This window comes from Anomaloglossus baeobatrachus, chromosome 11 (genome assembly GCF_048569485.1).
Source record: "Anomaloglossus baeobatrachus isolate aAnoBae1 chromosome 11, aAnoBae1.hap1, whole genome shotgun sequence".
NCBI classification, from domain to species: domain Eukaryota; kingdom Metazoa; phylum Chordata; class Amphibia; order Anura; family Aromobatidae; genus Anomaloglossus; species Anomaloglossus baeobatrachus.
In genome coordinates, this window is record NC_134363.1 from 180,005,789 (window position 1) to 180,149,967 (window position 144,179).

The 144,179-nt window shown below is 43.1% G+C and overlaps 2 protein-coding genes across 3 annotated transcripts; both read left to right on the plus strand.

The window, feature by feature from the left end:
* The first annotated feature begins 17,839 nt into the window (after positions 1-17,839).
* Positions 17,840-95,879, plus strand: LOC142256846 (indolethylamine N-methyltransferase-like). 2 transcript variants are annotated; one of them, XM_075328775.1, is made up of 3 exons: positions 17,840-18,010; positions 88,819-89,026; positions 94,558-95,879. In XM_075328775.1, the coding sequence occupies exons 1-3, from the start codon at positions 17,860-17,862 to the stop codon at positions 94,979-94,981; spliced, it is 783 nt and encodes a 260-aa protein (XP_075184890.1). In that variant the 5' UTR covers positions 17,840-17,859; the 3' UTR covers positions 94,982-95,879. The 2 variants fall into 2 exon arrangements, with proteins under 2 accessions (XP_075184890.1, XP_075184891.1); XM_075328776.1 differs by lacking the exon at positions 17,840-18,010 and adding an exon at positions 87,943-88,112.
* A 20,446-nt stretch (positions 95,880-116,325) lies between these two features.
* On the plus strand, positions 116,326-127,559 carry LOC142255999 (indolethylamine N-methyltransferase-like). The gene is made up of 3 exons (XM_075327475.1): positions 116,326-116,495; positions 117,304-117,511; positions 127,062-127,559. The coding sequence occupies exons 1-3, from the start codon at positions 116,345-116,347 to the stop codon at positions 127,483-127,485; spliced, it is 783 nt and encodes a 260-aa protein (XP_075183590.1). The 5' UTR covers positions 116,326-116,344; the 3' UTR covers positions 127,486-127,559.
* The last annotated feature ends 16,620 nt before the right edge of the window (positions 127,560-144,179 follow it).

Here is a 144,179-nt window from a genome sequence, read left to right on the forward strand (position 1 = left end):
TAACACTGCGCTAAAACCATGAAGCCAAACGATGTGATAAATTCTTTGCTATATTTTCTTTATTTAGGCCAAGTCAACGCGTTTCAAAGGCATGTCCGCCTTCTTCATCAGGACAGAGGAAAAAACAGCATGTTACCAATTGCTACTCGGGGATACATATATAATGAAAAAAAAAAAAAAAAAGGAGACTCCACGTCTACACAGGTGATGTCAGCCAGGGAGTGACTGAACATCACGTGCATGGAAAACAGAAAAAAGTGGAGAAAAAAAGTGGAAAAAAATTGGAAGAAACAGAAAGAAGAAAAAAAGGAGAATTGGAAGGGATTAAAACAGAAAGGGTGTACGCACATGTCTGTGAAAATTTTGTATTGCTTTAATAAAAACAAATGTAAAAAATGTGCTTTTTTTATACAAAGCTTGCGCCTAAAAATACATAAAAATATAGTGTCAGGTCGCTGACAAAACAATCAGCAAAAAAGTGCAAAAATATATATATATATATGATACTGGAGATAATCCAGCAGTGAAAAAAAGGGGGATTTTTTCTTAAGTAAAAACAAGTGTGCTTTATTTGTAAAGCTTGCGCCTAAAAATACATAAAAATATAATGTCAGATCGCTGACAAAAACAATCAGAAAAAGGTGCAGAAATATATATATGTATGATACTGGAGATGATCCAGCAGTGAAAAAAAGAGGGTTTTGCGAGGTACAAAAATGTGAAAAAAAAGATAGGACACACGGATTTTTGCTTTAATAAAAAACAAATGTAAAGAAATGTGCTTTATTAAAATGTCAGGTCGCTGACAAAACATTCAGCAAAAAAAGTGTAAAAATATATATGTATAATACTGGAGATGATCCAGCAGTGAAAAAAAGGGGGTTTTGTGAGGTACAAAAATGTGAAAGAAAGATGGGACACACGGGCATAGGGAAAAAACTCCATCGTGCTATGTGAAGTGCTGAAAGGGGTGAAATGAGTTCAAAACGTGGGAAAAAAGTTATCTGCGCATGCGTGCGCATGAAGGAGCAGGGTGAAAAAGAGTTCATGTCGGCATAGAGAACGGGCCGAAATAAAATACAGTGAGTGAGAAAAAAAAAAAAAAGGGGAGTAGAACAAATATGAAAAGAATAAAGAAGATAGTTTCTGGAGAGTGAAACAAATATAAAGATCAAATTTTGTATCCATCCATCCAAGGGCAAAAAACGGTGTTTGATGGTATAACATTTAAAATAAATACATACAATAATATAATAAAAATATATAAAGAGTAAAAACCTTTGAGAAACACGCTGAAACCAAAACAATTAATTATCACAACCAACAGATAAAAGGATATATATGAAAAATTGTATATAAAAACATACAATCCCACCTTATAAAGAAAGCTGGGGAAGGGGGAAGGAATTTTTGTGGTATCTTAATAAAATAGGGGAAAAAATATATATATATAAAAAATATAAAATGTCCTTATTACATTAGGATAAAAACTGGGTGTATAAAAACTTCATGTTCATGCAAACCGCATTAGAAAATGTAGAAAAAATAATATATATAATATATATCCAAAAAATATCTGTTGGGAATTTATTTCACATAAAAACATTAAAAAGGTCTAAAAAAATTTTTGGGATAATAAGTGAGGATTAATAAAACAGATCAGTCAATTCATTGAGCCCATGCGGTTTTAGAGTACTGAGCTTATGGATCCAAAAGGTCTCTTTTTTGCTTAATAGTTCTAATCTATTTGGTATATCTGAGGGAATATGTTCAATAGGGGTGATTGTACAGGACATCATCTTATTGTGAAATATAGCACAATGTCTAGATAAACTGTGCAACATATATCCAATCTTGACGTTATGTCGGTGAGAATTTAACCTATTGTGCAGTGCCTGGCAAGTCCTCCCCACATACTGCTTGCCACAGATACAATCCAATAGGTAAACGACATGGTCAGTCTGGCAGGTCATATAATCCTTAATAGGGAAAATCTCAGCACCCACGTGCGAACAAAACGATATCTTATTATGACCGATGATCTTGCAGCAGAGACAATTTTTTGCATTACATCTAAATGACCCTGTTACAGGGGTTGTAGTATTAGAGCTCCTAGCATCCTTGAGTCTACTGGGAGCTAAAATATTCTTAATAGTAGGAGCTCTCCTAAAAGTAAAACCCGGTTGGGAGGGTAAAATGCCCATTAAAATGGGGTCATTTAAAAGTATATCCCAGTGTTTTGAAAAATTTTTTTTAATCCTAAAATTGTCGCTGCTGTAAGTAGTAATAAAATTGAGGGCAAAATTATTAACAATCGGGCTCACGCCGTCCGCTTTATTATCGGGTTGGAAAACTTTCTTAGAAACAAGCAAATCCTTTTGTTTTAAAGATCTTGTGGTGGTGAAGGCTTTTTTAATTAAATTACGGGGATATTTTTTCTCCAAGAACCGCTCTTTTAAAATGGCAACCTGATCAGAGAAATCCTCATATGTTGTGCAATTTCTCCTTATCCTTTTATATTGATTTACCGGTATATTGAGCAACCATTTATCATAGTGTTCGCTATTGAAATTTATATAGCTATTAGTGTCCACCTGTTTAAAATAAGTCTTGGTGAGAATACGGCTGTTTTGATGATAAAGTGTCAGATCTAAAAAATGAATTGTCTTATCATGGACAATTGATGTAAAATTCAAACCCCAAGTATTTTCATTTAACAAAGCAAGAAAGGAATCAATATTATTTTGCTCATTATCCCATATAAAAAACAGATCGTCTATAAATCTTTTGTAGACAACAATACTGTTTACATGACTACCATCCAGTATATGGAGGTTCTCGAATAGTCCCATAAATAAATTTGCATATGAACAAGCTGCTTTTGATCCCATCGCTGTACCCAGAGATTGATGGTAAAGTTTATCTAGGAACGTGAAGAAATTGTTGTGTAGAATAAAGCTCATAGCCTCCAAAAGGAACCTCTTTTGGACTGCAGGAAACCTGCTATCTTTGGTGATAAAAAACCATAGACTAAAAAGACCTAAATCAGGGGCAATATTTGAATATAATGCGGAAACATCAACAGTTACAAAGAGATACGATTGTTTCCAAGGAATATCTTTGATTATGTTTATGAGATGGGAGGAATCTCTCAGATAACTCCCTAGATCCATCACATACGGTTGTAGTAATTGATCCACATATGCCGCTAAATTTGCTGTGAGTGAATTGATGCCTGAGATGATAGGGCGTCCAGGGGGGTTTAGCGAATTTTTATGCAATTTAGGGAGATGGTAAAAAAATGCTACATTAAAGCTATCAATCTGTAAAAATCTCTTTTCAGATGAATTAAAAATATTATTATCAGCGGCTTTTTGTATTAAAACCTTTATAGGCTGTGACAGCAGAATCATATTTCCCCCATTCTACTGTCTGATAGTATAAGGGATCAGAGAGTATCCTTAAAGCCTCATTTACATAATCGCCCCTGTTCTGGACGACAATACCCCCCCCTTTATCGGCCAATCTGATGACAATTTCTCGATTATTTTTTAGGTTTTTGAGTGCCGATCTTTCTTTATAGGAGAGGTTGTGCTGCAAATTTCTTTTGGTATTCATGAACACCTTGAGGTCTGTCAAAACTAAGTCACTAAAAGTCTTGATGTGATGACCTTTGCTCCCTGTGGGGTAGAATTTGGATTTGGGTTTGACAATGGTGTGGACAAAAGGGAGATCTGTTGGAAGAGTATTCATGTCACTAATAGGAAGAGTATTACTATTTAATAAAAAATGTCTCTTTAGAGTCAATTTCCTGATGAAGAAGGCGGACATGCCTTTGAAACGCGTTGACTTGGCCTAAATAAAGAAAATATAGCAAAGAATTTATCACATCGTTTGGCTTCATGGTTTTAGCGCAGTGTTAAACCCGACTTTCTCATCCATTCATGATTCCCTGTTGACATATAGGAATTAGCATAGTCTCTTTTTGATTGGACAGTCCAGACTAAGGAATTTCTTTGTTCATCAGCTTCTTTGGGTATAGACAGGATATGGCAGCCATCTTCAGAATTACATGTGCTGGTATATTGTATTAAGGAAAATACACTAAATATGCAATATACATATATACGTGTTAGTAAAAAGAACAAAGGCATTCATAAATATGTGCATTACTTTACATCTACTAAACTATGTACCTGAGTCTATGAAATGGCTGAATTAAGTATTTTTGGATACTCAATTCTTATCCTCAACAACTATTTTATGCCGGTGGAGGTTGGCCAGAAATACAACAGGCAGGTAGTTAACAACCATCTGCCTCTTAGTTCTTAGACTCATAGTAAAAACAGATAAATAGCCCCAGATAACCCTTTTAAGCATTAAGGAGCACTGTAATTTTCAGCAACATAAATATTGTTTATTTAACAGCCTATTGTATCCACACTGATCTGGTATTGATGACATACCCCAAGGAAAGAGACTGATGAAATATAATGAAATATAGTTACTACTTTTTGATACTATGTTTCATGTTCAGTCTGTACCTGTTCACATTAGAAAGGTAGGATGTGCCATCAGTCTTTTTCTTAGATTATAGAGTTATGCCTTCTGATTGAGCACTCCTGGCTCTTCAACCTCAGGCTATTTTAATTCTCCATGTCCAGGTTCCTGTACGCCCATAAATTACTTGTTTTTTTAACTCAAAAAGAGGCATTAGTTTGATTGGGACCCAACATAAATGAGGTCGCCTTGCCGCTAGCTGTTGGGCTCACATAAAACTGGCCAATTTTGTGTGCTAAGTATCTCAATTTTTATGTTTTTTTCATAACACTAATACAAGTCTTTATTCCCATATTCATTGTTCCACATATCTTAGCACAACAGAGTGCAACTGGCTCCTTTTTGTTACTATACCACAATGAAAGGCCATCAATATTAAAGTACCAAACAGCTTCTTTAACTTTATTCTGCAGGTCAATACAAACACCAAAACCACATTTCTCTATTTTTATTAGGTTTTACTTCCTTACATTATAGTAAGTTTTTATTTCTATTATTTTAGGGTACATAACACTTTTTGACTGTTTAAATTTACTGGAAAACATTTGCCGCAAGAGAAAAATTGTAAATTTTTACAAGGTTCAGCGATACCATCAAATTCTAAGTTCAAAATATCAGCTTACCTCTACATAAATGGGTAAAAGAGAATTTGTCTTTTATTATTATTACTAGCTTTAGCACCTGGCATTGCCCGAGATAGTAACTGTCTCTGTTTCTCTCACAGTCTCTGTCTGTTTCTCTGTCTCTCTCTATCCCTTTGTCTGTCTGTCTCTTTTCCTGTCTGTCTCTCTCTTTCCCTGACTGTCTGTCTCTCTATCTCTTTCCCTGTCTATTCCTGTCTGTCTCTGTCCCGGTGTCAGGCTCTTTCCCATTGTCCGGCTCTTTCCTGGTGTCTGGCTGTTTCCCTGTGTCTGGCTTTTTCCCTGGCTGCATCATGACACACCAACATTCCATTTAAGGGCGTGGCTGCGCATTCTTCTGAAGTTCTGGCTGCACTATTGCTCCCAGCTCCATGGACTTTAATGGAGGCAGGTTTTTTTGTCGAACAACTATAAAGAGCGGGGTTCAAATTTCCCCTCAAAACATAGTCTATGACATTCCCTGAGTCAAATGGAGCATCTATGCAAACCTTCCTGATTGTACATTCGACAGTGCAATTTCCTTTAGTCGACACGCACACCTACATACATATATACACTCATCTTTATATATTAGATTTATGTTTTTGTATTTTCATTTTATTGATTTTTTTTTACATTTTTCCCCATCATTTAAATTTACCACATGATCACTGATTGTTTTTAAATTAATTAGAAATGTTCTGTATATGGCAATCCACTATTAACGGACTCACAAGTATCCTCAAACCCCTATTAAAATATAAGTTTATTAATTATTCCTAAAAATTCCCATAGACACACAAATAACAAAACAATGGGGTCAGGTGAACCCTTACTAGATTGATACTGGGATGAAGAGATGGGGGGGAGGCCCTGGTAACCCTAGATAGAGATGGTGTCCCTACCTATCAACGGAGAGTATGACACCTTAAGTTTCCAGGCACCCAGATTAATTAATAAACTTATATTTTAATGAGGGTTTGAGGGTACTTGTGAGTCCATTTTTGCACTCTACCCGTATTTAAATATTTTTTTCTTGTTTAAGCATCCATGGGCACATCAAGAGGGGCTAATGAATTATAGAGTGAGACCCTTATACATTTAACTACTTAGATGCTGCCTCATAGTTTATTGTTAAACGTACAGTGAAACAATACAATGGGTTGACACAAAAAGGAGTGTGTTTCTGCAAATTATACCTCAAAGTGGGCATTTCTGGTCATTTTAGGAGTAAACCTTAAAATATTCAATTTTTGGGTTAAAAATATTGAAAACTTTAGTATTTAATACATCATCAAAGGAACCCCTTCACGACCTTGGACGGATATATCCGTCATGGAGCGTGTCCCGTTAAACCCCAAAATTTGTGTGGTGTGTGGCAATAGCAAACAAGAACAGATCAACACGATGAGGTGAAGAGAAGTGTTACCATATCGGATTCACCGACGATACAATTTGCTCCAGGACAGAAGATGTCATGTATTTTAGGCCTAAAAGCTTTTATTGAAGCCTCTGTAGATAACACACATCTGTGAGTGGAGATAAAAGATAGATTTTATATATTATATGTGTACACAGATATTATCCAACACCAGCTTTTGGGGGACAGCTATATACAACTTCTGAGAACTGTTCAGGTAACAGGTAAGATCAGTGAAATTGTTACTGTTCAGGACACAAGACCCGATTATGTACCTATATGCAAGCAACATTTTGATTCTGGCACAATCTCTCTATTATCAGATCAGGACATCCCTGTTAAATTCAAGTAAGGAAAAAGTATTTTGTGATTATATTTTAGACCACGATGGTATTGACACGGCAAGATGGTGTCTCAAAGGGTGTATGGCGATCCCACCAGTTATACCCGCTACTCTATTGCTCAATCGGGTCATGGATTGGAAGGCTTTCATGGTGATGAGTACATGTATGATGCAGGTTTGCCGGAATTTTTAGAGGTCTTTTTAGAAGAGTCGTACCTCCTTTCAGAAAATGTCTAGAATTAGTAAAGCCTAATGTGAAGATGGCTGTCAAAAACATAGCTAAAGATACGGTCACAACCCTTTCATCAGCCGTAATGAACTGGATAAACACCCCCCCGCAAGAGGGCTAGTTTATGTTGTTATAAAAGAGCAAAAAAGGTAAAGATGTGTGCCAGCACCCAATGCTCATGAATAAAAATACTACCAAGAGACGAAGCAGTCAGACAAGAGTCAGACGCTCTGTTGACAACATCTTCTAATCAGCTATAATGGCTTTCATACACGATACTTCTGAAGAGTGCGCAAAATCTGAATTGGATATGTTTGACATCCCTTCAACACAAACAAGTACTGAGAAATCGCTTTTTGTAGAGGTTCAACCTATTGCAGCTCTGTCAGACAATGCCCCCTGGATTTTTTCATAACAGGAAGCGGTGAAAATTATTATGGTCTGAACAACATTCTACTGTACATAAATTGCCTTATCGTCAAACAAGGTAACATGGCTATCCCTTGTGGAGCTCCTGTGGTGCTTTTGAACTTCCCTTTTGCGACTCTTTTTAATCAGGTAAACAACACTCTGGTAGATGGCCTTATCTCACAATCAGATAACCTCTATTGCCATTGAAACTCTTTTAAATTACAGCTCACAAACACTATTGACACAGTTTACTGTTGGATTCTTCTATTAAGACAGTGCAGGTCATCATAATGGCCAAAGTTTGGATGCCCCAAATGCTGGATTTGTCAAAAGAACTCGTATAACTAACCACTCTAAGCCTGTAGATCTCTGGGGGCCAATTTTTGGAGATGTAATTAATCAGCCAAAGCTGATACTGAACGGCCTTGACCTCAAGATCAAGTTGTCGAGAAATAAGAACACTTTTTGTTTGATGTCAGGTGATCCGGACCCATACAAAGTGCAGATCTTACAAGCGTATCTCTATGTAAAGAGAGTGCAAGTCTCTCCAGCTGTCCGTATAGTTCACAGTTATTCCCTACTATCCGCGACAGCCAAATACGCTATTGATAGGGTCTGCATGGAAGTATACAGTATTCCAGCTTGCATGCGAATTACAAACCACGAGAACCTCTTCTTGGGGCAAATTCCAAAAGCTGTTATATTGGGCTTTGTAGATAATGAAGCCTTTAGTGGTTCGTATAATAAAAATCCATTGTTCTTTGATCATTATAACGTAAACCACGAGAATCTATACCTGGATGGCCAACAGATTCCCACTCGCCCATTACAGCCTAATTTCAATGTTGGTTTAGCCATAAGAGAGTATATGGCGCTTGCCCATATATAAGGGAAGCAAAAGTCTGATAGGGCTCTGGCAATATACCGTGAAGAATTTATGGACGGCTTCACGTTGTTTGCATTTGATTTATCACCTGATCAAGACCTAGGGACCATTAAAACAAGCAACCTGTACACTGAAGTGCAGTTTTGCGCTACCTACGCCGCACACTGTAAATATGATAGTATATGCTCTCAACTCAACTATACTTGAAATCAACCACAGAAGAGAAGTATTATTTGATTATATCTAATTATGGATACCCCGCAACTCACAAGCTTATTGAAGTCTAATTGCTATACAGAATACATATTTTCTGGTGTATTTCCTTGTGATTTGCTGCCATCATATAGAGTGACTCATAGACCTATTGCATACATTGTGAATACATACACCTCCGGTCAAAACAGACGACATTGAATATTGATTGTACTCTGCAATGATAAGAAGGCAATATTCTTTGATAGTTATAGATTCTCAATGAACAGCGTTACTTTTCCTGATGAGTTTGCCACCTTCTTAAATAGAAACACTGAATTATACTGCTATGAAACCAAGCAAATCCAGGACACATATAGCAGCGTTGGTGGACATTACTATGTGTTTGTTTTGTACCACATAGCCCATGGTATGCCATTCAATGAAATATTAAATTGCTTTAACAATGATTTAAAAATAATTGACAATATTGTATCTGAGTTTATTATTATTATTATTATTATTATTATTTATTATTATAGCGCCATTTATTCCATGGCGCTTTACAAGTGAAAGAGGGTATACGTACAACAATCATTAACAGTACAAGACAGACTGGTATAGGAGGAGAGAGGACCCTGCCCGCGAGGGCTCACAGTCTACAGGGAATGGGTGATGTCACGTCTCTTTTTTCTGAGCATTCAAACAATTCGGGATGTCTACATAAACAGAGTCAATGTAGCGCCTGGTCCCGCCAGATCCCGAGGGGGGCGCTCTCCCTCACATCTGCCCAGCCCCAGCATGGCCCCCACGTGCACTCCCGCTCCCAGCCCCCAGCAGCGACATGCTTCCTCTTACCATGGCTCTGCAGGCTCTGCTCACTCCCGGGTCAGGCGTCCTCTTCCTGGAGCTGCTGCAGTCTCTTCCTGTCTCCCATCCACACACAATTCTGCAGTGAGCAACTCTAGGCTGCATGCGAGGCCACGCCCCCTTTCTTAAAGCAGCAGTGCCTCATTTTCTGGAAGTGACCTCAGAGGCCACCTGTTACCTAAAGACTATTTAGGTTCACCTCCCCCGGCAGCAGGCGCCCGAGCAACGCTTCTATTAGAGCCCTGCTAATGTTCAGGCCCCTTTGTACTACGTTTATCTGTGTGTTCCTGCCCGATACTAATACTCTATCTCACCGTAGTGCCATCTGTACCCTCCGGCTGTGGACGTCACCGGCAATACCCGCGGTGGACGTCACCGGCCTTACCCACAGTGAACGTCTCTGTGCCACCTGCTGTGATTATCTCCGGTGCCACACCCGTGTTCTGCCTGCTGCGGACGTCGTACCCGAGCTACGCCTGGCCGTACAGATACTCCTAAACCAGTTCCTGGCTGCCGTGCTTCTAGGCCTTCAGGGGAGGCACCTCACAGTCCCTGTAAAGGGGTTCGCTGCTGGTCGCCTTCTCAGGGGAGTCCGGAGCATGGTCCAGTGAGTCCACCTCTGGACGCTCGCCGCTCCTCGGTGAGCGTAACAGTCAATTGGTCCAATGCCATGTGGTCGGGAGTGATCATTGATTGTGTTTTAATAAAAGACATTTACCATATTTTTTGGACCATAGGACGCACTTTTTTTCCCCCAAATGTTGGGGGAAAGTGGGGGGTGCGTCTTATGGTCTGACTATAGGGCTGCGGCCGGGAATGAGGGTGCTGTGGTGGTGCGTGTCATCAGTGGCACGAGCAGGCTGTAGCAGCCTGTCATGACCACGTGGGCCCGCTCATTACATATACACGCCCATCCTCCTGCCCATCATCTCTCAGCGCTGAAGTTGGTGCTGACAGGTGGGCGGGGTGATGGGCGGGGACGCGCGCATAGAAAACAGCCGGTCCACATGATCACCCCTGGCAACTACAGCCTGGAGTGATCATGTGCGGCTGTATTCACTGCTCCCCACGCATCAACATCAGCGCTGGGGGCAGTGAATCAGCATACATACTCACCGTTCCCCTGCAGCTTCGCGATGTCCTCCTGTCTGTGACGGTCAGCTGATCTGTGTTGAGAGCAGTGAGCACAGCGATTACGTCATCGCTGTGCGAGCCGCTAGTCACGCAGGTCAGCAGACCGGCACAGACAGAAGGACATCGCAAAGCTGCAGGGAAATGACCGGTAACGGCTCCACAATCCAGAGGCGCTGCTACCGCCACAGACAGGAGTAGGAGCAATGCTGCATGGAGCGAGGAAAGGTGTGTCTAAACGTTTTTTTGTTGGGTTTTTTGGAGTGATACAGAATACATTCCATATACTAGGATGGGGTTATTTATCAGGATGGGGGGTATATAGCAGGATGGGTGAATATAGCAGGATGGGTGTATATAGCAGGATGGGTGTATATAGCAGGATGGATGTATATAGCAGAATGGGGCCATATAGCAGGATGGGCCATATAGCAGGATGGATGGGGTATATAGCAGGATGGATGGCGGTATATAGCAGGATGAGAATATATAGCAGGGTGGGAATATATACCAGGATGGCAGTATATATCAGGATGGGGGCACATAGCAGGATGACAGTATATTACAGGATGGCAGTATATAGCAGGATAAGGGCAAATACCAGTATGGGGTACATATACAAGGCAGGAGAATCATTGCCAGGCTGGGGTACCTTAGCAGAGAATTTGGGGACATTACCCCCATAACAGTGTCAGCAGAAGATCCTTACCCCATAACAGTGAGTTGTGATCAAATTTTTTGCTTAAAATTTTATTTTCCTATTTTCCTCCTCTAAAACCAGGGTGCGCCTTATGGTCCGGTGTGTCTTATAGTCCGAAAAATACGGTAATCAGGATCTGCTAACTTTGGCTATAAGCAGCTATAGATATTTCTTTATATCGAAAGGGAGGTGAAAAGGCCACATAATTTGTGCATACTGGTTTTTAGTGAAGATTGATTGCCTCTGTATCATATCTGGCTATGAGCAGGGTTGAGTAGTTCTTTGTATTTAGTTTTTTTGTATGGATACAACAGTAGGAAGTAATTAATGCTTTAATAATGGCTCATTGATTGGCTTTGTATCACACCTGGCTATGAGAAAAGAATCTGGCTGTAAACCTTGGTTTCGAAGTTGACTGCAACTAATTTGTATCAAGTTCTACCTGTACTTCTTAGTATGAAAAGGAAATGCAAATAATTTGTATCAGCTTCTACAGACTGTTCACACTATTTTAATAATGTCTGATTGATAGGCCCTGTATCACACCTGGCTATGAGAAAAGAATCTGACTGTATGTCTTTGTTTCAAAGGGGACTGCGACTAATTTGTATTGGGTTTGTACAGATTGTTCACACTATTTCAGTAAAGGCTGATTGCAATGGCATTTTGTAATTCTACTGAATTGTTGTGTAACTGATTGTAATAGCCGTCATCATGCATGGTGATCAAGTTCATGCTATGCAGAACATGATCAACGCTTGCATGCAACATGTCTGGTGGATGCTTCACACTTCCAAAATAATGCAGTCTTTGAGGTCAGCCAGGGTGTCGACATTTCCCTGATAAACATGCTCTTTCATGTGTCTCCCCAACCAGAAATCACAATTGAGATCGGGCGAGCGCGGTGGCCGTGCGATAGGAAAGGAGCGGCTCAAAATCCTGTCATCGGGAAAATGTGCACGCAGAATGTTCTTCACATGATTTGCGATGTGAAGAGGTGCTCCACCATGCATGAAGGTGGTCATCTGAAGACACTGCTGCTGTTGGAGTTGCAGTACGACCACTGTTTCCAGCATTGTCTGGTACGTCACTGCTATCACGGAAGAGGTAGCAACCCCAGTTGGCCTCATTTCTTCATAAAAGAACTGTCCAAGGATGATTGATGAGGTGAAGGCACACCAAACAGTTAACTTTGGTGAATGCAGCGTAACCCCCTCGACCGCATGCAGATTTTTGGTAGTTTCAACCAAAGTAACTACCCCTTATCTTGTATAAAAGTATAAATTTTATTCAAAACACATAATTGACAAAAGTGCAGGTTAAAAATCAATCTATTAGTGCATACTATAAGGCTGGGGAGGGTCCTTGGGCACCTTCCCTATCCTCTCCCTTCCTTCCAGTGGAGGTCGGCACCCTAGTATAATACGCCGTGGTGCCCCCACTCAACCGTTGACTGATCCTAGGTGGCCCTTTACTATACTCTGTATCGTGCTGCTAGCCTTAATGAGGGGCCTTACAAAAAAGTATAGTGTTTCACACTCATACCACTCATTATGCAAATATATAGGTATCAGTTAAGCCAATAATATCCCCTTGTTGTATTTTTAATTTTGTTCTGCATCTGGGGTATAATACTGCTCAAGGGTAACCATAGGGTACAATCATTTTCTTATGCCCATATTCATCAAAAACAGCTTAGAAGCCCGTCCTTCACCGCTCATGGCGGTTTTTCTGCCCGACGCGTTTCCCCTCCAGGACTTTCAATCAAAAGGAGGTTCCTCAGGGGCTGTTCATATAATTGGGATCATTTATATGGTAGAATTATATTCAAAGTATCAGGGGGTTAAATCCATCCTTCAATAAGGAGTCCTCAATTATTATCAGTAGGCATTTAGTGGCAAGTTGTCAAATATCTGCCTGTCACGCAGTAATGGAATGATGCCTGCTTGTTGTGTCCACCCACAGGGTATAGTCATTCCTCCAATGTGGAGATCATAGTCATGGTCAGAGTTGCTGTGTGTTGGAGGAATGACTATACCCTGTGGGTGGACACAACAAGCAGGCATCATTCCATTACTGCGTGACAGGCAGATATTTCACAACTTGCCACTAAATGCCTACTGATAATAATTGAGGACTCCTTATTGAAGGATGGATTTAACCCCCTGATACTTTGAATATAATTCTACCATATAAATGATCCCAATTATATGAACAGCCCCTGAGGAACCTCCTTTTGATTGAAAGTCCTGGAGGGGAAACGCGTCGGGCAGAAAAACCGCCATGAGCGGTGAAGGACGGGCTACTAAGCTGTTTTTGATGAATATGGGCATAAGAAAATGATTGTACCCTATGGTTACCCTTGAGCAGTATTATACCCCAGATGCAGAACAAAATTAAAAATACAACAAGGGGATATTATTGGCTTAACTGATACCTATATATTTGCATAATGAGTGGTATGAGTGTGAAACACTATACTTTTTTGTAAGGCCCCTCATTAAGGCTAGCAGCACGATACAGAGTATAGTAAAGGGCCACCTAGGATCAGTCAACGGTTGAGTGGGGGCACCACGGCGTATTATACTAGGGTGCCGACCTCCACTGGAAGGAAGGGAGAGGATAGGGAAGGTGCCCAAGGACCCTCCCCAGCCTTATAGTATGCACTAATAGATTGATTTTTAACCTGCACTTTTGTCAATTATGTGTTTTGAATAAAATTTATACTTTTATACAAGATAAGGGGTAGTTACTTTGGTTGAAACAGTTGATTCTACCCCTATCGGGAAGAGAAAAAAATCTTTCTGAGGGTTGTAAGATTTTTGGTAGCCCATATGCGACAGTTTTGTGTGTTCACCGTTCCATTCAGGTAAAAATGTGCTTCGTTGCATCACAGAACATTCCATGGCCAATTGCCATCCACTTCCACTCTCGCCAGAAATATGAATACAAATGTCATCCGGGTATCATTATCACAAGCAAGAAGTTGTTGATGATAGCTAATTTTGTACGGGTATGCCCGCAAGACCGTTCGGAGAACTTTCCACACTGTGCTGTACAGGAGCCCCAATTACCCAGAAACACTGCGTGCACCGCTATTCCCGGTAGGGTTGTTCATGCCCTGTTCCACAACGGCAGTGACAATGACCTCTACAACCTCGCTGCTTACCAGTCATCACCCACGTCTTGGCTGAACACTCAGTAACCCTGTTGCCTCAAAATGTGTCATCTTTTGTCTCAGCGAATTGACAGCCACTGGACCGCTACGTGAGTGAAGGTCTTTCAAATGACGAAAGGCTCTGTACAGCTGTAGCACTCCTGGCATTCTCATAAAACATCCGTACTAACAGCGCACGATCCAGCAAAGAGGCAGGCATGTTGCAGACTGAGCTGCAACATGTGCTCACGGTAAAGCGCCACATTTTCACCTGGTGGGAAGTTTTGGTCTAAAAAAAATTCTAAGATGCCTTCCATTTTCACAGCCTTGAAAAGCATACATACCAATATTCAGCCAGTTCTGTCCACTGGGTCAGTCTGCACATGACTATTTATTTTCTATTGGACTTTATATTTTAGAGGTATATTTGCTGTAAAGGTACCGTCACACTAAGTGACGTTCCAGCAATCCCACCAGCGATCTGACCTGGCAAGGATCGCTGGAGCGTCGCTACACGGGTCACTGGTGAGCTGTCAAACAAGCAGATCTCCACAGCGATCAGAGACCAGCCCCCAGCCACCAGCGACTAGAGATGAGCAAGCCTCTGAAGGCTCGAGTTCGGTTTGGTTCGTCGAACGGAGGCTCCGTTCGAGTTTGGTTCGGTGAACCGTTCGACGAACCTCTCGAACCCCATTGAAACCAATGGCAGGCAAACACAAACACATAAAAACACATTATAAATGTACATATACAGTTAATAAACATTGCCATAACACTTACAGGTCCCCGTGATGCGTCCTGCACTCTGTCTCCTGCCGCTTTTCCTTCCGATAATCGCTGCGTCCTCCCTCTAACCAGCACTGATGATAGGACCTTCCGTGATGTCAAAAAAAGCATGTGACCAGTCACGTGTCCATTATCTCATTGGCTACAGACTGGTCACATGGTAAACGTCATGCTAGGTCCTGTCATTGCATCTCTCCGGTACGCGGTGCTCATTCCAGCATATCCGTGTACGGGCGACATGCTCTGGCACATGGTCGGCTTCCCCGTTCCTTTGTTCACCGGCTGCCGCAGCCGGTCAATAACAGAGATCACCATTGCTATAGCAATGCACCTGTCAGCGGCAGCCATTTTCTAAAGAGGAAAAGACGCCGCAGATTTGTGACAGCATGCAGCGAGGCGCCCGTGATCTGTGAGTAGGAAACGGAGAGGGATTTTGCTGGGGATGCAGGACGCATGCAGATAGCAACATGTACACATAGCCTTACTGTGAAAAGCCACGTTTTTGGTGCTCGAACCATTCTTGAACGTAACTCGTACTGTCGAGCTTTTAGCAAAAAGCTCGAGTTCGACGAACCTCTCGAACACCCCCCAAAATCAATCGAACATGAAATTGGCGAACCTCGAACCTCAAACTTCACTCAACTCTACCAGCGACCCGTGTAACGACGCTGTGCTTCGTAACCATAGTACACATCAGGATACTAAGCAGAGCGCTTTGCTTATAGTTACCCGATGTGTACCTTGGCTATGGGTGCAGGGAGCAGGGAACCGGCTTCTAGAAGCTGCGGACGCTGGTAGCCAAGGTAAATATCGGGTAACCAAGCAAAGCCTTTGCTTGGTTATCTGATATTTACCTTGGTTACCAGCGTCCGCAGAAGCTGACTCCCTGCTCCCTGCACATTCAGATTGTTGCTCTCTCGCTGTCAAACACAGCGATCTGTGCTACACAGCGGGAGAGCAACAACCAAAAAATGGTCGTTGCTGGATGTCACACACAGCGACATCACTAGCAAGATCGCTGTTGCGTCACAAAAAACGTGACTCAACAGCGATGTCGCTAGCGATGTCGCTCAGTGAGACGTGGCCTTAAGTGGATGATCCATTCTCCTGATCATCATGTGCTGTCAGTAATTGTTGACAATGATTTAAATAAACCGAAAACATTGTTCATTCTAAGAAGTCATGAGGCATCAGATGATTACATTATATGGCTTCATCCACTTTTAATATTTAGTGGCTATGACACTTTATGAACTTTGCAGAAAACATTCTGTATATATTTTGTCTAAAGAGTTTCTTGTATGTAATGAGGTATTCGGGGACAATGCCAAGGTGGTGGAGTGGTCATGTGTTATAGATGGTTTCAACAATGGGTTGGTGATATTTTATTATTGCAGATCATTGATGATTAGTGTTAAAAAGACAAGATAAAATGGTGATTACTTTACAAAAATTAAGCACAACCATAGATTGACCTTAATATGATATGTGTAGAAGATTACTTAATTAGTTTGTAGTCTTTCGTTTGTGAACCCGGCCCCACCCACACCTATTGCCGGTCCACATTATACATATATAGCCAGGGTCTCAGCTTCCCATACACGGTAAGATTTTTAACTGCATGAGAGGACACACATTAGCTAGGGACCCCAATGTAAGAGAATGCTATGATGAGGTGCTGGGGCTCTGCTGTATTGATCAATTCAATAGCTAAATTTCTCATTATTTTTAAGTTCATGGCTGTTATGCAGATACCATTGTCATATTTTCATTTCTTACATATAGCTATTGTATTTTTCATGTCAGTGTTCACATAGCAGTTTCTGCTTTACATTTATTCCCCTTACATAGTCACTGGTGCAGCCCTTCTCTTTATATAGTTACTTTTTTTAGGGTTTTTGCACCCAGTTCAGACTTCGCATGGTGTTCTAAATGTTATTTCATAATTAGAAGATAAAACTCCTGCAAAGAAGAAGACCAAATATTCAAGAAATTATAGAAAAATAAGAGACAAAATAATCAATAGTTCTATAATGATAAGAAGCGGAATGTACTTAAGCATTAAATGATTATTTTCTTTTTGTTTTATTTATGTAGCTGTATTTTTTACATTTTATTTCAACAGCAAATTTTTGTTTGCTTAAACTGTATATTTTTTATATTATATGAGGGACTTAGGGTAGCCTGATTTATCATGTAACAACATATATTTACACTAAATAGTAATCTTATTCCATTGAGAAGTAGAAAATCAAAGCATCTTACAATCTGTTTTTAAAACCCTACTGCATGGCCGATCAGACTCTACTTTTGAGATGCCACAGCAAACTGAAAATTGTAACTGATATGACGAAGGTTCAACTCCTGATCCAGCTCCATACCTCCCTTAGGGACCTATGATGTAAATATGTCATAGGTTGTTAAAGAGTCAAAAACATTCTGCATGGAAATTTAGGATCACATGAACTCCATGTAAGTTGAATCCTGCTGATTATATAAAGACCTTGAGCACCGGTGTAGAGGGAGTCACCCGTCTGTGATACAAGATTAGACAATGGATCCCAGTCCCTCTAAGTTCTATTCTGAACATGGCTTTGATTCCAGACAATGTCTTGAGCATTATTTTTCAGACGAATCTGAAATGAACTTTGGAGCTGACCTCTTGGAATTTCCTATGAAAAATCTTACAGAAACTTTTGCTGAGGGTATGTATCTTAACCTTTTCACTGCATACTTAACTGGTTTTAAATAACATATATATATATATATATATATATATATATATATATATACAGTACAGACCAAAAGTTTGGACACACCTTCTCATCTCTAGAACAACTGTTAAGAGGAGACTTTGTGCAGCAGGCCTTCATGGTAAAATAGCTGCTAGGAAACCACTGCTAAGGACAGGCAACAAGCAGAAGAGACTTGTTTGGGCTAAAGAACACAAGGAATGGACATTAGACCAGTTGAAATCTGTGCTTTGGTCTGATGAGTCCAAATTTGAAATCTTTGGATCCAACCACCGTGTCTTTGTAGAAAAGGGGAACGGATGGACTCTACATGGCTGGTTCCCACCGTGAAGCATGGAGGAGGAGGTGTGATGGTGTGGGGGTGCTTTGCTGGTGACACTGTTGGGGATTTGTTCAAAATTGAAGGCATACAGAATTAGCATGCCTACCACAGCATCTTGCAGTGGCATGCTATTCCCTCCGGTTTGCGTTTAGTTGGACCATCATTTATTTTTCAACAGGACAATGACCCCAAACACACCTCCAGGCTGTGTAAGGGCTATTTGACTAAGAAGGAGAGTGATGGGGTGTTACGCCAGATGACCTGGCCTCCACAGTCACCAGACCTGAACCCAATCGAGATGGTTTGGGGTGAGCTGGACTGCAGAGTGAAGGCAAAAGGGCCAACAAGTGCCTAGCATCTCTGGAAACTCCTTAAAGACTGTTGGAAAACCATTTCCGGTGACTACCTCTTGAAGCTCATCAAGAGAATTCCAAGAGTGTGCACAGTAGTAATGAAAGCAAAAGGTGGCTACTTTGAAGAACCTAGAATATGACATATGTTCAGTTGTTTCACACTTTAAGTATTTCATTCCACATGTTTTAATTCATAGTTTTGATGCCTTCAATGTGAATCTACAATTCAAACAAACTCTTTGAATGAGAAGGTGTGTCCAAACGTTTGGTCTATACTGTATATATATATATATATATATATATATATATATATGAAATAAATTCTGTGGTGTGGTTAAATCGCAATTTTAAAACTTTTTAACTGTTTCCCGACATGGGGATTTATCAATTTTGTGCTTTTGTTTCTTCCTCCCCTTTTTTCAAGAGTTCTATTTGTTTAATTTTTCCATCAAAATATTCAAATGAATTCTTGCTTTTTGCAGGACAAGTTGCACTTTTGAAAGACACCATGCATTTTATCATGTGTTGTACCAGAAAACGAGAAAGGCAATTCCAAGAGTGTCAGCACTGCAACAAAAAAATGTCATAATTGTTTCTTTTTTACAGCATTCATTGCACAATAAAAATGACTTGGCAATATGATCCTCAAGGTTAGGGTGTGCTCACACTAGCGTATAGCATCTGATACAAGAGCATCGGATGCAATATGCTAATGACACCCGGCTCAAACTCTACTGTGAGCGTGATCCGAGTGTCATTCACTGTGATCCGATTCTCTGGCATGTGAGAATTGGATCACAGGTGCAAAGGAGATTAATTTCTCCATCTTCTCCATCGCTTGTCTCTGTGTATATCAGACTGCAGTCAGATTACATGTGAGTGCAGTCCGATGTTTCACATATACCATAGTGTTAGGTCCGGGTGATGGTGGATCCTCTGGGCCATGCACCAGACTCCTCCAGTGAGGCAACCTGGAGCTAACCCCTATACAGGGACTGTCCGGTCACTCCACCAGAGGGCCTAGGTACACGGTAGCCGGAGTACTAGCGGGACCGGGATAGCGTCCCTAAGGGAACGGGTAGAACGGAGTCTTTAGAACCACAGAGTTCTTGGAGACAATTAAGGGAGTCCGGTACGGGTGCTGGTTAGGAAGCTCAGATGGGATCTGGGTTAGCTGGATGTGACGTGGAGGCAGCCGGGTGAAGCCGGGGATCACAGACAGGCACAGGCAGATGTAACGGTGGTGGGATTCCCCGCTGACGGACACCGGAGGACCTCTAGGCAAACCCGGATTCAGGAGCCGGTTACGGAGGCAGAGCAGACTCTATGAAAGAGGCAGAGTTAGCACAGGCAAGGCACATGGGGACCTGGACTCCTAGCTTGCAGAACTTGACGAACAGGCGACGCCCTCCAGGCAGGGAGCTCCTAATATACCTGACCCTGACTGATGTAATATCCTGTTTAGGGAGTGCAGGGCCTTTAAGAGGAAGTCAGTGACCGTGCGCGCGCCCTAATGCACATGCGTGACGCCCGGGTGCCGGAGGCCAGAGCAGGGAGCGGTGCCGAGGAGGACGTGTGGCTGGAGGCAGGAGACCCGGGGACAGGAGCGGTGAGTGAGAAACGATGTCGGGACCCGGGGAGCGTGACAGTACCCCCCCCCAGGCCCCCCTCCCCGCAACCGGGACAGAAAGGCACGAATCAGAGGAGTACCCACATTCTCCCGGGGTTCCCAGGATCTATCCTTGGGACCATAACCTGCCCAATCGACCAGGAAGTACTGCCGTCCCCTGACGGTCTTCATGGCCACGATATCTCTTACCGCATAGATGTCATCATCGGCTATGGTAGGAGGAGGACAGGCATCAGAGGAGAAGGGACCGAGGACAACAGGTTTCAGCAAGGACACATGGAAGGAGTTGGATATCCGCATGGAGGGCGGTAGCTGCAACTTGTAGGACACCTCGTTGATCTTCCTGAGGACCTTGAAGGGACCGATGTACTGCGGACCCAGCTTGTACGAAGGAATCTTGAGTCGGACGTACTTGGAGGCAAGCCAGACCAAGTCCCCAGGAGAGAAGCAAGGAGGATCAAGACGTCTCTTGTCCGCATGTTTCTTCATTCGTGCAGCAGCATGTCCCAGGGAGGTCTTGACTGAGGCCCATATAGCGGAGAAGTCTCTGGCCAGGGCATCTGCTGCAGGTACATCGGAAGCTGGAGAGACTGGTAACGGCACAGAAGGCAGAAGACCATAGACAACATGGAAGGGAGAACTGGAGGTGGATTCGCTGACCTGGTGGTTATGAGAGAATTCAGCCCAAGGAAGGAGCGTGGACCAGTTGTCCTGGTGGACATTGACGTAGTGACGAAGGAAGGTGGTCATGATCTGGTTGACTCGTTCCACTTGTCCGTTTGACTGAGGGTGGTAGGCAGAGGAAAAGTCCAGAGACACCCCCAGGTGTTCACAGAAGCGTGAGGTGAATTGGGTTCCTCTGTCGGACACGATATGGGCAGGAAAGCCATGCAGCCGGAAGATGTGCTGTATGAAGGCGTCCGCAAGCTCTTGAGCAGAGGGCAATCCGGCCATAGGAACAAAATGAGCCATTTTCGAGAATCGGTCCACCACGACCCAGATGACCGTATGACCGGAGGACAAGGGCAAGTCCGTGACAAAGTCCATGGCTATGTGTTGCCATGGAATGGAAGGAGTTGGCAGAGGGAGAAGAGGACCAAAGGGCAGGTGCTTAGGCGTCTTGTTCCGGGCACAGGAGGAACATGCAGAGACGAAGGCGGTGACATCTGTATGAAGAGACGGCCACCAATAGTGACGGGCGATGACGCCCCAGGTTTTCTTCTGGCCGGCGTGTCCGGCCATTTTCGAGGAGTGTCCCCATTGGAGGACCTTGAGTCGGTCGGTCTCCGTGACGTACGTCTTCCCAGGAGGAATCTGTGCCAGGGAGACGGGAGCCACCGGGATGACCTTGCTAGGACAGATGATGGGCTGGCTTGGCTCCTCCTCTTGGTCTACCGGAACAAAGGACCGAGACAGGGCATCTGCCCGTACGTTCTTGTCCGCAGGCCGATAGTGTAGCTGAAAATCAAACCTGGCGAAGAAGAGAGACCAACGTGCTTGGCGCGGATTCAGCCTTTGAGCGGAGCGTATATACTCCAGGTTTTTGTGGTCAGTATAGATGATCACCGGGTAAACCGCTCCCTCCAGGAGATATCGCCATTCCTCCAACGCCATCTTAACGGCCAGGAGCTCTCGATCACCAATGGTATAATTGCGTTCTGGGGCTGAGAAGACCTTGGAGAAGAAGCCGCAGGTGACCAACTTCCCGGTGGCGGATTTCTGCATAAGTACGGCTCCTGCCCCTGCGGAGGAGGCGTCAACCTCCAGGGTGAATTGGCGGTTCAACTCAGGACGGTGAAGGACGGGAGAAGAAGCAAAGGACCGCTTCAGAGAGCAGAAGGTGGCTTCGGCCTCGGGTGTCCAAGCCTTCGGATTGGCCCCCTTCTTGGTCAGGTCGGAGAGCGGAGCAGTTAGGGTCGAGAAGTGAGGGACGAACTGGCGATAGTAGTTAGCAAAACCGAGGAAACGTTGGATGGCTTTTAGTCCCGAAGGAGGAGGCCAGTCGAGGATAGCAGAGACCTTCCCGGGATCCATCTGCAGTCCGGTGTCCGATATTACATAGCCCAAAAAGGGGAGAGATGATTGTTCGAACACACACTTCTCGTGTTTGGCGTATAAGCGATTCTTCCTCAGCCTCTGTAGCACGATTTGCACGTGCTCTCTGTGGGTACGTAGGTCTGGGGAGTAGATTAAGATGTCGTCCAGGTATACGACTACACAGACATAGAGGAGGTCCCTGAACACATCGTTCACCAGCTCCTGGAAGACTGCCGGAGCATTGCAAAGGCCGAAGGGCATCACGCAATATTCATAGTGCCCGTCCCGGGTGTTGAAGGCGGTCTTCCACTCGTCCCCGGAGCGTATGCGAACCAGGTTGTAAGCCCCACGGAGATCCAATTTGGTGAATATACGGGCTCCCCGGAGCCGATCGAAGAGTTCAGGGATGAGAGGCAGGGGGTATTTGTTTTTCACTGTGATCTGGTTTAGTCCCCGGTAATCGATACAGGGCCGTAGGTCGCCTTCTTTTTTCTTGACGAAGAAGAAGCCCGCACCAGCCGGGGATGAGGACCTGCGAATGAACCCCCGTGCCAGGTTCTCGGTGATGTATTCAGACATGGCCCGGGTCTCAGCAGGGGACAAAGGGTATATCCGTCCCCGAGGGGGTGTGGTTCCCGGCAGGTCAATGGCACAGTCGTAGGGTTGATGTGGAGGCAATACCTCCGACTCCTTTTTATCGAACACATCCGCGAAGGACCAATAGGCTGGAGGAAGACCAGGTAAGGAGTCCGGGGCCGGAGGACGACGGACGGGCTGGACTGACTGGAGGCAGTTCTCATGATAAGACGGGCCCCAGCGGATGATTTCTCCAGTACGCCAGCTGACCGTAGGTTCATGTACCCATAACCAGGGTAAACCCAGCAGAAGCGGATGAGACATGCGTGGTAGAACATAGAAGGCGATTTCTTCGGTGTGTAGCACACCGATACGCAGTTTCACAGGTTTAGTGACGAACAGGACGGAATCAGAGAGGGGTTTCCCATCCACAGAGGCTATCACAAGCGGTGTCTGCAGCGGGGTGACAGGTAACTGGTACTTGTCAACTGTGGCCTGGTGGATGAAGTTACCCGCTGCCCCGGAGTCGAGATATGCCTCTGCCGTGAAGCGGGTTTCTCCTGTTGTCACCTGTACAGTCCATGTCACTGCGTCAGAGAGCTTCCCAGTACCTAGGGTGGCCTCTCCTACCAACCCTAGGCTTTGGAGTTTCCCGGTTTCGCTGGGCAGACACGCACCTGGTGTGCGCCATCTCCACAATAGAAGCCGAGACCCTTGGCGGCTCGTTCCGCTCGACGCTGCTCGGAGGACCGTAGCCGGTCCACTTGCATGGACTCCATGGGCTCATGGATGGAGGAGCCAGAGAGCCCGGATGAGGAGAGGATAGGCTTCTGTGGAGAAGCAGAGTGCCTTACAGGGCGCCGCTCGCACTACATTTCCTTAGACCTTTCTTGGAAGCGGAGGTCTATCCGGGTTGCGAGGGCGATCAGGGAGTCCAAGGTGGAGGGGACGTCTCGACCGGCCAGCTCGTCCTTGATACGACCGGTAAGCCCCTCCCAGAAGGCGGCAGTCAAGGCTTCATTGTTCCACCCCAACTCAGATGCCAGCGTGCGGAACCGGATGGCATACTGACCAACTGTCAAAGTTCCTTGGCGTAGCCTGAGGAGGGATGAGGCGGATGAAGAAGCACGTCCGGGTTCATCGAATGCGGTGCGGAAGGTGTGCAAGAAGTCCTGGATGTTGGTGGTTACTGGATCTTCCCTCTCCCACAAGGGGTTCATCCATGCCAGTGCTTCACCCTCCAGATGAGACATGACGAAGGCAACTTCAGCTTGGTCGGAAGCGAAGAGATGTGGGAGCAGTTTGAAGTGCAGCGAGCACTGGTTCAAGAACCCACGGCAGTTCTTGGGGTCCCCGGCAAACCGAGGCGGAGAGGCTAGTCTCAGTTGCGAGGTCGCAGACGTTGTCCCTACGGAAGCCGTGGATGTGGCGGAAGTGGACAGGGACGTGGCTGTGGATTGCAGTGTGTTCAGGCGGGTGTCCACTGACGTCATGAAGGCCAACATACGGGATTGGGTCTCTCGCTGACGTACCAGCTCCTGCTGCAATCCGGCCAGTTGGGATGCTAGTGCTTCGGCGGGATCCATGGCCTGTTCGCTCTGTTAGGTCCGGGTGATGGTGGATCCTCTGGGCCGTGCACCAGACTCCCCCAGTGAGGCAACCTGGAGCTAACCCCTATACAGGGACTGTCCGGTCGCCCCACCAGAGGACCTAGGTACACGGTAGCCGGAGTACTAGCCGGACCGGGATAGCGTCCCTCAGGGAACGGGTAGAACGGAGTCTTTAGAACCACAGAGTTCTTGGAGACAATTAAGGGAGTCCAGTACGGGTGCTGGTTAGGAAGCTCAGACGGGATCCGGGTTAGCTGGATGTGACGGGGAGGCAGCCGGGTGAAGCCGGGGATCACAGACAGGCACAGGCAGATGTAACGGTGGTGGGATTCCCCGCTGACGGACACCGGAGGACCTCTAGGCAAACCCAGATTCAGGAGCCGGTTACGGAGGCAGAGCAGACTCTACGAAAGAGACAGAGTTAGCACAGGCAAGGCACATGGGGACCTGGACTCCTAGCTTGCAGAACTTGACGAACAGGCGACGCCCTCCAGGCAGGGAGCTCCTAATATACCTGACCCTGACTGATGTAATATCCTGTTTAGGGAGTGCAGGGCCTTTAAGAGGAAGTCAGTGACCGCGCGCGCGCCCTAATGCACATGCGTGACGCCCGGGTGCCGGAGGCCAGAGCAGGGAGCGGTGCCGAGGAGGACGTGTGGCTGGAGGCAGGAGACCCGGGGACAGGAGCGGTGAGTGAGAAACGACGTCGGGACCCGGGGAGCGTGACACATAGACTTTGTGCTTGTGCTGAAATAATTTGCCAATCATAGCATGTGGCAATTTTTTTTTTCTCATGCCAAATCTGAATTAGAAATAAAATTGCTGATCGCCACTGTTCCATAGTATAACATTGGGGAGACTGCTATCTGATAAAACATCAAAAAGCGTTTATCCATGTTACACACTGGCTATATGCCAGTGTGAATTAGTCTTGGTATGATTATGATGATACCAAACATGCTTAGGGCTTTTTTGTTAAAAATTTAAAAACAAAAATCAGAAATTTGTAAAAAATTACTTTGTGTAACCATATTCTGTGAACCGTAACATTTTCAATGTTAAGTTAATGGAACTGTATGAAAACTTGTTTTTTTCACCATGAGTTCACACCATTTTGAGTATATCCTGTTTTGCTTGCCTCTTATTGCATTTTTTGCGGTGTTGCGGTGACGTAAAAGCCACATTTCTAGCATTTTGATTATTCTTGTTATTGTAGTATTTATAATTAGGTTAATTAATCTTATATTTTGATAGATCAGACTTTTTGAACTTGGAAATACCAAATTTGCATATTTTTGAAATATAGATTTCTTCTTGCTTAAGTATATGTTAGGCTACGGGTTGAACTAGATGGACTTAGAGTCTCCCTTCAACCTTAAAAACTATGATACTATGATACTATGATACTATGTGATATCCCAATGCTTAGGTATATGTGATATCCCAATAATCCTTTCAACTCCTTAATGACATATGATGTACATGTATTGTCATGAGAATTATGGTGGTTCGAGGTTCTCCAGTTCTAAGCTCGAGTGATTTTGGGGGCTGTTCGAGATCGAACTAGAACTCGAGTTTTTTGCAAAAGCTCGATAGTTCTAGATACGTTCGAGAACGGTTCTAGCAGCAAAAAGCAGGGCTTTTTACAGCTAGAGTGTGCAGGAGCCATTGCTGGCAGCCTGCCAGAAGCTGGTAACCAAGATAAACATCGGGTATCCAAGCAAAACGCTTTGGTTAGTAACCCGATGTTTATCTTAGTTACGTGCAGGAAGCCCACACTTTCCCGCTCAGCTCGCTCCACCCCCTCCTGCCCGCGGCATGTACACATACATACACACACACACACACACACACACACACACACACACACACACACACATGGTCCCGCTCGGCTTACCTGCGGTGATGAAGTCCCGCCATCCCGACCTCAGCGCTGTCATTGTCCTCCATGGCCGCCGCTTGTCACATCACCTCTCGCTTCCGACCCGAGACTGACTAGCGGTGACGTCACGGACCTCTCGCGATACTTGATGTGAAGGCGCCGGTCATTGACCTCAGTGACAGGGGCTGTCAGTGTGCTGGAGATCAGCGCAGGTAATGTACCTCGCTGATAGCAGCACTTGTCATGCCCTGCAGTGACCTGGGCTGACCCATTGATGTTAGCTCAGGTCACTGCATTGCTCTCCCAGCCAATGGGGAACATCCTGCTCTTCATTGACTGGGACAGTGTGGATCGTCATGGCAACCCCTTGGATTACAGCAGACCTGGATTTGTTTTTCATTCTAATAAATTGGTTAAAGAGGGAATGTTTTGGGGAGTGTTTTTTCAAATAAAAATGTGGTTGTCGTCTATTTTTTTTTATTACTGACTGGGTTGGTGATGTCGGGTATCTGATAGACGCCTGACCTCACCAACCCCAGGGCTTGATGCCAGGTGACATTACACATCTGGTATTAACCCCATATATTACCCCGTTTGCCACCGCACCAGGGCGCGGGATGAGCTGGGGCGAAGCACCAGGATTGGCGCATCTAATGGATGCGCCACTTCTGGGGCGGCTGCGGCCTGCTATTTTTAGGCTGGAGAGAGTCCAATAACCATGGACCTCCCTAGTCTGAGAATATCAGGCCCAGCTGTCTGCTTTACCTTGGCTGGTGATCCAATTTTGGGGGACCCCTACGTGTTTTTTTTTTTAATTATTTATTTAATTTAAAATAACAGCGTGGGGTGCCCTCAGTTTTGGATTACCATCCAAGGTGAGGTTGCCAGCTGTGGTCTGCAGGCTGCAGCCGTCTGCTTTACCCTAGCTGGCTACAAAACTAGGGGGAACCCTACGTCATTTTTTTTTTCATTTTTTTGGCTAAATACAAAACTAAGCACCCCTTAGTGCCACATGAAAGGTACCAAAGGGTGCTCCACTTTTTCTCCATTTTTTTCTCCACTTTTTCTCCATTTTTTTCTCCACTTTTTCTCCACTTTTTCTCCACTTTCTCTCCATTTTTTCTCCACTTTTTTCTCCACTTTTTCTCCACTTATTCTCCACTTATTCTCCTCTTTTTCTCCACTTTATTCTCCACTTTTTCTCCATTTTTTTCCACTTTTTTTCCACTTTTTCTCCACTTTTTCTCCACTTTTTCTCCATTTTTTTCCACTTTTTCTCCACTTTTTCTCCATTTTTTCTCCACTTTTTTCTCCACTTTTTCTCCACTTTTTCTCCACTTTTTCTCCACTTTTTCTTCTCTTTTTCTACACTTTTTCTCCACTTTTTCTCCATTTTTTTCTCCACTTTTTCTCCACTTTTTCTCCACTTTTTCTCCATTTTTTTCTCCATTTTTTTTACTTTTTTTCCACTTTTTCTCCACTTTTTCTCCACTTTTTCTCCACTTTTTCTCCATTTTTTTCTCCACTTTTTCTCCACTTTTTCTCTTCTTTTTCTCCACTTTTTCTCCACTTTTTCTCCATTTTTTCTCCACTTTTTTCTCCACTTTTTGTCCACGTATTCTCCACTTATTCTCCACTTTTTCTCCACTTATTCTCCACTTTTTCTCCATTTTTTTCCACTTTTTTTCCACTTTTTCTCCACTTTTTCTCCATTTTTTTCTCCACTTTTTCTCCTCTTTTTCACCACTTTTTCTCCACTTTTTCTCCATTTTTTCTCCACTTTTTTCTCCACTTTTTCTCCACTTTTTCTCCTCTTTTTCTCCACTTTTTCTCCACTTTTTCTCCATTTTTTTCCACTTTTTTTCCACTTTTTCTCCACTTTTTTCTCCACTTTTTCTCCACTTTTTCTCCTCTTTTTCTCCACTTTTTCTCCACTTTTTCTCCACTTTTTCTCCATTTTTTTTCTCCACTTTTTCTCCACTTTTTCTCCACTTTTTCTCCATTTTTGTCTCCACTTTTTTTCCACTTTTTCTCCACTTTTTCTCCATTTTTTTCTCCACTTTTTCTCCACTTTTTCTCCTCTTTTTCTCCACTTTTTCTCCACTTTTTCTCCATTTTTTCTCCACTTTTTTCTCCACTTTTTGTCCACGTATTCTCCACTTATTCTCCACTTTTTCTCCACTTATTCTCCACTTTTTCTCCATTTTTTTCCACTTTTTTTCCACTTTTTCTCCACTTTTTCTCCATTTTTTTCTCCACTTTTTCTCCACTTTTTCTCCACTTTTTCTAAATTTTTGTCTCCACTTTTTTTCCACTTTTTCTCCACTTTTTCTCCATTTTTTTCTCCATTTTTTCTCCACTTTTTTCTCCACTTTTTGTCCACGTATTCTCCACTTATTCTCCACTTTTTCTCCACTTATTCTCCACTTTTTCTCCATTTTTTTCCACTTTTTTTCCACTTTGTCTCCACTTTTTCTCCACTTTTTCTCCATTTTTTCTCCACTTTTTCTCCACTTTTTCTCCTCTTTTTCTCCACTTTTTCTCCACTTTTTCTCCATTTTTTCTCCATTTTTTTCCACTTTTTTTCCACTTTTTCTCCACTTTTTCTCCACTTTTTCTCCACTTTTTCTCCATTTTTTTCCACTTTTTCTCCACTTTTTCTCCTCTTTTTCTCCACTTTTTCTCCACTTTTTCTCCATTTTTTCTCCACTTTTTTCTCCACTTTTTCTCCACTTTCTCTTTATTTTTTTCTCCACTTTTTCTCCACTTTTTCTCCTCTTTTTCTCCACTTTTTCTCCACTTTTTCTCCATTTTTTTCTCCACTTTTTCTCCACTTTTTCTCCATTTTATTCTCCTCTTTTTCTCCACTTTTTCTCCATTTTTTCCACTTTTTTTCCACTTTGTCTCCACTTTTTCTCCATTTTTTTCTTCACTTTTTCTCCACTTTTTCTCCTCTTTTTCTCCACTTTTTCTCCACTTTTTCTCCATTTTTTCTCCATTTTTTTCCACTTTTTTTCCACTTTTTCTCCACTTTTTCTCCACTTTTTCTCCATTTTTTTCCACTTTTTCTCCACTTTTTCTCCTCTTTTTCTCCACTTTTTCTCCACTTTTTCTCCATTTTTTCTCCACTTTTTCTCCATTTTTTTCTCCACTTTTTCTCCACTTTTTCTCTTCTTTTTCTCCACTTTTTCTCCACTTTTTCTCCATTTTTTTCTCCACTTTTTCTCCACTTTTTCTCCACTTTTTCTCCATTTTTTCTCCACTTTTTTCTCCACTTTTTCTCCACTTTTTCTCCGCTTTTTCTCCACTTTTTCTCCACTTTTTCTCCATTTTTTTCTCCACTTTTTCTCCACTTTTTCTCCTCTTTTTCTCCACTTTTTCTCCATTTTTTTCTCCACCTTTTCTCCACTTTTTCTCCATTTTTTTCTCCACTTTTTCTCCACTTTTTCTCCTCTTTTTCTCCACTTTTTCTCCACTTTTTCTCCATTTTTTCCCAACTTTTTCTCCACTTTTTCTCCACTTTTTCTCCATTTTTTCTCCATTTTTTTCTCCACTTTTTCTCCACTTTTTCTCCTCTTTTTCTCCACTTTTTCTCCATTTTTTTCTCCACCTTTTCTCCACTTTTTCTCCACTTTTTCTCCATTTTTTTCTCCACTTTTTCTCCACTTTTTCTCCTCTTTTTCTCCACTTTTTCTCCACTTTTTCTCCATTTTTTCTCCACTTTTTCTCCACTTTTTCTCCACTTTTTCTCCATTTTTTTCTCCACTTTTTCTCCACATTTTCTCCACTTTTTCTCCATTTTTTCTCCACTTTTTCTCCACTTTTTCTCCATTTTTTTCTCCACTTTTTTCCACTTTTTTTCCACTTTTTCTCCACTTTTTCTCCACTTTTTCTCCATTTTTTTTCTCCACTTTTTCTCCTCTTTTTCTCCACTTTTTCTCCACTTTTTCTCCATTTTTTCTCCACTTTTTTCTCCACTTTTTCTCCACTTTTTCTCCACTTTTTCTCCATTTTTTTCTCCACTTTTTCTCCACTTTTTCTCCTCTTTTTCTCCACTTATTCTCCACTTTTTCTCCATTTTTTTCTCCACTTTTTCTCCACTTTTTCTCCATTTATTTTCTCCTCTTTTTCTCCACTTTTTCTCCACTTTTTCTCCATTTTTTCTCCACTTTTTTCTCCACTTTTTCTCCACTTTTTCTCCACTTTTTCTCCACTTTTTCTCCATTTTTTTCTCCACTTTTTCTCCACTTTTTCTCCTCTTTTTCTCCACTTTTTCTCCATTTTTTTCTCCACCTTTTCTCCACTTTTTCTCCACTTTTTCTCCATTTTTTTCTCCACTTTTTCTCCACTTTTTCTCCACTTTTTCTCCATTTTTTCTCCACTTTTTCTCCACTTTTTCTCCACTTTTTCTCCACTTTTTCTCCATTTTTTTCTCCACTTTTTCTCCACATTTTCTCCACTTTTTCTCCCTCTTTTTCTCCATTTTTTCTCCACTTTTTCTCCACTTTTTCTCCACTTATTCTCCACTTATTCTCCACTTTTTCTCCACTTATTCTCCACTTTTTCTCCATTTTTTCCACTTTTTTTCCACTTTTTCTCCACTTTTTCTCCACTTTTTCTCCATTTTTTTCTCCACTTTTTCTCCACTTTTTCTCCTCTTTTTCTCCACTTTTTCTCTTCTTTTTCTCCATTTTTTCTCCACTTTTTTCTCCACTTTTTCACCACTTTTTCTCCATTTTTTTCTCCACTTTTTCTCCACTTTTTCTCCACTTTTTTCTCCACTTTTTCTCTACTTTTTCTCCATTTTTTCTCCACTTTTTTCTCCACTTTTTCACCACTTTTTCTCCATTTTTTTCTCCTCTTTTTCTCCACTTTTTCTCCACTTTTTCTCCATTTTTTCTCCACTTTTTCTCCACTTTTTCTCCACTTTTTCTCCATTTTTTTCTCCACTTTTTCTCCATTTTTTTCTCCACTTTTTCTCCATTTTTTCTCCACTTTTTCTCCACTTTTTCTCCATTTTTTTCTCCACTTTTTTCCACTTTTTTTCCACTTTTTCTCCACTTTTTCTCCACTTTTTCTCCATTTTTTTCTCCACTTTTTCTCCTCTTTTTCTCCACTTTTTCTCCACTTTTTCTCCATTTTTTCTCCACTTTTTTCTCCACTTTTTCTCCACTTTTTCTCCACTTTTTCTCCATTTTTTTCTCCACTTTTTCTCCACTTTTTCTCCTCTTTTTCTCCACTTATTCTCCACTTTTTCTCCATTTTTTTCTCCACTTTTTCTCCACTTTTTCTCCATTTATTTTCTCCTCTTTTTCTCCACTTTTTCTCCACTTTTTCTCCATTTTTTCTCCACTTTTTTCTCCACTTTTTCTCCACTTTTTCTCCACTTTTTCTCCACTTTTTCTCCATTTTTTTCTCCACTTTTTCTCCACTTTTTCTCCTCTTTTTCTCCACTTTTTCTCCATTTTTTTCTCCACCTTTTCTCCACTTTTTCTCCACTTTTTCTCCATTTTTTTCTCCACTTTTTCTCCACTTTTTCTCCTCTTTTTCTCCACTTTTTCTCCACTTTTTCTCCATTTTTTCTCCACTTTTTTCTCCACTTTTTCTCCTCTTTTTCTCCACTTTTTCTCCACTTTTTCTCCACGTATTCTTTACTTTTTCTTCCCTTTTTCTCCATTTTTTTCTCCACTTTTTCTCCACTTTTTCTCCATTTTTTCTCCACTTTTTTCTCCACTTTTTCTCCACTTTTTCTCCACTTTTTCTCCACTTTTTCTCCATTTTTTTCTCCACTTTTTCTCCACATTTTCTCCACTTTTTCTCCCTCTTTTTCTCCATTTTTTCTCCACTTTTTCTCCACTTTTTCTCCACTTATTCTCCACTTATTCTCCACTTTTTCTCCACTTATTCTCCACTTTTTCTCCATTTTTTTCCACTTTTTTTCCACTTTTTCTCCACTTTTTCTCCACTTTTTCTCCATTTTTTTCTCCACTTTTTCTCCACTTTTTCTCCTCTTTTTCTCCACTTTTTCTCTACTTTTTCTCCATTTTTTCTCCACTTTTTTCTCCACTTTTTCACCACTTTTTCTCCATTTTTTTCTCCACTTTTTCTCCACTTTTTCTCTACTTTTTTCTCCACTTTTTCTCCACTTTTTCTCCACTTTTTCTCCACTTTTTCTCCACTTTTTCTCCATTTTTTTCTCCACTTTTTCTCCACTTTTTCTCCACTTTTTCTCCATTTTTTTCTCCACTTTTTTCCACTTTTTTTCCACTTTTTCTCCACTTTTTCTCCACTTTTTCTCCATTTTTTTCTCCACTTTTTCTCCACTTTTTCTCCTCTTTTTCTCCACTTTTTCTCCACTTTTTCTCCACTTTTTCTCCATTTTTTCTCCACTTTTTCTCCACTTATTCTCCACTTTTTCTCCACTTATTCTCCACTTATTCTCCACTTTTTCTCCACTTATTCTCCGCTTTTTCTCCATTTTTTTCTCCACTTTTTCTCCACTTTTTCTCCACTTTTTCTCCACTTTTTCTCCATTTTTTTCTCCACTTTTTTCCACTTTTTTTCCACTTTTTCTCCACTTTTTCTCCATTTTTTTCTCCATTTTTTCTCCACTTTTTCTCCATTTTTTTCTCCTCTTTTTCTCCACTTTTTCTCCACTTTTTCTCAACTTTTTCTCCACTTTTTCTCCACTTTTTCTCCACGTATTCTTTACTTTTTCTCCACTTTTTCTCCATTTTTTTCTCCACTTTTTCTCCACTTTTTCTCCATTTTTTCTCCACTTTTTTCTCCACTTTTTCTCCACTTTTTCTCCACTTTTTCTCCACTTTTTCTCCACTTTTTCTCCATTTTTTTCTCCACTTTTTCTCCACATTTTCTCCACTTTTTCTCCCTCTTTTTCTCCATTTTTTCTCCACTTTTTCTCCACTTTTTCTCCACTTTTTCTCCACTTATTCTCCACTTATTCTCCACTTTTTCTCCACTTATTCTCCACTTTTTCTCCATTTTTTTCCACTTTTTTTCCACTTTTTCTCCACTTTTTCTCCACTTTTTCTCCTCTTTTTCTCCACTTTTTCTCTACTTTTTCTCCATTTTTTCTCCACTTTTTTCTCCACTTTTTCACCACTTTTTCTCCATTTTTTTCTCCACTTTTTCTCCACTTTTTTCTCCACTTTTTCTCTACTTTTTCTCCATTTTTTCTCCACTTTTTTCTCCACTTTTTCACCACTTTTTCTCCATTTTTTTCTCCTCTTTTTCTCCACTTTTTCTCCACTTTTTCTCCATTTTTTCTCCACTTTTTCTCCACTTTTTCTCCACTTTTTCTCCATTTTTTTCTCCACTTTTTCTCCATTTTTTTCTCCACTTTTTCTCCATTTTTTCTCCACTTTTTCTCCACTTTTTCTCCATTTTTTTCTCCACTTTTTTCCACTTTTTTTCCACTTTTTCTCCACTTTTTCTCCACTTTTTCTCCATTTTTTTCTCCACTTTTTCTCCTCTTTTTCTCCACTTTTTCTCCACTTTTTCTCCATTTTTTCTCCACTTTTTTCTCCACTTTTTCTCCACTTTTTCTCCACTTTTTCTCCATTTTTTTCTCCACTTTTTCTCCACTTTTTCTCCTCTTTTTCTCCACTTTTTCTCCACTTTTTCTCCATTTTTTTCTCCACTTTTTCTCCACTTTTTCTCCATTTTTTTCTCCACTTTTTCTCCACTTTTTCTCCACTTTTTCTCCATTTTTTCTCCATTTTTTTCTCCACTTTTTCTCCACTTTTTCTCCACTTTTTCTCCACTTTTTCTCCATTTTTTTCTCCACTTTTTCTCCACTTTTTCTCCTCTTTTTCTCCACTTTTTCTCCACTTTTTCTCCAATTTTTTCTCCACTTTTTCTCCACTTTTTCTCCACTTTTTCTCCACTTTTTCTCCATTTTTTTCTCCACTTTTTTCCACTTTTTTCCACTTTTTCTCCACTTTTTCTCCATTTTTTTCTCCACTTTTTCTCCTCTTTTTCTCCACTTTTTCTCCACTTTGTCTCCATTTTTTCTCCACTTTTTTCTCCACTTTTTCTCCACTTTTTCTCCACTTTTTCTCCACTTATTCTCCACTTTTTCTCCACTTTTTCTCCACTTTTTCTTCACTTTTTCTCCATTTTTTCTCCACTTTTCTCCACTTCTTCTCCATTTTTTCTCCACTTTTTTCTCCACTTTTTCTCCACTTTTTCTCCACTTTTTCTCCATTTTTTTCTCCACTTTTTCTCCACTTTTTCTCCACCTTTTCTCTACTTTTTTCTCCACTTTTTTCTCCACTTTTTCTCCACTTTTTCTCCACTTTTTCTCCACTTTTTCTCCATTTTTTTCTCCACTTTTTCTCCTCTTTTTCTCCACTTTTTCTCCACTTTGTCTCCATTTTTTCTCCACTTTTTTCTCCACTTTTTCTCCACTTATTCTCCACTTTTTCTCCACTTTTTCTCCACTTTTTCTCCACTTTTTCTCCACTTATTCTCCATTGTCTTCTCCACTTTTTCTCCACTTTTTCTCCACTTTTTCTCCACTTTTTCTCCATTTTTTTCTCCACTTTTTCTCCACTTTTTCTCCTCTTTTTCTCCACTTTTTCTCCACTTTTTTCTCCACTTTTTCTCCACTTTTTCTCCACTTTTTCTCCACTTTTTCTCCATTTTTTTCTCCACTTTTTTCCACTTTTTTCCACTTTTTCTCCACTTTTTCTCCACTTTTTCTCCATTTTTTTCTCCACTTTTTCTCCTCTTTTTCTCCACTTTTTCTCCACTTTGTCTCCATTTTTTCTCCACTTTTTTCTCCACTTTTTCTCCACTTATTCTCCACTTTTTCTCCACTTTTTCTCCACTTATTCTCCACTTTTTCTCCACTTTTTCTCCACTTTTTCTTCACTTTTTCTCCATTTTTTTCTCCACTTTTCTCCACTTCTTCTCCATTTTTTCTCCACTTTTTTCTCCACTTTTTCTCCACTTTTTCTCCACTTTTTCTCCATTTTTTTCTCCACTTTTTCTCCACTTTTTCTCCACCTTTTCTCCATTTTTTCTCCACTTTTTTCTCCACTTTTTCTCCACTTATTCTCCACTTTTTCTCCACTTATTCTCTCCACTTTTTCTCCATTTTTTTCTCCACTTTTTCTCCACTTTTTCTCCACTTTTTCTCCATTATTTTCTCTACTTTTTTCCACTTTTTTCCACTTTTTCTCCACTTTTTCTCCATTTTTTTCTCCACTTTTTCTCCACTTTTTCTCCTCTTTTTCTCCACTTTTTCTCCACTTTTTCTCCATTTTTTTCTCCACTTTTTCTCCACTTTTTCTCCTCTTTTTCTCCACTTTTTCTCCACTTTTTCTCCATTTTTTCTCCACTTTTTTCTCCACTTTTTCTCCACTTATTCTCCACTTATTCTCCACTTTTTCTCCACTTATTCTCCACTTTTTCTCTATTTTTTTCCACTTTTTTTCCACTTTTTCTCCACTTTTTCTCCACTTTTTCTCCATTTTTTCTCCACTTTTTCTCCACTTTTTCTCCTCTTTTTCTCCACTTTTTCTCCACTTTTTCTCCATTTTTTCTCCACTTTTTTCTCCACTTTTTCTCCACTTATTCTCCACTTATTCTCCACTTTTTCTCCACTTATTCTCCACTTTTTCTCTATTTTTTTCCACTTTTTTTCCACTTTTTCTCCCTTTTTTCTCCACTTTTTCTCCATTTTTTTCCACTTTTTCTCCACTTTTTCTCCTCTTTTTCTCCACTTTTTCTCCACTTTTTCTCCATTTTTTCTCCACTTTTTCTCCACTTTTTCTCCACTTTTTCTCCACTTTTTCTCCATTTTTTTCTCCACTTTTTCTCCACTTTTTCTCCTCTTTTTCTCCACTTTTTCTCCACTTTTTCCCCACTTTTTCTCCATTTTTTTCCACTTTTTCTCCACTTTTTCTCCTCATTTTCTCCACTTTTTTTCCACTTTTTCTCCATTTTTTCTCCACTTTTTTCTCCACTTTTTCTCCACTTTTTCTCCATTTTTTTCTCCACTTTTTCTCCACTTTTTCTCCACTTTTTCTCCATTTTTTTCTCCACTTTTTTCCACTTTTTTTCCACTTTTTCTCCACTTTTTCTCCACTTTTTCTCCATTTTTTTCTCCACTTTTTCTCCACTTTTTCTCCTCTTTTTCTCCACTTTTTCTCCACTTTTTCTCCACTTTTTCTCCATTTTTTCTCCACTTTTTCTCCACTTATTCTCCACTTATTCTCCACTTTTTCTCCACTTATTCTCCACTTTTTCTCCATTTTTTTCCACTTTTTTTCCACTTTTTCTCCACTTTTTCTCCACTTTTTCTCCATTTTTTTCTCCACTTTTTCTCCACTTTTTCTCCTCTTTTTCTCCACTTTTTCTGTACTTTTTTTCCATTTTTTCTCCACTTTTTTCTCCACTTTTTGTCCACTTATTCTCCACTTATTCTCCACTTTTTCTCCATTTTTTTCCACTTTTTCTCCACTTTTTCTCCATTTTTTTCTCCACTTTTTTCCACTTTTTTTCCACTTTTTCTCCACTTTTTCTCCATTTTTTTCTCCATTTTTTCTCCACTTTTTCTCCATTTTTTTCTCCTCGTTTTCTCCACTTTTTCTCCACTTTTTCTCAACTTTTTCTCCACTTTTTCTCCACTTTTTCTCCACGTATTCTTTACTTTTTCTCCACTTTTTCTCCATTTTTTTCTCCACTTTTTCTCCACTTTTTCTCCATTTTTTCTCCACTTTTTTCTCCACTTTTTCTCCACTTTTTCTCCACTTTTTCTCCACTTTTTCTCCACTTTTTCTCCATATTTTTCTCCACTTTTTCTCCACATTTTCTCCACTTTTTCTCCCTCTTTTTCTCCATTTTTTCTCCACTTTTTCTCCACTTTTTCTCCACTTTTTCTCCACTTATTCTCCACTTATTCTCCACTTTTTCTCCACTTATTCTCCACTTTTTCTCCATTTGTTTCCACTTTTTTTCCACTTTTTCTCCACTTTTTCTCCACTTTTTCTCCATTTTTTTCTCCACTTTTTCTCCACTTTTTCTCCTCTTTTTCTCCACTTTTTCTCTACTTTTTCTCCATTTTTTCTCCACTTTTTTCTCCACATTTTCTCCACTTATTCTCCACTTATTCTCCACTTATTCTCCACTTTTTCTCCACTTATTCTCCACTTTTTCTCCATTTTTTTTCCACTTTTTTTCCACTTTTTCTCCACTTTTTCTCCACTTTTTCTCCATTTTTTCTCCATTTTTTTCCACTTTTTCTCCACTTTTTCTCCTCATTTTCTCCACTTTTTTTCCACTTTTTCTCCATTTTTTCTCCACTTTTTTCTCCACTTTTTCTCCACTTTTTCTCCATTTTTTTCTCCACTTTTTCTCCTCTTTTTCTCCACTTTTTCTCCATTTTTTTCTCCACTTTTTTCCACTTTTTTTCCACTTTTTCTCCACTTTTTCTCCACTTTTTCTCCATTTTTTTCTCCACTTTTTCTCCACTTTTTCTCCTCTTTTTCTCCACTTTTTCTCCACTTTTTCTCCACTTTTTCTCCACTTTTTCTCCACTTATTCTCCACTTATTCTCCACTTTTTCTCCACTTTTTCTCCATTTTTTTCTCCACTTTTTCTCCACTTTTTCTCCTCTTTTTCTCCACTTTTTCTCCACTTTTTCCCCACTTTTTCTCCATTTTTTTCCACTTTTTCTCCACTTTTTCTCCTCATTTTCTCCACTTTTTTTCCACTTTTTCTCCATTTTTTCTCCACTTTTTTCTCCACTTTTTCTCCACTTTTTCTCCATTTTTTTCTCCACTTTTTCTCCACTTTTTCTCCACTTTTTCTCCATTTTTTTCTCCACTTTTTTCCACTTTTTTTCCACTTTTTCTCCAATTTTTCTCCACTTTTTCTCCATTTTTTTCTCCACTTTTTCTCCACTTTTTCTCCTCTTTTTCTCCACTTTTTCTCCACTTTTTCTCCACTTTTTCTCCATTTTTTCTCCACTTTTTCTCCACTTATTCTCCACTTATTCTCCACTTTTTCTCCACTTATTCTCCACTTTTTCTCCATTTTTTTCCACTTTTTTTCCACTTTTTCTCCACTTTTTCTCCACTTTTTCTCCATTTTTTTCTCCACTTTTTCTCCACTTTTTCTCCTCTTTTTCTCCACTTTTTCTGTACTTTTTTTCCATTTTTTCTCCACTTTTTTCTCCACTTTTTGTCCACTTATTCTCCACTTATTCTCCACTTTTTCTCCATTTTTTTCCACTTTTTTTCCACTTTTTCTCCACTTTTTCTCCACTTATTCTCCACTTATTCTCCACTTTTTCTCCACTTATTCTCCACTTTTTCTCCATTTTTTTCTCCACTTTTTCTCCACTTTTTCTCCACTTTTTCTCCACTTTTTCTCCATTTTTTTCTCCACTTTTTTCCACTTTTTTCCACTTTTTCTCCACTTTTTCTCCATTTTTTTCTCCATTTTTTCTCCACTTTTTTCTCCACTTTTTCTCCACTTTTTCTCCACTTTTTCTCCATTTTTTTCTCCACTTTTTCTCCACTTTTTCTCCACTTTTTCTCCTCTTTTTCTCCACTTTTTCTCCACTTTTTCTCCACTTTTTCTCCACTTTTTCTCCATTTTTTTCTCCTCTTTTTCTCCACTTTTTCTCCACTTTTTCTCCATTTTTTCTCCACTTTTTTCTCCACTTTTTCTCCACTTTTTCTCCTCTTTTTCTCAACTTTTTCTCCACTTTTTCTCCATTTTTTCTCCACTTTTTTCTCCACTTTTTGTCCACGTATTCTCCACTTATTCTCCACTTTTTCTCCACTTATTCTCCACTTTTTCTCCATTTTTTTCCACTTTTTTTCCACTTTTTCTCCACTTTTTCTCCACTTTTTCTCCACTTTTTCTCCATTTTTTTCTCCACTTTTTCTCCACTTTTTCTCCTCTTTTTCACCACTTTTTCTCCACTTTTTCTCCATTTTTTCTCCACTTTTTTCTCCACTTTTTCTCCACTTTTTCTCCTCTTTTTCTCCACTTTTTCTCCACTTTTTCTCCATTTTTTTCCACTTTTTTTCCACTTTTTCTCCACTTTTTCTCCACTTTTTCTCCACTTTTTCTCCTCTTTTTCTCCACTTTTTCTCCACTTTTTCTCCATTTTTTTCTCCACTTTTTCTCCACTTTTTCTCCACTTTTTCTCCATTTTTTTTCTCCACTTTTTTCCACTTTTTTTCCACTTTTTCTCCACTTTTTCTGCACTTTTTCTCCATTTTTTTCTCCACTTTTTCTCCACTTTTTCTCCTCTTTTTCTCCACTTTTTCTCCACTTTTTCTCCATTTTTTCTATACTTTTTTCTCCACTTTTTGTCCACGTATTCTCCACTTATTCTCCACTTTTTCTCCACTTATTCTCCACTTTTTCTCCATTTTTTTCCACTTTTTTTCCACTTTTTCTCCACTTTTTCTCCACTTTTTCTCCATTTTTTTCTCCACTTTTTCTCCACTTTTTCTCCTCTTTTTCTCCACTTTTTCTCCACTTTTTCTCCATTTTTTCTCCATTTTTTTCCACTTTTTTTCCACTTTTTCTCCACTTTTTCTCCACTTTTTCTCCACTTTTTCTCCATTTTTTTCCACTTTTTCTCCACTTTTTCTCCTCTTTTTCTCCATTTTTTCTCCACTTTTTCTCCATTTTTTCTCCACTTTTTTCTCCACTTTTTCTCCACTTTTTCTCCACTTTTTCTCCATTTTTTTCTCCACTTTTTCTCCACTTTTTCTCCTCTTTTTCTCCACTTTTTCTCCACTTTTTCTCCATTTTTTTCTCCACTTTTTCTCCACTTTTTCTCCATTTTATTCTCCTCTTTTTCTCCACTTTTTCTCCACTTTCTCTCCATTTTTTCTCCACTTTTTTCTCCACTTTTTCTCCACTTTTTCTCCGCTTTTTCTCCACTTTTTCTCCACTTTTTCTCCATTTTTTTCTCCACTTTTTCTCCACTTTTTCTCCTCTTTTTCTCCACTTTTTCTCCATTTTTTTCTCCACCTTTTCTCCACTTTTTCTCCACTTTTTCTCCATTTTTTTCTCCACTTTTTCTCCACTTTTTATCCTATTTTTCTCCACTTTTTCTCCATTTTTTCACCACTTTTTCTCCACTTTTTCTCCACTTTTTCTCCATTTTTTCTCCACTTTTTTCTCCACTTTTTCTCCACTTTTTCTCCACTTTTTCTCCACTTTTTCTCCATTTTTTTCTCCACTTTTTCTCCACATTTTCTCCACTTTTTCTCCACTTTTTCTCCATTTTTTCTCCACTTTTTCTCCACTTTTTCTCCACTTATTCTCCACTTATTCTCCACTTTTTCTCCACTTATTCTCCACTTTTTCTCCATTTTTTTCCACTTTTTTTCCACTTTTTCTCCACTTTTTCTCCATTTTTTTCTCCACTTTTTCTCCACTTTTTCTCCATTTTTTTCTCCACTTTTTCTCCACTTTTTCTCCACTTTTTCTCCACTTTTTCTCCATTTTTTCTCCATTTTTTTCTCCACTTTTTCTCCACTTTTTCTCCACTTATTCTCCACTTTTTCTCCATTTTTTCCACTTTTTTTCCACTTTTTCTCCACTTTTTCTCCACTTTTTCTCCACTTTTTCTCCATTTTTTTCCACTTTTTCTCCATTTTTTCTCCTCTTTTTCTCCACTTTTTCTCCACTTTTTCTCCATTTTTTCTCAACTTTTTTCTCCACTTTTTCTCCACTTTTTCTCCACTTTTTCTCCACTTTTTCTCCATTTTTTCTCCACTTTTTCTCCACTTTTTCTCCTCTTTTTCTCCTCTTTTTCTCCACTTTTTCTCCACTTTTTCTCCATTTTTTCTCAACTTTTTTCTCCACTTTTTCTCCACTTTTTCTCTACTTTTTCTCCACTTTTTCTCCATTTTTTTCTCCACTTTTTCTCCATTTATTTTCTCCTCTTTTTCTCCACTTTTTCTCCACTTTTTCTCCATTTTTTCTCCACTTTTTTCTCCACTTTTTCTCCACTTTTTCTTCACTTTTTCTCCACATTTTCTCCATTTTTTTCTCCACTTTTTCTCCACTTTTTCTCCACTTTTTCTCCACTTTTTCTCCATTTTTTTCTCCACTTTTTCTCCACTTTTTCTTCTCTTTTTCTCCACTTTTTCTCCACTTTTTCTCCATTTTTTTCTCCACTTTTTCTCCATTTATTTTCTCCTCTTTTTCTCCACTTTTTCTCCACTTTTCTCCTCTTTTTCTACACTTTTTCTCCATTTTTTCTCCACCTTTTCTCCACTTTTTCTCCACTTTTTCTCCTCTTTTTCTCCACTTTTTCTCCACTTTTTCTCCATTTTTTCTCCACTTTTTTCTCCACTTTTTCTCCACTTATTCTCCACTTTTTCTCCACTTTTTCTCCATTTTTTTCTCCACTTTTTCTCCACTTTTTCTCCACTTTTTCTCCATTTTTTCTCCAATTTTTTCTCCACTTTTTCTCCACTTTTTCTCCACTTTTTCTCCACTTTTTCTCCATTTTTTTCTCCACTTTTTTCCACTTTTTTTCCACTTTTTCTCCACTTTTTCTCCACTTTTTCTCCATTTTTTTCTCCACTTTTTCTCCTCTTTTTCTCCACTTTTTCTCCACTTTGTCTCCATGTTTTCTCCACTTTTTTCTCCACTTTTTCTCCACTTATTCTCCACTTTTTCTCCACTTATTCTCCACTTTTTCTCCATTGTCTTCTCCACTTTTTCTCCACTTTTTCTCCACTTTTTCTCCATTTTTTTCTTCACTTTTTCTCCACTTTTTCTCCTCTTTTTCTCCACTTTTTCTCCACTTTTTCTCCAATTTTTTCTCCACTTTTTCTCCACTTTTTCTCCACTTTTTCTCCATTTTTTTCTCCACTTTTTTCCACTTTTTTCCACTTTTTCTCCACTTTTTCTCCATTTTTTTCTCCACTTTTTCTCCTCTTTTTCTCCACTTTTTCTCCACTTTGTCTCCATTTTTTCTCCACTTTTTTCTCCACTTTTTCTCCACTTTTTCTCCACTTTTTCTCCACTTATTCTCCACTTTTTCTCCACTTTTTCTCCACTTTTTCTTCACTTTTTCTCCATTTTTTTCTCCACTTTTCTCCACTTCTTCTCCATTTTTTCTCCACTTTTTTCTCCACTTTTTCTCCACTTTTTCTCCACTTTTTCTCCATTTTTTTCTCCACTTTTTCTCCACTTTTTCTCCACCTTTTCTCCACTTTTTTCTCCACTTTTTTCTCCACTTTTTCTCCACTTATTCTCCACTTTTTCTCCACTTTTTCTCCATTTTTTTCTCCACTTTTTCTCCTCTTTTTCTCCACTTTTTCTCCACTTTGTCTCCATTTTTTCTCCACTTTTTTCTCCACTTTTTCTCCACTTATTCTCCACTTTTTCTCCACTTTTTCTCCACTTTTTCTCCACTTATTCTCCACTTTTTCTCCATTGTCTTCTCCACTTTTTCTCCACTTTTTTCTCCACTTTTTCTCCACTTTTTCTCCACTTTTTCTCCACTTTTTCTCCATTTTTTTCTCCACTTTTTTCCACTTTTTCTCCACTTTTTCTCCACTTTTTCTCCATTTTTTTCTCCACTTTTTCTCCTCTTTTTCTCCACTTTTTCTCCACTTTGTCTCCATTTTTTCTCCACTTTTTTCTCCACTTTTTCTCCACTTATTCTCCACTTTTTCTCCACTTTTTCTCCACTTTTTCTCCACTTATTCTCCACTTTTTCTCCACTTTTTCTCCACTTTTTCTTCACTTTTTCTCCATTTTTTTCTCCACTTTTCTCCACTTCTCCATTTTTTCTCCACTTTTTTCTCCACTTTTTCTCCACTTTTTCTCCACTTTTTCTCCATTTTTTTCTCCACTTTTTCTCCACTTTTTCTCCACCTTTTCTCCATTTTTTCTCCACTTTTTTCTCCACTTTTTCTCTACTTATTCTCCACTTTTTCTCCACTTATTCTCCATTATTTTCTCTACTTTTTTCCACTTTTTTTCCACTTTTTCTCCACTTTTTCTCCATTTTTTTCTCCACTTTTTCTCCACTTTTTCTCCTCTTTTTCTCCACTTTTTCTCCACTTTTTCTCCATTTTTTTCTCCACTTTTTCTCCACTTTTTCTCCTCTTTTTCTCCACTTTTTCTCCACTTTTTCTCCATTTTTTCTCCACTTTTTTCTCCACTTTTTCTCCACTTATTCTCCACTTATTCTCCACTTTTTCTCCACTTATTCTCCACTTTTTCTCTATTTTTTTCCACTTTTTTTCCACTTTTTCTCCACTTTTTCTCCACTTTTTCTCCATTTTTTTCTCCACTTTTTCTCCACTTTTTCTCCTCTTTTTCTCCACTTTTTCTCCACTTTTTCTCCATTTTTTCTCCACTTTTTTCTCCACTTTTTCTCCACTTATTCTCCACTTATTCTCCACTTTTTCTCCACTTATTCTCCACTTTTTCTCTATTTTTTTCCACTTTTTTTCCACTTTTTCTCCCTTTTTTCTCCACTTTTTCTCCATTTTTTTCCACTTTTTCTCCACTTTTTCTCCTCTTTTTCTCCACTTTTTCTCCACTTTTTCTCCATTTTTTCTCCACTTTTTTCTCCACTTTTTCTCCACTTTTTCTCCACTTTTTCTCCACTTTTTCTCCATTTTTTTCTCCACTTTTTCTCCACTTTTTCTCCTCTTTTTCTCCACTTTTTCTCCACTTTTTCCCCACTTTTTCTCCATTTTTTTCTCCACTTTTTCTCCACTTTTTCTCCACTTTTTCTCCATTTTTTTCCACTTTTTTTCCACTTTTTCTCCACTTTTTCTCCACTTTTTCTCCACTTTTTCTCCATTTTTTTCCACTTTTTCTCCACTTTTTCTCCTCTTTTTCTCCACTTTTTCTCCACTTTTTCTCCATTTTTTCTCCACTTTTTTCTCCACTTTTTCTCCACTTTTTCTCCACTTTTTCTCCACTTTTTCTCCATTTTTTTCTCCACTTTTTCTCCACTTTTTCTCCTCTTTTTCTCCACTTTTTCTCCACTTTTTCTCCACTTTTTCTCCACTTTTTCTCCATTTTTTTCTCCACTTTTTCTCCACTTTTTCTCCACTTTTTCTCCATTTTTTCTCCACTTTTTTCTCCACTTTTTCTCCACTTTTTCTCCACTTTTTCTCCATTTTTTCTCCACTTTTTTCTCCACTTTTTCTCCACTTTTTCTCCACTTTTTCTCCATTTTTTTCTCCACTTTTTCTCCACTTTTTCTCCTCTTTTTCTCCACTTTTTCTCCACTTTTTCTCCATTTTTTCTCCACTTTTTTCTCCACTTTTTCTACACTTTTTCTCCACTTTTTCTCCATTTTTTTCTCCTCTTTTTCTCCACTTTTTCTCCACTTTTTCTCCATTTTTCTCCACTTTTTTCTCCACTTTTTCTCCACTTTTTCTCCACTTTTTCTCCACTTTTTCTCCATTTTTTTCTCCACTTTTTCTCCACTTTTTCTCCTCTTTTTCTCCACTTTTTCTCCACTTTTTCTCCATTTTTTTCTCCACTTTTTCTCCACTTTTTCTCCACTTTTTCTCCATTTTTTTCTCTACTTTTTCTCCACTTTTTCTCCTCTTTTTCTCCACTTTTTCTCCACTTTTTCTCCACTTTTTCTTCACTTTTTCTCCATTTTTTTCTCCACTTTTCTCCACTTTTTCTCCATTTTTTCTCCACTTTTTTCTCCACTTTTTCTCCACTTTTTCTCCACTTTTTCTCCACTTTTTCTCCATTTTTTTTGTCGCTCTATTGGGAGACCCAGACAATTGGGGTGTATAGGCTATGCCTCCTGAGGCCGCACAAAGTATTACACTCAAAAGTGTTAAGCCCCTCCCCTTCTGCCTATACACCCCCCGTGCTCCCACGGGCTCCTCAGTTTTTTGCTTTGTGCGAAGGAGGTCAGACACGCACGCACAGCTCCACAGATTGGTCAGCAGCAGCTGCTGACCATGTCGGATGGAAGAAAAGTGGGCCCATAACAGGGCCCCCGGCATGCTCCCTTCTCACCCCACTCTTGTCGGCGGTGTTGTAAGGTTGAGGTATCCATTGCGGGTACGGAGGCTGGAGCCCACATGCTGTTTTCCTTCCCCATTCCCCTCAGGGCTCTGGTGGAAGTGGGATCCTATCGGTCTCCAGGCACTGAGACCGTGCTTCATCCACAACTCCTGTGGAGCCTGCTGGATAGGAGCCGGGTATCGTTCAGGGACATGGCCCTGCTACTTGGAGGTACTCTGTGTCCCTGTGGGGACCGAGCACAGCAACACTCCAGCTTTGCTGGGTGTGCTAGTGCACCGGGGACCGCGGCGCTGACCGGGTTAATATGTGCCACTACACACTCAGCGTCGCTGAGTGTGTTTATGTATAGGGACTGCCGCACTGACCGCCGCTGCCAGGGAAACACTGCGGCACGGCTGGGACTTGTAGTGCGCCGGGGACTTCCACGCGGCCGCGCTTTTACGGCGGCCGCGTTTATTACTAGAGTCCCCGGCTTTTTGCGGCCTAGTTTCCTTTTCTCCCGCCCACAGCACTGACAGGCAGGGGGAAGGGCGGGACGCTGCACAGAACGAGCAGCACTGAGGGCTGGAGCATGCTTTGCATACTCCACTCCCCTCACTGTGCACAGTGCAGGCACCAGTTCCCGCTCTTTCTGGATCACGCCTATGGCTCCCTCCTCTCCTCAGGACGCATTCCTGTCAGCTCCTCGGACGCTGCAGAGGGGGACAAAGTCTGGGAGACCCAGGCAGGGGCTCTGGTGGCCTCACAACCGCTTTAAGCGGGTGGTCAGCAGCACCTGTGGTGCTAGCCCTATTGTGCAGTAGTGTAGCATTATATGTTTATTTTACACTGTATAGTGCACAGTTGATTTCTGGCTATATACCCTATTGTGTTGCTCAGGGAAGATAATAGCATGGCGCCCACGAAAGGCAGGGATGCCAAAACACAGGCTTATTATGTTGCCTGCGCCGCATGTACGAACCCGCTACCGGCAGGTTCCACTGACCCTCATTGTGTGCACTGTTCGGCCCCTGTGGCTCTTACTCAGCCAGAGCCTCTGCTAGGGGGGGCCCAGGGGGAGCCACCTGCTAACACTGTTCAGGTGACAGGTTTGGAGTTTGCAAAACTCTCTGAGACTATGGCTAAGATACTGGAAGCCTTGCACCAGACCGGTATCTAAGCACAGGGACTCTGTTGAATCTTTGTTCCCTGGCCCACCTCAGCTGGACCAACAATGTCCTCCTGGGGTGTCTCATGGATCCCAGGCTGAGGGTTCTGACACAGACCCCGGCCCCAGACCGTCTAAGCGAGCTCGCTTAGATTTTCCCTCGACATCATCATATTGTTCAGGGTCTCAGCGCGGGGAATCTCTGGTTGATGACGCGGATGTAGCTGATCAGGATTCTGATCCTGAGGCCGCTCTCAATCTTGATACTCCGGACGGGGACGCCATAGTGAACGACCATTATTGCGTCCATCAATCGTATGTTGGATATTTCTCCCTCAGCTCCTCCGGCGGAGGAGGCGGTCTCCCAGCAGGAGAAATTCCGTTTCAGGTTTCCCAAGCGTACACCGATTATGTTTCTGGACCACTCTGATTTCAGAGAGGCAGTCCAGAATCACCATGATTGTCCAGATAAGCGTTTTTTCTAAGCGCCTTAAGGATACACGTTATCCCTTTCCCCCTGACGTGGTCAAGGGTTGGACTCAGTGTCCCAAAGTGGGTCCTCCAATCTCCAGACTGGCAGCTAGATCCATACTTGCAGTGGAAGATGGGGCTTCACTCAAAGATGCCACTGACAGGCAGATGGAACTCTGGTTGAAATCCATCTATGAAGCTGTCGGCGCTTCTTTTGCCCTAGCATTCGCAGCCGTAAGGGCGCTACAAGCTATCTCAGCAGGTCAAGCGCAAATTGACGCAGCCACACGCACGTCCGCGCCACAGGTGGCGTCCATAACCACTCAGACGTCGGCATTTGCGTCTTACGCTATTAATGCTGTCCTGGACTCTGCGAGCCGTACGGCGGTTGCAGCCGACAAGTCGGTGGTACTCCGCAGGGCCTTGTGGCTACGGGAATGGAAGGCAGATTCTGTTTCCAAAAAGCGCTTAACCAGTTTGCCAATTTCTGGCGAACGATTGTTTGGCGAGCGTTTGGATGAAATCATCAAACAATCCAAGGGAAAGGATACATCCTTACCCCAGCCCAAACCGAACATACCCCAACAGAGGAAGGGGCAGTCGAGGTTTCGGTCCTTTCAGGGCGCGGGCAGGTCCCACTTCTCTCCGTCCATAAGGCCTTAGAAGGATCAAAGTAACTCTGATGCATGGCAGTCTAAGTCACGTCCTAAACAGACCACCGGAGGTGCCGCTACCAAAGCAGCTTCCTCATGACTTTCGGCATCCTCATTCCGCATCCTCGGTCGGTGGCAGGCTCTCCCGCTTTTGCGACACCTGGCTTCCACGGGTAAAAGACCGTGGGGTGAGAGACATTCTGTCTCACGGTTACAAGATAGTGTTCACCTCTCGTCCCCCGACTCGATTCTTCAGGTCATCCCCGCCTCCCGAGCGAGCCGAGGCTCGTCTGCAGGCGCTGGGCATTCTGAAGGCAGAAGGAGTGGTGGTCCCTGTTCCTCTTCAGCAACCGGGCCATGGTTTTTACTCCAACTTGTTGTGGTCCCAAAGAAGGACGAATCTTTCCGTCCTGTCCTGGACCTGAAACTTCTCAACAAACACGTAAAGACCAGGCGGTTCCGGATGAAATCCCTCCGCTCCGTCATCGCCTCAATGTCCCAGGGAGATTTCCTTGCATCGATCGATATCAAAGATGCTTATCTCCACGTACCGGTTGCTCCAGAGCACCAGCGCTTCTTGCGCTTCACCATAGGAAACGAACACCTGCAGTTCGTGGCACTGCCGTTCGGCCTGGCAACAGCCCCAAGGGTTTTCACCAAGGCTATGGCTACTGTAGTAGCGGTCCTCCACTCTCAGGGTCACTCAATGATCCCGTACTTGGACGATCTGTTGATCAAGGCACCCTCTCTAGAGGCATGCCAACACAGCCTCGACGCTACCCTGGAGACTCTCCAGAGTTTCGGGTGGATCATCAATTTTCCAAAGTCAAATCTGACACCGGCACAATCGCTGACATACCTTGGCATGGAGTTTCATACCCTCTCAGCGATAGTGAAGCTTCCGCTGATCGAGCAGCGGTCACTACAGACGGGGGTGCAATCTCTCCTTCAGGGTCGGTCACACACCTTGAGGCGCCTCATGCACTTCCTGGGGAAGATGGTGGCAGCAATGGAGGCAGTTCCTTTCACGCAGTTTCACCTGCGTCCTCTTCAATGGGACATCCTACGCAAATGGGACAGGAAGCCGACGTCCCTCGACAGGAACGTCTCCCTCTCGCAGGCGACCAAAAGCTTTCCTTCGGTGGTGGCTTCTTCCCACTTCATTATCGAAAGGGAAATCCTTCCTACCCCCATCCTGGGAGGTGGTCACGACGGACGCGAGTCTATCAGGGTGGGGAGCGGTTTTTCTCCACCACAGGGCTCAGGGTACGTGGACCCAGCAAGAGTCCTCGCTCCAGATCAATGTTCTGGAAATACGGGCAGAGTATCTTGCCCTGAAAGCGTTCCAGCAGTGGCTGGAAGGCAAGCAGATCAGAATTCAGTCAGACAATTCCACAGCGGTGGCATACATCAACCACCAAGGCGGCACACGCAGTCGGCAAGCCTTCCAGGAAGTCCGGCGGATTCTGCTGTGGGTGGAAGCCACGGCCTCCACCGTCTCTGCAGTTCACATTCCAGGCGTGGAAAACTGGGAAGCAGATTATCTCAGTCGCCAGGGCATGGACGCAGGGGAATGGTCCCTTCACCCGGACGTGTTTCAGGAGGTCTGTTGCCGCTAAGGGGGTGCCGGACGTCGACCTCATGGCGTCCCGGCACAACAACAAGGTACCGGTGTTCATGGCACGGTCTCAAGATCCCAGAGCTCTGGCGGCAGACGCCTTAGTTCAGGATTGGTCGCAGTTTCAGCTCCCTTATGTGTTTCCTCCGCTGGCACTGTTGCCCAGAGTGTTACGCAAGATCAGGGCCGACTGCCGCCGCGTCATCCTCGTCGCTCCAGACTGGCCGAGGCGGTCATGGTACCCGGATCTGTGGCATCTCACGGTCGGCCAACCGTGGGCACTACCAGACCGACCAGACTTGCTATCTCAAGGGCCGTTTTTCCATCTGAATTCTGCGGCCCTCAACCTGACTGTGTGGCCATTGAGTCCTGGATCCTAGCGTCTTCAGGGTTATCTCAAGAGGTCATTGCCACTATGAGACAAGCTAGGAAACCGACGTCCGCTAAGATCTACCACAGGACGGGAAAAATTTTTCCTGTCGTGGTGCTCTGCTCAGGGTATTTCTCCCTGGCCTTTTGCCTTGCCCACTTTTCTGTCCTTCCTTCAATCTGGACTGGAAAAGGGTTTGTCGCTCGGCTCCCTTAAGGGACAAGTCTCAGCGCTCTCTGTGTTTTTCCAGAAGCGCCTAGCCAGACTTCCACAGGCACGCACGTTCCTGCAGGGGGTTTGTCACATCGTCCCTCCTTACAAGCGGCCGTTAGAACCCTGGGATCTGAACAGGGTGCTGATGGTTCTTCAGAAACCACCATTCGAGCCAATGAGGGATATTTCTCTCTCACGCCTTTCGCAGAAAGTGGTTTTTCTAGGAGAGTGTCTGAGCTAGCAGCTCTGTCATGCAAAGCCCCCTTCCTGGTTTTTCACCAGGACAAGGTGGTTCTGCGTCCGGTTCCGGAATTTCTCCCTAAGGTGGTATCCCCCTTTCATCTCAATCAGGATATCTCCTTACCTTCTTTTTGTCATCATCCGGTTCACCAATGTGAAAAGGATTTGCACTTGTTAGATCTGGTGAGAGCACTCAGACTCTACATTTCTCGTACGGCGCCCCTGCGCCGCTCGGATGCACTCTTTGTCCTTGTCGCTGGCCAGCGTAAAGGGTCACAGGCTTCCAAATCAACCCTGGCTCGGTGGATCAAGGAGCCAATTATCAAAGCTTACCGTTCGGCTGGGCTTCCGGTGCCCTCAGGGCTGAAGGCCCATTCTACCAGAGCCGTGGGCGCGTCCTGGGCTTTGAGGCACCAGGCTACGGCTCAGCAGGTGTGTCAGGCGGCTACCTGGTCGAGCCTGCACACTTTCACGAAACACTATCAGGTGCATACCTATGCTTCGGCGGATGCCAGCCTAGGTAGACGAGTCCTTCAGGCGGCGGTTGCCCACCTGTAGGAAGAGGCCGTTTTACGGCTCTCTTACGAGGTATTATTTTACCCACCCAGGGACTGCTTTTGGACGTCCCAATTGTCTGGGTCTCCCAATAGAGCGACAAAGAAGAAGGGAATTTTGTTTACTTACCGTAAATTCCTTTTCTTCTAGCACTAATTGGGAGACCCAGCACCCGCCCCTGTTTTTTTGTGTACACATGTTGTTCATGTTGAATGGTTTTCAGTTCTCCGATATTCCTTCGGATTGAAGTTACTTTAAACCAGTTTATAATTCTTTTTCCTCCTTCTTGCTTTTGCACCAAAACTGAGGAGCCCGTGGGAGCACGGGGGGTGTATAGGCAGAAGGGGAGGGGCTTAACACTTTTGAGTGTAATACTTTGTGCGGCCTCCGGAGGCATAGCCTATACACCCCAATTGTCTGGGTCTCCCAATTAGAGCTAGAAGAAAAGGAATTTACGGTAAGTAAACAAAATTCCCTTCTTTTTCTCCACTTTTTCTCCACCTTTTCTCCATTTTTTCTCCACTTTTTTCTCCACTTTTTCTCCACTTATTCTCCACTTATTCTCCACTTTTTCTCCACTTATTCTCCATTTTTTCTCCCTTTTTTCTCCACTTGTTCTTCACTTTTTCTCCACTTTTTCTCCATTTTTTTCTCCACATTTCTCCACTTTTCTCCAACTTTCTCCAAAAAACTCCACAATTACTCCACTTTTCTCCACTTATTCTCCACTTATCTCCACATTTCACCACTTAATCTCCCACTTTATCTCCACTTTTTCTCCTCTTTTTCTCCTCTGTCTAGGCTCCACTTTTCTCCACTTTTCTCCACTTTTCTCCACTTTTTCATTTTTCTCCTCTTTTTCTCCACTTTTTCTCCACTTTTTCTCCATTTTTTCTCCACTTTTTTCTCCACTTTTTCTCCACTTTTTTCTCCACTTTTTCTCCACTTTTTCTCCACTTTTTCTCCACTTTTTCTCAATTTTTTTCTCCACTTTTTCTCCACTTTTTCTCCTCTTTTTCTCCACTTTTTCTCCACTTTTTCCCCACTTTTTCTCCATTTTTTTCTCCACTTTTTCTCCACTTTTTCTCCACTTTTTCTCCATTTTTTTCCACTTTTTTTCCACTTTTTCTCCACTTTTTCTCCACTTTTTCTCCACTTTTTCTCCATTTTTTTTCCACTTTTTCTCCACTTTTTCTCCTCTTTTTCTCCACTTTTTCTCCACTTTTTCTCCATTTTTTCTCCACTTTTTTCTCCACTTTTTCTCCACTTTTTCTCCACTTTTTCTCCACTTTTTCTCCATTTTTTTCTCCACTTTTTCTCCACTTTTTCTCCTCTTTTTCTCCACTTTTTCTCCACTTTTTCTCCACTTTTTCTCCACTTTTTCTCCACTTTTTCTCCATTTTTTTCTCCTCTTTTTCTCCACTTTTTCTCCACTTTTTCTCCATTTTTTCTCCACTTTTTTCTCCACTTTTTCTCCACTTTTTCTCCACTTTTTCTCCACTTTTTCTCCATTTTTTCTCCACTTTTTTCTCCACTTTTTCTCCACTTTTTCTCCACTTTTTCTCCATTTTTTTCTCCACTTTTTCTCCACTTTTTCTCCTTTTTTTCTCCACTTTTTCTCCACTTTTTCTCCATTTTTTCTCCACTTTTTTCTCCACTTTTTCTCCACTTTTTCTACACTTTTTCTCCACTTTTTCTCCATTTTTTCTCCACTTTTTTCTCCACTTTTTCTCCACTTTTTCTCCACTTTTTCTCCATTTTTCTCCACTTTTTTCTCCACTTTTTCTCCACTTTTTCTCCACTTTTTCTCCATTTTTTTCTCCACTTTTTCTCCACTTTTTCTCCTTTTTTTCTCCACTTTTTCTCCACTTTTTCTCCATTTTTTCTCCACTTTTTTCTCCACTTTTTCTCCACTTTTTCTCCACTTTTTCTCCACTTTTTCTCCATTTTTCTCCACTTTTTTCTCCACTTTTTCTCCACTTTTTCTCCACTTTTTCTCCACTTTTTCTCCATTTTTTTCTCCACTTTTTCTCCACTTTTTCTCCTTTTTTTCTCCACTTTTTCTCCACTTTTTCTCCATTTTTTTCTCCACTTTTTCTCCACTTTTTCTCCACTTTTTCTCCATTTTTTTCTCTACTTTTTCTCCACTTTTTCTCCTCTTTTTCTCCACTTTTTCTCCACTTTTTCTCCACTTTTTCTTCACTTTTTCTCCATTTTTTTCTCCACTTTTCTCCACTTTTTCTCCATTTTTTCTCCACTTTTTTCTCCACTTTTTCTCCACTTTTTCTCCATTTTCTTTGTCGCTCTATTGGGAGACCCAGACAATTGGGGTGTATAGGCTATGCCTCCGGAGGCCGCACAAAGTATTACACTCAAAAGTGTTAAGCCCCTCCCCTTCTGCCTATACACCCCCCGTGCTCCCACGGGCTCCTCAGTTTTTTGCTTTGTGCGAAGGAGGTCAGACACGCACGCACAGCTCCACAGATTGGTCAGCAGCAGCTGCTGACCATGTCGGATGGAAGAAAAGTGGGCCCATAACAGGGCCCCCGGCATGCTCCCTTCTCACCCCACTCTTGTCGGCGGTGTTGTAAGGTTGAGGTATCCATTGCGGGTACGGAGGCTGGAGCCCACATGCTGTTTTCCTTCCCCATTCCCCTCAGGGCTCTGGTGGAAGTGGGATCCTATCGGTCTCCAGGCACTGAGACCGTGCTTCATCCACAACTCCTGTGGAGCCTGCTGGATAGGAGCCGGGTATCGTTCAGGGACATGGCCCTGCTACTTGGAGGTACTCTGTGTCCCCGTGGGGACCGAGCACAGCAACACTCCAGCTTTGCTGGGTGTGCTAGTGCACCGGGGACCGCGGCGCTGACCGGGTTAATATGTGCCACTACACACTCAGCGTCGCTGAGTGTGTTTATGTATAGGGACTGCCGCACTGACTGCCGCTGCCAGGGAAACACTGCGGCACGGCTGGGACTTGTAGTGCGCCGGGGACTTCCACGCGGCCGCGCTTTTACGGCGGCCGCGTTTATTACTAGAGTCCCCGGCTTTTTGCGGCCTAGTTTCCTTTTCTCCCGCCCACAGCACTGACAGGCAGGGGGAAGGGCGGGACGCTGCACAGAACGAGCAGCACTGAGGGCTGGAGCATGCTTTGCATACTCCACTCCCCTCACTGTGCACAGTGCAGGCACCAGTTCCCGCTCTTTCTGGATCACGCCTATGGCTCCCTCCTCTCCTCAGGACGCATTCCTGTCAGCTCCTCGGACGCTGCAGAGGGGGACAAAGTCTGGGAGACCCAGGCAGGGGCTCTGGTGGCCTCACAACCGCTTTAAGCGGGTGGTCAGCAGCACCTGTGGTGCTAGCCCTATTGTGCAGTAGTGTAGCATTATATGTTTATTTTACACTGTATAGTGCACAGTTGATTTCTGGCTATATACCCTATTGTGTTGCTCAGGGAAGATAATAGCATGGCGCCCACGAAAGGCAGGGATGCCAAAACACAGGCTTATTATGTTGCCTGCGCCGCATGTACGAACCCGCTACCGGCAGGTTCCACTGACCCTCATTGTGTGCACTGTTCGGCCCCTGTGGCTCTTACTCAGCCAGAGCCTCTGCTAGGGGGGGCCCAGGGGGAGCCACCTGCTAACACTGTTCAGGTGACAGGTTTGGAGTTTGCAAAACTCTCTGAGACTATGGCTAAGATACTGGAAGCCTTGCACCAGACCGGTATCTAAGCACAGGGACTCTGTTGAATCTTTGTTCCCTGGCCCACCTCAGCTGGACCAACAATGTCCTCCTGGGGTGTCTCATGGATCCCAGGCTGAGGGTTCTGACACAGACCCCGGCCCCAGACCGTCTAAGCGAGCTCGCTTAGATTTTCCCTCGACATCATCATATTGTTCAGGGTCTCAGCGAGGGGAATCTCTGGTTGATGACGCGGATGTAGCTGATCAGGATTCTGATCCTGAGGCCGCTCTCAATCTTGATACTCCGGACGGGGACGCCATAGTGAACGACCATTATTGCGTCCATCAATCGTATGTTGGATATTTCTCCCTCAGCTCCTCCGGCGGAGGAGGCGGTCTCCCAGCAGGAGAAATTCCGTTTCAGGTTTCCCAAGCGTACACCGATTATGTTTCTGGACCACTCTGATTTCAGAGAGGCAGTCCAGAATCACCATGATTGTCCAGATAAGCGTTTTTTCTAAGCGCCTTAAGGATACACGTTATCCCTTTCCCCCTGACGTGGTCAAGGGATGGACTCAGTGTCCCAAAGTGGGTCCTCCAATCTCCAGACTGGCAGCTAGATCCATACTTGCAGTGGAAGATAGGGCTTCACTCAAAGATGCCACTGACAGGCAGATGGAACTCTGGTTGAAATCCATCTATGAAGCTGTCGGCGCTTCTTTTGCCCTAGCATTCGCAGCCGTAAGGGCGCTACAAGCTATCTCAGCAGGTCAAGCGCAAATTGACGCAGCCACACGCACGTCCGCGCCACAGGTGGCGTCCATAACCACTCAGACGTCGGCATTTGCGTCTTACGCTATTAATGCTGTCCTGGACTCTGCGAGCCGTACGGCGGTTGCAGCCGACAAGTCGGTGGTACTCCGCAGGGCCTTGTGGCTACGGGAATGGAAGGCAGATTCTGTTTCCAAAAAGCGCTTAACCAGTTTGCCAATTTCTGGCGAACGATTGTTTGGCGAGCGTTTGGATGAAATCATCAAACAATCCAAGGGAAAGGATACATCCTTACCCCAGCCCAAACCGAACATACCCCAACAGAGGAAGGGGCAGTCGAGGTTTCGGTCCTTTCAGGGCGCGGGCAGGTCCCACTTCTCTCCGTCCATAAGGCCTTAGAAGGATCAAAGTAACTCTGATGCATGGCAGTCTAAGTCACGTCCTAAACAGACCACCGGAGGTGCCGCTACCAAAGCAGCTTCCTCATGACTTTCGGCATCCTCATTCCGCATCCTCGGTCGGTGGCAGGCTCTCCCGCTTTTGCGACACCTGGCTTCCACGGGTAAAAGACCGTGGGGTGAGAGACATTCTGTCTCACGGTTACAAGATAGTGTTCACCTCTCGTCCCCCGACTCGATTCTTCAGGTCATCCCCGCCTCCCGAGCGAGCCGAGGCTCGTCTGCAGGCGCTGGGCATTCTGAAGGCAGAAGGAGTGGTGGTCCCTGTTCCTCTTCAGCAACCGGGCCACGGTTTTTACTCCAACTTGTTGTGGTCCCAAAGAAGGACGAATCTTTCCGTCCTGTCCTGGACCTGAAACTTCTCAACAAACACGTAAAGACCAGGCGGTTCCGGATGAAATCCCTCCGCTCCGTCATCGCCTCAATGTCCCAGGGAGATTTCCTTGCATCGATCGATATCAAAGATGCTTATCTCCACGTACCGGTTGCTCCAGAGCACCAGCGCTTCTTGCGCTTCGCCATAGGAAACGAACACCTGCAGTTCGTGGCACTGCCGTTCGGCCTGGCAACAGCCCCAAGGGTTTTCACCAAGGCTATGGCTACTGTAGTAGCGGTCCTCCACTCTCAGGGTCACTCAGTGATCCCGTACTTGGACGATCTGTTGATCAAGGCACCCTCTCTAGAGGCATGCCAACACAGCCTCGACGCTACCCTGGAGACTCTCCAGAGTTTCGGGTGGATCATCAATTTTCCAAAGTCAAATCTGACACCGGCACAATCGCTGACATACCTTGGCATGGAGTTTCATACCCTCTCAGCGATAGTGAAGCTTCCGCTGATCGAGCAGCGGTCACTACAGACGGGGGTGCAATCTCTCCTTCAGGGTCGGTCACACACCTTGAGGCGCCTCATGCACTTCCTGGGGAAGATGGTGGCAGCAATGGAGGCAGTTCCTTTCGCGCAGTTTCACCTGCATCCTCTTCAATGGGACATCCTACGCAAATGGGACAGGAAGCCGACGTCCCTCGACAGGAACGTCTCCCTCTCGCAGGCGACCAAAAGCTTTCCTTCGGTGGTGGCTTCTTCCCACTTCATTATCGAAAGGGAAATCCTTCCTACCCCCATCCTGGGAGGTGGTCACGACGGACGCGAGTCTATCAGGGTGGGGAGCGGTTTTTCTCCACCACAGGGCTCAGGGTACGTGGACCCAGCAAGAGTCCTCGCTCCAGATCAATGTTCTGGAAATACGGGCAGAGTATCTTGCCCTGAAAGCGTTCCAGCAGTGGCTGGAAGGCAAGCAGATCAGAATTCAGTCAGACAATTCCACAGCGGTGGCATACATCAACCACCAAGGCGGCACACGCAGTCGGCAAGCCTTCCAGGAAGTCCGGCGGATTCTGCTGTGGGTGGAAGCCACGGCCTCCACCGTCTCTGCAGTTCACATTCCAGGCGTGGAAAACTGGGAAGCAGATTATCTCAGTCGCCAGGGCATGGACGCAGGGGAATGGTCCCTTCACCCGGACGTGTTTCAGGAGGTCTGTTGCCGCTAAGGGGGTGCCGGACGTCGACCTCATAGCGTCCCGGCACAACAACAAGGTACCGGTGTTCATGGCACGGTCTCAAGATCCCAGAGCTCTGGCGGCAGACGCCTTAGTTCAGGATTGGTCGCAGTTTCAGCTCCCTTATGTGTTTCCTCCGCTGGCACTGTTGCCCAGAGTGTTACGCAAGATCAGGGCCGACTGCCGCCGCGTCATCCTCGTCGCTCCAGACTGGCCGAGGCGGTCATGGTACCCGGATCTGTGGCATCTCACGGTCGGCCAACCGTGGGCACTACCAGACCGACCAGACTTGCTATCTCAAGGGCCGTTTTTCCATCTGAATTCTGCGGCCCTCAACCTGACTGTGTGGCCATTGAGTCCTGGATCCTAGCGTCTTCAGGGTTATCTCAAGAGGTCATTGCCACTATGAGACAAGCTAGGAAACCGACGTCCGCTAAGATCTACCACAGGACGGGAAAAATTTTTCCTGTCGTGGTGCTCTGCTCAGGGTATTTCTCCCTGGCCTTTTGCCTTGCCCACTTTTCTGTCCTTCCTTCAATCTGGACTGGAAAAGGGTTTGTCGCTCGGCTCCCTTAAGGGACAAGTCTCAGCGCTCTCTGTGTTTTTCTAGCCAGACTTCCACAGGCACGCACGTTCCTGCAGGGGGTTTGTCACATCGTCCCTCCTTACAAGCGACCGTTAGAACCCTGGGATCTGAACAGGGTGCTGATGGTTCTTCAGAAACCACCATTCGAGCCAATGAGGGATATTTCTCTCTCACGCCTTTCGCAGAAAGTGGTTTTTCTAGGAGAGTGTCTGAGCTAGCAGCTCTGTCATGCAAAGCCCCCTTCCTGGTTTTTCACCAGGACAAGGTGGTTCTGCGTCCGGTTCCGGAATTTCTCCCTAAGGTGGTATCCCCCTTTCATCTCAATCAGGATATCTCCTTACCTTCTTTTTGTCATCATCCGGTTCACCAATGTGAAAAGGATTTGCACTTGTTAGATCTGGTGAGAGCACTCAGACTCTACATTTCTCGTACGGCGCCCCTGCGCCGCTCGGATGCACTCTTTGTCCTTGTCGCTGGCCAGCGTAAAGGGTCACAGGCTTCCAAATCAACCCTGGCTCGGTGGATCAAGGAGCCAATTATCAAAGCTTACCGTTCGGCTGGGCTTCCGGTGCCCTCAGGGCTGAAGGCCCATTCTACCAGAGCCGTGGGCGCGTCCTGGGCTTTGAGGCACCAGGCTACGGCTCAGCAGGTGTGTCAGGCGGCTACCTGGTCGAGCCTGCACACTTTCACGAAACACTATCAGGTGCATACCTATGCTTCGGCGGATGCCAGCCTAGGTAGACGAGTCCTTCAGGCGGCGGTTGCCCACCTGTAGGAAGAGGCCGTTTTACGGCTCTCTTACGAGGTATTATTTACCCACCCAGGGACTGCTTTTGGACGTCCCAATTGTCTGGGTCTCCCAATAGAGCGACAAAGAAGAAGGGAATTTTGTTTACTTACCGTAAATTCCTTTTCTTCTAGCTCTAATTGGGAGACCCAGCACCCGCCCCTGTTTTTTTGTGTACACATGTTATTCATGTTGAATGGATTTCAGTTCTCCGATATTCCTTCGGATTGAAGTTACTTTAAACCAGTTTATAATTCTTTTTCCTCCTTCTTGCTTTTGCACCAAAACTGAGGAGCCCGTGGGAGCACGGGGGGTGTATAGGCAGAAGGGGAGGGGCTTAACACTTTTGAGTGTAATACTTTGTGCGGCCTCCGGAGGCATAGCCTATACACCCCAATTGTCTGGGTCTCCCAATTAGAGCTAGAAGAAAAGGAATTTACGGTAAGTAAACAAAATTCCCTTCTTTTTCTCCACTTTTTCTCCACCTTTTCTCCATTTTTTCTCCACTTTTTTCTCCACTTTTTCTCCACTTATTCTCCACTTATTCTCCACTTTTTCTCCACTTATTCTCCACTTTTTCTCCACTTTTTCTCCATTTTTTTCTCCACTTTTTCTCCACATTTTCTCCACTTTTTCTCCACTTTTTCTCCATTTTTTCTCCACTTTTTCTCCATTTTTTCTCCACTTATTCTCCACTTATTCTCCACTTTTTCTCCACTTTTTCTCCACTTTTTCTCCATTTTTTTCTCCACTTTTTCTCCACTTTTTTTCCACTTTTTCTCCACTTATTCTCCACTTTTTCTCCATTTTTTTCCACTTTTTTTCCACTTTTTCTCCACTTTTTCTCCACTTATTCTCCACTTATTCTCCACTTTTTCTCCACTTTTTCTCCATTTTTTTCCACTTTTTCTCCACTTTTTCTCCACTTTTTCTCCATTGTTTTCTCCACTTTTTCTCCACTTTTTCTCCACTTTTTCTCCATTTTTTTCTCCACTTTTTCTCCACTTTTTCTCCTCTTTTTCTCCTCTTTTTCTCCACTTTTTCTCCACTTTTTCTCCAATTTTTTCTCCACTTTTTCTCCACTTTTTCTCCACTTTTTCTCCACTTTTTCTCCATTTTTTTCTCCACTTTTTTCCACTATTTCTCCACTTTTTCTCCACTTTTTCTCCATTTTTTTCTCCACTTTTTCTCCACTTTTTCTCCTCTTTTTCTCCACTTTTTCTCCACTTTGTCTCCATTTTTTCTCCACTTTTTTCTCCACTTTTTCTCCACTTATTCTCCACTTTTTCTCCACTTTTTCTCCACTTTTTCTCCACTTATTCTCCACTTTTTCTCCACTTTTTCTCCACTTTTTCTTCACTTTTTCGCCATTTTTTTCTCCACTTTTCTCCACTTTTTCTCCATTTTTTCTCCACTTTTTTCTCCACTTGTTCTTCACTTTTTCTCCACTTTTTCTCCATTTTTTTCTCCACATTTTCTCCACTTTTTCTCCACCTTTTCTCCATTTTTTCTCCACTTTTTTCTCCACTTTTTCTCCACTTATTCTCCACTTATTCTCCACTTTTTCTCCACTTATTCTCCACTTTTCTCCACTTTTTCTCCTCTTTTTCTCCACTTTTTCTCCACTTTTTTCTCCACTTTTTCTCCACTTTTTCTCCATTTTTTTCTCCTCTTTTTCTCCACTTTTTCTCCACTTTTTCTCCATTTTTTCTCCACTTTGTTCTCCACTTTTTCTCCACTTTTTCTCCACTTTTTCTCCACTTTTTTCTCCACTTTTTCTCCGCTTTTTCTCCACTTTTTCTCCATTTTTTTCTCCACTTTTTCTCCACTTTTTCTCCTCTTTTTCTCCACTTTTTCTCCACTTTTTCTCCATTTTTTCTCCACTTTTTTCTCCTCTTTTTCTCCACTTTTTCTCCACTTTTTCTCCACTTTTTCTCCATTTTTTTCTCCACTTTTTCTCCACTTTTTCTCCTCTTTTTCTCCTCTTTTTCTCCACTTTTTCTCCACTTTTTCTCCATTTTTTTCTCCACTTTTTCTCCACTTTTTCTCCACTTTTTCTCCATTTTTTTCTCCACTTTTTCTCCACTTTTTCTCCTCTTTTTCTCCACTTTTTCTCCACTTTTTCTCCACTTTTTCTCCATTTTTTCTCTACTTTTTTCTCCACTTATTCTCCACTTATTCTCCACTTTTTCTCCACTTATTCTCCACTTTTTCTCCACTTTTTCTCCATTTTTTTCTCCACTTTTTCTCCACATTTTCTCCACTTTTTCTCCACTTTTTCTCCATTTTTTCTCCACTTTTTCTCCATTTTTTCTCCACTTATTCTCCACTTATTCTCCACTTTTTCTCCACTTTTTCTCCACTTTTTCTCCATTTTTTTCTCCACTTTTTCTCCACTTTTTTTCCACTTTTTCTCCACTTATTCTCCACTTTTTCTCCATTTTTTTCCACTTTTTTTCCACTTTTTCTCCACTTTTTCTCCACTTATTCTCCACTTATTCTCCACTTTTTCTCCACTTTTTCTCCATTTTTTTCCACTTTTTCTCCACTTTTTCTCCACTTTTTCTCCATTGTTTTCTCCACTTTTTCTCCACTTTTTCTCCACTTTTTCTCCAATTTTTTCTCCACTTTTTCTCCACTTTTTCTCCACTTTTTCTCCACTTTTTCTCCACTTTTTCTCCATTTTTTTCTCCACTTTTTTCCACTATTTCTCCACTTTTTCTCCACTTTTTCTCCATTTTTTTCTCCACTTTTTCTCCACTTTTTCTCCTCTTTTTCTCCACTTTTTCTCCACTTTGTCTCCATTTTTTCTCCACTTTTTTCTCCACTTTTTCTCCACTTATTCTCCACTTTTTCTCCACTTTTTCTCCACTTTTTCTCCACTTATTCTCCACTTTTTCTCCACTTTTTCTCCACTTTTTCTTCACTTTTTCTCCATTTTTTTCTCCACTTTTCTCCACTTTTTCTCCATTTTTTCTCCACTTTTTTCTCCACTTGTTCTTCACTTTTTCTCCACTTTTTTCTCCACTTTTTCTCCACCTTTTCTCCATTTTTTCTCCACTTTTTTCTCCACTTTTTCTCCACTTATTCTCCACTTATTCTCCACTTTTTCTCCACTTATTCTCCACTTTTTCTCCACTTTTTCTCCTCTTTTTCTCCACTTTTTCTCCACTTTTTTCTCCACTTTTTCTCCACTTTTTCTCCATTTTTTTCTCCTCTTTTTCTCCACTTTTTCTCCATTTTTTCTCCATTTTTTCTCCACTTTGTTCTCCACTTTTTCTCCACTTTTTCTCCACTTTTTCTCCACTTTTTTCTCCACTTTTTCTCCACTTTTTCTCCATTTTTTTCTCCACTTTTTCTCCACTTTTTCTCCACTTTTTCTCCACTTTTTCTCCACTTTTTCTCCATTTTTTCTCCACTTTTTTCTCCTCTTTTTCTCCTCTTTTTCTCCACTTTTTCTCCACTTTTTCTCCATTTTTTTCTCCACTTTTTCTCCACTTTTTCTCCACTTTTTCTCCATTTTTTTCTCCACTTTTTCTCCACTTTTTCTCCTCTTTTTCTCCACTTTTTCTCCACTTTTTCTCCACTTTTTCTCCATTTTTTCTCTACTTTTTTCTCCACTTTTTCTCCACTTATTCTCCACTTTTTCTCCACTTTTTCTCCACTTTTTCTCCACTTTTTCTCCATTTTTTCTCCACTTTTTCTCCACTTTTTCTCCACTTTTTCTCCATTTTTTCTCCACTTTTTTCTCCACTTTTTCTCCACTTTTTCTCCACTTTTTCTCCTCTTTTTCTCCACTTTTTCTCCACTTTTTCTCCATTTTTTCTCCACTTTTTTCTCCACTTTTTGTCCACTTATTCTCCACTTATTCTCCACTTTTTCTCCATTTTTTTCCACTTTTTCTCCACTTATTCTCCACTTTTTCTCCACTTATTCTTTACTTTTTCTCCATTTTTTCCCACTTTTTTTCCACTTTTTCTCCACTTTTTCTCCATTTTTTTCTCCACTTTTTCTCCACTTTTTCTCCATTGTTTTCTCCACTTTTTCTCCACTTTTTCTCCACTTTTTCTCCACTTTTTCTCCATTTTTTTCTCCACTTTTTCTCCACTTTTTCTCCTCTTTTTCTCCACTTTTTCTCCACTTTTTCTCCATTTTTTTCTCCACTTTTTCTCCACTTTTTCTCCACTTTTTCTCCATTTTTTTCTCTACTTTTTCTCCACTTTTTCTCCTCTTTTTCTCCACTTTTTCTCCATTTTTTCTCCACTTTTTTCTCCACTTTTTCTCCACTTTTTCTCCACTTATTCTCCACTTATTCTCCACTTTTTCTCCACTTATTCTCCACTTTTTCTCCATTTTTTTCCACTTTTTTTCCACTTTTTCTCCACTTTTTCCCACTTTTTCTCCATTTTTTTCCACTTTTTCTCCACTTTTTCTCCTCTTTTTCTCCACTTTTTCTCCACTTTTTCTCCACTTTTTCTCCTCTTTTTCTCCACTTTTTCTCCACTTTTTCTCCTCTTTTTCTCCACTTTTTCTCCACTTTTTCTCCATTTTTTCTCCACTTTTTTCTCCACTTTTTCTCCACTTATTCTCCACTTTTTCTCCACTTTTTCTCCACTTTTTCTCCATGTATTCTCCACTTTTTCTCCACTTTTTCTCCATTTTTTCTCCACTTTTTTCTCCACTTTTTCTCCACTTATTCTCCACTTTTTCTCCACTTTTTCTCCACTTTTTTCTCCACTTTTTCTCCACTTTTTCTCCACTTTTTCTCCATTTTTTTTCTTTACTTTTTCTCCACCTTTTCTCCATTTTTTCTCCACTTTTTTCTCCACTTTTTCTCCATTTTTTTCTTTACTTTTTCTCCACTTTTTCTCCACTTTTTCTCCACTTTTTCTCCATTTTTTCTCCACTTTTTTCTCCACTTTTTCTCCACTTTTTCTCCACTTTTTCTCCACTTTTTCTCCTCTTTTTCTCCACTTTTTCTCCACTTTTTCTCCATTTTTTCTCCACTTTTTTCTCCACTTTTTGTCCACTTATTCTCCACTTATTCTCCACTTTTTCTCCATTTTTTTCCACTTTTTTTCCACTTTTTCTCCACTTTTTCTCCACTTATTCTCCACTTTTTCTCCACTTTTTCTCCATTTTTTTCTCCACTTTTTCTCCACCTTTTCTCCATTTTTTCTCCACTTTTTTCTCCACTTATTCTCCACTTATTCTCCACTTTTTCTCCACTTATTCTCCACTTTTTCTCCATTTTTTTCCACTTTTTTTCCACTTTTTCTCCACTTATTCTCCACTTATTCTCCACTTTTTCTCCACTTATTCTCCACTTTTTCTCCATTTTTTTCCACTTTTTTCCACTTTTTTTCCACTTTTTCTCCACTTTTTCTCCAGTTTTTCTCCATTTTTTTCTCCACTTTTTCTCCACTTTTTCTCCTCTTTTTCTCCACTTTTTCTCCACTTTTTCTCCATTTTTTCTCCATTTTTTTCTCCACTTTTTCTCCACTTATTCTCCACTTATTGTCCACTTATTCTCCACTTTTTCTCCATTTTTTTCTCCACTTTTTTCCACTTTTTTTCCACTTTTTCTCCACTTTTTCTCCAATTTTTCTCCATTTTTTCTCCACTTTTTTCTCCACTTTTTCTCCACTTTTTCTCCATTTTTTTCTCCACTTTTTCTCCACTTTTTCTCCACTTTTTCTCCACTTTTTCTCCACTCTTTCTCCACTCTTTCTCCACTTTTTCTCCGTTCTTTTTCTATGGTCGGTCTACCCATTAGTTCTGCCATGCATACTGTAGCTCTACACCTACTGCACATGTTACTTTATGATTGACATCTCTTTCGTACCAGAGCTGTCTAAGTCTACTCTGACCCCATATTTGTCATTACTATATTGTCCTTGTACTGTATTATGACATTTGTATCATGTGTTTCATTTCTTGCTGTGTTGCAATTTTTTTGCTGCATCCCAATTGTACCTCTACATTGTTCGAGTTTATGTTATTGTTCTCTCACTCTTATGTAATACTGATTATTGTCATTTTTCATGATTACATGCAGATAAGTCCAATCTGACGAAGGCTCAGGCCGAAACGTCATTTGTAACTTCTTTTGGACAAAAACATATATGCTTATGAAAAAAAAAATTTCTTAATACGGACCAATAAAGAGTGATTTTGCATTACTATCCGTTGTGACTTACTGACTTAGTCTGGGAGATTTAGAGTGCCGAGGTTACTCACTAATTTTATCTATTATTACCTGTGAGCACCTATATACCAGTGAGCAGAGCTTCCTCTACAGTAGTTCTCCTGATTAGGCATGCCCTTACCTCATGAGCAGGGTATTGCAGCTTTGGTAGCAACCATTACGACATGGACTCTGCTGCTGTGGACCTGAGAAGAGTGAGTGCAGATTCATTGCACCCACACTCCTCACATGAAGGGTCCGCACTCCTAGAAAATGGGGGATACGTTCCCTGAGTGTCTCCCCCCCATATTCTAGACGGTCCAGAGTCGTCGTGGGACCCCTTTATTTTTTTTCTTACAATAAATTGGTGAAAGAGGAAATGTTTTGGGGACTGTTTTTTCAAATAAATTTCTTTTGTCGATTTTTTGTTTTTGTTAGTACTGACAGTTTATGATGTTGGGTATCTAATAGACGCCATGACATCACAAACTGCTGGGCTTGATCTCAGGTGACTTTACAGCTAGTATCAACCTGATTTATTACCCCGTTTGCCACTGCACCAGGGCACGGGATGAGCTGGGGTGAAGCGCCAGGATTGGCGCATCTAGTGGATGCGCCACGTCTGGGGTGCCTGCGGCCTGCTATTTTTAGGCTGTGAAGGCCCAATAACTATGGACCTTTCCACCCTGAGAATACCAGACCACAGCTGTCCGCTTTACCTTGGCTGGTGATCCAATTTGGGGGGGACCCTACTTTTATTGTGTAATTATTAATATTTATAAAATAATTATAAAAAAGAGCCTGAGGGGACCTCCACATTGGATCCCCATCCACGGTAAAGCTGCCAGCTGTGGTTTTCAGGCTACAGCCGTCTGCTTTACCCTAGCTGGCTATCAAAAATGGGGGGACCCAACGTCATTTTTTTTTTTAACTATTTTTTAAATAGAAAAAATTAATGGGCTTCCCTGTATTTTGATTGCCAACCAAGGTAACGGCAGGCAGATGGGGGTGGCAACCCGTAGCTGTCTGCTTTATCTGCGCTGAGAATCAAAAATACCGCGGAGCGCTACGTCATTTTTTTAAAGATTTATTTTTACAGCACTGTGATGTCCAGCAATCAAAATACAGGGAAGCCCATTTTATTTTTAGTTATTTAAATAAATAATTAAAAAAAATATATATGGGCTCCCGCTGCATTTTTTGTATTGCTAGCTAAGGGTAATCCAAGCAGCTACTGGCTGCTAACCCCCACTGCTTGGTGTTACCTTCACTGGCAATGGAAAATCCAGGGAAGCATTTTTTATTTTTTTTGCCAAAAAACTACAAAAAAAAGGACGTGAGCTTCGCCATATTTTTGTATGCTAGCCAGGTACAGCAGGCAGCCACGGGCTGCCTCCAACCCCCAGTTGCCTATTTGTACCCGGCTGGGAACCAAAAATATAGGGAAGCCTGTTTTTTTTTAATTATTTCACTTATTTCATGAAATAATTAAAAAACAAATGACGTGGGCTTCGCCCCATTTTTGTGTCCAGCCGGGTACAACTAGGCAGCTGGGGATTGGAATCCGCAGCACAGGTTAGCCCGAGGTTTCTGGGCGCCTCTACTGCAGATTTCAGTCCACAGCCGTCCCAGAAAATGGCGCTCTCATAGAAGCGCCATCATCTGGCGCTGTATCCAACTCTTCCAACAGCCCTGGAGCCGGGTGGCTTGTTGGGTAATCATGAGTTAATACTGGCTTTGTTTTACTAGCCAGTATTAAGCCAGAGATTCTTAATGTCAGGCACGTTTGACCCAGCCATTAAGAATCTCCAATAAAGGGTTAAAAAAAACACCACACACAGAAAAAATACTTTAATAGAAATAAATACACAGACACATTAGAGACTCCATCTTTATTACCCCCTGTCAGCCCTCCACGATCCTTCTCTTTCTTTCTAGTGTAGTAGTAGTGACGATTGTAGTGAGGATGAGGTGCACCAGCTCATCACTTGGGGCTGGGGAACCTCCATCCTCACTACAATCCTCACTAGTGTAGTAGTAGTGACGATTGTAGTGAGGATGAGATTCACCAGCTCATCACTTGGGGCTGAGTAACCTCATCCTTACTACAATCCTCACTAGTGTAGTAGTAGTAGTGACGATTGTAGTGAGGATGAGATTCACCAGCTCATCACTTGGGGCTGGGGAACCTCCATCCTCACTACAATCCTCACTACAATCGGGAAGCAGCGTGCAGCCTTCACTCCGTGAGTGATCAGTGCTGGCTGTCAGCGGTAACAGCGGTAACGCTGACAGACGCGTTACCATAGCAATGGTGCTCTCGGAGCCGTGGTTAGCGGTGACATCACCGCTAACTGCGTTGCTATGGCAACGGTGATCTCCGTTAATGACCGGCTGTGTCAGCCGGTCCCTAACGGAACGGGGAGTCGACCGTGTGCTAGAGCATTCGCCGGTACACGGCGATACACATATGTGCACCGTGTACCGGAGAGATGCACTCGCAGGTCCTACATGACGTGTCATAGTCATGTGACCAGTCTGTAGCCAATGAGATAATAGCCACGTGACTGGTCACATGGCTATTTTGACGTCACGATAGGTCCTGCATCTCTGCTGGCAGTGCCGTCACCGGGAGGATTCAGCGATCATCGGATGGAATAGCGGCAGGAGACAGAGTGCAGAAGGGATCGCGAGGACCGGTAAGTGTTATGGCAATGTTTATTAACTGTTTGTGTACATTTATCATGCATTTTTATGTGTTTGTGATTGCATCCCATTCTAGCCTATACTTCGAGTTCGGTTCGTCGAACGTTCGACGAACCGAACTCGAACGGGACCCCCGTTCGGCGAGCCAACCTCGAGCCGAACCAGGACCGGTTCGCTCATCTCTAATTATGATTTTCAGCCATCACCTGCCTCTAACAGCCGCTGGTGACTTTTAAATGCAGCGGTCAAACTCTGATACAAAAAATAAGCCTTCCCTCAGCCTCACTGACTAAACATTGAAAACATTAGGAGTCTCAAAAGAAGGCAACATAAGTAGAGTTGAGCGCGGTTCGTGGTTCGAGGTTCTCCAGTTCTAAGCTTGAGTGATTTTGGGGGCTGTTCGAGATCGAACTAGAACTCGAGCTTTTTGCAAAAGCTCGATAGTTCTAGATACGTTCGAGAACGGTTCTAGCAACAAAAAGAAGGGCTTTTTACAGCTAGAGTGTGCAGGAGCCATCGCTGGCAGCCTGCCAGAAGCTGGTAACCAAGATAAACATCGGGTATCCAAGCAAAATGCTTTGGTTAGTAACCCGATGTTTATCTTAGTTACGTGCAGGAAGCCCACACTTTCCCGCTCAGCTCGCTCCGCCCCCTCCTGCCCGCGGCATGTACACATACATACACACTCACACACACACACACACACACACACACATGGTCCCGCTCGGCTTACCTGCGGTGATGAAGTCCCGCCATCCCGACCTCAGCGCTGTCATTGTCCTCCATGGCCGCCGCTTGTCACATCACCTCTCGCTTCCGACCCGAGACTGACTAGCGGTGACGTCACGGACCTCTCGCGATATTTGATGTGAAGGCGCCGGTCATTGACCTCAGTGACAGGGGCTGTCAGTGTGCTGGAGATCAGCGCAGGTAATGTACCTCGCTGACAGCAGCACTTGTCATGCCCTGCAGTGACCTGGGCTGACCCATTGATGTTAGCTCAGGTCACTGCACTGCTCTCCCAGCCAATGGGGAACATCCTGCTCTTCATTGACTGGGACAGTGTGGATCGTCATGGCAACCCCTTGGATTACAGCAGACCTGGATTTGTTTTTCATTCTAATAAATTGGTTAAAGAGGGAATGTTTTGGGGAGTGTTTTTTCAAATAAAAATTTGGTTGTCGTCTATTTTTTTTTATTACTGACTGGGTTGGTGATGTCGGGTATCTGATAGACGCCTGACCTCACCAACCCCAGGGCTTGATGCCAGGTGACATTACACATCTGGTATTAACCCCATATATTACCCCGTTTGCCACCGCACTAGGGCGCGGGATGAGCTGGGGCGAAGCACCAGGATTGGCGCATCTAATGGATGCGCCACTTCTGGGGCAGCTGCGGCCTGCTATTTTTAGGCTGGAGAGAGTCCAATAACCATGGACCTCCCTAGTCTGAGAATATCAGGCCCCAGCTGTCTGCTTTACCTTGGCTGGTGATCCAATTTTGGGGGACCCCTACGTGTTTTTTTTTTAATTATTTATTTAATTTAAAATAACAGCGTGGGGTGCCCTCAGTTTTGGATTACCAGCCAAGGTGAGGTTGCCAGCTGTGGTCTGCAGGCTGCAGCCGTCTGCTTTACTCTAGCTGGCTACAAAACTAGGGGGAACCCTACGTCATTTTTTTAGCTAAATACAAAGCTAAGCACCCCTTAGTGCCACATGAAAGGTACCAAAGGGTGCTCCACTTTTTCTCCATTTTTTTCTCCACTTTTTCTCCACTTTTTCTCCATTTTTTTCTCCATTTTTTCTCCACTTTTTCTCCTCTTTTTCTCCACTTTTTCTCCACTTTTTCTCTATTTTTTCTACACTTTTTTCTCCACTTTTTCTCCATTTTTTTCTCCACTTTTTCTCCACTTTTTCTCCACTTTTTCTACACTTTTTTCTCCACTTTTTTCTCCTCTTTTTCTCCACTTTTTCTCCACTTTTTCTCCACTTTTCCTCCATTTTTTTCTCCACTTTTTCTCCACTTTTTCTCCACATTTTCTCCACTTTTTCTCCATTTTTTCTCCATTTTTTTCTCCACTTTTTCTCCACTTATTCTCCACTTATTCTCCACTTTTTCTCCACTTATTCTCCACTTTTTCTCCATGTTTTTCCACTTTTTCTCCACTTTTTCTCCACTTTTTCTTTACTTTTTCTCCATTTTTTTCTCCACTTTTTCTCCACTTTTTCTCCATTTTTTTCTCCACTTTTTCTCCACTTATTCTCCACTTTTTCTCCACTTTTTCTCCACTTTTTCTCCATTTTTTTTCTCCACTTATTCTCCACTTTTTCTCCACTTATTCTCCACTTTTTCTCCACTTTTTCTCCATTTTTTTCTCCACTTTTTCTCTACTTATTCTCCACTTTTTCTCCACTTTTTCTCCACTTTTTCTCCACTTATTCTCCACTTTTTCTCCACTTATTTTCCACTTTTTCTCCACTTATTCTCCACTTTTTCTCCACTTTTTCTCCATTTTTTTCTCCACTTTTTCTCCATTTTTTTCTCCACTTTTTCTCCACTTTTTCTCCATTTTTTTCTCCACTTTTTCTCCACTTTTTCTCCACTTTTTCTCCACTTTTTCTCCACTTATTCTCCACTTTTTCTCCACTTTTTCTCCACTTATTCTCCACTTTTTCTCCACTTTTTCTCCACTTTTTCTCCACTTTTTCTCCACTTTTTCTCCACTTTTTCTCCACTTATTCTCCACTTTTTCTCCACTTTTTCTCCACTTTTTCTCCATTTTTTTCTCCACTTTTTCTCCACTTTTTCTCCACTTTTTCTCCACTTTTTCTCCATTTTTTCTCCACTTTTTCTCCACTTTTTCTCCATTTTTTTCTCCACATTTCTCCACTTATTCTCCACTTTTTCACCACTTTTTCTCCGTTCTTTTTCTATGGTCGGTCTACCCATTAGCTCTGCCATGCATACTGTAGCTCTACACTTACTGCACATGTTACTTTATGATTGACATCTCTTTCGTACCAGAGCTGTCTAAGTCTACTCTGACCCCATATTTGTCATTACTATATTGTCCTTGTACTGTATTATGACATTTGTATCATGTGTTTCATTTCTTGCTGTGTTGCAATTTTTTTGCTGCATCCCAATTGTACCTCTACATTGTTCGAGTTTATGTTATTGTTCTCTCACTCTTATGTGATACTGATTATTGTCATTTTTCATGATTACATGCAGATAAGTCCAATTTGACGAAGGCTCAGGCCGAAACGTCATTTGTAACTTGTTTTGGACAAAAACATATATGCTTATGAAAAATTTTTTTTTCTTAATACGGACCAATAAAGAGTGATTTTTGCATTACTATCTGTTGTGATTTACTGACTTAGTCTGGGAGATTTAGAGTGCCGAGGTAACTCACTAATTTTATCTATTATTACCTCTGAGCACCTATATACCAGTGAGCAGAGCTTCCTCTACAGTAGTTCTCCTGATTAGGCATGCCCTTACCTCATGAGCAGGGCATTGCAGCTTTGGTAGCAACCATTACGACATGGACTCTGCTGCTGTGGACCCGGGGAGAGTGAGTGCAGATTCATTGCACCCACACTCCTCATATGAAGGGTCCGCACTCCTAGAAAATGGGGGATACGTTCCCTGAGTGTCTCCCCCCTATATTCTAGACGGTCCAGAGTCGTCGTGGGACCCCTTTATTTTTTTTCTTACAATAAATTGGTGAAAGAGGAAATGTTTTGGGGACTGTTTTTTCAAATAAATTTCTTTTGTCGATTTTTTGTTTTTGTTAGTACTGACAGTTTATGATGTTGGGTATCTAATAGACGCCATGACATCACAAACTGCTGGGCTTGATCTCAGGTGACTTTACAGCTAGTATCAACCCGATTTATTACCCCGTTTGCAGACTGCACCAGGGCACGGGATGAGCCGGGGTGAAGCGCCAGGATTGGCGCATCTAGTGGATGCGCCACGTCTGGGGTGCCTGCGGCCTGCTATTTTTAGGCTGTGAAGGCCCAATAACTATGGACCTTCCCACCCTGAGAATACCAGACCACAGCTGTCCGCTTTACCTTGGCTGGTGATCCAATTTGGGGGGGACCCTACTTTTAATGTGTAATTATTAATATTTATAAAAATAATTATAAAAAAGAGCCTGAGGGGACCTCCACATTGGATCCCCAACCACGGTAAAGCTGCCAGCTGTGGTTTTCAGGCTACAGCCGTCTGCTTTACCCTAGCTGGCTATCAAAAATGGGGGGACCCAACGTCATTTTTTTTTTTAACTATTTTTTAAATAGAAAAAATTAATGGGCTTCCCTGTATTTTGATTGCCAACCAAGGTAACGGCAGGCAGATGGGGGTGGCAACCCATAGCTGTCTGCTTTATCTGCGCTGAGAATCAAAAATACCGCGGAGCGCTACGTCATTTTTTTAAAGATTTATTTTTACAGCACTGTGATGTCCAGCAATCAAAATACAGGGAAGCCCATTTTATTTTTAGTTATTTAAATAAATAATTAAAAAAAATATATATGGGCTCCCGCTGCATTTTTTGTATTGCTAGCTAAGGGTAATCCAAGCAGCTACTGGCTGCTAACCCCCACTGCTTGGTGTTACCTTCTCTGGCAATGGAAAATCCAGGGAAGCATTTTTTATTTTTTTTGCCAAAAAACTACAAAAAAAAGGACGTTAGCTTCGCCATATTTTTGTATGCTAGCCAGGTACTGCAGGCAGCCACGGGCTGCCTCCAACCCCCCGTTGCCTATTTGTACCCGGCTGGGAACCAAAAATATAGGGAAGCCCGTTTTTTTTTAATTATTTCACTTATTTCATGAAATAATTAAAAAACAAATGACGTGGGCTTTGCCCCATTTTTGTGTCCAGCCGGGTACAACTAGGCAGCTGGGGATTGGAATCCGCAGCACAGGTTAGCCCGAGGTTTCTGGGCGCCTCTACTGCGGATTTCAGTCCGCAGCCATCCCAGAAAATGGCGCTCTCATAGAAGCGCCATCATCTGGCGCTGTATCCAACTCTTCCAACAGCCCTGGAGCCGGGTGGCTTGTTGGGTAATCATGAGTTAATACTGGCTTTGTTTTACTAGCCAGTATTAAGCCAGAGATTCTTAATATCAGGCACGTTTGACCCGGCCATTAAGAATCTCCAATAAAGGGTTAAAAAAAACACCACACAGAGAAAAAATACTTTAATAGAAATAAATACACAGACACATTAGAGACTCCATCTTTTTTACCCCCTGTCAGCCCTCCACGATCCTGCTCTTCTGTCTTCTTTCTTTCTAGTGTAGTAGTAGTGACGATTGTAGTGAGGATGAGGTGCACCAGCTCATCACTTGGGGCTGGGGAACCTCCATCCTCACTACAATCCTCACTAGTGTAGTAGTAGTGATGATTGTAGTGAGGATGAGATTCACCAGCTCATCACTTGGGGCTGGGGAACCTCCATCCTCACTACAATCCTCACTACAATCGGGAAGCAGCGTGCAGCCTTCACTCCGTGAGTGATCAGTGCTGGCTGTCAGCGGTAACAGCGGTAACGCTGACAGACGCGTTACCATAGCAACGGTGCTCTCGGAGCCGCGGTTAGCGGTGACATCACCGCTAACTGCGTTGCTATGGCAACGGTGATCTCCGTTAATGACCGGCTGTGTCAGCCGGTCCCTAACGGAACGGGGAGTCGACCGTGTGCTAGAGCATGTTGCCGGTACACGGCGATACACATATGTGCACCGTGTACCGGAGAGATGCACTCGCAGGTCCTACATGATGTGTCATAGTCATGTGACCAGTCTGTAGCCAATGAGATAATAGCCACGTGACTGGTCACATGGCTATTTTGACGTCACGATAGGTCCTGCATCTCTGCTGGCAGTGCAGGTCACCGGGAGGATTCAGCGATCATCGGATGGAATAGCGGCAGGAGACAGAGTGCAGAAGGAATCGCGAGGACCGGTAAGTGTTATGGCAATGTTTATTAACTGTTTGTGTACATTTATCATGCATTTTTATGTGTTTGTGATTGCCTCCCATTCTAGCCTATACGTTCGAGTTTGGTTCGTCGAACGTTCGATGAACCGAACTCGAACGGGACCCCCGTTCGGCGAGCCGACCTCGAGCCGAACTGGGACCGGTTCGCTCATCTCTACTCGTGAGGTCCCTGCTTCTCTGGAGGACTTGATCACAGTAGCAACGAGGATCGACGTACGCCATAGGGAACGTAGACTCGAGGTCTCTTCCTCACGCCCTAAGCATCGGGCTATTCCAGTTGTTGAGGGTCCACTACCATCTTCCTCACCATATGAAACATCTCCCACTCCTATGGAGTTAGGTCATACGTCCTCCAGACTACGCAAGTCTGGTCCTCCTATATGTTACGTATTTCATCAGGCTGGGCACTATGCCAACAAGTGTTCTAGTCGTCAGGGAAACTCCCAGGCCTAGTAACCATTAGAGGGGGGTTACTACAGACGTCTTCTGCACCTTCTAAGTGTAGTATCCCAGGTCAGCTCTCATTCTCTGAGAATACATGGCCTATTATGGCTTTTGTGGATTCCGGAGCTGACGGGACTTTTGTGTCCTCAGGATTTGTAAAGAGACACAATATTCCCTCTATCATGTTAGAGGCGCCTATTCCTGTCCGTGTTGTTAATGGGACTATGTTGTCTGACTCCATTACATTGAGGACAGGTCCCTTGCGCCTTTCCCTGCCTCAGGGTCACATAGAGGAGATTTCTTTTCTTGTTTTGCCTGAGGGTATAGACGACGTCCTTCTGGGTCTCCCATGGCTTCGGACTCATGCTCCTCACATTGACTGGGAGTCCGACAGCATTATTAGTTGGGGTTCGAAATGTCAGTCCCGATGTATTCCCTTACCACCTAAGGTCGTTGTGGTTGCAGCAACTGATCTATCTCCCATACCTACACCCTATTTGGATTTCGCTGACGTGTTCTCCAAACAGGGTGCTGAGGTTCTTCCACCCCATAGGCCGTATGACTGTGCCATAGATCTTATCTCAGGTTCGGTTCCAACTAAGGGCAGGGTCTACCCCCTGTCGATACCTGAGTCGGAGGCCATGTCGACCTATATAAGAGAGAGTTTAGAGAAGGGGTTCATTCGTAAGTCTGTCTCTCCCGCGGGAGCTGGGTTTTTCTTTGTTCGGAAGAAAGAGGGTGATTTGCGTCCCTGCATAGATTACAGGGGTCTCAACGCAATCACAATAAAGAACAAATACCCGTTACCTTTAATTTCGGAGCTCTTTGACAGACTGAGGGGAGCTCAGGTTTTTACGAAGTTGGATCTGCGGGGTGCGTATAACTTGGTACGAATTCGAGAGGGTGACGAATGGAAGACCGCTTTTAACACCCGAGACGGTCACTATGAATACCTCGTCATGCCTTTTGGTTTATGTAATGCACCCGCAGTATTTCAGGACTTCGTAAACGATGTGTTCATGGATTTACTGTTATCCTCCGTCGTGGTGTATCTGGACGACATCCTGATTTTTTCTCCTGATCTGGAACTCATTGTCAGGATGTCGTTCGTGTCCTTTCTCGTTTAAGGGAGCACTCTTTGTTTGCTAAACTTGAAAAATGTGTATTCGAGCGGTCATCCTTGCCTTTTTTGGGCTACATTATCTCACAAGAGGGTCTGGCTATGGATCCTGCGAAGCTCTCTGCTGTCCTGGAATGGTCCGAACCTCATTCCTTGAAGGCGGTGCAATGCTTCTTAGGATTCATAAATTATTACAGGCAATTCATACCCCATTTCTCTACTTTGATGGCCCCTTTGGTGGCCTTGACTAAGAAAGGTGCTAATCCAAAAGTCTGGTCTACTGAGACATCCCAGGCTTTTGAGGCAGTAAAAAGACACTTTTCAACTGCTCCCGTTTTTCAAAGACCCGATGAGAATAAGCCCTTCCTCTTGGAGGTTGATGCCTCTTCAGTGGGTGCTGGTGCAGTCTTGTATCAAAAGAACGGTGCAGGTAGAAAAATGCCGTGTTTCTTCTTTGCTAAAACCTTTTCACCAGCAGAGAGAAACTATACCATTGGGGATAGGGAACTGCTCGCCCTGAGATTAGCCTTGGAGGAGTGGCGTCACTTGCTGGAATGAGCGAAACATCCTTTCCAGGTCTATACAGACCATAAGAATCTGACGTACTTACAAACCGCTCAGCGTCTGAATCCTCGCCAAGCCCGCTGGTCCTTGTTTTTCTCCCACTTTCACTTCTCCATCAACTATCTGTCTGGGAGTAAGAATAACAAGGCAGATGCCCTGTCTCGCTCTATGGTTTCTACCCAGGAAGAAATTGACGAACCTCGTCTTATCCTTCCCTCCAGGGTTTTTCATACGCTCTCCCCTGTGACATTAGACCATATCCCACCGGGCAAGACCTTTGTGCCGCCTGATCGACAGAATGATATACTGTCGTGGGCCCACACTTCAAAGGTGGGTGGGCATTTTGGTACTAGGTGGACACAAGAGTTACTGGAGAGGTGGTACTAGTGGCCACACTTAGCTAGCCAAGTCAAGAGATATGTCGGTTCCTGCTATTCGTGTGCTCGCAACCGTCCATTACGGCAGAGACCGGCTGGGCTCTTGCATCCTTTACCAGTGCCAGATAGACCATGGGAGGTGGTAGGCATGGACTTTGTGGGTGATCTTCCGTGTTCACAGGGACATAGATTTGTGTGGGTCATTACGGACCATTTCTCCCGGATGGTTCATCTTGTACCGTTATCGAGAATCCCGTCTTCCAGGGTACTAGCCAAACTATTCCTCAAGCATGTCTTTAGGCTTCACGGGATGCCAGATCATATCATTTGTGATAGAGGCCCGCAATTTGCTTCCCATTTCTGGCGAGATCTTTGTAGCCTTCTGCAAATTGAGTTGAATCTCTCTTCGGCATACCATCCGGAGACCAATGGTTTGGTTGAGCGTACCAATCAATCCATGATTATATACCTTCGACACTTTGTTGCTGAGAACCACGATAACTGGTCCTCCCTCCGACCCTGGGCAGAATTTGCCCTTAACAATTCGCTGGCTGAGGCCACTGGGCAGACACCATTCCTACTCAATAATGGGCAACACCCTAGGGTACCGTTACCGTTTCCCGCTGCTGCACCTTCTCCTCTTGTGGCCGACTGGGCAACTAATGCCAGAGAGGTTTGGGATCGGACTCAAGAGTCGATCCAAGCAGCTAAGGACCGTATGAAGACGGTGTCCGATCGGTTTCGTCGCCCGGCTCCTGTCTTTTCTCCAGGGGATTTTGTGTGGCTCTCTGCAAAACACGTGAAACTTAGAGTGAGCTCTGTCAAATTTGCTCCTCGCTTCCTGGGTCCTTATGAGGTTCTTTGACAGGTAAATCCTGTAGTCTACCAATTGAAGTTACCCGTCCATCTTAGGATCCATGACAAATTCCATGTTTCACTGCTAAAGCCGGCTATTTTACCTCACGCTCGTGAAGTGCACTCTCCTGCCTCTGATTCCTCTCGCTCTAGCTATGAGGTACAAGCCATAGTTGGTTCTAAGATGGTTAGAGGGCGCAGGTTCTTCTTGATAGATTGGGAGGGCTATGGCCCGGAACATCGCTCTTGGGAACCTGAGGAGGCTGTCCATGCTCCCGATTTAGTTGCCGATTACCTGCGTCGATGGGAGGGGGGCCCTTGAGGGGGAGGTACTGTTACGGTTGCTGTGGCTCTAGAGACTATGTCCGGATTTCTTGCTACTGCACATGTGCAAGCGCTGGAGACTAAGTCCTATCTTGGAGCCATTGCACATGTGCGGGTGACATCATCGCTGACACGAGGTCACATGTCTCGGACACCTTCTAAGCTGATTGGTCACTGGTCATGTGCTTGTGACACGTGGTCACATGTTTCTGACACCTTCTATGCCGATTGGTCGCTGGTCATGTGCTTGTGACGCTTTGCTCGGTGATAGGCCAGCGTGACGTCATTGCTGTCATTCTGGCAGCGGATTGGCTCTGGTGTCCTCCATCTTGGATGAGGCACAGAGTCTATATAAGACCCTGATGCACGCCGCCTGGCACTCAGTCCTCTCGGTTCATGCATGAGGGTAGACGCCCTGTGCACATCCCTCTAGGTATCTCTCTGTCTATGTTAGGTGAGCGCTACCGGCAGAGTAGCGTTCTTATACCTTACAGCTTTGGCTGCAGTTCGTATCCTTACCTCTTAGTGGAGCGGACGTAGGCAGGTCCGGCTGGGCCTTGTGATTCTACTCGTAGGTGGATGTTGCCGCTAGGGTAACGTTCCTTATACTGCGTCTGGCAGTTGTTCATATCCTCGCACACTAGGGGAGCGAACAGAGGTAGGAGCTTTGTGCGGCTTATGCTGCTGTCCGTCTTTTTTGCACCACTAGAAGAGCGGACCTAGGCAGGTGCCATATCTAGTGGTTCGTGTCCTCGCACACTAGTGGAGCGAACGCAGGTAGGAGCTTTGTGCGGCTTACGCTGCTGTCCGTCTCTTTTGCACCACTAGAAGAGCGGACCTAGGCAGGTGCCATATCTAGTGGGTCCTGTCCTCGCACACTAGTGGAGCGAACGCAGGTAGGAGCTTTGTGTGGCTTATGGTGCTGTCCGTCTCCTGGCACCACTAGAGGAACGAACCTAGGTAGGTGCCATTTCACACTCACTGCTTTTGTCTCTGTGACCTTTAACAGAGACCATTCCACACACCCTCCAAGTAAGGGAGGAATTGCTTTATTTTCTAATTATATTCCTCTGTGAGTTTAACAGAGGTATTGCACTCTGCACTTGTGCTATTATTTTTTACAGTGGCACACTTATATACCCCTTATCCTCTGCCATAGTCTGCAGCAGAGTCTTTGCACGGTGGACCCTGACTGTCTGACATTCCTTTAGGTTTTATTATCAGACAGCCCCCGTAACACTCATCTTTATATATTAGATTTATGTTTTTATATTTTCATTTTATTTAATTTTTTTTACATTTGTCCCCATCATTTAAATTTACCACATAATCACTGATTGTTTTTAAATGAATTAGAAAAATGTTCTGTTTATGGCAAGCCACTATTAACAGACTCACAAGTATCCTCACACCTTTATTAAATATAAGTTAATTAATTAATCCTAAAAATTCCCATATACGCACAAACAAATAACAAAACAATGGGGTCAGGTGAAACCTTACTAGATTGATACTTGGATGAAGAGACGGGGGGGTGCCCTGGTAACCCTAGATCGAGATGGTGTCCCTACCTATTAAAGGAGAGTATGACACCTTAAGTTTCTGGGCGCCCGGATTAATTAATAAACTTATATTTTAATAAAGGTTTGAGGATACTTGTGAGTCCGTTTTTGTACTCTACCTGTATTTAAAGATTTTTTTCTTGTTTAACAAGCCACTATTAAGCATCAATGGGCACAATATGATCACATCAAGAGGGGCTAATGAATTATAGAGTGAGACCCTTGCACATTTAACTACTTAGATGCTGCATCATAGTTTATTGTTAAAAGTACAGTGAAACAATACAAAGGGTTGACACAAAAAGGAGTATGTTTATGCAAACCATACCTCAAAGTGGGTATTTTTGGTCATTTTAGGAGTAAACCTTAAAATACTCAATTTTTGGGTTAAAAACATTGAAAACTTTAGTATTTAAAACATCATCAAAGGAATTAAAAGAACAGCATAGGAGTAATTGGGGCTTTACACGCAATGACATCGCTAACGAGATGTCGTTGGGTGTCATGGAATTCGTGACGCACGTCCGGCCTCGTTAGCGACGTCATTGTGCATGAAACGTACGAACAACCGTTAATGATCAAAATTACTCGTTGATCGTTGACACGTCATTCTAATCCCAAATATCGTTGCTGTTGCAGGATGCAGGTTGTTCATCGTTTTTGAGGCAGCAAACATCGCTACGTTTGACTCCCCAGGAACGACGAACAACAGCGTACCTGAGTCCTCCGGCAACGAGGTGGGTGTCACTTTCTTTCGGTTGCTCTCTGCCCCTCCACTTCCATTGGACGGCTGTCGTGTGACGTCGCTGTGACGCCACACGAACGGCCCCTTTAGAAAGGAGGCGGTTCGCCAGCCACAGCGACATCGCTAGGCAGGTAAGTACGTGTGATGGGTCCTAGCGATATTGTGCACCATGGGCAGCGATTTGCCCGTGATGCACAACCGACGGGGGCGGGTGCTTTCACCAGCGACATTGCTAGCGATGTCGCTGAGTGTAAAGCAGCCTTTAGTTCTGATTCCAAACATAGTAGCAGGCTGTCAGCTGTATTTCAGTGAGGAAAATAAGTATTTGATGCACTGTCAAATTTTGCATTTTTCCCACCTACAAAGAATGGAGCGGTCTGTAATATCCATCGTAGGTAAATGATTGAAAAGCCATATTTAACAGGATTTATACAGTTGTATTTCTGCTAGAGAGAATCAGCTGTTGATGCACACCACACCATCCTTATTTATTCAATCATGGTGTTTAGGTGTAGTGAAAAAATATTACAAAAACAGTATTTCAACCCTAAAAATGCTGGTTCTTATATTAAAAAGACAGATCTGCTTAATTGGCTGAATAATCAAGATGCATATACTCTACACAAACCTGTTAGAAAAAGATTTTTATCAAATAAAACTATTGTGTCAGATATTGATACACAGTGACAGGCAGATCTTGTCAGCATGATTGCATATTTATGTCAAAATGATATCAAATACATTCTGACTGTAATTGATTGGATATCAAAATTTGTGTGGTGTGTGGCAATAGCAAACAAGAACAGATCAACACGATGAGGTGAAGAGAAGTGTTACCATATCGGATTCACCGACGATACAATTTGCTCCAGGACAGAAGATGCCATGTATTTTAGGCCTAAAAACTTTTATTGAGGCCTCTGTAGATAACACACAACTGGAATGGATATAAAAGATAGATTTTATACATTAAATGTGTACACAGATATTATCCAACACCAGCTTTTGGGGGACAGCTATATACAACTTCTGAGAACTGTTCAGGTAACAGGTAAGATCAGTGAAATTGTTACTGTTCAGTACACAAGACCCGATTATGTACCTATATGCAAGCAACATTTTGATTCTGTGACAATCTCTCTATTATCAGATCAGGGCATCCCTGTTAAATTTAAGTACGTAAAAAGTATTTTACGATTATATTTTAGACCACGATTGCATTGACACGGTAAAATGGTGGCTCAAAGGGTGTATGGCAATCCCACCATTTATGCCTGCTACTCTATTGCTCAATCGGGTCATGGATTGGAAGGCTTTCGTGGTGATGAGTACATGTATGATGCAGGTTTGCCGGAATTTTTAGAGGTCTTTTTAGAAGAGCCGTACCCCTTTTCAGAAAATGTCTAGAATTAGTAAAGCCTAATGTGAAGATGGCTGTCAAAAACATAGCTAAAGATACGGTCACAACCCGTTCATCAGCCATAATGAACTGGATAAACACACCCCCGCAAGAGGGCTAGTTTATCTTGTTATAAAAGAGGAAAAAAGAAAAAGACATGTGCCAGCACCCAATGCTCATGAATAAAAATACTACCAAGAGATGAAGCAGTCAGACAAGAGTCAGACGCTCTGTTGACAACATCTTCTAATCAGCTATAATGGCTTTCATACACGATACTTCTGAAGAGTGCGCAAAATCTGAACTGGATATGTTTGACATCCCTTCAACACAAACAAGTACTGAGAAATCGCTTTTTGTAGAGGTTCAACCTATTGCAGCTCTGTCAGACAATGCCCCCTGGATTTTTTCATAACAAGAAGCAGTGAATATTATTATGATCTGAACAACATTCTACTGTACATAAATTGCCTTATCGTCAAACAAGGTAACATGGCTATCGCTTGTGGAGTTTGTGTGGTGCTTATGAACTTCCCTCTTGTGACTCTTTTTAATCAGGTCACCATCACTCTGGTAGATGGCCTTATCTCACAATCAGATAACCTCTATTGCCATTGAAAATCTTTTAAATTACAGCTCACAAACACTATTGACACAGTTTACTGCTGGATTCATCTATAAAGACAGTGCAGGTCATCATAATGGCCAAAGTCTGGATGCCCCAAATGCTGGATTTGTCAAAAGAGCTTGAATAACTGACCACTCTAAGCCTGTAGATCTCGGGCGGCCAATTTTTGGAGATGTAATTAATCAGCCAAAGCTCATATTGAATGGCCTTGACCTCAAGATCAAGTTGTCGAGACATAAGAACACTTTTTGTTTGATGTCAGGTCATCCGGACCCATACAATGTGCAGATCTTACAGGCGTCTGTCTATATAAAGAGAGTATAAATCTGAAAATAAGGAGCGCTGATAATACCAAACAGATCGGTGAGGTTTAACTGTAAGTGTACACTCACCTGGAAGGGTTGTGACAGTCACAACCACTAGTGTGCATAAGATAATTGTGTCTGCTGCAGCCCCGCGTGGATGAGCGTACAAAATGGAGTAGAGAAGGGGTTAAAGCTGCACATCAGCCGAAATGAAGATGTAGAATGTTGATGAAGATAAACTTTCTTTTATTCCATAGGTCTACGCGTTTCGAGGTAAAAACCTCTTCCTCAGGACCAGTACATCAACAAAAAGCATCAAACAGATGAAGATGACAGGTATATATACACAACTGGTAAGAGGAGAACCGCCTACTACAAAGAAAAAAATCAGCGGGAGGATTCTCTAATCGGATGACATGGCAAAAACACAGTGGTATATAAAATCTACATATACTTGATAATTAAATATATCACTGTGAAACAGCAGAGTTTATGTGTAATAAAAGTCCAAAAAAACTTTTTTGTGCAAAAGTAAAAAAGAAATAAAGAGAAAAAAAACAAAAAATCGTGTAAATGGGTGATGACTAGAACCCTTATATTGGTCGTTGATATTCTTTAAAGCAAGTCTTTGTTTGAGTGATGGTAACCACCACTACTCTCGTGGAAAAAAACGAGAGAAACAAGGGGAAGAAACAAAAGAAGAAACAGAACAAGAAAAAAATAGTAAAAACTAGTAGACCCAAAAACTAGAGTCTACAGAATGTGGTTAGAACACTCATAGTGAATTGAACAAAAGTGAAAAAAGTGTGTGTGTATGAATACATGAAACATCAAGTCGTCAGCGCCACATTTAGAAGGTGTGCTGGAAAGTGTGCATATTATGTGTATAAAAAAATAATAATAAATGTTCCCTGGGAGATCTAAATGGGAAAAAAATCTATGTGCTCACAAGTAAAAATGTATATATAAGGGTTAAATATATCACAAAAGTGTATACAGTCTGTTCTTGGAGGGTCCTGGTGGAACCATCAAGAAAATGTCATAGACCGGAAAAAAAACAAATAAAAATCTATATTAAAAAAGAGGCTACATATAAAAGGTTGAACAATGTGTTAGATCCATATAGGAAGAAAAAAAGAAAAAAAGCGATGTAATGCTGAATCTGTATTATACTCGAGGCTCCGGAGTGGGAGGCACAACACAGCGCTGTTCAAAATAAATCAAATAAGTTCAGACCGTGGGAAAAAAGTTTCTGCGCATGCCCTGCGAGGTAACTCAAGTGCAGATATTCATCATGGGAGAAAAATTAAAAATTAAACGTCAAATAACTCTTAAGGACAAATAATGCAGGCAATCCATCTGAAGTTCCCGCAGGGCCACAGATCGGTGTATATGGCAAAGGTAAGCAATAGTCGCAATACAGTGATTAATCCAATGATTTTTGCAATAGGAACGTCAATATTGAAAAAATATATAGAGATACATATGGAAGAACAATATAATAATTAATTAACACTAACAAGGGAAACCGTCCAATATAAATTATTCATAAATATAGGGATCGCTAATATTATATTAAAATATAAAAAATAAAAATATATATATTAAAATATTAGATGTATTAAATATTAATATAAATAAAAATACACATATGAAATATTAAAAATATATTAAAATTCAATAAAATAGATCAGTCACCTCATTCAAACCCATAGGTTTCAAGGTGTTTAGCTTATAAATCCAGAAGGTTTCCTTTTTACTCAGCATATCAAATCTATTAGGAATATTCATAGGGATCTGCTCAATGGGAGTGATGGTGAAACTGACCTTTCTCTCATGTGCAACCGTACAGTGACGGGAAAGACTATGGAGAAGAAAACCCTTTATAATATTATGTCTATGTGAATTTAAACGGTTATGTAGCGCCTGTGTCATCCTTCCTACATATTGTTTCCCACATGAACAATCGATCAAATATATCACAAACTCTGATTGACAGGTCATATGTCCCAGGTCTATGTAAAGAGAGTGCAAGTGTCTCCAGCTGTCTGTATAGTTCACAGTTATTCCCTACTATCCGCGACAGCCAAATACGCTATTGATAGGGTCTGCATGGAAGTACACAGAATTCCAGCCGGCTTGCGAATTACAAACCCAGAGAACCTCTTCATGGGGCAAATTCCAAAAGCTGTTATATTGGGCTTTGTGGATAATGAAGCCTTTAGTGGTTCGTAAAATAAAAATCCATTGTTCTTTGATCATTATAACGTAAATCACGAGAATCTATACCTGGATGGCCAACAGATTCCCACTCGCCCATTACAGCCTAATTTCAATGTTGGTTTAGCCATAAGAGAGGCTCTTGCCCATATATTAGGGAAGCAAAAGTCTGATAGGGCTCAGGCAATATACCGTGAAGAGTTTATGGATGGCTTCACGTTCTTTGAATTTTATTTGTCACCTGATCAAGAGCCCAGGGGCCATTTCCCACTTGTTAAAACAGGCAACCTGCGCACTGAAGTGCAGTTTTGCGCTACCTACGCCGCACATTGTAAATATGATAGTATATGCTCTCAACTCAACCATACTTAAAATCAACCACAGAAGAGAAGTATTATTTGATTATATCTAATTATGGATACCCTGCAACTCACAAGCTTATTGAAGTCTAATTGCTATACATAATGCATATTTGCTGGTGTGTTTCCTTGTGATTTGCTGCCGTCATATAGAGTGACTCATAGACCTGCTGCATACATTGTGAATACATACACCTCCGGTCAAAACAGACAGCATTGAATATTGATTGTACTCTGCAATGATAAGAAGCCAATATTTTTTGATAGTTATAGATTCTCGCCGAGCAGCGTTACGTTTCCTGATAAGTTTGTCACCTTCTTAAATAGAAACACTGAATTATACTGCTATGAAACAAAGCAAATCCAGGAGACATATAGTAGCGTTGGTGGACATTACTATTTGTTTGTTTTGTACCACATAGCCCGTGGTATGCCATTCAATAAAATATTAAATTGCTTTAACAATGATTTAAAAAGAAATGACAATATTGTATCTGAGTTTGTCACTTCTCTTTTTTCATTCAAACAATTCGGGATGTCTATATAAACAGGGTCATTTGGCCCAATGCCATGTGGTCGGGAGTGATCATTGATTGTGTTTTAATAGAAGATATTAAATCAGTATCTGCTAACTTTGGCTATAAGCAGCTATAGATATTTCTTCATATCGAAAGGGAGGTGAAGAAGGCCACATACTTTGTGCATACTGGTTTTTAGTAAAGATTGATTGCCTCTGTATCATATCTGACATTAGAGCAGGGTTGAGTAGTTCTTTGTATTTAGTTCTTTGTATGGATACAACAGTAGGAAGTAATTAATGCTTTAATAATGGCTCATTGATTGGCTTTGTATCACACCTGGCTATGAGAAAAGAATCTGGCTGTAAACCTTGGTTTTGAAGTTGACTGCAACTAATTTGTATCAAGTTCTACCTGTACTTCTTAGAATGAAAAGGAAATGCAAATAATTTGTATCAGCTTCTACAGAGTGTCCACACTATTTTAATAATGTCTGATTGATAGGCCCTGTATCACACCTGGCTATGAGAAAAGAATCTGACTGTATGTCTTTGTTTCGACTAATTTGTATTGGGTTTGTACAGATTGTTCACACTATTTCAGTAAAGGCTGATTTAGTAAAGGCTGATTGCAATGACATTTTGTAATTCTACTGAATTGTTGTGTAACTGATTGTAATAGCCGTCATCATGCATGGTGATCAAGTTCATGCTATGCAGAACATGATCAACGCTTGCATGTAACATGTCTGGTGGATGCTTCACACTTCCAAAATAATGCGGTCTTTGAGGTCAGCCAAGGAGTCAACATTTCCCTGACAAACATGCTCTTTCCTGTGACCCTACAACCAGAAATCACAAGGATTGAGATCGGGCGAGCGCGGTGGCCGTGCGATAGGAAAGGAGTGGCTCAAAATCCTGTCATGGGGAAAATGTGCACGCAGAATGTTCTTCACATGATTTGCGATGTGAAGAGGTGCTCCACCATGCATGAAGGTGGTCATCTGAAGACACTGCTGCTGTTGGAGTTGCGGAACAACTACTGTTTCCAGCATTGTTTGGTACCTCGCTGCTGTCTCGGAAGAGGTAGCAACTCCAGTTGGCCTCATTTCTTCATAAAAGAACGGTCCAAGGATGAATGATGAGCCACACCAAACAGTTACCTTTGGTGAATGCAGCGTAACCCCCTCGACCGCATGTGGATTTTTGGTAGCCCATATGCGACAGTTTTGTGTGTTCACCGTTCCATTCAGGTAAAAATGTGCTTTGTTGCATCACAGAACATTCCATGGCCAATTGCCATCCACTTCCACTCTCGCCAGAAATATGAATACAATTGTCATGCGGGTATCATTATCACAAGGAAGAAGTTGTTGATGATAGCTAATTTTGTACGGGTATGCCCGCAAGACCTTTTCGGAGACCTTTCCACATTGTGCTGTACAGGAGCCCCAATTACCCAGAAACACTGCGTGCACTGCTGTTCCCGGCAGGGTTGTTCGTGCCCTGTTCCACAACGGCAGTGACAATGTCCTCTACAACCTTGCTGCTTACCAGTTGTCACCCATGTCTTGGCTGAACACTCAGTAACACTGTTGCCTCAAAATGTGTCATCTTTTGTCTCAGCGAATTGATAGCCACTGGACCGCTATGTGAGTGAAGGTCTTTCAAACGACGAAAGGCTCTCAGTGCAGCTGTAGCACTCCTGGCATTCTCATAAAACTTCCGCACTTATAGCGCACGATCCAGCAAAGAGGCAAGCATCTTGCAGATTGAGCTGCAAGGTGTGCTCACTGTAAAGCGCCACATTTTCACCTGGTGGGGAGTTTTGGTATAAAAAAACCTCTAAGATGCCTTCCGTTTCCCCATGGCTTGAATAACATACATACCAATTTTCAGCCAATTCTGTCCACTGGGTCAGTCTGCACACGGCTATTTATTTTCTATTGGACTTTATATTTTAGAGGTATATTTGCTGTTAGTGGATGATCCGTTCTCCTGAACATCATGTGCTGTCAGTAATTGTTGACAATGACTTAAATAAATCGAAAACATTGCTCATTCTATAAACAAAGAAGTCATGAGGAATCAGATGATTACATGATGTGGCTTCATCCACTTTTAATATTTAGTGCCTATGACACTTTATGAACTTTGCACAAAACGTTCTGTATATATTTTATATCTAAAGAGTTTCTTGTATGTAATGAGGTATTCGGGGACAATGCCAAGGTGGTGGAGTGGTCATCAGCTGTAGATGGTTTCAACAATGGGTTGGTGATATTTTATTATTGCAGATCATCCATCATTAATGTTAAAAAGACAAGGAAAAATGGTGGTTCCTTGAGAAACATTAAACACAACCATTAACCCTAACATGATATGTGATAGAAGATAAAACTTGTCCTGCAAAGAAGACCAAATATTGAAGAAATGATAGAAAAATAAGAGACAAAATAGTCAACAGTTCTATAATGATAAGAAATGGAACATAATTAAGAGTTAAATTATTATTTTCTTTTTGTTTTATTTATGTTGCTGCATTTTTTATATTTTATTTCAACAGCAAATGTTTGTTTTATGTGTCTATATGTCTTTTGCATAAACTGTATATGTTTTATATTCTATTAGGGACTTATGGTAGACTGATTTATTATGTAACAACATCTATTTACACTTAATATTATTCTTATTTCATTGAGAAGTAGAAAATCAAAGCGTTTTACAATCAGTTCTTAAAACCCTACTGCATGGCCGATCATACTCTACTTTTGTAATGCCACAGCAAACTGAAAATTTTGACTCATATGACGAAGGTTCAGCTCCTGATCCGGCTTCATACCTCCCTTAGGGACCTATGATGAAAACATGTCATAGGTTGTTAAAGAGTCAAAAACATTCTGCATGGAAATTTATGATCAAATGAACTCCATGTAAATTGAATCCTGCTGATTATATAAAGACCTTGAGCACCGGTGTAGAGGGAGTCACCCGTCTCTGATACAAGATTAGACAATGGATCCCAGTCCCTCTAAGTTCTATTCTGAACATGGCTTTGATTCTAGACAATGGCTTGAGCAGTATTTTTCTGACGCATCTGTAATGAACTTGGGAGCTGATTTCTTGGAATTTCCCATGAAAAATCTTACAAAAACATTCGCTGAGGGTATGTATGTTAACATTTTTACTGTAAGCGTACTTGGTTTTCAATAACCAAAAGAAATAAATCAATATATATATATATATATATATCTACATATATATGAAAAAATTCGGATTGTGAACAAGGGTGTCCCCAAAACGCGTCTTGTCCATTTTATTGGATTTTAATGGATCAATAAAATTCATTTTTCATGAAGATGCTGTGCCGGATTCCTGAGTTTTTGTGCTAACATCTTTGCTGGAGATTTTCCATGCAGCATCTAAAAGGACTTCCAAGTGCATATGGTGAGCTGGATTTAGGAGGATTCATCCACCTGCTTGTGTATGTTCATACTATATCTGATGATGTCAGTATGACTTTGAAACGCATTGTATGAAGAAAGATCTAGAGAACATACGCCCTTGATTTTACTCCTCTGCAGAGCCCAGGAATCCTTGTTTTGTTCTCCCGTTTGGTTTGAATCCTTTAAGTCTATGGCTTTGTCAGGTGGTTGCCTGATTCCTATTTTTCAGGGCTTTAAATATAAACCCCCAGCCTTAATAGTTTTATTAAAGATATATTAAAAATTACATTTATAATGTTAAAATTCAATGAAGGGAGATTTCATTAAAAGTGGAAGACATGAATATTTAGGGGATCATGAATCACATTTACAAAACTTTCAGCTGTAAATATATGTTTCATCATTTGGATTTGTTTAATGCTGCAGGTCATATTAAAGGAGACGTCTTGATTGACCTCAGTATTGGTTCCATGATTCATCAATTATATGCAGCCTGTGAATTTTTCGAACACATCATAATTCTGAAGATCAAAGACAGATGCATCCTGGAACTGAAGAGATGGGTGGACTCACGTACGGGAGCGTTTGATTGGCAGCATGCTGCAAAACTTCATGTGGACATAGAAGGAAAATGGTGAAGTATTTTTCTACATTTTAAGGAAACCCCACTGTCATTGTCATTTTGCTGTTCTACAAGAGATATGAAGCAGATCTATGAAATGCTTAGACAATTCGTTCTACCTACATTAAATGTGTATTTGTGTAATATTAGTCTATTCAAAATAATTTATAAGTCAGAAAAATAATACTTTTATCCATTCGCATCAACATTTTCATTCATGGGTGCAGTAATTTAATAATTGGTACTGTTGGTTGGCAGAGAAGAGCTCCGTTTTCATTGCCTTTGGTCTACTCGATGGAGATTTAGAGCCAGAGTTTTCCACAGTGGCACATGTTGGCCATTGACCGCAATGCAGAAGGATGTCTAAAGACCAGTGTGTGTTTTTTGTGGTGGCCTAGTGTATATAAAAGTGCATCATGCTATTTGTTCCTATAAAATGAAAAAAAGGTATTTCAGAATACTCTTTTGTCCTCCAACAGGTAAATAGGGCTATATGTATGTCTTCATTATGTACAGGTGTTTTTCCCAGTTCATAGGTTCAAAGTGATCACTAGAAGTTGGTATGAGTATATTATTGGCTCTTGAAACCTAATGCATCAGTTATCATTGAATTCAAGTCTTTTACCTTTTACTGGATGCCAAAATATCCAGTGAAAACCTATGAGTTCTAATGCTATGCGAATTAATGTGAACGCCTTCCTGCAGGGTGCCTGTTTATAGGGCAAGCCCAGGAACTGAGTCCTCTTTACTATTGATGAGCAAATACTACCATGCTCGGGGGCCCTGCACTCATAACAAGCAAGTCGAATTCTCCGATGGACTTGATTTAAGTACCGAGAATAATGGAAGTCAATGGGAAACTCAATCATTTTCCCAGAAGATTTTGCTTGAGTTTCCCATTTACTTCCATTATACTCAGTACTCTGAGTGTTCGATATGCTCATTTTGAGTCCTTAGTACATGAGCATGGTAGCCCTCGCTCATCACTACGCTTTACACATGGCACATGCTGGCTGTTGCACTGCTGTCTTTAACATCAGCAATAAAAGCTAGACTTAAGGCCACTTCACACATAACATGATCGCTAACGACATTGTTGCAACATCACAGTTTCTGTGATGAAACAATGACTTCACCAGTCATCTCGTTATGTTTGACACGTACCAACGATTCGCCCCCTGGTGTGAGATCGTTGGTCTTTGCTGACTGTCCTGGGCCATTTTTGGCTCGTTGGAGTCCTACTGGGCAGGATGGATCTGTATGTTTGACACCTACCAGCGATCTTGTTAACAACCTAGATGAGAACTTAAAGTGTGACACGTAGGCATGTAGTTGCATCACCTTTTCCGTGCCCTCTCTGCACCGTTTGGTTAGCGCTGAGAACAGTACTGCGTTCTGATTGGGTATCGCTTCATGCTTTGTTCCTTTTTGAGCCTTGTGTTGAGGATAGAACCTGCAACTACACCCGGATTCATTCGTACTTTGTTCCCAGTGGGGAACAAAGGAGTGATGAATCCGGGTGCAGATGCAGCTTCGATCTGAAAAGCAAGCAAGCAACCGGGAACAAAGTACGAATGAATCCGGGTAGAGTCGCAGGTTCTATCCTCAAAGCAAGGCTCAAAAAGGGACAAAGGATGAAGCGATACAAAGTTACCTTCTAGGCCTGCCGCCTAATCAGAGCGCAGTATTGGCCACCAGTCGGAGCGGAGGGGTGTGGAAAAGGCGACGCATATGCACGTCTACATGGCTTACAGTGTCAAACACTACGCCCCTATTCGAGGTCGGAATCGTTACATAGCTGCTGTGTGACAGGGTCCCAACGACCAACGAGATCATTATACAGGTCGCTGCATCGTTACTAAAGTCGTTGGGAAAATGACTGTGTGACATCTCACCAACGATTTAACAACGATCCAAAACTGTGACATAGTAACGATCTCGTTAATGATCTCGTTATGTGTGACTGGACCTTAAGTTCTGATTATTACTGATAAGCCCTAAAATCTCTGACAATGGCATTTAAAGTACGTCACCCAAAGAGCTCACAGTTTTAAATTCCCATTGGCCCCCCTGTGATGAGATCACTGGCTGATGAGTTTCCATGCTAGCTGGGGCCCTGCTGAAGACTAGAGATGAGCAAACCTGTGAAAGTTCAGATTGGCAGCAGCAGCCGAACCGAAAGTCCACTGGTTCAAACTTGGCCCAAACCCCAATGGAAGTCACTGATTTGTAGTTCAAGTCTCCGCCCACATATAGCCAGCCATAAGCAGAACACTTCCGGGGGGAGGCTAGGCTGGTGTCTTCCATTTTTATGTTGAACAGTACATCTGATCATGCTGTTGTTATCTCCAGTGCGAGCTGTTCAAACACTGCAAGAGGCTTGCACTGGGCTCAGTAACAAGCGTACCTGAGCATAGTTATGCTCGTGCCAGTGATTGGCTTATGTAAAGCAACCGAAATCCGATCCAGAACTCTTTTTTTTTGTAAAGTCGGTGCATGGTTTGAAAACTGACACTGAACATTGTGTTTGCTCATCTCTACTGAAAACACCATGGCTACCATTTTGGTACTCTAGTGATTTAAGCAGGTTCAAGCACCTTAAGTAAAAAAATATATATTTAAAATATAAAAAAAACATAAAAATTCAATTCTCTTTTCGCCTTTTTCACTTTAAAACTAAAAAAGTAAAAAAAACAAAAAACAAAAACAGACTAAAGGCCCTGTCACACACAGAGATAAATCTTTGGCAGATCTGTGGTTTTAGTGAAATCATGGACATATTATTCCATTTGTACACAGCCACAAACTTGGCACTGATTGTCCACAATTTCACTGCTGCCACAGATCTGCCACAGATTTTTCTCTGTGTGTGACAGGGCCTTTAGGCCTGTTTCATACATCCATGAAAAACACATTATTTTACACGAACGTGTCAAAGTTGCGTATGCCGCTCTGTGTTAAGTGATTTCGGCACATGATTGTTCTCCGTATGCTATCTATGATCCCACATAGAGAACAGGAACTTTATGCTCAACTGTACGTGGTGCTGAATGCTGATGTCTTTCACTCTGTGCTCTCCGGCCTTGCTGACTCCCTTCTGCTGCTTCTTCCGGTCCTCAGTGCAGAGAATATTCATAAGCATAATGAGCAGGGGTCAGAAGCAAGTGACAGCAGGGCCAAAGACAGCAGCACTGGAGACAGACGAGTATAGAAAATCATTTTATTTCACAGACATTTGTTTTCTCTGATACGTGTGGTCCGTGTGACACCCGAGCTGCCGGAGATAAATGGGACATGTGTACGTGTGGAGCACACGGACATATGTATGTTCCACACGGACACACGGTCCATGTGAAAACATGCAGGCATATGCAAACCCATTGATTTTAACGGCTCTATGTGTGTCAGTGTTTCTGGTATGTGTAAAAACGGGCATCGCACGTATCGGAGACATGGATGTGTGAAGGGGACCTCACTGTCATTTTCTTAATAAAAGTCCAGTAAAGAAAAATTACCAAATTATTTCATGCTAAAATTTGTAAAAAGAATTAAAAACATGTGAATTCCAGAATTACTATTTATTTTTCAATAAAAGTTGAGGAATATTAAAAAAAAAAATTAAAAACTTTGAAAAAAAAGTTTGAATCACGCCTTTTCTAAATAATAAAAAAAAGTTTATTTGGTAAATGTGCAATTTGTGAAATGCATAAAACTGTATTTATTTATAAAGTTAAAAAATATGTTTTAAAACTATTTAACACACAAAAGAAAAAAAAATAAGGGTAATCAAAACATTGTATCTACCACAAAATAGTGACAATGAAAACGTCAGCTTGCCATACAAAAGAACAAAGGCTTCACTCACTTTACGGGTGACAATAGACAATATTTACACAATCACTTTTTTTATGTAAATTTCAGATTTTTTTCCTCTACTTGCATAAAAAGAAAATTTAACAGTTTGGTATTGTTATAATCATGGTAGGAAAAAAGTCCAGCTCACCCCAGAGACCTCTCCAATTGTCGGCAGTAAGAAGCACGAGATCCCACTTCCACTTCAACGTCAGGCACAGATGCGAAAAATAAGTGAACCAGCTTCCACGTAACTTGAATAAAACTCCAATTTTAATGAAAAATTCTTTAAAGGCCTGCGCCACACATCCGTGCCTCCGGCACGTGTTTGTCATTTTTTACACGTACCGGCGGCACGGAGACATGTACAGCAATGCTACCCTATGGTAGCAGGCACACACACGTAAAACCACACGGAACGTGTGTCCGTGTGCGTTTGTACGTGTGTGCGATTTTCAAAGCGCTGACATGTCAGTGTTTTCTCCGGCAGCACGGGTGTTACACGGCCCGCACCCGTACCACACGGGTGTAGTGTGGATGCGGTCCCGTGTGACACGCGCCGGAGTAAACACACATGTCAGGGAAAAAAATAAAAAACATTAACTCACCTTCTCCAGCCCTCCTGTCTCTGCCGCTTCTGCCTCTTGCTGCCGACCGCCGCTCATTATTCTCATTGAATATTCACTTCACTGCCTGGCAGCAGCAGCAGCGGGGAGACGGGAGGGCTGGAGACCGAGGATCAGCACCACGGACAGCAGCGCGGACATCAGGAAGGACCAGGTGAGTATAATAATTACCGGTTCTACGTGTGCTATCGCGGATAGCACACGTAGAACACACGTGTCACGCACGTACCAGAGACACGTACTTACCTGCACGCAACACGCAGGGGAAATACGTGTCTCTCGGCACGTGCGTGAAATTCACGTGAGTGTGGCAGAGGCCAAAAACAAAGTCCAAATAGGAATGAAATGTGATTCAGCAGGTCCAATAAATTGCACGACCACCACCAGACATGTTTTGAGCGGATCGCTGTTAGGGGTACTTTGCACGTTGCGACATCGCTACTGCGATATCGTCGGGGTCAAATCGAAAGTGACGTACATCCGGCGCCGGTAACGACGTTGCAACGTGTAAAGCCTAGATGCGCCGATAAACAATCGCAAAAGCGTCGTAAATCGGTGATCTGTGTAGCGTCGGAAATTTTCATAATGTCGCACCAATAGGAGATACGATGTTGTTCCTTGTTCCTGCGACAGCACACATCACTTTGTGTGAAACCGCAGGAGCGAGGAACATCTCCTTACCTGCCACCACCGGCTATGCGGAAGAAATGAGGTGGGCGGGATGTTTACGTCCCGCTCATCTCCGCCCCTCCACTTCTATTGGCCGCCTGCCGTGTGACGTCGCTGTGACGCCGCACAACCCGCCCCCTTAGGAAGGAGGCGGGTTGCCGGCCAGAGCGACATCGCAGGGCAGGTAAGTGCGTGTGAAGCTGCCGTAGCGATAATGTTCACTACAGCAGCAATCACAAGATATGGCTGCTGCGACGGGGGCCGGAACTATCGCGCTCGGCATCGCTAGCATCGGCTAGCAATGTCGCAGCGTGCAAAGTGCGCCTTAAACTTGGTGAGAAAAAAAATATTGAAAGGGAAGGAAAAGACAAACCTTACTTTTTCTATTTCTTTCAGTGAACATTTTCAAGACAAAGAAGAAAAAGTGAGATCGGCCGCTCATCATGTTGTGAAATGTGATCTTACGAAAGAAAATATATTAGATCCAATGGTCTTACCTCCAGCAGATTGTGTCATCACTTTTTGGCTTCTAGGTGGAATCTGCAAACATCAAGATGATTACATAAGAAATCTCGGGAAGATCTCAAAGTTGATGAAACCTGGAGGACACATTATAATAACTGGGATACTAGGTACAACATATTACACAGTTGGGAAAGACAAACTCCATGGTTTTTGCTATCATGAGGGTTTTGTCAAGGAAGCCCTAGTTGGTGTGGGTTTTGTAATTGATCGCTTTGATATTAAGGAAAGAACAGCTGTCAGTGACCTTATTGACTATAAGCATGTCATGTTCGTTGTAGCTCACAAAGAAAAGTAGATCTGAGGCGAATCATGTCTCTCTTGTTTTCTCTATCTCCATTTGTACAATATCTTAGTAAAGCTTTAAACAGGGTTTCATTTATGATCATATTAAGCTGTATATTTTTATATGGTGGCTGAGGGATTGTAATTTGCAGGATTGATAACAGCATGTTAGTCAGGAACTAAGAGGGAAGGAGAGGGAGTTGAGTAGCTAAATCTGCTATATTCAAATCAATTGCCTGGAGAGAGCTACCAGAGGTGATTTGGGTTTTTCCAAAGAACAAAGTTAATATTAAAGTTCATTTTAATTAATAGATCTTGGAATAATAACAAGTTCCACAATTGGATGTGTTTAAAAAACATGTTTTTGTGCGCAGATAATCTTATAAATGGGTCTGTGATATGTACTGTGTAATGGATGTGTCTGACCGTACAGGAACATTGTCTGATCATACCACAGCTCCTGGGAAGGAGAGGAGACAAAAGATACCATAACATGGGATCACAGCCGATTCTTTTGGGAAGTAAACATTTCCCTGCCTTTTTTAACATTTCCCTGCCTTTTTTTTACTTTTAATTCAAAGAAAGAATCATTTGTGATCCCATGCATGTCTGTATACTTTTTAGCCTCTTCCCTGACCCAGGAGATGTGGTATGATCAGACCATGTCCTGTACGGTCAGACACGGCCATTACACAGTACTTAGCAAGGACACATACAGTGCGGGAAATAAGTATTTGATCCCTTGCTGATTTTGTAAGTTTTGAAAGGAGCGTCTAACTGGTCTATAGCAACCAGAACTCTTAATGGTTGTCAAATACTTATATTTATATAATTTATACAATGTGATTTTCTGGATTTTATTTTGGATATTCTATCTCTCACTGTTAAAGGGAACCTGTCAGCAGAAATTTCGACTAAAACCTAACAGATTCCCCCTCTGCAGCTCCTGGGCTGCATTCTAGAAAGGTCCCTGTTATTATATTGCCCCCTTTCTGACCCAAAAAAAGAGTTTATATCGAGGTACCTTTTTGGCTTCTGATTCTCTAAATGTGTCACGGGGGCGGGCTGCCTGATGGCCGTTATTCTGCCCCCTGGTCCTGTATGCCGCCCCCATCGCCGATTTCTATACTTCTGGACGCCGCCCACTGCTCCAGCCATCCCCGCGCATGCCCAGTGCTCATCTCTCGTGGATGAGCACTGTGCCCAGTGTCACCGGTGGTGTGCGCGCAGGGTTTAGATTATCGGCGGTGCTGTGATGTTAATTACCAAGCAACCGCCCATAATCGCGGGACCGCGCATTCCCCCTCGGCCTGCTTCTTTCTGCGCAAGCGCGCTGCAGCTGAACTCACGTCACCTCCTTCCCATCTTGCCCTGAGGCAGGAAATAGATGGGAGGAGCGCGGAGCAGTGACTACACCGATCAGGAGGAGTTCAGCTGCAGCGCGCTTGCGCAGAAAGAAGCAGGCCGAGGGGGAATGCGCGGTCCCGCGATTATGGGCGGTTGCTTGGTAATTAACATCACAGCACCGCCCATAATCTAAACCCTGCGCGCACGTCACCACCGGTGACACTGGGCACAGTGCTCATCCACGAGAGATGAGCACTGGGCATGCGCGGGGATGGCTGGAGCAGTGGGCGGCGTCCAGAAGTATAGAAATCGGCGATGGGGGCGGCATACAGGAACAGGGGGCAGAATAACGGCCATCAGGCAGCCCGCCCCCGTGACACATTTAGAGATTCAGAAGCCAAAAAGGTACCTCGATATAAACTCTTTTTTTTGGGTCAGAAAGGGGGCACTATAATAACAGGGACCTTTCTAGAATGCAGCCCAGGAGCTGCAGAGGGGGAATCTGTTAGGTTTTAGTCGAAATTTCTGCTGACAGGTTCCCTTTAAAATTAACCGACCCTTAAAATTATAGACTGTTCATTTCTTTGTCTGTGGGTACACTTACAAAATCAACAAGGAATCAAATATTTATTTCCTCCACTCTATATATATTAGATTATCTCAGCACAGAAAAAAAAATTTAAACACCTCCAATTGTAGAAATTATGGCGGGCTTTGCACGCTACGATATCGCAGGTGCGGTGGGGTCAAATCGAAAGTGACGCACATCCGGCGTCACAGTCGATATCATAGTGTGCAAATCCTTTTTGATACGATTAACCAGCGCAAAAGCGTCGTTATCGTATTATCGGTGTAGGGTCCGACATTTCCATAATACCGGTGCAGCGACGGGTACGATGTTGTTTCTTGTTCCTGCGGCCGCACACATCGCTGTGTATGAAGCCCCAGGAGAGAGGAACATCTCCTACCTGCGTCCCGGCTGCAATGCGGAAGGATGGAGGTGGGCGGGATGTTTACATCCTGCTCATCTCCGCCCCTCCGCTCCTATTGGCCACCTGCCGTGTGACATCGCTGTGACGCCGCACGACCCGCCCCTTTATGAAGGAGGCGGGTCGCCGCCCAGAGCAACGTCGCAGGACAGGTGAGTGCATGTGAAGCTGCCATAGCGACAATGTTTGCTACGGCAGCAATCACAAGATATCGCACCTGCGACGGGGGTGGGTACTATCGCTACAGCATCGGTAACACATTGTTACCGATTTCGCAACGTGCAAAGTACCCCTAAAACTTTTTAAAGATTTATTAGTTAAAATGAACTTTGTTCGTGAGAAACCCCCATTAAGAGCTAACGCATCTCCTGCAATGTAGCTCTAGCACACACTCGGCCAGGCACTGGTGGCCAAACTCATTGGAAGCAAGCTGGTCACTATGTAAGATAAAAGCTCTGAAATGTGCAGTGTATCATGTATTACAGATAATAAACATTTACCGCATATTTTTTTCTTATAAGCATGTATGTTTGTCTGAAAGCATTTTTGCATTAGGGCTTCTACAGCATCTATGGAAGCTTTATCTCTCTTCTCCTGAATCATCTTCTGAGCTGATGTATAACACAATAAATAATCTTGTAAATTAGTTCAGAAGAGGAGAGATGGGGGTTACAGACCATGCAATGAGGCAAGCTTGCTGACAAATGTTACTAATAACTCACTTTGTAGCTGTCTATGTACAGTAATGCTTAGAGGCTTAGAGACTGCAGAACCTAAACTGTCCACCAAGTTTAATGAAACCCTATTGTAAATATGTTTGCCAAAAATACCTGCATTAAAGTATAAAGGGCTTCAAAGGTCTCCAAATTGACAAGGGGTCTGGAGTAAACATTATAGATATATTCAGAACCCCTTTCTATATTAAATCTTTCTGTCAAATAATGATATTGCCTTGATCTAGCTTGCTCACCCCCTGACATCATGGGAAATTCACATTTTGGAACCAGTTGCTTTCTTATTGTTGTTTTTTTCTGTTTGAGTTATATGAATTTAATAAAAGAATTAAATAAATCACGTTTATCTGGTTGTGTCCTTTACTAGAATGGGATCTTAATATCTTAATTGTGCAATATATTTTAGAAGTTTTATTTTATCATGTGACCTCTTAGCTTCTTTATACCAAATGTGCTCACCCTATTTAGCACCACTATCTTGTATTTTTCTCCAGCCTATTCTTTCTCAACCATTACATCTCACATTATTCATTTATGTGTTTATGAAGACCATGTTGAAAATAGACATGATCATTGTACCCATAGCGGTACCACCTAATACCTATACCTGAACAAAATATATTTTATAAAATGTGATTTATCATATGACCTCTTAGCTTTTTTATGCCAAATGTACTCATTCTATTTAGTGCCACTATCTTGTATTTTTCTCCAGCCTGTTCTTTCTCAACCATTACATCTCACATTATTCATGTATATGTTTATGAAACCCATTTTGAAAATAGACATTGTACCCATAGCGGTAACACCTAATGCCCATACCGTACAAAATATATTTTATAAACTTTGATTTATCATATCACCTTTTAGCTTCTTTATGCCAAACATGCTCATTCTATTTAGTGCCACTATCTTGTATTTTTCTCCAGCCTGTTCTTTCTCAACCATTAAATCTCACATTATTCATTTATGTGTTTATGAAGATCATGTTGAAAATAGACATCATCATTGTACCCACAGCGTACCACAAAATGCCAATACCTGTACAAAATATATTTTATAAACTTTGATTTCTCATTAGTGATGAGCGAGTATGCTTGTTACTACTCGGTACTCGCACGAGTATCACTGTACTCGGGCTACTCGGCGGGTACCGAGTAATTTCGCGATACTCGTGCTGTACTCGTGGTCTTCATCTTTGCATGTTGGCGCTCTTTTGAGAGCCAGCCCTCATGCAGGGATTGGCTGGCAGACCACTGCAATGCCACAGCCCTGTTAGTTGTGGAATTGCAGTGATTGGCCGGCCTGCACAGCGTGACCGAGCCTTTATACTGGCAGGCGCGCTGTGCTCTGCACACAGCCATCTCATATTCCTTGCTTTCCACGCCCACAGGCGCCTATGATTGGTTGCAGTGAGACATGCCCCCACGCTGAGTGTAGGTGTCTCACTGCACCCAATCACAGCAGCCAGTGGGCGTGTCTATACTGTGCAGTAAAATAAATAAATAAATAATTAAAAAAACCGGTGTGCGGTCAACCCAATTTTAATACCAGCCAGATAAAGCCATACAGCTGAACGCTGGTATTCTCAGGATGGGGAGCCCCACGTTATGGGGAGCCCCCCACCCTAACAATATCAGTCAGCAGCCGCCCAGAATTGCCTTATACATTAGATGCGACAGTTCTGGGACTGTACCTGGCTCTTCCCGATTTACCCTAGTGCGTTGGCAAATTGGGGTAATAAGGAGTTAATAGCAGCCCATAGCTGCCACTAAATCCTAGATTAATCATGTCAGGCGTCTCCCCGAGATTCCTTCCATGATTAATCTGTAAGTTACAGTTAAAAAACACACACACCCGAAAAATCCTTTATTAGAAATAAAAAACAATTAGAAAGTCCCTCATCACCAATTTATTAACCCCGACAAACCCTCCATGTCCGGCGTACTCCACAGTCCTCCAGCGTCGCATCCAGCTCAGCTGCATGGAGGTGACAGGAGCTGCAGAATACACCGCCGCTTCTGTCAGCTTCACACAGCAACTGAGGTGAGTAGCGCGACCAGCTGCTGTCAGTCAGGTAACTCATGGCCACCGCTGGATCCAGCGGTGCCGCGATTAACCTCAGTGACAGCAGCTGATCGCTATACTCACCTCAGTTGCTGCATGGAGCTGACCGGAGCGGCGGTGAGTAGCGCGATCAGCTGAGCTGTCACTGAGGTTACCCGCGGCCACCGCTGCATCCACCGCTGGATCCAGGTAACCTCAGTGAAAGCTCAGCTGATCGCTATACTCACCTCAGTTGCTGTGTGAAGCTGACCGAAGTGGCGGTGAGTAGCGCGATCAGCTGAGCTGTCACTGAGGTTACCCGCGGCCACCGCTGCATCCAAGTAACCTCAGTGACAGCTCAGCTGATCGCGCTACTCACCTCTTGCTGCATGGAGCTGACCGGAGCGGCGGTGAGTAGCGCGATCAGCTGAGCTGTCACCGAGGTTACCCGCGGCCACCGCTGCATCCAAGTAACCTCAGTGACAGCTCAGCTGATCGCTATACTCACCTCAGTTGCTGTGTGAAGCTGACCGGAGCGGCGGTGTATTCTGCTGCTCCTGTCACCTGCATGCAGCACAGCTGGACGCGACGCTGGAGGTCCGTGGACATGGAGGGTTTGTCGGGGTTAATAAATTGGTGATGAGGGACTTTGTTAGTGTTTTTTATTTCTAATAAAGGATTTTTCGGGTGTGTGTGTTTTTTAACTGTAATTTACAGATTAATTATGGAAGGAATCTCAGGGAGACGCCTGACATGATTAATCTAGGATTTAGTGGCAGCTATGGGCTGCTATTAACTCCTTATTACCCCGATTTGCCAACGCACTAGGGTAAATCGGGAAGACCCGGGTACAGTCCCAGAACTGTTGCATATAATGTATGCGGCAATTCTGGGCGGCTGCTGACTGATATTCTTAGGCTGGGGGGCTCCCCATAACGTGGAGCTCCCCATCCTGAGAATACCAGCCTTCAGCCGTATGGCTTTATCTGGCTGGTATTAAAATTGGGGGGACCGCACGCCGTTTTTTTTAATTATTTAATTATTTATTTCACTGCACAGTATACACACACACACCGGCTGCTGTGTTTGGGTGCAGTGAGACACCTGTCACTCAGCGTGGGGGCGTGTCTCACTGCAACCAATCATAGGCGCCGAAAAGCAGGAAAGCAGGGAATACGAGATTGTTTAATGAGCGGCCGGCTTTTTCAAAAGAGGAAAAGCCGCCGGAGTTTAGTGAACAGCTGTGCAGCGCCGCGGCAGTGATCGGGGAACGGTAAGTAAGAGAGAGGGGGGAGAATGACCGACAGACTGTGAGAGGGGGACAGACAAGACAGAGAGAGACCGACAGAGCGAGACCGACCGACGGGAGATAGAATGAAAAAAAAAATGACCGACATCGCTAGTAAAAAGCACAAAACGTGCGTTTTGGACATCGGAGTGCCACACAATGTTTTACGTAAAATCTTTCATGTATTAATCTCAAAAAGTAACATACACCAGCTCTATCTCACTATTGGGTATGTGCCCTTAACATTTCCGCCATGAAAATTCATTTTGGTGTCATTTTGGAAGGTTTTCTGGTGAGTCCGTAAAAATGGCGTAAAACTCGGACAAAATTGTTCACAGCTGTGACTTTTGAGTGATAAATGCTTCAAGGGGTCTTCCCCATGCTGTTGCCATGTCATTTGAGCACTCTTCTGAGACTTTTGTGACATTTTTAGGATTTCTACATGCTGCCGGGGGTCATTTCAGAAAAATACTCGGGTCTCCCATAGGATAACATTGGGCTCGGTGCTCGGGCCGAGTACACGAGTATCTTGGGATGCTCGGCCCGAGCCTCAAGCACCCGAGCTTTTTAGTACTCGCTCATCACTATTTCTCATATGACCTCTTAGCTTCTTTATGCCAAATGTGCTCACCATATTTAGCACCGCTATCTTGTATTATTCTCCAGCCTGTTCTTTCTCAACCCATTACATCTCACCTTATTCGTTTATGTGTTTATGAAGACCATGTTGAAAATAGACATGGTCTTTGTACCCATAGCGGTACCACATAATGTTCATACCAAAAAAAATAATTATAAATCTATAAGCAATTTTACTTTATGTGAGAAAAAAACTGATGAATTAACATAACATTTATGGTATGGCAATAAAGTAAATATTTCCCACTAAAGACATACTTTCTTAGGATTCATTCCACCTGTCATGCAATATAATTAAAAAAATAGACACATTCTTATGATTACTATCAGAAATAGAATATACATCATCATACCTTATACATCATACTAATACTGTTAGTTTTTTTGATCTTGCATTAATTTTGTAGTAGCTTTTTTGATAATTTTGTGCGCAAATAGTTTTCCTGTAGGACAGACAGCAAATGCGCCACAATGAGCGGAACAGGGTGAGGGTCCCAGATGGTAAACAAATTTAACTCATGAAAGAATAAACATGGACACAGACCACCCTAACAAAAAAGAACCCTGCAGGCATGGGGAAGAGGAGGGTATAATATGTCCATTAGCAAGGCTTTTAGTGATATAATCTTTTACAGCCTTTCTTTAAGCACCAGAAAGATTGTATAATCTGGTTTTCTGCAGTTTTTCTCCAGAGATTAAGTTAAGGGGGTAATCATAGACACGATGGGGGGATGGCAAATCTTGACAATCTTTTTCTGAGAATAAATCCTCAAAACCTGACAGAGAAAAGGGTATTTCTTCTGAAGGCACCAGAAGCAGTAATGATGACAAAAAGCTAAAGGTGACAGTGTTGTTTATATGAAAAATAACTAATAGCATAAATATAAACTTCATCGTACCAAGTATCTCAGACACACACAATCAATATTGGCATAGCGCCTAAATAATATGCACAGTGTTAGAATAAAGAAGTAGTTAATGTCTACAGGATTGCCAAACTTCACAATGTGTGGGGTAGCATTCAGAGAACACAAGAACAAAGAACTGATGTTGGGTAAGACTAAGCCGGTTGGACTAGGAAATGTCTTGCTGGATATCACACGTGATGCATTTTTCATTCTCACCTTCTGTAAACTGAATCCAAGAAACTTTTAAGTTGAACTTAATGTTGCTACAACAGAGTAGAAGTGCTGCTGAAATCCACCAAATACCATATAAACCTGAAAAAAGTACCCTTTTTAGAGATGCCTCTCTCCTTTTCTGGCAAAACCTTTATTAGTTAAGAGAGCTTATATGGTGATCTTTAAAAAAAACTTTCTGTGGGTTAATACTAGAGTTGAGCGATGTTCGAGGTTCGAGGTTTGCCAATTTCATGTTCGAGTGATTTTGGGGGGTTCTCGAGATTGAACTCAAACTCGAGCTTTTTGCTAAAAGCTCAACAGTTTGAGTTAGGTTCGAGAACAGTTCGAGCACCAAAAACGTGGCATTTCACAGTAAGGCTATGTGCACATGTTGCTATTTGCATGTGTCCTGCGTCCCCAACACAATTCCTCTCCCTTTTCTACTCACCTATCACGGGCATCTCGCTGCACACTGTCACAAATCTGCGGTGTCCTTTCCTCTTTAGAAAATGGCTGCCCATTTATTAGTCAATCAGTTATTCCGCGCTTTCCCCGCTCACCGGCGCCTATGATTGGTTGCAGTCAGACACGTCCCCAAGCTCAGTGACAGCTGTCTCACTTCAACCAATCACAGCTGCCAGCAGGCGGGTCTATATCGTGCAGTAAAATAAATAAATAAATTAAAAATAAATAAAACAAAAAATGCGGTTCCCCCCATATTTGATACCAGCCAGGATAAAGCCACACGTCTGGAGGCTGGTATTGTCAGGATGGAGAGCACCACGATATCGGGAGCCCACAACCCTAACAATATCACCCAGCAGCAGCCTGGAATAGCTGCATCCATTAGATGCGACAGTCTCGGGGGACTCTACCCAGCTCATCCTGAATTACCCTGGTGCGGTGGCAATCGAGGTAATAAAGAGTTAATCATGCCAGGCGTCTCCCCGAGATACCTTCCATGATTAAACTGATAGTGAAAGTAAAGAAAAACACACCACGAAAAATCCTTTATTTGGAATAAAAGACAAAATAAAAACCTGTTTCACCCTTTTATGAATCCCCAAATACCCCTCCAGGTCCAACGTAATCCACACGACACTGTCAGCTCTGCTACAGAACACAAGTGCTCTATATCAGCTCCACGTAGCAATGAAGTGAATCACACGGTCAGCAGAAACTTCAGCATTGCACACTTCAAGATTACCAATTATCTGCCTATCTTTATCATTAGAGGCAGTAGCTGAGGGGATAGAGCACTCGCCTAAGATGCATTTAGTTGCGAGTTCTAGTCCAGGTAAAGAATTTTTATTTTATTTTAAATTATATTTATAATATTTTTATAATTATAATTTAATTATGCACTGAGGGGAGGAGTCAGTCATCAGCTGTGAGCCGCGGGACACACCTCTAAAATCGGAGCAGTTCTCTCTCTCTCTCCTCTCTCTCTCTCTCTCCTCTCTCTCTCCTCTCTCTACTCTCTCTCCTCTCTCCTTTCTTTCTCTCCTTTCTCTCTCTCCTTTCTATCTTTCTCTTCCTTCTCTCCTTTCTCTCTCGCTTTTCTCTCTCTCCTTTCTCTCTTTCTCTCTCTCTTCTTTCTCTCTTTCTCTCTCTCTCCTCTCTCCCTCCTCTCTCTCTCGCCTCTCTCGCTCCTTTCTCTCTCTCCTCTCTCTCTCCTTTCTCTCTCTTCTTTCTCTCTCTTCCTTTTCTCTTTCTCTCTCTCTCTTCTTTCTCTCTCTCCTTTCTCTCACTCCTTTTTCTCTCTCCTTTCTCTCTTTCTCTCTCTCTTCTTTCTGTCTCTCTTCTTTCTTTCTCTCTCTTCTCTCTTTCTCCTTTCTCTCTCTCCTCTCTCTCCTTTCCCTCTCTCCTTTCTCTCTGTTTATCTCTCTCTTCTTTCTCTCTTTCTCTCTCTTCTTTCTCTCTCTTTTCTTTCTCTCTCTCTCTTTCTCAGACCTGGCGATGATCAGCTGATGCGGTCACCTGACGGCATCAGCTGACACTATAAGTCGAGTGGTATGGCCGGCTTTTTACCGCCCGGCCGGCTAAACGATCAGCTGATGCTGTCGGACAGGAGTCTGCACTGAAGTGTGTAGTTTGTTTTTTGTTTTTTTTGCACTGATGCATAAGCTGATTGTATAAAAGCCATTTATACAATCAGCTGCTGTGTCATGTGATTCAGGCCCTTGAACCTGACACATCATCTGATCACTTTGCCTTCCAGCAAACCGATCAGATTATATTGGATCCGGATTGGACGACGCGGGACCCTTGACCCAGGATTACTGCGGAGGGGGGTTCTTTATTTCAATAAAGATGGAGTCACTAATTGTGTTGTGTTTTATTTATAATAAAAATATTTTTCTGTGTGTTGTGTTTTTTTTATCAGTACTAGAAATTCATGGAGGCCATGTCTAATATTGGCGGGACACCATGAATTTCGTGCTTAGGGCCAGTTGATAATATACAGCTAGCCCTAACCATATTATTACCCAGCGAGCCACCCGTCACCAGGACAGCTGGAAGAGTTGGATACAGCGCCAGAAGATGACGCTTGTATGAAAGCACCATTTTCTGCGGCGGCTGCGGACTGCATTTCGCAGCATGGGTGCCCAGAAATCTTGGGCACCCTGAGCTGCGGATTCCAATCCCCAGCTGCTTAGTTGTACCTGGCTGGACACAAAAACTGGGCGAACCCCACGCCATAATTTTTTTTAATTATTTCATGAAATTCATGAAATAATTAATAAAAAAGGGCTTCCCTATATTTTTGGTTCGCACGTGGGTACAAATAGGCGGCTGGGGGTTGGGGGCAGCCTGTAGCTGCCTGCTGTACCTGGCTAGCATACAAAAACATGGCGAATCCCACATAATTTTTTGGGGGGGCGAAAAACTCCTGCATACAGTCCAGGATGGAGTATGCTGAGCCTTGTAGTTCTGCAGCTGCTGTCTGTCTGTATGGAGGAGAGCATAGAAGCGCCATCATCTGGCGCTGTATCCAACTCTTCCAGCTGCCCTGAAGCCGGGTGGCTTGCTGGGTAATAATGAGTTAATACTAGCTTTGTTTTAATAGCTAGTATTAAGCCAGAGATTCTTAATGTCAGTCAAGTTTGACCCGGCCATTAAGAATCTCCAATAAAGGGTTAAAAAAAGACACCACACAGAGAAAAAATCCTTTAATAGAAATAAATACACAGACACACTTAGAGACTCCATGTTTATTACTCCCTCTTATCCCTCTTATCCCTCCATGATCCATGGTCTTCTGTCTTCTTTCTCCTTCAACCCATGCAGCTCTGCTGTATCAGACAGCACAGCATGGGATTAAGACGCTGCTTCCTGTGCAGTCTATATCACTCCGTGAGTGATCAGTGCTGCTGGCTGTTAGTGGTGATGTCACCGCTGACAGCCGCGTTGCTATAGCAACGGTGATCTCTGTTATTGACCGGCCGTGGCAGCCGGTGAATAACGGAACGGGGAAGCAGAACGGGGAAGCCGACCGTGTACCAGTGCATTTTCCGGTACACGGAGATTCACAAACGATCACCGTGTACTGGAGAGATGCAATGACAGGACCTAGCATGACGTCTAGCATGTGGCCAGTCTGTAGCCAATGAGAAAATAGACACGTGACTGGTCACATGCTACTTTGACATCATGATAGGTCCTATCATCAGTGCTGGTTACCGGAAGGACACAGCGATTATCGGAAGGAAAAGCGGCGGGAGACAGAGTGCAGACCTGTAAGTGTTATGGCAATGTTTATTAACTGTATGTGTACATTTATAATGTGTTTTTATGTGTTTGTGTTTGCCTGCCATTGGTTTCAATGGGGTTCAAGAGGTTTTTCGAACGGCTCGCCGAACTGAACTCGAACTCGGCCTCCGTTCGACAAACCGAACCGAACTCGAGCTTCTAGAGGCTCGCTCATCTCTAGTTAATACCGCTGCGCAAATTGCTCTCCTGCTGGGGTCAGACACAAATCAAATGAATTGACAAACAGTTGGGCACCTTAAAAAGGTGTATCCAGGACACATATATTACTCAGCCCAGGGGGCACTCACTGTGACCATACGTAACGAGAGGTACACATGAGGAGGGTTCCATGTTAAGGCTGGTTGCAAACCGTTCACTTGCAAGAATGCAATCCCGGAACTGTGACTGAGTAAACTCCAGTTACGGAGTGCTCAGAATGTAATAGATCTGCTTTAACTTGCGCCAACCTCGGTATGGCTCCTCGGTGCAGGGTACTGTGAGGGTCTATCCAAACACAGTAGAGCGATCCCCCAGTTGGGCTCGATGCTGCTGCTGGATGCCTCGGCCATTGGCATCTCAAACACAGCAAGGCATTCGAAACAGAACGCGCAGAAGCAAGATTAGTGACATTTTCACTGAGTACGGCGGCCTTCAGGGGCCAATCTAATGCATTTCAACTACTTGTTTCTTCCTCAGGGATACCCTCATTGCCTGTCTGCTGCCTTATATGCGTCCTGCAGATGGGGGGATTTTTTTTTTTTTTTTTAAAACAGACCTATTCTATGAACTTTAGAGTGCTGAATAAGAATGTAAACTACTCTACCATTAGTTGCACAGTTATAGATAAATGGAGGGCTTCACGTGTATGCAACAATTACAAAAATATATATTTGTATCGTTAAAATAGCTAATATTTTTTTTACTAGATTCATGTTTATGACAGTGAGTGTTCTTGTAATGCATGCATTTGAGTTTGTTGTACTACCGCAGCGTCATTGCGGCTTGTTGGTATTGTGTGTACTTGTTAGCAGTTTAGGCTGCTTTTTAATAGCACTTATGTCAGCCGAGATGACTCATAAAGATGACCAGCTGGCTGCACTTTCTAGGACTCGACAAAGCGCTACTCAGCGCGAAACAGGCTGTTGTCCGCCCGCCGTTCCCCGCACTCCCCTGTCTCTCCCCTATGCTCCTGAAGTTGTCTGCTGTCGCAGAATAAAGAGATTATGTGCATACGATGGAGTGAGCTGCCGCTTTTCTTATAGTGGATCTAATAAAATTTTAACAGAAATACAAATGCAAAATGCTTCTGAAGCTGAACATAGCTATATATATATATATATATTTATACATACCATATATAATGGGGAGAAGAAAAGTACTTAGTCAGCAACCAATTGTACACGTTCTCCCACTTACAGAGGCCTGTAATTGACATCATAGGTGACCACTATTATGAGAGACAACATGAGAAAACAAATCCAGAAAATCACTGCTTCTGATTTGGCAAGATTTTTCTTTTTTGCAAATTATGCTGGAAAATAAGTATTTAGTCATCTAAAACATGCAAGATTTCTCATAGACCTGTAACATCTTTGTTAAGAGGCTCCTCTATCCTTCACTCATTACCCATAGTAATGGCAGCTGTTTGAACTTGTTATCAGTATAAAAGACACCTGTCCACAACCTCTCAAACAGTCACACTCCAAACTCCACTATAGTAAAGACCAAAGAGCTGTCAAAGTACACCAGAAACAAAATTGTAGCCCTGCAACAGGCTGGGAAGACTGAATCTGCAATAGGCAAGCAGCTTGGTGTGATGAAATCAAATGTGGGAGCAATAAGTAATAAGTAATAAGAAAATGGAAGACATACGAGATCACTGATAATCTCCTTAGATCTGGGGATCCCCACAAGATCTCACCCCATGGGATCAAAATGATCACACGAACGATGAGCGAAAATCCCAGAACCACACGGGGGGGACCTAGTGAATGACCTGCATAGAGCTGGGATCACCGTAACAAAGGCTACTATCAGTAACACACTTCACCGCCAGGGACGTGTTCCCCTGCTTAATTCTGTACATGTCCAGGCCCATCTGAAGTTTGCTAAAGAGCAATTGGATTATCCAGAAGAGTATTGGGAGAATGTCATATGGTCTGATGAAACCAAAGTTAAACTGTTTGGTAGAAACACAACTCGTCGTGTTTGGAAGAGACAATGCTGAGTTACAGCCAAAGAACACCATGCGAAGCATGGGGGTGGCAACATCATGCTTTGGGACTGTTTCTCTGCAAAGAGACCAGGACGACTGATTTGTGTACATGAAAGAATGAATGGGGCCATGTATCGTGAGATTTTGAGTGCAAACCTCCTTTCATCAGCAAGGGCATTGAAGATGAAACGTGGCTGGGTCTTTCAGTATAATAATGATCCCAAGCACACCACCAGGGCAACAAAAGAGTGGCTTTGTAAGAAGCATATGAAGGTCCTGGAGTGGCCTAGCCAGTCTCCAGATCTCACCCCATTGAAAACCTTTGGAGGGAGTTGAAAGTCCATGTAGCCCAGCGACAGGCCCAAATCATCACTGCTCTAGAGGAGATCTGCATGGAGGAATGGTCCAAAATACCCCCAACAGTGTGTGCCAACCTTGTGAAGACATACAGAAAACGTTTCACCTCTGTCATTGCCAAAAAAGGATATATAACAAAATATTGAGAGAAACTTTTGTTATTGACCAAATACTTATTTTCCACCATAATTTGCAAAAAAAAAAAATCTTCAAAATCAGAAGCTGGATTTGTTTTCTCATTTTGCCTCTCGTAGTTTTGGTCACCTATGATGTCAATTACAGGCAAATCTCATCTTTTTTTAGTTGGGAGAACTTGCACAATTGGTGGCTGACTAAATACTTTTGTTTCCCAGTGCGTGTGAGTGTATATATATATATATGTATTTATATATATATACATATATATATATATATATATACACATATTTTTATATATATATATATATATATATATATACATATATATATATATATATATATATATATATATATATATCTATATATATATATATATATATATATATATATTAGATATTAGAAAAATGCTCCATATAGCCCAACGTAAATTTTTGTGGGGATGAGAGGACATAAAACCCCACAATTGGCACAAACTCAAACGCATAATATATGCTCGAAGAGCTTATAAGTGGAGAATGGACACAGGGAGAGAACACACAGGGGGTTACTCCTCTAAGAACCAGAAAACTCGATCCTCTTCCTTGGTGTCAGAGACCTCGTGTGGGGACTCCTCCTCCGGTGCTTCGGTGAGCTCCCCAACTGCAGCCAAAACGGTTGGAGCGCGCGTCAAGCAACGGGCCCGTCCACCTGCAGCCCATGGAAGGAATAAGCGGCAGGGGAATAGGTTGCAGGTAATTAATTTATCAACGCGGGTGCTCACTGGTGCTCAGGTGGAGGTCTTATCACGGGGTCTCACCTTCTCCCCTTCTAATCCCTTCCATCTATTTACAGCCTTGAAGGACCTCAACATATTCTCTTGTAAACTAATTTTAAAAAAACTTTTTCATAAGCGGAATACGGTGTCTGACAGTCAGGTGGAAAGGGATGCCATACAGAACCTAGAGGAGCTACTCCAGTAACAGGAGGCCCAACCTACAGGTACGTATGTTCCCACATATGTTGTTGCCAAAGTCTACAAAATTTCCCCCCTTGTCTCTGAATCCAGCTGTAGATATCTTCACTAAAATGGTATGTGATGATTTCAGGCAAATATCAACCAGATGCAAACGTGATAATTTGACACGGGCACAGAGAACAGCACTGGTTGAATTGCAGGGATATCCTGACATAATTATAAAATCAGCAGACAAGGGGGCAATGTGGTTGTTTTAACAGTAGACAAGTATGAACGGGAAGTACTGAGACAACTACGGAACAAGGAGACATATAAGAGACTCCCTTCTAGTCCATTGGTTGCATTTTCCAGTGAGCTCACTGTCATCCTGAGAGAGGCTTTTGAGAAAGGCTTAATTACCAGGAAAATGTCTGAAGGACTTTGTAAAAAATATCCTAGGATACCTACTTTCTATATCCTGCCTAAAATCCACAAAGACGCCCGGACGTCCAATAGTGTCCGGCATAGAGGGCTTGTGCGACCCCATTTGTAAATTTATAGATTACCATCTGAAACCTTTGGTCGAGACACTGCCCTGTTATGTCCGTGACACTACGGACGTCCTGCGGCGCATTGACGGTGTTTTTGTGGAAGACGACATGATCCTGGTGACTGCCGACATCGAAAGCCTCTATACGTGTATTTCTCATGAAGACGGCCTCAGAGTGGTCCGTTTTTCCCTCGAGATGTCAGGTCGGGATGGCGATATGGGCGAACTGGTAATTGAACTGCTCCGGTTTGCTCTGTCCCATAACTTTTTTGTATTCAAAGATGTCTTTTACCTACAGCAGCGTGGCACTGCCATGGGCGCGGCCTATGCGCCCTCGTATGCCGGCCTCTTCCTGGGTTACTGAGAGAGGCTGGTGTTTGGTGACGGGGTCCCCGAGCTTTGCGACCATGTGCAGTGCTGGTTGCGTTACATAGATGAAGTCTTTTTTGTGTGGCAGGGTAGTCCGGAGCAGCTTGACCAGTTCATGGGACAGCTGAACACCAATAAATTCAACATCAAATTGACCTATAAGAGCAGCAGAGGCAGGATCGACTTCCTGGATATTACGGTGGATGACAGGGGATCGATCCAAACGGACGTTTTTCTCAAGGAGACGTCCGTAAATGCACTGCTGCATGCGTCCTCGGCCCATAATCCATCTACAATTCGCGCCATTCCGACCGGACAATACTTGAGGGTGAGACGGATCTGCTCATCTGATACTATGTTTGAGGCACAGTCTGTGGACCTGAGAGACTGCTTTCATGATAGTGGATACAGCGGGAGAAGTATAAAATCAGGCTATAACCGTGCTAAAAAAAAACCTCCAAAAGCACAACTGCTGGTTAATACCCCAAAAAAATGTAAACAACAGGATGATACAGTGAGGTTCATTGGGACCTACAACCAAGAATGGGAAACAATGCGCCATATCATGAAGAGACATTGGTCAGTTTTCTTTACTGACCCGGTGTTGCCGGAGATACTTACCCAGAATCCGATGATGACCTCTAGGCATGCCAGAAGTCTGAAAGACATCTTGGTACAGAGCCATTACATCCCTCCTAGGGTCAATCCATTTGGATCTTGTGGGCCGACACAGGGTTGCGTCCCTTGTGGGCACTACCTGGCCTGCAGCAATGTGCTTCATAGCTCTACATTCCACTCCTCAGATGGATTAAAAAACTTCCACATAAAACAATATATCACGTGCGGTACCACACACGTGGTATATTTTGCTACATGTACATGCCCCCTGACCTATGTGGGGCTCACGTCCCATGAGCTCTGCATTAGGGTTAGGGAGCATGTCAGGGACATTGCTGCGGCAAAATCGGAAGTAGATCCAAGTGTTCTGAAAACACTGCCTAGACATTTTCGATCTCACCACTCCTGTGACCCCGCCAAACTCAGAATTAGAGGCATTGAGGCCATAGTGGGGGGAATCAGGGGTGGTGACCTCAAAAAACGTCTAGCATAATGCGAGACAAAATGGATTGTCACCTTGGACACTCTGGTTCCCAGGGGTCTCAACGAGGCCGTTAGTTATTCACCTTTTCTATAATATCATAAGACATATGCATTGTGCAGGTGTACATATGCACACGTGCAGTATTAATGTATTCTTACACTGATGAATTTTCTGTATATGTCTTATTCTTTTTCTCTATATTTGATTATGGCACTATCTCTATTTCCTGACCACTTGCATCCGTGATGCTTTTTAAATGTTTTTAAAACAAATTGCACTTTTTGTCTACCCATCTATCCCTGACACCGGAGACATTTACTTACTCATTTGTGCTTATAGGTTAAACCTGCTAATATCCATTACTGTTGGGAGTGTGATATGTGGTCCACATGGGTGAATAAAGATGCAATAGATTCTCCCATCACATGAAAATAACACCTCAACTCCCATATAAAGTGTCGCTCCCTTTGAAATTGATGATTGGTTACCTGCATTGTTGTACTCCTGCATATTGTCACATCCTCAGTGAGTCCTTGTGGTTCCTGTGCACGTGCACTGCCTCTCACGCCTGTCCTAGCTGGATCACTGCCGTCTTGCCGTCCCGCGCCTGCGCGGGAGCCATGGTGACACGTCCCTGCTCCCACGCATGCGCGGTTTGACGTGACGGCGGTGGTCTCGTGGGACTTGCCTGTGAGTCCGCGCATGCGCCGTTCCGGAGCTTCTGGACACAGCTGATCGGCGCGAGTATTCAAACCCGGTTTGTTGGGGTGGACGGTCAGAACGCCTCTGCCCTGATGAAGACTGAAAGAAATCTTTTCGAAACATACGCCTGCTTTTGGAGGTTCTTGCCCCTGTGACCAGGCTTGACCCTATCGCTGCCACCCACCTTTGGTAGATACATAATGATTCTTTGCATATGCTAAAATATGGTTGCGACCCTCAAGGGTTTCCTGCTCTGCTGGTATTAAGATAGAATGCATTAACATATGCACCTATGTACGGCTATATATATATTGATTGCCATTAACCCTGAGGCATTATGGAACCCAGCCTATGGTCCTGCTACTCTGTTGATTTTATGTGCTTTTAATATGGATGTTCACCTGCCGTATCTAATAAAACTGTCTATTTTTTGCACGCAATAACTCTTTGTCCTCGCTTTCATATATATATATATATATATATATATATATCTAATATATAAAGCTGAATGTGTGTGTGTATGTGTGTGTGTGTGTGTGTTTGTGTGTGTGTGTGTGTGTCCCCGGGATTGGCATCCGCACCGTCGCAGCTACGGCCACAAAATTTTGCACACTCACATTTCTGAACCCCGAGAGCGTCATAGGCTATGTTTTGAGGGGAAATTTTAACCCCGCTCTTTACAGTTATTCGCTAAAAAACCTGCCTCCATTAAAGCGAATGGAGCTCGGAGCCACAGTGCAGCCAGAACTTCAGAAGAATGCTCAGCCACGCCCTTATATGGAATCTTGGCGTGTCACAATGCAGCCAGGGAAAGAGACAGACACAGACAGGGTAAGAAACAGACACAAAGAGATAGACACAGACAAAGATACAGACTGACAGGGAAAGAGACTGACAGGGAAAGACAGGGAAAGTGACAGACAGGGAAAGTGACAGACAGGGAAAGTGACAGACAGGGAAAGTGACAGACAGGGAAAGTGGCAGACATAGATAGACAGGGAAAGTGACAGAGATAGACAGGGAAAGTGACAGAGATAGATAGACAGGGAAAGACATTGAGACAGATGGAGAAAGAGACAGACAGGGAAAGAGACAGACAGACAAAGAGAGAGAGACAGAGAGATATATACAGAGGGGGAGACAGACAGAGAATGGGAGAGAAACAGAGAGACAGTTACTATCCTGGGGAGCGCCAGGTGCTATGTTGTGAGGCGAAATTTTAACCCTGCGCGTTCCAATTTACCAATCAATTTTGCCCCTATCTACATAATGGGGAAAAAGTGAAACGAAAAGTGTTGGGGGCAAATTGACAGCTGCCAGATGTAAACAAGGGGGACTTAATGAATGAGAGCGATGGCGCCAAAGAGTATATACCGTACAGTTGCTAAGGTGGGGCCCCGACATGGGATACTCACCACACTCGGGGATATGAACACACACACACAATTCACCACACACTACCACGTATTTGAACACATATACCACCCTCAGCACACATCTCACCACACATACACCAACCTCACCACATAATCACCCTAAACACACACAAGTCTGGTATTATCCTTCAAATATAAAAATCTGATTAATAAGCAAACTACAAGAACAACAAATGTACCACATAGGAAATACGGCAGCTGTCAGTCACATGACCTGTCTATATGTGTATGTGTGAGCTAATATATACTGTCAGGGGGAGGGCTTTCTGTTGCCTGGAGATTTATCAGGCTGCCAATAGCAACCAATCACAGCTTAGCTTCTATTTTGCTACAGTTAATTAATCTGAGCTCTGATTGGTTAATATAGGCAACAATTTAATAATTACATTTCTATCTATTTGTTTTGTGGTGTTTGTGTGCAGAATACATTTATGTATTAATGTTAATACATTCTATTTTGTTAACAGCAGTTATTAACCCGGGCGAAGCCGGGTAGTACAGCTAGTATATATATATATATATATATATATATATACATATACACAGTATACTGCATATAAATCATTTCTATGGGATTTTAGAGGTATTTTTGCTGTTAGTGGATGATCCCTTCTCCTGATCATCATGTGCTGTCAGTGATTGTTGACAATGAATGACTTAAACATTAAATTAAATTAAACATTGTTCATTCTATAGACAAAGATGTCATGAGGCATCAGATGATTACATGATGTGGCTTCATCCACTTTTAATATTTTGTGCCTATGGGGCTTTGTGAACTTTACAAAGAACATTCTGAATATATTTTAAATCTAAAGAGTTTCTTGTATGTAATGAGCTATTCGGGGACAATGCCAAGGTGGTGGAGTGGTCATATGTTGTAGATGGTTTCATCAATGGGTTGGTGATATTTTATTATTGCAGATCATCCATGATTAGTATTCAAAAGACAAGGAAAAATGGTGGTTACTTGAGAAAAATTAAACACAACCATTATACCTAACATGATATGTGATAGAAGATAAAAATTCTCCTACAAAGAAGACCAAATACTGAAGAACTGATAGAAAAATAAGGGACAAAATAGTCAATAGTTCTATAATGATAAGAAGTGGAATGTAATTAAGAGATAAATAATTATTTTCTTTTTGTTTTATTTTTGCTGCTGCTTTTTTTTACATTTCATTTCAACAGCAAATCTTTGTTTTATGTGTCTGTATGACTTTTGCATTTTTGAATTTATTTATCATAGGATGGATTTATGGTACACGGATATATCATGTGTCAAATTATCTATTTACACTAAATAAACTTATTCCATTGGGAAGTAGAAAATCAAAGCATCTCACAATCAGTTCTTAAAACTCTACTGCATGGCCGATCATACTCTACTTTTGAGATCTCCCTGCAAACTGCCAAAAAAAGGTTGTGACTGATATGACGCAGGATCAGCTTTCCATCAGCTCCTGATCCAGCTTCATACATGCCTTAGGGACCTTTGATGTAAATATGTCATAGGTTGTTAAAGAGTCAAAAACATTCTCCATGGGAGTTTAGGATCACATGAACTCCATGTAAATTGAATCCTGCTGATTATATAAAGACCTTGAGCACCGGTGTAGAGGGAGTCACCCGTCTGTGATACAAGATTAGACAATGGATCCCTGTCCCTCTAAGTTCTATCCTGAACATGGCTTTGATTCTAGACAATGTCTTGAGCATTATTTTTCAGACGAATCCGAAATGAACTTGGCTGCTGATCTCTTGGAATTTCCGATTAAAAATCTTACAAAAACTTTCACTGAGGGTATGTATCATAACTTTTTTTTTACTGTATGCTTACTTGGTTTTAAATAACTTAAATATATGTCCTCCAAGGACACATATATAGTCCAAGGACACGCACTATAGTTATGACCAGAGGGACATGATTGATGTCCTCCATATTGCCCCATAAGAAAAAATAAATTCCAAAATAAGAGGTGTTTTTTCACTAGAACACACACCTATCAAAAGTACCATAGTATCCAATACGCATACATAGTGTTTGTGTACAAATCTCATAGACATGGCACCTCTCTAACCATTAAGAGGCAGCAATTCCCAGATAAGTATATGCAGTATATGAGCTCCCCTGTGCATCATCAGGGAACATCTGCACAAGTTTCGTGGCCTTAACATGGCTGCATTTCCGGTATTTGCTGTGTGATAACCGGCACCAGGTAGTTGTCTTATTTCTCGTGACCGCATTAAAACTTGAGTTTGGTCGTAAAGCTTTAACTGTTTGGGATAACACAAGTATTATAGAAATGGTAGAGTAAGTCTAACGAAACCGTCAGAAAACCATGTCACCTTTAACAATAAAGTGGTTTTAAGTAAGGTTACAACAGTCAATATAACTGATATTCCTGTTTTTCAGGGCTTTAGCTATAAACCCCCCAACCTTAATGTTTTTATTAACAATATATTTACAAATTAGGTTTAAAATTTCCCATTCAGTGATGAGAGATTTAATTTAAAGTGGAAGACATGAATATTTAGGAGATCTTTAATTACATTTGCAAAACTTTCAGCTGGAAATATGTTTTATTATTTGGATTTTTTGAATCCTGCAGGTCACATTAAAGGAGACGTCTTGATTGACTTAAGTGGTGGTTCCATAGTTTATCATTTATACGCCGCTTGTGACTTTTTCAAACACATCATAGTGATGAAAGTCAGAGACAGATGCATCATGGAACTGAAGAGATGGGTGGACGGACGGACGGGAGCGTTTGATTGGTGTCATGCTGCAAAACTTCATGTGGCCATAGAAGGAAAAAGGTGAAGTATTTTTCCAAATTTTAGGGAAATCCCCCTGTCATTGTAATTGTTGCTGTTGTATACGAGACATGAAGATCTATCAAAAGTATTTTTTACCTACATTAATTGTGCTTTTGTGTAATAATATTCTTTAAAATCAATTTTCAGAAGTCAGAAAATGCTACTTTTATCCAAGTTTTCATTCATGGGTGCAGTAATTGTTGGTGGGCAAAGAAGGGCTCTGTTTTCATTACATTTGGTCTACACATTGGAGATATAAATTCAGAGTTTTTGTGGTGGCCCAATGTGTATAAAAGTAGAGATGAGCAAACCCCCCGCCGGCTTGGCTCGCCGAGCTGAGCCGAGCAAGAAGTGCGCTTGTGAACCTTTATCAAAGCGAACCTGGTACCTTTAAATTGGATGACCTCCTGACAACAACCCCGTGACACCTGGAAGTGCTGGTGTCATAGTGGTGTCATCAGGAGGTCATCTGAGTTCATGTCACGGCACACACACTGCTGGGTACTCACTGTTGATGCTGTCCCCCACTGATGCTGATGCTTCTGAGTCCATGAGTGCTACATCGGCTACAGAGTCGGTACTGTTTAAATCCCAGTGGCTAGAAGGACCTTTGCTGAGGTCATGCCCATGTGATCAGAAGGGGCAGGGCATCTGCTAACATAGCTGATACGAAAAAGCAACATTTTTTTTCCAAGTCCACCTGGGCATGGAGTTGATTATAATAGAAGCAGATAGTCTGGGGGTAAGCCCTCCAGATGAGGGGATGCAGGGGAGCGAAGCCCCCCTTTCATGATTATAGTGGCTAGAAAAAACATCACCATGCCACCAACAAACTACACTCATTAACCAAACCGGTTAGGCCCAAGGTCCTTCTAGCCAATGAGATTTCCACATCTGTTTTGCAGCCCTCCTGTCACCATGCATCCCTCCATCACTGTACAACAGCTCCTGTTGCCCTGTATCCCTTCATCCCTGTACAACATCTCCTGTCTAGAGATGAGCGAACTGGCCGTGGTTTGGCTTGAGTTCGGTTCGCCGAACGGACGTCTCGTTCAAGTTCAGTTCGGCGAACGTTCGACGAACGGAACTCGAACCGCATGGGAAACAATAGGAGGCAATCACAAACACATAAAAACACACATACAGTTAATAAACATTGCCATAATACTTACCAGTCCCCGCGATCCCTCCTGCACTCTGTCTCCTGCCGCTATTCCATCCGATGATCGCTGAATCCTCCCGGTAACCAGCAGTGCCAGCAGTGATGCAGGACCTATCGTGACGTCAAAATAGCCATGTGACCAGTCACGTGCCTGTTATCTCATTGGCTACAGACTGGTCACATGACTATGACGCATCATGTAGGACCTGTCATTGCATCTCTCTGTTACGCTCCAGCGATCCCACCAGCAACCTGACCTGGCAGGGATCGCTGGAGCGTCGCTACATGGGTTGCTGGTGAGCTGTCACACAGGCAGATCTCACCAGCAACCAGTGACCACAGCCCCCAGCCAGCAGCATGTGTGGAAGCGATGCTGCGCTTGGTAACTAAGGTAAATATGGGGTAACCAACCCGATATTTACCTTGGTTACCAGCGCACACCGCTTAGCGCTGGCTCCCTGCACTCCTAGCCAGAGTACACATCGGGTTAATTTAACCCGATGTGTAGTCTGGCTATGTGTGCAGGGCGCTGGCACTGGCAGCGTGAGAGCGGCGGACGTTGGTAACTACAGTAAACATTGGGTAACCAAGGAAAGGGCTTCTTGGTTACCCGATGTTTACCGTAGTTACCAGCGTCCGGAAAAGCCGGGTCCTGACCAGCTGACACAGCCGGTCAATCACGGAGATCACCGTTGCCATGGCAACGCGCTTGGTAGCGGTGACGGGGACGTCCTGCTACCAGCACGCAGCGGCACCGGAATCACGTGATCGGAGCAGCGTTGCTATGGCAACCCGTGCCACCGCTTACAGCCGGGAGCCTGTAGTCACTCTCACAGAGTGATTTCTGCACGGAGCACAGCGTCTTCCCCCATGCAGCTGTGCTGTCTGATGGAGCAGAGCTGCATGTGTTGAAGGGGAAAGAAGACAGAAGAGCAGGATCGTGGAGGGGTGACAGGGGGTAATAAAGATGGAGTCTCTAATGTGTCTGTGTATTTATTTCTATTAAAGTATTTTTTCTCTGTGTAGTGTTTTTTTTTAACCCTTTATTGGAGATTCTTAATGGTCGGGTCAAACGTGCCTGACATTAAGAATCTCTGGCTTAATACTGGCTAGTAAAACAAAGCCAGTATTAACTCATGATTACCCAACAAGCCACCCGGCTCCAGGGCTGTTGGAAGAGTTGGATACAGCGCCAGATGATGGCGCTTCTATGAGAGCGCCATTTTCTGGGGAGGCTGCGGACTGCAATTCACAGCAGAGGGGCCCAGAAACCTCGGGCTAACCTCTGCTGTGGATTCCAATCCCCAGCTGCCTAGTTGTACCCAGCTGGACACAAAAATGGGGTGAAGCCTACGTCGTTTGTTTTTTTTTTTAATTATTTCATAAAATTCATGAATTAATTAAAAAAGGGCTTCCCTATATTTTTAGTTCCCAGCCGGGTACAAATAGGCAGCTGGGGGTTGGGAGCAGCCGTACCTGCCTCCTGTACCTGGCTAGCATACAAAAATATGGCGAAGCCCACGTCATTTTTTTTGTAGTTTTTTGGCAAAAAAAATAAAAAATGCTTCCCTGGATTTTCCATTGCCAGTGAAGGTAACACCAAGCAGTGGGGGTTAGCAGCCAGTAGCTGCTTGGATTACCCTTAGCTAGCAATACAAAAAATGCAGCGGGAGCCCATATATTTTTTTTTAATTATTTATTTAAATAACTAAAAACAAAAAGGGCTTCCCTGTATTTTGATTGCCTGACATGATGGTGCTGTAAAAATAAATCTTTAAAAAAATGACGTAGCGCTCCGCGGTATTTTTGATTCTCAGTGCAGATAAAGCAGACAGCTATGGGTTGCCACCCCCATCTGCCTGGCGTTACCTTGGCTGGCAATCAAAATACAGGGAAGCCCATTAATTTTTTTTATTTAAAAAATAGTTTAAAAAAAAATGATGTTGGGTCCCCCCATTTTTGATAGCCAGCTAGGGTAAAGCAGACGGCTGTAGCCTGAAAACCACAGCTGGCAGCTTTACCGTGGTTGGGGATCCAATGTGGAGGTCACCCCAGGCTCTTTTTTTATAATTATTTTATAAATAATAATAATTACAAAAAAAAGTAGGGTCCCCCCAAATTGGATCACCAGCCAAGGTAAAGCGGACAGCTGTGGTCTGGTATTCTCAGGGTGGGAAGGTCCATAGTTATTGGGCCTTCACAGCCTAAAAAAAGCAGGCCGCAGGCACCCCAGACGTGGCGCATCCACTAGATGCGCCAATCCTGGCGCTTCACCCCAGCTCATCCCGTGCCCTGGTGCAGTGGCAAACGGGGTAATAAATCGGATTGATACTAGCTGTAAAGTCACCTGAGATCAAGCCCAGCAGTTTGTGATGTCATGGCGTCTATTAGATACCCAACATCATAAACTGTCAGTACTAACAAAAACAAAAAATCGACAAAAGAAATTTATTTGAAAGAAAACTCCCCAAAACATTCCCTCTTTCACAAATTTATTGTAAGGAAAAAATGGGAACGTATCCCCCATTTTCTAGGAGTGCAGACCCTCCATGTGAGGAGTGTGGGTGCAATGAATCTGCACCCAGTCTCCCCGGGTCCACAGCAGCAGAGTCCATGTCGTAACGGTTGCTACCAAAGCTGCAATGCCCTGCTCATGAGGTAAGGGCATGCCTAATCAGGAGAACTATTCTACATTTCCAAATATTGGTATTTGCTGATATTATTGCTATTCCACCTACTATATATTGGGGATAGGATCTTGAAGATGGAATACCCCTTTAAGTCCAGTTATCCAGCTGAATGAATACTAAACAACAGAGCTCGCTATTTAGATGTGTTTTCTTGTGGCGTATAACGGACTCTCATGTTTGGTAGTCGTTCAGCAGGGCAACTATAAAATCAAATGCCTCCATTTGGAAATGTAGTATATTGCTCTCCTGATCAACTGTGTTCCTTTCCTCATGAGCAGGGCATTGCAGTAATAACAATACTTTATTCATTTATATAGCGCTATTAATTCCACAGCACTTTACATACATTGGACACACAGTCCCCATTGGGGCTCACAATCTAAATTCCCTATCTGTATGTCTTTGGAGTGTGGGAGGAAACCGGAGTACCCGGAGGAAACCCACGCAAACACGGGGAGAACATACAAACTCCTTGCAGATGATGTCCTTGGTGGGAATTGAACCCAGGACTTCAGCGCTGCAAGACTGCAGTGCTGCTAACCACTGAGCCACCGTGCCGCCCATTTAGCTTACAGATGCAAAACCACCACTCACTGTGTCTGAACACAGGAACTTGAGCTGACAGACGCTCTGTGCATGCAGCAGCGTCTATTGTGAAGGAGAGGGCCGCGGGGGATCAACGCTGCACAGGTACCGTGGGACACCGGGGAACACCGGTGGGGTTATAGGGGGTGACCTGGCAGGGCCTGGGGAGGAGTTTTCTGTCACATGTGCCATGCCAAATCAGAGGAGTAGGGTGAATGCGGCCGGCGCGCTGCTGTGTGCGCGGCCATCTTGGATTTCTGGGAGGGCATCAGGGGGGGCACTTTGGCGACACCGGGGGACCGGGTAGGAGATTTATCATGTTTGTTCATGCCAGATGGGAGATAAATAATTTTTTACCGACACTGTCATTTACTGTAACGTGATCATCGGTGTACGGTGTATACCTGTGATCACGTGAGCGGGGACCGGAAAAACCATCCTGAATCATGATTTCCAGGGTTTCAGCTACGCCTGAAACCCCGGAGATTTTCTGATGCTGGGGGCGCTATTCACTTATTTCTGCCTGCTGTTTATAAACGGTAGATCAGAATAAGGCTACATTAACAAGACCGATCCATTTTTGCGGTCTGGAAAAAACAGTCCGTTGTTTTTCACGGGTGCATCTGTGTGGCATCCGTTTCCGTTCCGTAGACGGTCCGTATGTCATCTGTTTGTCATCCATGTGCCTTCCGTTTTTTTTGTGTACTGCAAAAAAACTGAAGGAGGGAAAATACATAAATTTACCCAGGATCCATAGCTTCAACCTACATGAGGCGGTCACATGTTCACTCCAGTGCCATTTTCTACTGCTTTTCACAGCGTAGAGCGCTCTGGTGATTTTACAGTGCTTGTACACTTCATATCAGTCTTTTCTGTCATTATAATGGCAGAAAGACACATAATGTCCCACTCTCCTGCATTTTGTAATTTTGCACCCTTTGGTGCCTTTCATGTGGCACTAAGGGGTGCTTAGCTTTGTATTTAGCCAAAAAAATGAAAAAAAAAAAAATCGTAGGGTTCCCCCTAGTTTTGTAGCCAGCTAGGGTAAAGCAGACGGCTGCAGCCTGCAGACCACAGCTGGCAGCTTCACCTTGGCTGGTAATCCAAAACTGAGGCACCCCACGCTGTTATTTTAAATTAAATAAATAATTTAAAAAAAAAAAACACGTAGGGGTCCCCCGAAAATTGGATCACCAGCCAAGGTAAAGCAGACAGCTTGGGTCTGATATTCTCAGACTAGGGAGGTCCGTGGTTATTGGACTCTCCCCAGGCTAAAAATAGCAGGCCGCAGCCTCCCCAGAAGTGGCGCATCCATTAGATGCGCCAATCCTGGTGCTTCGCCTCAGCTCATCCTGTGCCCTGGTGCGGTGGCAAACGGGGAAATATATGGAGTTAATACCAGATGTGTAATGTCACCTGGCACCAAGCCCTGGGGTTGGTGAGGTCAGGCATCTATCAGATACCCGACATCACCAACCCAGTCAGTAATAAAAAAAAATAGACGACAAACACATTTTAATTTGAAAAAAAAATCCCCAAAACATTCCCTCTTTAACCAATTTATTAGAAAGAAAAACAAAACCAGGTCTGCTGTAATCCAGGGGGTTGCCATGACGATCCACACTGTCCCAGTCAATGAAGAGCAGGATGTTCCCCATTGGCTGGGAGAGCAATGCAGTGAACTTAGCTAACATCAATGGGTCAGCCCAGGTCACTGCAGGGGATGACAAGTGCTGCTGTCAGCGAGGTACATTACCTGCGCTGATCTCCTGCACACGGACTTCAATCATCTTCACAGCCAAGTATCGCGAGCGGCCCATGATGTCACCGCTAGTCAGTCTCGGGTCGGAAGCGAGAGAAGGTGATGTGACAAGCGGCGGCCATGGAGGACAGTGACAGCGCTGAGGTCGGGACTTCATCACCGCAGGTAAGCCGAGCGGGACCATGTGTGCAGAGTGCCAGGTGGGCGGAGCCTAGCAGGGTAATGTGTGCAGAGTGCCAGGTGGGCGGAGCCTAGCGGGGTAATGTATGCAGAGTGCCAGGTGGTTGGAGCCTAGCGGGACCATGTGTGCAGAGTGACAGGTGGGCGGAGCCTAGCGGGGTAATGTGTGCAGAGTGTCAGGTGGGCAGAGCCTAGCGGGGCGATGTGTGCAGAGTGACAGGTGGGCGGAGCCTAGCAGTGCCATGTGTGTAGAGTGCCAGGTGGGCGGAGCCTAGCGGGGTAATGTGTGCAGAGTGACAGGTGGGCGGAGCCTAGCGGGGCAATGTGTGCAGAGTGACAGGTGGGTGAAGCCTAGCGGGGCAATGTGTGCAGAGTGACAGGTGGGCGGAGCCTAGCGGGGCAATGTGTGCAGAGTGACAGGTGGGCGGAGCCTAGCGGGGCAATGTGTGCAGAGTGGCAGGTGGGCGGAGCCTAGCGGGACCATGTGTGTAGAGTGACAGGTGGGCGGAGCCTAGCGGGGTAATGTGTGCAGAGTGTCAGGTGGGCGGAGCCTAGCGGGACGATGTGCGCAGAGTGACAGGTGGGCGGAGACTAGCAGCGCCATGTGTGTAGAGTGCCAGGTGGGCGAAGCCTAGCGGGGTAATGTGTGCAGAGTGACAGGTGGGCGGAGCCTAGCGGGACAATGTGTGCAGAGTGACAGGTGGGCGGAGCCTAGCGGGGCAATGTGTGCAGAGTGCCAAGTGGGCGGAGCCTAGCGGACGATGTGTGCAGAGTGACAGGTGGGCGGAGCCTAGCGGGGTAATGTGTGCAGAGTGTCAGGTGGGCGGAGCCTAGCAGTACCATGTGTGCAGAGTGCCAGGTGGGCGGAGCCATGTGTGCTGGTGGCGGAGTGTGAAGTGGATGGAGCCTAGCGGGGTCATGTGGTGCTGAGGACGTCAGTGTCGTGGACTGTATGGCTGGGGACAGGTGAGTCTGTGTGTGTGTGAGTGTTTGTGTGTATGTATGTGTACATGCCGTGTGCAGGAGGGGGCGGAGTGAGCTGAGCGGGGAAGTGTCGGCTTCCTGCACAGTAACTAGGATAAATATCGGGTTACTAACCAAAGCGCTTTGCTTGGATACCCGATGTTTATCTTGGTTACCAGCTTCTGGCAGGCTGCCAGCAATGGCTCCTGCACACTGTAGCTGTAAAAAGCCCTGCTTTTTGCTGCTAGAACCGTTCTCGAACGTAACTAGAACTATCGAACTTTAGCAAAAAGCTCGAGTTCTAGTTCGATCTAGAACAGCCCCCAAAATCACTCGAACCGCGAGCTGGAGAACCGCGAACCGCGCTCAACTCTACTCCTGTCACCCTGTATTCCTCCTTCTCTGTACAACACCTGCTGTCACCATGCATCTCTATGTTACTTCTCTTGTCACTATGTATCCCTCCATCCCTGTACAACACCTCCTGTCATCGTGTATCCCTCCATCACTGTACAACACCTCCTGTCACCATACATCCCTCTGTTGCTTCTCTTGTCACCATGTATCCTGCCATCCCTGTACAACACCTCCTGTCACCGTGTATCCCTCTGTCGCTGCTACTGTCACCGTTTATCCCTTTGTTGCTGCTCATCTCCTCCTGTCAGTGTAGCCACAACCCATCTGCTACATCTGACAATCACAACGAGCAAAATTAAAGGGGACAGCATGCTGTTTTTTTAAATTATTTATTTAAATAGTTAAAAAAAAAAAAGCTGCATGCGGTTCCTCTTATTTTGATACACAGCGTAAATGTGTGCATGTCTGGGCGCTTGATTTCAAGTCTTCTACCCCTTAATGGATACTAAAGCATCCAATGAAAACCAATGAGTTCTAATGCCGTGCTAATTAATGTGAACCCCTTCCTGCCAGGTGCCTGTTTATAGGGCAAGCTTAGGAGCTGAGTCCTCCTTATTAGGGGTCAGCAAGCACTACCATGCTCAGGTGTTCAGTACTCATGAGCAGGTTGTCTTCTCGGACAGTTTTGACTTGTGTACCGAGCATAATGGATGTCTATGGGAAACTCGAGCATTTTTCCAGAAGATCTTGCAGAAAAATGCTTGAATTTCCCATTTACTTCCACTATACTCGGTAATCGAGTGCAATCCATCTGAGAGTCCGACCTGCTTCTTTTGAGTAGTGAGCACCCAAGCATGGGCGGCACTCGCTCATCACTACTCTTTACAAATGGTATATACTGGCTGTTGCACTTCTGGCATCTGCACACTAAAGAGACTGGAACAAAAAGTAAAAAAAATATTTAAACCATAAAAAAAACAAAAATTCAAGTCACTTTTCATCTTTTCCACTTTAAAAATGAAACAATAAAAAAACAAATAGACTTACTATCATTTTGATAATAAAAGTCTGATATAGAAAAATCTCAAATTATTTAATGGTAAAAGCTTTGAAAACAAAAAATGTGAAACTCCAGAATTGCTATTTTTGTTTTCAGTAAGAGTTAAGGAAAATTAAAATGTTAAAAAGTGTAAAAAAAATAGTTTGAATCATGCCCTTTCTTAATAATAGTTTAAAAAGTATATTTGATAAATGTGCAATTTATGAAATGCATAAAACTATATTTATTCATAAAGTAAAAAAAAGTTTTAAAACTATTTAACCTAAATAAGAAAAAAATAAGTAAAGGTAATCAAAACATTTTATCTACCACAAAATGGTGCCAATAAAACATAATTATGCCTACAAAATACAAGTCTTCACTAACTTTACGGGTCTCAGAAAATGTTTACACAAGCATTTTTTTAATGTAAATTTCAGATTTCTTTTCTCTACTGAAATAAAAAGAATCTTTACGAGTTTCGTATTGTTATAATCATACTGGCTTGTAGATGCATGTTCCCAGATCCCTTTTACTTCACAATAAATGTCATAAAAGCAAAACAAAAAATATATTAAGTTGTTTATTTTTCACCAAATATCAGCTCTTGGAATTTTTTCCTGATTTTTAGTACATATTACGATTTAATGAATGGTGACGTTCAAAACTACAACCTGTCCCACAAACAAATTCTCACTCAACTCTGTCCACAGAAAAAAAATAATTGTTGGAAAGGGGAGGAAAAGCAAATATTTAAAAAAATTGACTGTGTTACAATACTTACCTTAAATTAATTTTTCTATCTCTTTCAGTGAACATTTTCAGGACATAGAAGAAAAAGTGAGATCGGCCGCTCAACATGTTGTGAAATGTGATTTTGCGAAAGAAAATATAATAGATCCTATGGTCTTACCTCCAGCAGATTGTATCATGACTTTTTGGCTTATGGGTATAATCAACAAAGATCAAGATGAATATGTGAGAAATCTCGGGAAGATGTCAAGATTGCTGAAGCCTGGAGGACACATTATACTAAGTGGGATGTTAGGTACAACATATTACACAGTTGGGAAAGACAAACTCCGTGCCATGAATTATGATGAGGATTTTATAAAGAATGCTCTGGTTAAAGCAGGTTTTGTTATCGATCACATTGATGTTAAGGAAAGAACGGCTGTGAGTGATCTTATTGACTATAAGCAAGTTATATTCATCGCAGCTCACAAGGAAAAGTAGATCTGAGTAGAAACGTAATTCTTGTCCATTTCTAGAATTTCTTAGTAAAGCTTTAAATGAGGTTTCATCAATAATGATATTAACCTGTATATTTTCTCGAAACCATGATGAACAGATATTCTCAAGTTGTCTTTTGAGTAACTCAGAGCTATGCAATCTCTTTACTTCTTAATTGCTTGGGAGGTGGGCACTACTCCGTAAGTGTCAGTTCTGACCAAGAGCTCCTATTGCTGCAAAACTTTGACCAGGCCAAATGTTACAATTCTGACCACTGTCACTTTATGAGGTAACAACTCTGGAACGCTTTAATGGATTCTGGTGATTCTGAGACTGTTTTTCATGATGCATTGAACTTCATGTTAATGGTAAATTTAGGACGATATTTTTTTGCTTTTGTTTGGGAAAAAATTGGAAATTTTATGAAACTTTTTAAAAGTTTGTAATTTTCAAACTTTAAACTTTTATGCCCTTAAACCAGAGACTTAAGGCCACTTCACACATAACGAGATCGTAAACGAGATCGTTACTACGTCACAGTTTCTGTGACGCAAGAACGACTTCAACTGCGATCTCGTCACGTTTGACACGTACCAACGATTCACCCCCTGCTGCGAAATCGTTGATCGATGCCGAACAGCTTGGGCCATTTCTGGCTCATTGGAGTCCTGCTGGGCTGCATGAATCTGTATGTTTGACACCCTATTAACGATTTCGTTGACGACCTAGATGAGATGCACGAAGGCGTGTTGTTGCGTCCCGTTTCCGCGCCCCTCTCTGCACCGATTGGTTAGCTCCAGGTGCAGGTGCGGCTTCGATCCGAAAAACACACCAACAAAGCGACCGGGTACAATGGACGAAGGAATCAGGGTGGAGACGCAGGTTCTATCTCAAATCAAAGCGCAAAAGAAGTGACAAAGGGTGACGCGATCCAAAATTTAACCGCTAGATACGCCCCCTGCATGCCCAATCAGAACGCAGTATTGGCTGCCAATGAAAGCGGAGGGGGGTATGGAAAAGGCGACACAAATGCACGCCTACGTGACTCACTGCATTTTACTACGCCCCTAATGGGATTGGAATCGTTAACATAGTTGCTGTGTGACAGGGTCCCAGCGATTTGAAAGATCGTTATACGGGACGCATGCTCGTTCATAAACTCGTTATGTGTGACACCCAACATGCGATTTCAACAACGACTCATAAACGATCCAGAAAGTGTGACGTAGTAGCGATCTCGTTCACGATCTCGTTATGTGTGACTGGACCTTAAGTCAAACAAAATAGTTAATAAATTACCTTTCCCACATGTCTACTTTACATCAGTGCAATATTTGCAAAACATTTTTATAGGAAGTAAGAAGGGTTCAAAGTTCATCAGCAATTTAATATTTTTTCTATAAAATTTCCAAAACCATTTTTCTAGGAACCACATGATATTTGAAGTCACCTTGAGAAGCCTAGGTGACAGAAAACACCCAAAAGTGACAGCATTCTAAAATCTGCACCCCTCAAACTACTCAAAATAACAACAAAGATGTGTATTAACCCTTCAGCTGCCTCACAGAAATTAAAGTGATGAGGATAAAAAAAATATAATTTTACCTAAAAATGTTGCTTTAGAACCAATTTATTCGCTTTTAGAAGAAATAACACAATATAATAGACTCCAACTTTGCTACCCAGCTTCTTATGAGCGCACTGATAACCCACATGTGGTCAGAAACCTCTCTTTTGACAAATGGGAGGGCTCAGAACAGAAGGAGCAATATTTGAATTTTGCAATAGAAATAAGGTTGAGATAGATTGCGGGCACCATGTTGCATTTGCAAAGCTCCTAAGGTACCTAAACAGCAGAAACCTCCCACAAGTGACCCCATTTTGGAAACTAGACCCCCCCCCAAGGATTTTATATAAGGATATATTGAACATTTGGAACCCACAGGTACTTCACAGAATTTGATAACATTAGGCCGTTATATTGAAAATTTTCATTTTTTTTCACAAAAATGTTGATTTAGCACCAAAGTTCTCACTTTTTAAAGAGGTAACACCGCAGTTTGTTACCCACTTTCTTATGAATGCAGTGATAACCTACATGTAGTCAGAAACCTTTGTTTGGCAGAATAGGAGGGCTCGGAATGGAAGGAGCAATACTTGAATTCTGGAAAGCAAATTTGTCTAAAATATATTGCAGGCACCATGTTGCATTTGCAGGGCCCCTAAGGTACCTAAACAGCAGAAACCCTCCACAAGTGACCCCATTTTTGTACTTGTACTGTACAACATAGTGTTTTGGATGCAGTGAAAAGACTGCATCCAAAATGCTGCAAACTCTAATCGCGAACATGCAGACTAAAAAGCTAGGATGGATAGACAGACAGATGTAAAACACATAGATAATATCCAACTCCCCTGCATGTTCTAAGCTGGCACCCTTTAGTGACTTTCATGTGGCACTGTTTAGCTTTGTATTTAGCCAAAAAAATAATTTTAAAAAATAACGTGGGGTCCTCCCATTTTTGACAGCCAGCTAAGGTAAAACAGCCAGCTGTAGCCTGCAGACCGCAGCTGGCAGCTTCACCTTGGCTGGTGATCCAATTTGGAGGGCACTCCAGGCTGTTGTTATAATTATTTATAACAAAATTATTTAAAACAGGGGGCCCTCCGGATTATCAGCCACGGTAAAGTGAACAGCTGTGGTTTGGTATTCTCAGGGTGGGAAGGGCCATTGTGATTTGGCCCTTCCCAGCCTAAAAATAGCAGTCTGCGCCCACCCAAGAAGTGGTGTATCCCTTAGATGCGCCAATCCTGGCGCTTTGCCCAATTCATCTCGTTGCCTTGTTGTGGTGCCAAATAAGTAATATATATACCAGCTGTTATATCACCTGGCATCAAGCCCTGGGATTATTGATGTCACAGCGTCTATCAGATTCCCAACATAACTAACGCCGTCAGTAATAAAAAAATAGATTAGAAAAAAATGTATTTGAAAAAAGTCTCCCCAACACATTTCCTCTTTCACTAATTTATTGGAAAAAAAATCCGGTCCGCCCTAATCCATTTTGGAGGTCCCACGACAACTCTGTGTTCCAGGTTAGAGGGACATACTCAGGGAACGTATCCCCCATTTTCTGGAAGTGCAGGAATGTGAGAAGTGTGGGTGCTGTGACCTGAGAATACTGCACTCACACTCCCCAGGTCCAACCGAGGGCAGTGTGAGCTGCAGTAACATCACTTCATACAGGGAGCCAGCTGAGAGCTGCTCTGCTGACATTTTTTCTGAAGACAAGGAGACGGAGGGGTCGCGGGGGATCAATGCTGCAGGAGGTACCGGGGGACTGGAGGAGACTGGGGGAGTGACAGAAGGTGACCTGAGAGGACCTTTCTGTGTTATCTGACATGTCAGATGTCACAGAAATCAGAGGAGGAGATGAATGCGGAAGGCATGTGTTATGGGGGGCTGTCTGATAATAAAACCTAAAGGAGTATCAGACAGTCAGGGTCCACCGTGCAAAGACTCTGCTGCAGACTATGGCAGAGTGCAATACCTCTGTTAAACTCACAGAGGAATATAATTAGTAAATAAGGCAATTCCTCCCTTACTTGGAGGGTGTGTGAAATGGTCTCTGTTAATAATCACAGAGCGTCTACTCTCATGCATGAACCAAGAGGACTGAGCACCGTGCGGCGTGCGTCAGGGTCTTATATAGACTCTGTGCCTCATCCAAGATGGAGGACACCACAGCCAATCCGCTGCCAGAACGACAGGAATGACGTCATGCTGGCCTATCACCGAGCAAAGCGTCACAAGCACATGACCAGCGGCCAATCGGCATAGTAGGTGTCAGAGACATGTGACCACGTGTCACAAGCACATGACCAGCGGCCAATTGGCATAGAAGGTGTCAGAGACATGTGACCTCGTGTCAGCGATGATGTCACCCGCACATGTGCAATGGCTCCAAGATAGGACTTAGTCTCCAGCGCTTGCACATGTGCAGTAGCAAGAAATCTGGACATAGTCTCCAGTGCTCGCACATGTGCAGTAGCAAGAAATCTGGACATAGACTGCAGTGCCACAGCAACTGTAACAGTACCTCCCCCTCAAGGGACCCCCTCCCGGTGACGCAGGTAATCGGCAACTAAGTCGGGAGCATGGACAGCCTCCTCAGGCTCCCAAGAGCGATGTTCCGGGCCATAGCCCTCCCAATCTATCAAGAAGAACCTGCGCCCTCTAACCATCTTAGAACCAACTATGGCTCGTACCTCATAGCTAGAGCGAGAGGAATCAGAGGCAAGAGAGTGCACTTCATGAGCGTGAGGTAAAATAGCCTGCTTTAGCAGTGAGACATGGAATTTGTCATGGATCCTAAGATGGACGGGTAACTTCAATTGGTAGACTACATGATTTACCTGTCAAAGAACCTCATAAGGACCCAGGAAGCGAGGAGCAAATTTGACAGAGCTCACTCTAAGTCTCACGTGTTTTGCAGAGAGCCACACAAAGTCCCCCGGAGAAAAGACAGGAGCCGGGCGACGAAACCGATCGGACACCGTCTTCATACGGTCCTTAGCTGCTTGGATCGACTCTTGAGTCCGATCCCAAACCTCTCTGGCATTAGTTGCCCAGTCGGCCAAAAGAGGAGGAGGTGCAGCAGCGGGAAACAGTACCGGTACCCTAGGGTGTTGCCCATTATTGAGTACGAACGGTGTCTGCCCAGTGGCCTCAGCCAGCGAATTGTTAAGGGCAAATTCTGCCCAGTGTAGGAGGGAGGACCAGTTATCGTGGTTCTCAGCAACAAAGTGTCGAAGGTATATAATCATGGATTGATTGGTACGCTCAACCAAACCATTGGTCTCTGGATGGTATGCCGAAGAGAGATTCAACTCAATTTGCAGAAGGCTACAAAGATCTCGCCAGAAACGGGAAGCAAATTGTGGGCCTCTATCACAAATGATATGATCTGGCATCCCGTGAAGCCTAAAGACATGCTTGAGGAATAGTTTGGCTAGTACCCTGGAAGATGGGATTCTCGATAACGGTACGAGATGAGCCATCCGGGAGAAATGGTCCGTAATGACCCACACAAATCTATGTCCCTGTGAACATGGAAGATCACCCACAAAGTCCATGCCTACCACCTCCCATGGTCTATCTGGCACTGGTAAAGGATGCAAGAGCCCAGCCGGTCTCTGCCGTAATGGACGGTTGCGAGCACACGAGTAGCAGGAACCGACATATCTCTTGACGTGGCTGGCTAAGTGTGGCCACCAATACCACCTCTCCAGTAACTCTCGTGTCCGCCTAATACCAAAATGCCCACCCACCTTTGAGGTGTGGGCCCACGACAGTATATCATTCTGTCGATCAGGCGGAACAAAGGTCTTGCCTGATGGGATTTGGTCTAACGTCACAGGGGAGAGCGTATGAAAAACCCTGGAGGGAAGGATAAGACGAGGTTCGTCAATCTCTTCCTGGGTAGAAACCATAGAGCGAGACAGGGCGTCTGCTTTGTTATTCTTACTCCCAGACAGATAGTTGATGGAAAAGTGAAAGCGGGAGAAAAACAAGGACCAGCGGGCTTGGCGAGGATTCAGACGCTGAGCGATTTGTAAGTACGTCAGATTTTTATGGTCTGTATAGACCAGGAAAGGATGTTTCGCTCCTTCCAGCAAGTGACGCCACTCCTCCAAGGCTAATCTCAGGGCGAGCAGTTCCCTATCCCCAATGGTATAGTTTCTCTCTGCTGGTGAAAAGGTTTTAGCAAAGAAGAAACACGGCCTTTTTCTACCTGCACCGTTCTTTTGATACAAGACGGCACCAGCACCCACTGAAGAGGCATCAACCTCCAAGAGGAAGGGCTTATTCTCATCGGGTCTTTGAAGAACGGGAGCAGTTGAAAAGTGTCTTTTTACTGCCTCAAAAGCCTGAGATGCCTCAGTAGACCAGACTTTGGGATTAGCACCTTTCTTAGTCAAGGCCACCAAAGGGGCCACCAAAGTAGAAAAATGGGGTATGAACTGCCTGTAATAATTTATGAATCCTAAAAAGTGTTGAACCGCCTTCAAGGAATGAGGTTCGGACCATTCCAGGACAGCAGAGAGCTTCGCAGGATCCATAGCCAGACCCTCTTGTGAGATAATGTAGCCCAAAAAAGTCAAGGATGACTGCTCGAATACACATTTTTCGAGTTTAGCAAACAATGAGTGCTCCCTTAAACGGGAAAGGACATGAACGACATCCTGATGATGAGTCTCCAGATCAGGAGAAAAAATCAGGATGTCGTCCAGATACACCACTACAGAGGATAACAGTAAATCCCTGAACACATCTTTTACGAAGTCCTGAAATACTGTGGGTGCATTACATAAACCAAAAGGCATGATGAGGTATTCATAGTGACCGTCTCGGGTGTTAAAAGCGGTCTTCCATTTGTCACCCTCTCGAATTCGTACCAAGTTATACGCACCTCGCAGATCCAACTTCGTAAAAACTTGAGCTCCCCTCAGTCTGTCAAAGAGCTCCGAAATTAAAGGTAACGGGTATTTGTTCTTTATTGTGATTGCGTTGAGACCCCTGTAATCTATGCAGGGACGCAAATCACCCTCTTTCTTCCGAGCAAAGAAAAACCCAGCTCCCGCGGGAGAGACAGACTTACGAATGAACCCCTTCTCTAAACTCTCTCTTATATAGGTCGACATGGCCTCCGATTCAGGTATCGACAGGGGGTAAACCCTGCCCTTAGGTGGAACCGAACCTGGGATAAGGTCTATGGCACAGTCATACGGCCTATGGGGTGGAAGAACCTCAGCACCCTGTTTGGAGAACACGTCAGCGAAATCCAAATAGGGTGTAGGTATGGGAGAGAGATCAGTTGATGCAACCGCCACGACCTTAGGTGGTAAGGGAAGACATCGGGACTGACATTTCGAACCCCAACTAATAATGCTGTCGGACTCCCAGTCAATGTGAGGAGCATGAGTCCGAAGCCATGGGAGACCCAGAAGGACGTCATCTATACCCTCAGGCAAAACAAGAAAAGAAATCTCCTCTATGTGACCCTGAGACAAGGAAAGGCGCAAGGGAACTGTCCTCAATGTAATGGAGTCAGACAACATAGTTCCATTAACAACACGGACAGGAATAGGCGCCTCTAACATGATAGAGGGAATATTGTGTCTCTTTACAAATCCTGAGGACACAAAAGTCCCGTCAGCTCCGGAATCCACAAAAGCCATAATAGGCCATGTATTCTCAGAGAATGAGAGCTGACCTGGGATACTACACTTAGAGAGTGCAGAAGACGTCTCTAGTAACCCCTCTAATGGTTACTAGGCCTGGGAGTTTCCCTGACGGCTAGGACACTTGTTGGCATAGTGCCCAGCCTGACGACATACGTAACATATAGGAGGACCAGACTTGCGTAGTCTGGAGGACGTATGACCTAACTCCATAGAGTGGAAGATGTTTCAGATGCTGAGGAAGATGGTAGTGGACCCTCAACAACTGGAATAGCCCGATGCTTAGGGCGTGAGGAAGAGACCTTGAGTCTACGTTCCCTATGGCGTACATCGATCCTCGTTGCTACTGTGATCAAGTCTTCCAGAGAAGCAGGGACCTCACGAGTAGCAAGAGCATCCTTGACATAGCCTGCCAACTCTCTCCAGAAGATAGGAATCAACACCTTCTCTGGCCAATCTAGTTCTGCCACCAGAGTTCTAAAAGCAATGGCATAAGAACTAGTGGATAACGAACCCTGAGATAGATCTAACAGTTCCAGGGCCGCATCATGGGTAACCTGCGGACCCATGAATACCGCCTTAAGAGCATCAAGAAAGTCTTGATGTCTTAGAGTAACAACATCAGAGCGCTCCCATAGGGGAGTCGCCCATTCTAAGGCTTTGTCCTGAAGTAAGGAGATGATAAAGCCTACTCTGGACCTCTCCATAGAGAAGCGAGAAGAGTTGACCTCTAGGTGTGTCTGACACTGACTAATGAAACCACGACATGATCTGGCATCGCCAGAATATCTGTTTGGCAGAGCAAGTCGAGGATCATGTGCAGATTTCACCATGGTCTGAGGTTTATCCTCTATACTCTTGAGCCGTGACTCAAGTACTTGTATGTAACGGTGTAACTGCTGATATTCTGCCATAACTGCCAGACCCTTGGCTCAGTCCTAATGTTACGGGGGGCTGTCTGATAATAAAACCTAAAGGAGTATCAGACAGTCAGGGTCCACCGTGCAAAGACTCTGCTGCAGACTATGGCAGAGTGCAATACCTCTGTTAAACTCACAGAGGAATATAATTAGTAAATAAGGCAATTCCTCCCTTACTTGAAGGGTGTGTGGAATGGTCTCTGTTAATAATCACAGAGACAAAGGCAGTGAGTGTGAAATGGCACCTACCTAGGTCCGTTCCTCTAGTGGTGCCAGGAGACGGACAGCAGCGTAAGCCGCACAAAGCTCCTACCTGCGTTCGCTCTACTAGTGTGCGAGGACACGAACCACTAGATATGGCACCTGCCTAGGTCCGCTCTTCTAGTGGTGCAAAAGAGACGGACAGCAGCATAAGCCGCACAAAGCTCCTACCTCTGTTCGCTCCCCTAGTGTGCGAGGATACGAACAACTGCCAGACGCAGTATAAGGAACGTTACCCTAGCGGCAACGTCCACCTACGAGTAGAATCACAAGGCCCAGCCGGACCATGTGCCTCAGGCACCTGCCTATGTCCGCTCCCCTAAGAGGTAAGGATACGGACTGCAGCCGAAGCTGTAAGGTATAAGAACGCTACCCTGCCGGTAGCGCTCACCTAGCATACACAGAGAGATGCCTAGAGGAACGTGCACAGAGCGTCTACTCTCATGCATGAACCAAGAGGACTGAGCACCGTGCGGCGTGCGTCAGGGTCTTATATAGACTCTGTGCCTCATCCAAGATGGAGGACACCAGAGCCAATCCGCTGCCAGAACGACAGGAATGACGTCACGCTGGCCTATCACCGAGCAAAGCGTCACAAGTACATGACCAGCGACCAATTGGCATAGAAGGTGTCAGAGACATGTGACCACGTGTCACAAGCACATGACCAGCGGCCAATTGGCATAGAAGGTGTCAGAGACATGTGACCTTGTGTCAGCGATGATGTCACCCGCACATGTGCAATGGCTCCAAGATAAGACTTAGTCTCCAGCGCTTGCACATGTGCAATAGCAAAAAATCTGGACATAGACTCCAGTGCCACAGCAACTGTAACAGCATGCCATTCATGCAGTGGCCATTTTAGCTCATCGGGAGGGAGACGGAGGGAGGAGACTTTGGCCACACCGGGAGACTGGGGATGGACATTTGTCTCCCATCTGACATGTTTCATCATGCAAGATGGGAGATTAATCTTTTTTTTTACCGCCACTGCATTAATTTTCACATGGTCACTATTATACTGCGTGTAGCGGTGATAACGTGACCGGGGAACAGAAAAAACAACCGGGATCATAATATTCAGGGTCTCAGTTACCCTCAGTATACAAGCCATTACACAGTGCATAGCAATGATATGTATACGATTATCTCAACACAGGAACATTTTTTAAATACATCAAAATGTGGAAATTACTATTATTCCATGATCTATTAATTAAAATGAACTTTGTTCATGAGAAAACACCTTTCAGAGCTAAAAAACACTTTTAAGAGCTAACTCATCTCCTGCAATATAGCTACAACACATATTTGAGGAGGCTCTGGTGGCCAAACTCATTGGAAACAAGCTGTTCATTATGTAAGATAAAAGCTATGAAATGTGTTGATTATCATGTAACTCAGAGAATAAACATTTACAACATATCTTTTTGTTACAAGCACATATGTTTAGCTGAAAGCATTTTTGCATTATGACTTCTACGGCATCTATACAAGCTTTAGCTCTCTTGTCCTGAATCATTTTCAGAAGCGGAGAGATGGGGGTTACAGACCATGCTATTAGACAAGCTTGCTGACAAATTTTACTAATACCTTTTTTTGTAGCTGTCTATGTGCAGTAATACTTAGAGACTGCCGAACCTAGACTGGCCAACATGTTTAATTATACCCTGTTGTAAAATATTTTTGCCAAAAATACTTGCATTTAAGTATAAAGTGGTTTAAAGGTTTTCATATTGACAAAATATCTGGGTTATACAGTATGTTATAAATATAGTGGGAACCCTTTTTTTATTAAAATTTTATGTCAAATAATTATATTACTTGATCTATCATGTTCATCTATGACATCATGAGAAATTCACATTTTGGGATCAGTTCCTTTATTGTTGTTCTTTTTTTCTGCTTAATTTATATGAGTAATCAAACAAAAACAAGCAAATCGCATTTATCTGTTTGTGTCCTTTACTAGTATGGGATCTTTATTTCTTACTTGCGCAATATCTTGTTCTTTCTCAACCATTACATCTCACATTATTGATTTATGTGTTTTTGAAGACCATGTTGAAAATAGACATGATCATTGTACCCATAGCGGTACCACATAATGCCCATATCTGTACAAAATATATTTTATAAACTTTGATTTCTCATATGACCTCTTAGCTTCTTAATGCAAACCGTGCTCACCCTATTTAGCGCCCCTGTCTTGTATTTTTCTCCAGCCTGGTCATTTTCAACCATTACATCTTACATTATTCATTTATGAAGACCATGTTGAAAATAGACATGATTATTGTACCCATAGCGGTACCACATAATACCCATACCTGTACAAAATGACTCTAAAGGCCGCTTTACACGCTGCGATATCGGTACCGATATTGCTAGCGTGGGTACCATCCCTCATCTGTTGTGCGACATGGGCAGATCGCTGCCCGTGCTGCACAACATCGCCCAGACCCATCACACATACTTACCTGCCCGGCGACGTCACTGTGACCGGCGAACCGCCTCCTTTCTAAGGGGGCGGTTCGTTTAGCATCACAGTGACGTCACAGCAGCGTCACTGAACCGCCGCCCAATAGAAGCGGAGGGGCGGAGATGAGCGGGACATAACAACCCGCCCACCTCCTTCCATCGCATTGCGGCCGGGAGGCAGGTAAGGAGAGCTTCCTCGTTCCTGCGGCGTCACACGGAGCGATGTGTGCTGCCGCAGGAACGAGGAACAACTTCGTTACTGCTGCAGTAACGATAATTGAGAATGGACCCCCATGTCACCGATGAGCGATTTTGCATGTTTTTGCGACGATGCAAAATCGCTCATGGGTATCACACGCAACGGCATTGTTAATGCGGCCGGATGTGCGGCACAAATTCCGTGACCGCAACGACTTCGCATTAGCGATATCGTAGCGTGTAAAGCCCCCTTAAATCTATAAATAATTTTACTTTGTGAGAAAAAAGCTGATGAATTAAAATAACATTTACCACTAAAGACTCATACTTTCTTAGGATTCATTACATCTTGTCATGCAATATAATTGAAAAAAATAGACAGAAATTCATATGATTACTATAAATCCTATAAGATACATGAATATATATCATCATACTTTATGTATCACACTAATACTTTTAGTTATTCCGATCTTCTATTAATTTAGTAGTAGCATTTTTGGATAATTTTGTGCACAAATAATTTTCCTGTAGATCAGGCAGCAGGTGCGCCACAATGAGCGGAATTTGGTTTTTGGTAGTTTTGCTCCAGGGTGCAAGTTAATAGGATAATCATAGGCCCAAAGGGGGGGGGGGGCAAAACTGGACAACCCTTTTCTGAGAATACATCCTCAAAACGGGACAGAAAAAAGGGTATTTATTCTGAAGACACAAGAAGCAGAAACCCGTAATGATGACAAAAAGCTGAAGGTGACAGTTCTGTTTATATGAAAAATAACTAATAGCGTAAATATAAACTTCCCTGTATCAAGTATCTCAGACACACACACAGTTAATATTGACATAGTACCTAAATAATATACACAATGTTAGAATAAAGAAGTAGTTAATGTCTTCAGGCCTGCCAAACCTCACAGTGTGTGGCAGCTTTGAGAGAATACTAGAACTGATGTTGGGTATGACTGTGCTTCGTGGACTAGGAAATATCTTGTTGGATATCACACGCAATGCATTTAATTCTCACTTGCTGTAAACTGAATCCCAGAAACTTTTAAGTTAAACTTAATATTGCTATAGCAGGTTGGAAGCGCTGCTGAAATCCTCCAAACACCATATAAGCCTGAAAAAAAGTACTCTTTTTAGAGATGACTCTCTCCTTTTCCAGCAAAACGTTTATTAGTCAAGAGAGGTTATATGGTGGTAATCTTAAAAAGAACTTTCTGTGTTTCTATGCAGGACTCAATTGTCTTTAGGTATGTGATTGAGTGATTGACTTAAATAAGTTGAATTGAGAAAGATAAAAAAAAGAGACATATTAGTGTGACTCCCTGGCCTATTAGGTCGTCACAGGGTATTGTGCAATCTACCCTTCGGCATGATATCCACTTCCTCCTTGGTTACGGGTCCCTGACCTTTGGTATTGCTAAGAACAAGCTAATCAAAACCCTAGGGACACTCTGCACCACACCCACCAGACACACCAATGGACAGCCTGAAGGGAATAGGGCTGGCCACTTGGGGGGTTGGTTTAGGGGAGGTCAGGAGTGTTAGGAGACAGTAGTTGAGTGGTTACTCTCAAGTGGAGAGGTCAGGAGCTGGGCTCCTCGTTTACTAGGTGGCAGACGTTGGTCTGGGCCTGGTAGGAGCTGGACTCCAGTCGCAGGGGATCGTGACACGGGGCACGAACTGTCGAGGAGGACAGCCGGTGGATTTGTGCCATCACCGGGCAGGGGCCAGGGCACAACAGGGTACGTGATCCCCAGGCCAGGAAGTAGTTTCAGGCATTCTGGTAATTCACCCTCGAGGATGGAGCCTTCAAGATCCATTCTCCACCCGCTCCAAAATCGGGGTACTAGCGCAATGAGGGGGATAAGACTTTCCCACTGCCTAGTCCAGAAAATCTCAAGCGTGAATCCTGAGAGCAAGCTCACTCCGTTAGCCATACAGGTGAGCAGGACCCGTTTTAATTTCAAGCTAAAAGGGACCATTTGTAGAAAAAGGTGCCGAGATCAAGGTCACAGGCTAACAAGCAACACCAACAGGCACGGGATCCAGGCGTGCTCCCTCCCTGCTGCAGTGGCATCAAGAACTTTGGTTTACCACGGTTGACAGCGTCAGCATTATTGGACTGAGTGAGTACTCAACTAACCCCTACCAGCCCAATGGCATCTCCCCGACACCATCAACGAGTCCCGGGGAATCCCCCCCCTACCCGTGGAGGGGTTAAACACCTGGCTGCCCACACCATTGCCACCGGGTACTCCCAGCCGCAACGGGGGTACTTCACCCTTACCAAACACCACGGGTGGCGTCAGGAACTTTCCATACCCTTCCCTGTATATAGCCCCCCTTCAACAATTTGAGTGGCCTCACGACCCCCCCGGGTCCGGAGACCCCTCGAGCCACCGCGGATCCGGATCCGAGCAGTCCGGCTGCTGACGCGGGGGCGGCACATTAGCACAAGATATTAATTATGAAGAAAGGGATAGCAATGGAGACTGGGTCTATTCTAATCTACACAAAATTCTCCAATTGATAAAGCAAATTTGGGGCTTTTTTTAAATGGCTTCCATAACAGAATCATACACGCTGGATGTGCAGAGACCCTTTGCAAGATATATTTATACAAGAACAACTATAGCTCAGCCTCCTGTGGAAAACAAAAGGGTAGAAAGCTCTTGCTGCAGAGTATACAATGGTAGCAGGTAAGACAGTAAACATCTACAACGATTCCAGGTATGCATTTGGGGTTGCACATGCCTATGGATCCATCTGGGAGAGCAGGGATTTTGCTGGGATCTCAATTGTTGATCACAAAATTGTACATAATCGTGTTTTATATAAAATAGTACTGAATATTAATTCTTAATAGTGGATTTAAATTCCAACAGATTAAATATCCTAACAATTCATGATGTTTCCTAATAAGGTGCAATGAGTATAAGGCAGTGAATGGCCAACAAAAAATTATTAAAGTAGCAAGGTGCTGCGAGTCTACGGTATAGACCTACCCTAGGTCTGCCTCATCTCTTCCCTGCTGCCCTCATTATCACTCAAGGTATTGTACAATTAGTTTCATTTTGGTTGCCCATGGAGGAAGCACTTTAGGGTGATTTAGATATTTCATATGATTGCTATTGCACCCTCTTTCCTGCAGCCACGATTATCTGTATATATAACTATACCTTTACAGCAGGTTGTACTGCCATCTTGAGGCCGTCTTTGGTATCTTGTGTTTTTCTGGGTAAAGTGTATCCATTCTTTCCTTGCCACCACTGTGCACTTGTTTTATCTTTGTATCAATAAAATTACACTTTGTATTTGACAACTATTTTTCTTCAGTCCTCTCTTGGTTTGTGTATACCTGGCACTGATTTATTATTATATGTCTATAAGGTATGACAATATTTAGGTTTCCTTTATCTTTCCCTGTCTGACTCTTTCCCTGTCTGTCTGTCTCTGTCTGTCTCTTTCCCTGTCTGTCTCTGTCTGTCTCTTCCCATTTCTTTATTTTTCCCTTTCTGTCTCTTTCCCTTTCTGTCTCTTTCCCTGTCTGTCTCTTTCCCTGTCTGTCTCTTTTCCTGTCTGTCTCTTTCCCTGTCTGTCTATTTTCTTGTCTGTCTCTTTCCCTGTCTGTCTGTCTCTTTGTCAGGCTGTGTCTGTCTCTTTGTCAGGCTGTGTCTGTCTGTCTTTTTCCCTAGCTGCAATGTGACACTCCAACATTCCATTCAAGGGCGTGGCTGCACATTGTGACATGCCAACATTCTTCTGAAGTTCTGGCTGCATTCAACTAGCCTACGATGACCAATCCATTTTCCAGGAAAATGTTCATGTAGGAATGCTTGGACCTAACACCCATAATGTGGTGGTGCACCATCACATTATAGGTGTAAGGTCTGAGCATTCCTACATGAACAGTGTCCTGGAAGGGGATTGGTCATCATGAGCCAGTGGTATGGCCACCAAGGTCTCCCGATCTGACCCCCTTAGACTTTTATCTTTGGAATCATCTGAAGTCAATTGTCTATGCTGTGAAGATATAAGATGTGTAGTATCTGAAACAACAAATACTGGAAGACTGTGCTAGGATTTCTTCTGCGGTGTTGCTATCACTGTGTCAAGAGTGGGAGAAGGGGGTTGCATTGACAATCCAACACAATGGGCAGCACTTTGAACACATTTTATAAGTGGTCATAAAACTGTAAATAACTAATGAACGAATAAAGTTATGTAAAAAACAAAACACACCATTACTTTTTTTGTGAAATTCTCAATACGTTTGATGTGTTTCATTACCCTCTTCCCATTGGAAAAAATAAAGTTGGTTCCAAAATGGCTGACTTAAAAATGGCCGCCATGCTCACCACCCATCTTGAAAAGTCCCCCCCTGCCATATACTATTTAGCCACAAACAGGAAGATGATCTTACCAACCAATCCGAATTTATTTAGGTGTATCCATATAATTGGCCCACCCTGTATATACAGTGGGAGCGGGAAGTACTCAGACCCCTTTCAATTTTTCACTCTTTGTTTCATTGCAGCCATTTGGTAAATTCAAAAAAGTTCATTTTTTTCTAATTAATGTGCACTCTGCACCCCATCCCCCATCTTGACAGAAAAAAACAGAAATGTGGAAATGTTTGCAAATGTATTAAACAAGAAAAACTGAAATATCACACAGTCATAAGTATTCAGACCCTTTGTTCAGACACTCATATTTAAGTCCCATGCTGTCCATTTCCTTGTGATCCTCCTTGAGATTTTTCTACTCCTTCATTGGGGTCCAGCTGTAATTAATTAAACTGATAAGACTTGATTTGGAAATATGTCTATATAAGACCTCACAGCTCACAGTGCATGACAGACCAAATGAGAATCATGAGGTAAAGGAACTGCCCAAGGAGCTCAGAGACAGAATTGTACCATGCCCAGATCTGGCCAAGGTTACAAAAGAATTTATGCAGTACTCAAGGCTCCTAAGAGCACAGTGGCCCCCATAATCCTTAAATGGAAGAATTTTGGGACCATCCAAGCTATTCCTAGACCTGGCTGTCCAGCCAAACTGTGCAATCGTGGGAGGGGAGCCTTGGTGAGAGAGGTAAAGAAGAACCCCAAGATCACTGTGGCTGAGCTCCAGAGATGCAGTAGAGAGATGGAAGAAAGTTCCACAAAGTAAACTATCACTGCAGCCTCCACCAGTCAGGCCTTTATGGCAGAGTGGTCTGACGGAAGCCTCTCGTCAGAGCAAGACATATGAAAGCCCACATACAGTTTGCAAAAAAACACATGAAGGACTCACAGACTATGAGAAATAAGATTCTCTGGTCTGATGAGACAAAGATAAAACTTTTTGATGATAATTTTAACTGGCATGTGTGGAGAAAACCAGGCACTGCTCATCACATGCCCAATACAATCCCAACAGTGAAACATGGTGGTGGCAGCATCATGCAATGGGGGTGTTTTTCAGATGTAAGGAACAAGATGACTGGTTAATATTGAAGGAAATATGAATGCAGCCAAGTACACAGATATCCTGGAAGAAAACCTTTTCCAGAGTGCTCTGGGCCTCAGACTTGGCCGGAGGTTC

Excerpts from the sequence above, each read along its gene's own strand:
- LOC142256846 (XM_075328775.1), top strand. The coding sequence starts at position 17,860 with ATGGATCCCAGTCCCTCTAAGTTCTATTCTGAACATGGCTTTGATTCC. Across the intron at positions 18,011-88,818 it reads TACAGAAACTTTTGCTGAGG|GTCATATTAAAGGAGACGTC; the intron begins GTATGTATCTTA and ends TTAATGCTGCAG. Across the intron at positions 89,027-94,557 it reads GTGGACATAGAAGGAAAATG|TGAACATTTTCAAGACAAAG; the intron begins GTGAAGTATTTT and ends TATTTCTTTCAG.
- LOC142255999 (XM_075327475.1), top strand. The coding sequence starts at position 116,345 with ATGGATCCCTGTCCCTCTAAGTTCTATCCTGAACATGGCTTTGATTCT. Across the intron at positions 116,496-117,303 it reads TACAAAAACTTTCACTGAGG|GTCACATTAAAGGAGACGTC; the intron begins GTATGTATCATA and ends TGAATCCTGCAG. Across the intron at positions 117,512-127,061 it reads GTGGCCATAGAAGGAAAAAG|TGAACATTTTCAGGACATAG; the intron begins GTGAAGTATTTT and ends TATCTCTTTCAG.